Source organism: Pleurodeles waltl, chromosome 5 (assembly GCF_031143425.1).
Source record: "Pleurodeles waltl isolate 20211129_DDA chromosome 5, aPleWal1.hap1.20221129, whole genome shotgun sequence".
Lineage (NCBI taxonomy): Eukaryota > Metazoa > Chordata > Amphibia > Caudata > Salamandridae > Pleurodeles > Pleurodeles waltl.
The window spans coordinates 844,323,718-844,467,896 of record NC_090444.1 but is presented as its reverse complement, the minus strand read 5'-3'; the positions used below and the strand labels follow the sequence as shown (position 1 = coordinate 844,467,896).

The 144,179-nt window shown below is 47.1% G+C and overlaps 1 protein-coding gene across 1 annotated transcript; it reads right to left on the bottom strand.

The window, feature by feature from the left end:
• Nucleotides 1-36,286: 36,286 nt before the first annotated feature.
• Nucleotides 36,287-119,716, bottom strand: COA6 (cytochrome c oxidase assembly factor 6). The gene is made up of 2 exons (XM_069234914.1): nucleotides 119,529-119,716; nucleotides 36,287-37,384 (listed from the first exon to the last, which is right to left on the bottom strand). The coding sequence occupies exons 1-2, from the start codon at nucleotides 119,670-119,672 to the stop codon at nucleotides 37,289-37,291; spliced, it is 240 nt and encodes a 79-aa protein (XP_069091015.1). The 5' UTR covers nucleotides 119,673-119,716; the 3' UTR covers nucleotides 36,287-37,288.
• Between the last annotated feature and the right edge of the window lie 24,463 nt (nucleotides 119,717-144,179).

Genomic DNA, 144,179 nt, shown 5'->3' with positions numbered 1-144,179 from the left:
CCATGCAGCAATGCTGGGCATCCCAGGGCATATTTTTGCTTTGACAAGGGCTCAGGCCAAAAAGCAAAAAGGACAGGGAAGCTTGGATCCTGGAACAATGGACCAAGTGCTCCCTAAAGCTAGGGCTAGTAGAAGCAAACCACTTCCTACTATCCCTCCCTCTACAGTGGATTCAACTTCTGAGGAAGAAGAATTACCTCCCTGTGCAGAACCTACACCAGAGGAGCTTGAAGCAGACACTGCTGAGCTTTTGGGTGAAGGGGGGCCTGCCAGGGAGGAGCTGAGTGTGGCACAGCAAACCTGTCCCACATTAGAGGGTCTAAGACAGCAAGCTGTCAAACAGGCTAATGGGGATGTCAGTGACTCTCACAGAGTTTACTGGGAGGACAACCTCTTGTACACTGAGCATAGGGATCCTAAACCTGGAGCTGCCAGGAGATTAGTGATTCCTCAGGAGTACAGAAAGTTCCTCCTAACTCTAGCCCACGACATTCCCCTAGCTGGACATCTGGGGCAAATGGAAACTTGGGACAGGCTTGTTCCCCTGTTTCATTGGCCTAGGATGTCTGAGGATACAAAGGAATTTTGTAAGTCCTGTAAAACCTGTCAAGCCAGTGGCAAGACAGGTGGCACTCCAAAGGCACCCCTTATTCCACTGCCTGTGGTTGGGGTTCCCTTTGAAAGGGTAGGGGTTGACATAGTTGGCCCCCTTGACCCTCCTACTGCTTCAGGCAATAGATTTATCTTGGTGGTAGTGGACCATGCCACAAGATACCCTGAAGCAATTCCTTTAAGGACCACTACAGCACCTGCAGTGGCAAAGGCCCTCCTGGGAATATTTTCCAGAGTGGGCTTCCCAAAGGAAGTAGTATCAGACAGGGGAAGCAATTTCATGTCTGCATACTTAAAGGCCATGTGGAAGGAGTGTGGTGTAACTTACAAGTTCACTACACCCTATCATCCACAAACAAATGGACTGGTGGAGAGATTTAATAAAACTCTCAAAGGCATGATTATGGGTCTCCCTGAAAAACTCCGCAGGAGATGGGATATCCTTCTACCATGCCTCCTTTTTGCCTACAGGGAGGTACCCCAGAAAGGAGTGGGCTTCAGCCCCTTTGAACTTCTTTTTGGACACCCTGTTAGGGGTCCACTCACACTTGTAAAGGAGGGTTGGGAACAACCTTTAAAAACTCCTAAGCAGGATATTGTGGATTATGTACATGGCCTCAGATCAAGGATGGCTGAGTACATGAAAAAGGCCAGCAAGAACCTTCAGGCCAGCCAAGAGCTCCAGAAGCAATGGCATGATCAGAAGGCTGTTTTGGTTCAGTACCAACCAGGGCAGAAAGTGTGGGTCTTGGAGCCTGTGGCCCCAAGAGCACTCCAAGATAAATGGAGTGGACCCCACACAATTGTTGAAAAGAAGGGAGAAGTCACCTATTTAGTTGACTTAGGCACTGCCAGGAGTCCCCTTAGGGTGCTCCATGTCAACCGCCTGAAACCCTACTATGACAGGGCTGATCTCACCCTGCTCATGGCAACTGATGAGGGACAGGAAGAAGACAGTGATCCTCTACCTGATCTCTTCTCTTCCACAGAACAAGATGCTCTTGTGGAAGGTGTAGTTTTGGCTGATTGTCTTACTGCTGAGCAGAAAGACCATTGCATAAATCTCCTAGATCAATTCTCTGAACTCTTCTCTACTGTGCCAGGTACCACTTCTTGGTGTGAGCACACTATAGATACTGGAGACAGTTTACCTGTCAAAAGTAAGATCTATAGGCAGCCTGACCATGTCAGGGACTGCATAAAGCAAGAGGTGCAGAAAATGTTAGAACTAGGAGTGGTTGAGCACTCTGAAAGTCCATGGGCTTCTCCTGTGGTACTTGTACCAAAACCCCATTCCAAAGATGGAAAGAAGGAAATGCGGTTTTGTGTAGACTATAGAGGTCTCAACTTGGTAACCAAAACTGATGCTCACCCTATACCCAGGGCAGATGAGCTCATAGATACACTGGCATCTGCCAAGTATCTAAGCACTTTTGATTTGACTGCAGGGTATTGGCAGATCAAATTGTCAGAAGATGCTAAACCTAAGACTGCATTTTCAACCATTGGAGGCCATTACCAGTTTACTGTAATGCCTTTTGGTTTGAAAAATGCACCTGCCACTTTTCAGAGGTTGGTGAACACAGTCCTGCAAGGGCTGGAAGCTTTCAGTGCAGCATATTTGGACGATATAGCTGTCTTTAGCTCCAGCTGGGATGATCACCTGGTCCACCTATGGAAAGTTTTGGAGGCCCTGCAAAAGGCAGGCCTCACTATCAAGGCTTCAAAGTGACAGATAGGGCAGGGGAAGGTGGTTTATCTGGGACACCTTGTTGGTGGGGAACAGATTGCACCACTACAGGGGAAAATCCAAACAATTATTGATTGGGTTCCCCCTACCACTCAGACTCAGGTGAGAGCCTTCCTAGGCCTCACTGGGTATTACAGGAGGTTCATTAAGAACTATGGCTCCATTGCAGCCCCTCTTAATTACCTCACATCCAAATAAATGCCTAAAAAGGTATTATGGACAGCAAACTGTCAGAAAGCTTTTGAGGAGCTGAAGCAGGCCATGTGCTCTGCACCTGTCCTGAAAAGCCCTTGTTACTCTAAAAAATTCTATGTCCAAACTGATGCATCTGAATTAGGAGTAGGGGCAGTCCTATCACAACTTAATTCTGAGGGCCAGGATCAACCTGTTGCTTTTATTAGTAGGAGGTTGACCCCTAGAGAAAAGCGTTGGTCTGCCATAGAGAGGGAGGCCTTTGCTGTGGTCTGGGCTCTGAAGAAGTTGAGGCCATACCTGTTTGGCACTCACTTCATTGTTCAGACAGACCACAAACCTCTACTTTGGCTAAAACAAATGAAAGGTGAAAATCCTAAATTGTTGAGGTGGTCCATATCCCTACAGGGAATGGACTATACAGTGGAACATAGACCTGGGAGTAGCCACTCCAATGCAGATGGACTCTCCAGATATTTCCACTTAGACAATGAAGACTCATCAGGTCATGGCTAGTCTTATTGTCCTTCGTTTGGGGGGGGTTGTGTAGGAAAGTACCATCTTGCCTGGCATGTTACCCCCATTTTTCACTGTATATATGTTGTTTTAGTTGTATGTGTCACTGGGACCCTGGTAACCCAGGGCCCCAGTGCTCATAAGTGTGCCTGAATGTGTTACCTGTGTAGTGACTAACTGTCTCACTGAGGCTCTGCTAATCAGAACCTCAGTGGTTATGCTCTCTCATTTCTTTCCAAATTGTCACTAACAGGCTAGTGACCATTTTACCAATTTACATTGGCTTACTGGAACACCCTTATAATTCCCTAGTATATGGTACTGAGGTACCCAGGGTATTGGGGTTCCAGGAGATCCCTATGGGCTGCAGCATTTCTTTTGCCACCCATAGGGAGCTCTGACAATTCTTACACAGGCCTGCCACTGCAGCCTGAGTGAAATAACGTCCACGTTATTTCACAGCCATTTTACACTGCACTTAAGTAACTTATAAGTCACCTATATGTCTAACCTTTACCTGGTAAAGGTTAGGTGCAAAGTTACTTAGTGTGAGGGCACCCTGGCACTAGCCAAGGTGCCCCCACATTGTTCAGAGCCAATTCCCTGAACTTTGTGAGTGCGGGGACACCATTACACGCGTGCACTACATATAGGTCACTACCTATATGTAGCTTCACAATGGTAACTCCGAATATGGCCATGTAACATGTCTATGATGATGGAATTGCCCCCTCTAGGCCATCCTGGCATAGTTGGCACAATCCCATGATCCCAGTGGTCTGTAGCACAGACCCTGGTACTGCCAAACTGCCCTTCCTGGGGTTTCACTGCAGCTGCTGCTGCTGCGAACCCCTCAGACAGGCATCTGCCCTCCTGGGGTCCAGCCAGGCCTGGCCCAGGATGGCAGAACAAAGAACTTCCTCTGAGAGAGGGTGTGACACCCTCTCCCTTTGGAAAATGGTGTGAATGCAGGGGAGGAGTAGCCTCCCCCAGCCTCTGGAAATGCTTTCTTGGGCACAGATGTGCCCAATTCTGCATAAGCAAGTCTACACCGCTTCAGGGGACCCCTTAGCCCTGCTCTGGCGCGAAACTGGACAAAGGAAAGGGGAGTGACCACTCCCCTGACCTGCACCTCCCCTGGGAGGTGTCCAGAGCTCCTCCAGTGTGCTCCAGACCTCTGCCATCTTGGAAACAGGTGCTGCTGGCACACTGGACTGCTCTGAGTGGCCAGTGCCACCAGGTGACGTCAGAGACTCCTTGTGATAGGCTCCTTCAGGTGTTGCTAGCCTATCCTCTCTCCTAGGTAGCCAAACCCTCTTTTCTGGCTATTTAGGGTCTCTGTCTCTGGGGAAACTTTAGATAACGAATGCAAGAGCTCAGCCGAGTTCCTCTGCATCTCTCTCTTCACCTTCTGCCAAGGAATCGACTGCTGACCGCGCTGGAAGCCTGCAAAACTGCAACATAGTAGCAAAGACGACTACTGCAACTCTGTAACGCTGATCCTGCCGCCTTCTCGACTGTTTTCCTGGTGGTGCATGCTGTGGGGGTAGTCTGCCTCCTCTCTGCACTAGAAGCTCCGAAGAAATCTCCTGTGGGTCGACGGAATCTTCCCCCTGCAACCGCAGGCACCAAAAAGCTGCATTACCGGTCCCTTGGGTCTCCTCTCAGCATGACGAGCGAGGTCCCTCGAATCCAGCAACTCTGTCCAAGTGGCCCCCACAGTCCAGTGACTCTTCAGTCCAAGTTTGGTGGAGGTAAGTCCTTGCCTCACCTCGCTAGACTGCATTGCTGGGAACCGCGACTTTTGCAGCTACTCCGGCCTCCGTGCACTTCCGGCGGAAATCCTTTGTGCACAGTCCAGCCTGGGTCCACGGCACTCTAACCTGCATTGCACGACCTCCTAAGTTGTTCTCCGGCGACGTGGGACTTCTTTGTGCGACTTCGGGTGAGCACCGTTTCACGCATCCTCGTAGTGCCTGTTTCTGGCACTTCTCCGGGTGCTACCTGCTGCTAAGAGGGCTCCTTATCTTGCTCGACGTCCCCTCTACCTCCTGGTCCAATTTGCGACCTCCTGGTCCCTCCTGGGCCACAGCAGCATCCAAAAACGCTAACCGCACGATTTGCAGCTAGCAAGGCTTGTTGGCGTTCTTTCGGCGGGAAAACACTTCTGCACGACTCTCCACGGCGAGAGGGATCCGTCCACCAAAGGGGAAGTCTCTAGCCCTTTTCGTTCCTGCAGAAACCTCAGCTTCTTCTGTCCAGTAGAAGCTTCTTTGCACCCACAGCTGGCATTTCCTGGGCATCTGCCCAGCTCCGACTTGCTTGTGACTTTTGGACTTGGTCCCCTTGTTCCACAGGTACCCAAGATTGGAAATCCATCGTTGTTGAATTGTTGGTTTGTGTCTTTCCTGCATTATTCCTCTAACACGACTTCTTTGTCCTTAGGGGAACTTTAGTGCACTTTGCACTCACTTTTCAGGGTCTTGGGGAGGGTTATTTTTCTAACTCTCACTATTTTCTAATAGTCCCAGCGACCCTCTACAAGGTCACATAGGTTTGGGGTCCATTCGTGGTTCGCATTCCACTTTTGGAGTATATGGTTTGTGTTGCCCCTATCCCTATGTGTCCCCATTGCATCCTATTGTAACTATACATTGTTTGCACTGTTTTCTAAGACTATACTGCATATTTTTGCTATTGTGTATATATATCTTGTGTATATTTCCTATCCTCTCACTGAGGGTACACTCTAAGATACTTTGGCATATTGTCATAAAAATAAAGTACCTTTATTTTTAGTATAACTGTGTATTGTATTTTCTTATGATATTGTGCATATGACACTAAGTGGTACTGTAGTAGCTTCACACGTCTCCTAGTTCAGCCTAAGCTGCTCTGCTAAGCTACCATTATCTATCAGCCTAAGCTGCTAGACACCCTATACACTAATAAGGGATAACTGGGCCTGGTGCAAGGTGCAAGTACCCCTTGGTACTCACTACAAGCCAGTCCAGCCTCCTACACCCAGGGCATTGGGGTCCCAGGAGATCCTTATGGGCTGTAGCATTTCTTTTGCCACACATAAGGAGCTCAGACAAACCCTTTCACAGGACTGCCACTGCAGCCAGCGTGAAATAGTGTACACATTATTTCACAGCCATTTTCACTGTTCTTAAGTAACTTATAACTCACCTATGTGTCTAACCTTCATTTAATGAAGGCTAGGTGCGAAGTTACTAAGTGTGAGGGCACCCTTACACCAGCAAAGGTGCCCCCACATAGTTCAGGGCCAATTCCTGGGACTTTGTGAGTGCGGGGATGCCATTACACATATGTGCTAGCACGCCTAGTCCTCAGTAAGTAAACTGACAAGGGGACGCATATAGGTCGATGAACCTTTTGATTCGCATGGAGTATCCTAGCTACGGTGTAACCAATGTTCATCAATAATCAATACACCACCCAATAACCATTAAGCAAAACATTAATCAGTAGTTATTAACATCAACATTCATGAATAACCACAACCCAATATGCATTTAGCAATTTTTATTTCCCTATTGGTTGCAATACTAAGTCATGAGGTTAATTCAAACTTTATTCAAATCCACTCAAGATTAATTCATTAGTGACCACCAATAACATAATCTAATCAGAACTTGAGAAAACATGCTTTCTAATGCCTCCAAGTAAGCCAATAATGATGAATATGTTAACATGAGTAGCAGAGTTCAGCAAATCAGTTCGTCAATCATTCGTCACCGTTTATGTCAGCGTCTCAGAATAGGAACCCTACCTAACCTAGATTAGCATTAGCATGTGGGACTTCATGTGAAAAACAGTTTAGAACATGAATTTGGAAAAGCATCTAGCTTAGGAAAAACTATTTAGACAGCGCAGTTGGTACCTAGAAAGAAAAGGCACAAAAAGTCAATCAGTTACATTGTCATAGCTATCTATCCACGGAATGGTTCAGCAACAAAGTCAGTCTTTGTCTTCAGGTCATCAATTGATCAGCATCATATCAGGCTGTCAAGAGCTTGAGCCCAATGACAGAATCTTGAATCTCTTCAAACGTCCACACCTAACCTCAAACATCTGAAGTTTTCTCCCATTTCACGGCATCATATCAAAGTCACCCAAACTATCCCCCAATTCCTAATTGGTCAGTTAATCACCAGTTATTGCTCTTTCCAATGATCTTAGGCCCATATTTATACTTTTTTAGTGCCGCATTTGTGTCGGTTTTTGATGCAAAATCGGCGCAAACTTACGAAATACAATTGTATTTTGTTAGTTTGCGCCGTTTTTGCGTCAAAAAGCAGCGCAAATGCAGCGCTAAAAAAGTATAAATATGGGCCTTAGTTTTTCAAATCTATGAACTCTAGTATTACAAAGTTCTCAAGGTGTCAATTGGTTCACTGTACGATGTCCTCATCATCCGGCTCGTCAGGTATCAAAAGTGTTGCATCTTCTTCTCTAGTCAGTGTCTCCCTTGTCCGAGTCCTGGGAAAGTATGTCTCGTCTGCTTTACACATTCCTTGATACATTTATGATACATTTATGATTCCATCATCTCCTATCCGTCGGTTCACGCATAGGATATTTGCTGAGCAGATTTTATTAAACAATAAGCAGTTCAGGGTCAGTTCAGCACAATAGCTTCTCTACATTGCGCTAGCAATTCAGCTTCTGCATGAGGCCTGGCAAAACTAGGCCACAACTTAGGCTAAGTTAACTCTACAATATAATGCAAAACATACGGTACATATCTCAATATGACATACTTATACATTGTTTTAATACATTCTATATTTCATACATGTTATTCATTTTATTAGTACATTTGTGAATCTTGGTGACCACTCTCCGAGGGCACATTTTCAAACGTGCACATTAATTGTCTACATTATTTATTTCTACATTTTATTATTATAAAAAATGCATAAACACTTACTAATATCTCTAATTAACATATTTGCTTTAACAGTCCCTCCTCTGATGACTAAATATGTCATCACACTACTTTTCCCTTAACAATTTCATAGCTCAATTTCTTCAGAGTTTTGTCTCTTTCTCAAATCCTCCCTATAAATTCTTTCCCTGTTTCGTTCTTCCTTCCTCTACTTCTTTAAGTCATCTATCTGATAAATCTTTGGGAAAACTATCCCCAAATAACACGCCTGTAGGAAAGTACCATCTTGCCTGGTATGTCACCCCCATATTTCATTGTATATATGTTGTTTTAGTCTATGTGTCACTGGGACCCTGCCAGGCAGGGCCCCAGTGCTCATGAGCATGTGCCCTGTATGTGTTCCCTGTGTAATGCCTGACTGTCTCAACGAGGCTCTGCTAACCAGAACCTCAGTGGTTATGCTCTCTCTGTTTTCCAAATTTGTCACTAACAGGCTAGTGACTAAATTTACCAATTCACATTGGCATACTGGTACACCCATATAATTCCCTAGTATATGGTACTGAGGTACCCAGGGTATTGGGGTTCCAGGAGATCCCTATGGGCTGCAGCATTTCTTTTGCCACCCATAGTGTAGGAAAGTACCATCTTGCCGGGCATGTTACCCCCATATTTCACTGTATATATATTGTTTTAGTCTATGTGTCACTGGGACCCTGCCAGGCAGGGCCCCAGTGCTCATAAGTATGTGCCCTGTATGTGTTCCCTGTGTGATGACTAACTGTCTCACTGAGGCTCTGCTAACCAGAACCTCAGTGGTTATGCTCTCTCTGCTTTCCGAATTGTCACTAACAGGCTAGTGACCAATTTCACCAAATCACATTGGCATACTGGAACACCCTTATAATTCCCTAGTATACGGTAGTGAGGTACCCAGGGTATTGGGGTTCCAGGAGATCCCTATGGGCTGCAGCATTTCTTTTGCCACCCATAGGGAGATCTGACAACTCTTACACAGGCCTGCCACTGCAGCCTGAGTGAAATAACGTACATGTTATTTCACAGCCATTTACCACTGCACTTAAGTAACTTATAAGTCACCTATATGTCTAACCTTCACCTGGTGAAGGTTGGGTGCAAAGTTACTTGGTGTGTGGGCACCCAGGCACTAGCCACAGTGCCCCCACATTGTTCAGGGCAAATTCCCCGGACTTTGTGAGTTCGGGGACACCCTTACACACTTGCACTATACATAGGTCACTACCTATGTATAGCATCACAATGATAACTCCGAACATGGCTATGTAACATGTCTAAGATCATGGAATTGTCACCCCAATGCTATTCTGATCCCTGTGTCTCTAGCACATAACCCGGGTACTGCCAAACTGCCTTTCCGGGGTCTCCACTGCAGCTGCTGCTGCTGCCCACCCATCAGACAGGTTTCTGCCCTGGCCCAGGAAGGCAGAACAAAGGATTTCCTCTGAGAGAGGGTGTGACACCCTCTCCCTTTGGAAATAGGTGTGATGGCTGGGGAGGAGTAGCCTCCCCCAGCCTCTGGAAATGCTTTGATGGGCACAGATGCTGCCCATCTCTGCATAAGCCAGTCTACACCGGTTTAGGGATCCCCCAGCCCTGCTCTGGCACGAAACTGGACAAAGGAAAGGGGAGTGACCACTCCCCTGACCTGCACCTCCAGGGGAGGTGCCCAGAGCTCCTCCAGTGTGCCCCAGACCTCTGCCATCTTGGAAACAGAGGTGTTGCTGGCACGCTGGACTGCTCTGAGTGGCCAGTGCCAGCAGGTGACGTCAGAGACTCCTTCTGATAGGCTCTTACCTTTCTTACTAGCCTATCCTCCTTCCTAGGCAGCCAAACCTCCTTTTCTGGCTATTTAGGGTCTCTGCTTTGGGGAATTCTTCAGATACGGAATGCAAGAGCTCACCAGAGTTCCTCTGCATCTCCCTCTTCACCTTCTGCCAAAGGATCGACCGCTGACTGCTCAGGACGCCTGCAAAACCGCAAGAAAGTAGCAAAGACGGCTATTGCAACTTTGTATCGCTTCATCCTGCCGGCTTTCTCGCTTGTTTCCTGGTGGTGCATGCTCTGGGGGTAGCCTGCCTCCTTCTTGCACCAGGAGCTCTGAAGAAATCTCCCGTGGGTTGACGGAATCTTCCCCCTGCAACCGCAGGCAACAAAAGACTGCATCACCGGTCCTCTGGGTCCCCTCTCAGCACGACGAGCATGGTCCCTGGAACTCAGCAACTCTGTCCAAGTGACTCCCACAGTCCAGTGACTCTTCAGTCCAAGTTTGGTGGAGGTAAGTCCTTGCCTCCCCACGCTAGACTGCATTGCTGGGTACCGTGTGATTTGCAGCTGCTCCGTCTCCTGTGCACTCTTCCAGGATTTCCTTTGTGCACAGCCAAGCCTGGGTCCCCGACACTCTAACCTGCAGTGCACAACCTTCTGAGTTGTCCTCCGGCGTCATGGGACTCCCTTTTCTGACTTCAGGTGGACTCCGGTTCACTCCTCCTTTAAGTGCCTGATCCAGTACTTTTGCGGGGGCTGCCTGCTTCTGTGAGGGCTCCCTGACTTGCTGGGCGCCCTCTATGTCTCCTCATCCAAGTGGCGACATCCTGGTCCCTCCTGGGCCACAGCAGCATCCAAAAACCCTAACCACCACCCTTGCAGCTAGCAAGTCTTGTTTGTAGTCTTTCTGCGTGGGAACACCTCTGCAAGCTTCTTCACGACGTGGGACATCCATCCTCCAAAGGGAAAGTTCCTAGTCCTCTTCGTTCTTGCAAAAAACCAAGCTTCTTCCATCCGGTAGCAGCTTCCTTGCACCCTCAGCTGGTATTTCCTGGGCTCCTGCCCACTCTCGACACTGTCGCGACTCTTGGACTAGGTCCCCTTGTCTTACAGGTACTCAGGTCCGGAAATCCACTGTTGTTGCATTGCTGGTGTTGGTTTTCCTTGCAGAATCCCCCTATCACGACTTCTGTGCTCTCTGGGGGTTGTAGGTGCAATTTATACCTACCTTACAGGGTCTTGGGGTGGGCTATTTTTCTAACCCTCACTGTTTTCCTATAGTCCCAGTGACCTTCTACAAGCTCACATAGGTTTGGGGTCCATTCGTGGTTCGCATTCCACTTTTGGAGTATATGGTTTGTGTTGCCCTAATACCTATGTGCTCCTATTGCAATCTATTGTAACTTTACACTGCTTGCATTACTTCCTTTTGCTATTAGTGCATATTTTTGGTATTGTGTACATATATCTTCTGTATATTTGGCATCCTCATACTGAGGGTACTCACTGAGATACTTTTGGCATATTGTCATAAAAATAAAGTACCTTTATTTTTAGTATATCTGTGTATTGTGTTTTCTTATGATATTGTGCATATGACACCAGTAGTATAGTAGGAGCTCTGCATGTCTCCTAGTTCAGCCTAAGCTGCTCTGCTATAGCTACCTTCAATCAGCCTAAGCTGCTAGAAACACCGCTTCTACACTAATAAGAGATAACTGGACCTGGCACAAGGTGTAAGTACCTCTGGTACCCACTACAAGCCAGGCCAGCCTCCTACAGCAGGGTAGTGGCCTGCACCTGCTGAGAGGAAGAGCGAACCACATCAGCCAGACCCTTCCAGTAGTCCAACACCATATCATCTGTAATGCTGACAAGTGCATTTGCTGGACCTGATGGTAATCTCATTGCTCTGCCCATGAGGATCTCGTGGGGTGACAGCCCTGTCTTCCTGTCAGGTGTATTTCTCATCAACACCAAAGGCAATGCATATGGCCATTTCAGATTCGTGGCTGCACACATCTTAGCAAGTCTCGATTTCAAGGTACCATTCACCTGTTCCACTAGTCCTGATGCTTCAGGGCGATAGCTGCAATGCAACGTCTGCTCAATGTTTAGTGAAGCACACAAGAGTTTAATCACCTCGTTATTGAAGTGAGTTCCCCTATCTGATTCTAAAGAGATCAGAAACCCGAAACGTGGTATCAACTCCCTGAGCAATAACTTTGCTAATGTGAGACTGTCATTCCTTCTTGTGGGGTATGATTCAATCCAGTGACTAAAAATGCACACAATCACCAACACATACTTCAAACCTCCACACGTAGGCATCTCAATGAAATCCAATTGCATTCTGCAGAATGGACCTCCTGCCCGGCTCAAATTCACCACTGTCCCTTTTCTCACATTTAGCTGCTGACCGATTATACAGCGATGACCTACTGCTTCTATTGCCTGCCTAAACTTAGGATTGAACCAGTCAATCTTGAACAACCGAACCATTGCATCCCTCCCAATGTGTGCCTGTCCATGATAATACCTGGCCATTTGCGACAATAACCGATTTGGCAGGACCCTCTGACATTCCTCAGAAACCCAGATCTCATCAGGCCTTTGAACACAGTTCAGTTTGGACCAAAGTCATTTTTCTTCTTTATCAACATTATTTTGCAGAGTTTTCAACTCTTCCAAAATATCAATCATTTTCAATGCAAAACTTGTACATGTATTATCTTCTTCTGACATCAGTTTCCACTTGTCTTTGAACGATATACAGTTCAATAACCAAAACCTTGCGACTTGATCCGCATATCCGTTTCCTAGTGAGATGTAGTCTTGTGACTTTAAATGTGCACTGCATTTCACCATGGCAATTTCTTCAGGTAACTGTATTGCATACAACAAATCCTTTATTCTGTCACCATTTCTTACTGGTGTACCAGTAGAGGTTAGGAAACCTCTTTGCGACCACAACTGACCAAAATCATGGACGATTACAAATCCATATTGGCTATCTGTATAGATTATAACTCTCAATCTTGCAGATATGTGGCATGTTCTAGTACGTGCTACCAGTTCTGCTACTTGTGCAGAATATACACCTCAAAGCCAAGAAGCTTCTAAAGTACCTGTAATTGTGCACACAGCATATCCTGCTCTCAAATGTTCCTGTACCATCTCTGAGACATGAGCCATCAACAAAGACAATTTGATCATGTTCTTCAATCGTGTCTCTCTGATATCAGGTCCGGGTTTCGTGCACAACTCAGTTACCTCAAGACAATCATGATCAGTGTCTTCTTCCTTTTCAATTTCAACAGTACCACTTGGAAGTAATGTTGCCGGGTTCAGCACTGTACATCTTTTCAATGTTACATTTGGAGCCCCTAGAATGCTTGTCTCATACCTCGTCAGTCTGGTACCAGTCAAATACTGTGTTTTCGTTCTTGTCAGTAAGATCTCAACAGAATGAGGTACCATTACCGTTAGAGGGTATCCCATCACTACTCCCTCACACTGTGAAAGGCTTTGACCAACTGCAGCAACTTCATGCAAACAACCTGGTAAGGCTGCTGCAACTGGGTCCAAGCTATCTGAAAAATAGGCTACTGGGCAATAAGCACCCCCATGGACCAGTGTCAAGACAGACAAAGAACAAGCATCATGTTCATGACAAAACAATATGAATGGCTTCGTGTTATCAGGCATTCCCAACGCTGGAGCCCTGTACAAACTCTCTCTCAACTCAGTGAATGCCTTCATCTGATCCTGATCTAAGGTAATGGGATCTGTAGCATCTTTATGTGTCAGCAGCTGCAATAGTTTGGCAATCTCAGCAACATTTGGAATCCATTGACGACAATAACCTACCATTCCCAGAAACATTCTGACATCTCTCTGTGAAGTCTGGTACTTCTCTGCAATATTGTAATCCTTTCTCTGGAAATTCTCCTCAACCCCTTCTCAAGTTGGTGTCCCAAATACTTCACTGACTTCTGAAAGTGCTGCAATTTCAATGGTGACATTTTATGTCTGAATATTCCTAAATGATTCAACAGGGCAATCGAGTCATACTTACACTCACCCCTTGTTTTGGATGCAATCAGTAAGTCATCAATGTACTGCACCAGAGTCGATTGGTATGGCAATTCCAGTGACTCCAGATTCTTTTTCAAAATCAGTTTGAACAAGGATGGTGACTCTGTGTACCCTTGAGGAAGCCTGCACCAGCTGTAGACTCTATCTAGGAATTTGAAACTAAAAAGAAACCGACTATCCTCATCAAGAGGCACAGAAAAGAAAGATTACGACAAATCAAACACTGTGAACTATTCTGCATTGCAGGGAATTTGAAACAATATTACTGCTGGGTTTTGCACCACAGGACAACACTTGAACACCATGTCATTCACTTTTTGCAAATCTTGCACAATTCATACTTTCCTTCCAGGCCTCTTCAAGCCCATTATTGATGAATTACATGGACTGTTCAACACTTCCTTTATAACCCCTTGTTTCAGAAAATCTACAGTTATCTGTGTCACTTTCATCAGAACATCTTGTGCCATGTTATACTGTGGAAGCTGCGGAAACACTGCATTCGGCTTCAAAGTAATCAATCGTCTCTACTCCCTAAATCAAACCCACTTCTTTACCTGTCAGGTTCCACACATGTTCCTGCACTGTTCCCTGCAAGTCTGTAATTCTTTCACAGTAAATATCTGGAAAAACTCAATCAACGGGTACTCTTCATTAGTGGTTTTATTCTCAGTTTCAGGAGTTTGTTCTTCCTCGTCATCACTATTTGTTTGAACCACTATTCCAGCAGTTGAACAATTAATCGAACATCTGGTCTTGCACAACAAGGCCCTTCCCAGTTGGGATAAAGGACTTAAATCACAGACTAAAAACGTATTCAATCCCTGAAAATTGCCAATCTCAATCTGTACTGGATTTATCAACTGTCTATTCGCTACCCCTACAACCTGAACTGTCCTGCCTGAAAGAGGTAAGTTTGCAACTTCTGCACTTCTTACTGTAGAGTGCGTAGCTCCTGTGTCCACCAGAAATGAGACACTATGACCTATCATCTTTCCTCTCACAAAGGGTCCTCTCTGATCTACCTCTAGGGACACTGCAAGCATGCATGGCTCCTCATCCGAACTATCACACATCTATTTGTCGTTTATTTCATTCTCACTATGTAATGGGAATTGGTTCAATGTATCACTACTTCTGTCTTGTCTCTGATCTGTGACCTGCTGAGTAAGCATCATCTGTTGCTGCTCTATAGGTGCTTGAGGTATCTGCATTTGCTGTCTAGGTACCATAAGAACCTGCTGTTGCATTGGTTGCAAATGTGTCATTTGCGCATGTGGCATTTGAATCTGCTGCATGGGTTGAAAATTCTGCACTTGGTTCATATTATTATGGAAATTTAGATTAGGTCCTCTCATTCTAGGGACTTTTACAGTTTGAAACATATTGACATCACCATTTTGCTGAACAACACCATCCTGCACCATCATTAGACACTCCCGCTTCCAGTGTCCCATGTTTCCACAAAGATGACACAGCAACATCTTTTTCATCCCTTCCACATCACTTTGAACCACTATCGTATTCAAATCTGGACCACGATTCATATTAGCTCCACGGCCTCCACCTCTGACCTGCAGTTGGAACATAACAGTTCCCTGCTGCTACAGCATCTGCTGCACTAAAGCTTCCTGCACGCCTGTTTGAGCTGCCTTAATTTGCATCACCATCGCTTTCTCCTTCAGCTTTTTTTGCTTCAGCTCAATCTTGTCACTACAGTATTTTGCATACTGCAACACCTCATCAATCGGTTTTGCTTGCCAACAAATCAAATGACTCTTAATCATCTGACCTATTTCAGGTCTCAATCCTTCCACGAACCTGAACACAAAGTGTAGCATTTCTTTCGGCTCAATCGCTTCCTTGCCACTGTACTCCTTGAACGCTTTCAACAACCACTCATAGTACGCATGTATCGACTCTTTTACCTCCTGCACTGTCCTGTCATTTCTCTGCCAGTCAATATTTTTAGGCGAGATTCTTGTCTTCAGGAACTCAATCACCTTATGATAATGTTTCATCACTTCGGGTGATGGTGCACCTGTAAATCTATCTCTTTCCAGTTCACTCATCGGCCAATCCACTGCTCTCTTGCATTCAACCCACAAATCAGCTGGCACTACTATGTCCAACAGAGTATTCAGGTCTTCCCACAGACATTTCGAAAGTTTCACAAATCTATCTGTCTGCTAGTACCATTCAACCGGTTTCTCCCTCAATTTGGATAATCATTTGTGAATGACAGAATATCACTGCTCTGCCAAGGAACATGAACATATTGCCCTCCTGGAATTTTCCTCATTGGTAAAATTTTTACTGGATCCTTTTCTTTCTGAGCACTTTCAGACCCTTCCTGTGACTCTCATTTCCATTTATCCTTCTTCTTTGCCCATCTGCCTTCCCACTTCTCTAAAGCTTCCCAGATCTGGGTACTCTGCAATAGTTCTTTAAGATGCGCTTTCATCCCAGCTGACCTCATGTGTTCGAAGTCTTTTGCCTCAAAATCTAACCTATAACTTCGTTTCAAATGCTTTGTTTTCTCAATTTCTATGTCATGCTTCTCTGCTAAGTCTGCCAATTTCTGATGCGTCTTGCCCCACTTCTTTCGTAATTCTCGGACACAAGTATCTCAGCTCCTCTTCAATATAGGATTATAACCTATTCAATCCCATTGATCCCTCAACCAGTTCAGTCAGTTCTGTAGCCAGCCTTACGCGATCAATTTGCTCTTCACCCTTTGATGTGTTTCGTTGGGTATTCAGACTATCTACCCACTCATTTAACTGCTGTGCTGTCAATCCTTGCAGTGAAATATCACTTATGATCAGCAGTGGCACCTGTTGCACCACTGCTCCTGGAGTTTGCGGTGTCAAAAGCTTCAAGCTCTGACTTACACTCTGGCCATTTACAGCATCTGGAAGCACAACAAGTGGACTAAGGTCCATTAATGACCTAGATCTGTCAAAGGTTTATACCATAGATGAAACAACCTGCATATGCTCTCACCACCCTCCTCAAGAGGCTTTGTGACATTTCACGCGGTTCTCCTGCAATCGGCTTTTTTGGAGCAAATCATGGTACCACTGGACCAACAGTAATTGGCAGCGATATTGCACCTGGTGCCGCTCTGACACCTGCATTTTGTGGAAGGGCTACTTCCATGTTCTGATTCATTACTGGTGTCACATTTGACTGTGTCCCGGTCATTGGTTTGAACTTCGGCAACCCTGTGGCTGTGCCTGGGGTACCAACATTAGAGTTTGCTCGGTCTGAACTAACATTGGCCTCAGAACCACTTGCTCCGTAGGTACCAATAAGTTCGAGGTTGTCTCAAGTATTGGTATCTCTGGATAAATTCTCTGTATCGGTGGTGGGTGCATCTGCGCTTGGACTACCGAAGTAGTCACTGCATTAGAAGTACTCTGCACTACCTCTTGTACCTGTCCATTATTTGTTTGGACTGGTCCCGATGTCCCCGACACTTGAGCTGGGGCAGTTGGAGCAGAACTAGTACTTGGTCTCCCTTCATGCACCACATATGGTGTTGGTCAGTCTCTCAACACCTGAGTAATAAGATCCTCAACATCTGAATCTTCCTCTTCTACATAGGTCGTTTTCTTCTTCTTACTCCCTGACGAACTCTTATCACTCTTGCTAGTTTCCTCTTTCCCTTCTGGCCCATCTTCCTCTGTGATAGCAGGAAACAACTTAACACCCTGCAACGTCTCTGTTCTCCACCTTTTCTGTTCCCAATCCCATCTTGCCTCTGCTAAAGACTTCCTACCTTCCCTATTCTCCTCTGGAATTTGATTTCTTGTTGCTGTCTCGTTATGAGCTCACAAACTGCTAATGCCTCAAACTGTGCTGTTCTCAGAAGAGGCTTTGTCTCATACAGTGTCATTCGCAATTGATGGGAAATTCTCAAATTGAACGTTCCATGCTCTGGAAACGCCAAAGCTCCCTGTTTCTCTGCCAATTTGCACCACTACTTTAACCAAAGACATGGCGTGACACCTCGCTCCTCCATCACAATATAAGCCGGACAATTTTCCAGTGGGGTGGGCTCCCCAACTGTTGCCTTAATGTATGTATCACCCTTCATGGCAATCCTAAACGTTTTGGAAAACTTCATCTTTCTTTGTTGTTTTTATTCGATTCAATAAGGAAATTACTTTTACTCCCAGGATTCCCGTCACCCGCTTTCTCAGCCAATTGTCTCTCACAGACAGCTGCCAATCCGCTTGCGACTCTTCTTACTAACCAACCTATCCTAGCGCGGCTCACTCTGATATCACATTCACACACTGCGGCTGACAAAATCTTGCGCCCCGTCCTCCTATTCTCCGATTCACACAAAATAAATGCAAATTATTGCGAGCACTAACCAAAAAACAATAACCAAAACAAATCAGCTGGTTTACTACAGGAAGGTACACAATCGCTTCAAAGACCTTACGGATTTTCACTGATGACCCTTTTAGCTCATGCAGCTATAACTCTTTCCCAGTGTCCCACATTCGCAAGCAAAATTCGTCACGCAAATTTTACTCTCAACTGATTAATGGGTTTGTCCTGGTGAACATAGGACTCACCAAATCTCAGTCGCAAATTTCTCTTACCCACTTGACTCACACACCAACTTGTTGACCACGCCCAATCAACCTACTAAACCAGACAGATTAAAACATAAAACCTAGGGGGTGATTCTGATTCTGGCGGGCGGCGGAGGCCGCCCGCCAGAATTCCGCCCCCATTATACCGCTCCGCGGTCAGAAGACCGCGGAGGGTATTATGAGTTTTTCCCTGGGCTGGCGGGCGGTCTGCAAAAGACCGTCCGCCAGCCCAGGGAAAAACTCCCTTCCCACGAGGATGCCGGCTCGTAATCGAGCCGGCGGAGTGGGAAGGTGCGACGGGTGCAGTGGCACCCGTCGCGTATTTCAGTGTCTGCAAGGCAGACACTGAAATACTTTGCGGGGCCCCCAGGGGCCCCGCGACCCCCCCTACCGCCATCCTGTTCATGGCGGCTTTCCCGCCATGAACAGGATGGCGGTAGGGGGGGTCAGAATCTTCATGGCGGCGGAGCGCACTCCGCCGCCATGAAGGATTCCCCCGAGCAGCGGTAAGTCGGCGGGAGCCCGCCGACTTGCCGCTTCTGACCGCGGCTGAACCGCCGCGGTCAGAATGCTCGTGGGAGCACCGCCAGCCTGTTGGCGGTGCTCCCGTGGTCGGTGGCCCTGGCGGCCACCGGCCGCCAGGGTCAGAATGACCCCCCAAGTGTCTCCTACACTTGTCAATGTGCTCCGGAGTTTTAGACCACACAGGGTCCGTACATCACCAACAATCATGTGGATTTTTTTTTAGCACAAAGCGCCACAAACATATGAAGTTTGACAACTTCCCTACTCTCATACTGCGGAGTACGCACACTCCTACTAAACCTCAAGTGGAGTAGGCAGACCCCCTACTTCCCTCACATAAATCACAATTCCCCTGAGATTTGCATAAGCCCTTACAAACGCAACTTACCACTTTCCCAGTATCACTAAAACGCTGAGAACATACCCAACTCTATTTGCAGGATCTAGGATCTGGGAAAGTCATTTCTGGGCTTAAGGGGACATCATTCTTGCTACAATTTCCATTACGAAAAACAAAAATCAAATCTCATAAAAATCAAATAACAAACCCTGATTTAAACTACCACCATAACCATTGGTCACCACATGTAGGAAAGTACCACCTTCTCTGGCATGTTACCATTTTTAGGGTCGAGCCTGCGTTGCATGCGCTTGCGCATGCGTTTCGCAGGGAGACTCTTTTGTATTTAGAAAAGGGCTCGGAGCCCTGTCAACTTCACGGCAGTGTTTTTTATTGGTTGGTGGGCTTCCCTAATAAAATCTGCTTGCTTTCATTAGTCGAAGGCACGCATATGTCATGCCTTTTCCGGTGGCTAGCCCTCCTCCAGCGCAGCGACCAAGTACAGAAAACATGCGAGGCTCGCTGTTTTCCATCGGGCTCGTGGACTTTTTTTTCTCTAATTTACGAGCCTGATCTCGCTTGGCAGAAGTCGAGCGCTTTACATACTTGATTTCACTTTTTCGGGTTATGTACATAAATGCACTTTTTCCCGATAGGTGAAAAGTCGGGTTAGGAGTTTACAACGCGATCAGCTCTAACATGTGCAAACGCGAGACCCGATGCATTGTAAATGCTTGTTACTGTATGTATGTTTTTTTTTTGCCTATGTGTCACTGGGATCTTGCTAGTCAGGACCCCAATGCTCATAAAGTATGCCCTGTATGCGTTCCCTATGTGGTGCCTAACTGTATCACTGAGGCTCTGCTAACCAGAACCTCAGTGTTTATGCTCTCTCTGCTTTTAAAATTGTCACTGGAGGCTAGTGACCATTTTTACCAATTCTAATTGGCATACTGGAACACCCTTAAAATTCCCTAATATATGATACCTAGGTACCCAGGGTACTGGGGTTCCAGGAGATCCCTATGGGCTGCAGCACTTCTTTTGCAACCCATAGGGAGCTCAGACAATTCTTACACAGGACTGCCACTTCAGCCTGAGAGTGAAATAACATCCATGTTATTTCACAGCCATTTTACACTGCACTTAAGTAACTTATAAGTCACCTATACGTCTAACCCTCACTTAGTGAAGGTTAGGTGCAAAGTTACTAAGTGTGAGGACACCCTGGCACGAGCCAAGGTGCCCCCACCTAGTTCAGGGCAATTTCTCCGGACTTTGTGAGTGCAGGGACACCATTACACGCGTGCACTACATATAGGTCATTACCTATATGTAGCGTCACAATGGTAAGTCCGAACATGGCCACGTGTGCACTACATATAGGTCAATACCTATATGTAGCTTCACAATGGTAACTCCGAATATGGCTATGTAACATGTCTAAGATCATGGAATTGTCCCGCCATGCCAATTCTGGTATTGGGGTGCCAATCCCATGCATCCCTGGGGCTCCAGCATAGACACCGGGTACTGCCAAACTAGCTCTCTGGGGTTTTCACTGCAGCTACTGCTGCTGCCAACCCACAGACAGGCTTCTGCCCTCCTGGGGTCTGGGCAGCCCAGTCCCAGGAAGGAAGAACAAAGGATTTCCTCTGAGAGAGGGTGTTACACCCTCTCCCTTTGAAAATAGGTGTTAAGGGCCTGAGAGGAGTAGCCTCTCCTGGTCTCTGGGAATGCTTTGAAGGGAACAGATCGTGCCCTACTTGCATAAACCAGTCTACACCGGTTCAGATATCCCCCAGCCCCTGCTGTGGTGCAAAACTGGACAAAGGAAAGGGGAGTGACCACTCCCCTGTCCATCACCACCCCAGAGGTGGTGCCCAGAGCTCCTCCAGTGTGTCCCAGACCTCTGCCATATTGAATGCAGAGGTGTGAGGGCACAATGGATGCCTCTGAGTGGCCAGTGCCAGCAGGTGACGTCAGAGACCCCTCCTGATAGGTGCTTACCTGGTTAGGTGGCCAATCCTCCTCTGAGGCCTATTTAGGGTCTCTCCTGTGGGTTTCTCATCAGATAACGAATGCAAGAGCTCACCAGAGTTCCTCTGCATCTCCCTCTTCGACTTCTGCCAAGGCTCGACCGCTGACTGCTCCAGGACACGCACAAAACCGCAACAAAGTAGCAAGACGACTACCAGCAACATTGTAGCGCTTAATCCTGCAGGCTTTCTCAACTGTTTCCTGGTGGTGCATGCTCCGAGGGCTGTCTGCCTTCACCGTGCACTAGAAGCCAGGAAGAAATCGCCCGTGGGTCGACAGAATCTTCCCCCTGCTAACGCAGGCACCAAACTTCTGCATCACCGGTCCTTTGGGTCTCCTCTCATCTTGACGAGCATGGTCCCTGGAACACAGGAGCTGGATCCAAGTGACCCCGACAGTCCAGTGGTCCATATGTCCACATTTGGTGGAGGTAAGTCCTTGCCTCCCCACGGCAGACAGTAATCCTGTGTACTGCGTGATCTGCAGTTGCTAGGGCTTCTGTGCACTTTTGCAAGGAATCCTTCATGCACAGCACAGCCCAGGTCCCCAGCACTCCATCCTGCATTGCTCAACACGCATTAGGCCACAAACTATGAACACTGGGGATCTGGCTAGCAGGATCCCAGTGACACAGTAAAAACACACTGACCCACACTCAGAAGCAGGCCAAAAGTGGAGGTAACCATGCTAGAAAGAGTCTTACCTTCTCTCAATTCGTGATTCGCATTCCACTTTCTTAGTATATGGTTTGTGTTGCCCCTAGATCTAATTTCTCCCATTGCATTCTATAGCAGTTCCTATTGTTTGTACTATCCTATGTCTAATTACTTACCTTATTTTGGTGTCCAGTGTATATATTGTGTATAATACCTACCTCCAGAAGGAGTATTGCCTCTAAGATATTTTTGGCCTTGTGTCACCCAAATAAACTACCTTTATTTTTGGTAACACTGAGTATTGTCTTTACTTGTGTATAAGTACTGTGTAACTATAAGTGGTATTGCCATAGCTTTCCATGTCTCCTAGTTCAGCCTAAGCTGCTCTGCTATAGCTACCTCTATCACCCTAAGCTGCTAGAACACTACTACATTTCACTAATAAGGGATAACTGGACCTGGTGTAAGGTGTAAGTACCCAAGGTACCAACTACAACCCAGGCCAGCCTCCTACATTGGGGGGAATCCCTGGATGTGGAGAAAGAGAGGCAGGGTTTGGGGTTAGTTCCCCATGGTGGCAGCAGCAGTTTTAGAAATACAAATGTTAGGGGACCTTCATTTGATTCTAGAAATCTGCACAAAGTTGTCCCTCCTTACAAGGATGGTGATGACATCAACAAGTGGTTTGCTGCACTTCATTCATTTGAGCTTTATTTCGGCAGCAGCTACCATAAAAGCAGTACAAATACACACTTAAAACAATATTTCTCAATACAAAATATAAAAATACAATACTAAAATCCTTAAGATAAAAAAGAAACTATGTACATTGCCAAAACCCAGGGCATGCAAATCAGACACCAAATTACTCTATAAAGAGATGCATGTGGCTTAGTTTTTCTTAATATTCGTGAGCCTATGGCATAAAATATTTAACCAAGCTTATATTCTAGATCAAACAAATAACACAAACTTAAGCAAATAAATTACATTCCTAAAAACCTTAAATGTTTTTCCCATACTAGGAAAAAGTCTGGTATAATACAATTATATAGTCAAAATCTAAAAATAACAATATTAAATCAGTTCAAAACACAGTCTCTATTTTTAAATAAATATTGTGTCAAAAAGCTTGCTCTAATTCGCTATGTGGCTTCTGAAAACTTTGCCACAGCACACACCACAGCCCCGTGGGTACTAGTACAACAAATCCTATGAGCCGAATGGCGATCCCTAATTCCCATGGAGTTACAAAGAGGCGTTATCCAGCGGGCCCTTTGGTTTTTATTTGCGGGCAGTAAAATAAAAGATGGCTAATTGTTTCCCTAATATTGCACCCCATCGGGCAAAGGTCTGACAGACTAGCAGTTTGCTTCCATCTGGAAGTAAGATCGCGCACTGGTAGGGATCCTAATCTGAACTTTAGATAAAGTGCACGTGTTGCAGGATGTAAGACAGTATAAAAAAAAATGCTCACTCATAATAACACTTAAATGATAAAAAGCTGTCTGTCCTACTACCCAATGGAACAGCTGCTAGGGTTGATGTTTGTACACTCACCGAATATGCATCTTTCAAAATCTGTGGGGCATTTTTTGGAAGATGGAAAGGATCCGTCCAATTGGAGCCCAGCCCAAGTTTGAGAAACCCTCTTTTCAAATACTGACACCATGGGATTTTTCCAACCTGAGATTCTCTTAAAAGCGCTCCTAGCCATATCCTATAAGGATCTAGCACTGCAGTGGACCAATTCCGAATCCAATATTGCAGCAGTCTCAAGGTGGCAATATCAGCGATAGAATACAAATTTAAATCCATTCAGATAGGCAAGGTAGGAGAACTCGAGGGATCTGTTAGCAGGGCTTTGATAAAGAGGCTCTCTTCTCTTTCCATATTATCGAGCTTACTATGGCCCCACATCTCAGCACCATACAAAGCACCCGCTCTGGCCTGCACTTTATAAATATCCACTGCAGGTGTGATAGGTAAGGCGGGCGTTCTAGCAGTAAATCTCAAAATGCCCCCTGCCTTTTGTTTAAGGGACATAACACACTTTGTCAGGTGTGATGTCCATTTGTGAGAATTTTCTAGTCTAATTCCCAAATAGTCAAAATCACTAACACGTTCCAAGAACCTCACCGTCCAGCACTATATTCTTCTTTGCTCTAAATTTTGGGTCACCAAATGCCATGCATTTTGTTTTGGTGCAATTTATTTCTAAGCCATAATCCTTTCAAAACCCCAAAAATCTCTCTAGAAGCCTAGATAATCCAGAGGCGGTTTGGGATAAAAGCAAGGTATCATCAGCGAACAGCAAACACAGTGTCTTGATACCACCCAATTTCGGGGCGTCATCATCAAGTAAGTACGGGATACAGGCATTTATAAAAATTAAGAAAAGAGTTGGAGCCAAAACACATCCCTGCCTAACACCTTTCTGTATGGGAAACTTGTCAGATATCTCTCCGTCCTTCCCCACCTTACTCCAGTAAAACTCCCTGAATACAGCTCCCTAATCAAATTTAACACGGGCCTGGGACTCCAATTTTTGCCAGAATCTCCCATAACTTGGGACGGGGTAACAGATCAAAAGCAGGTCTGAGATCAACAAAGGCGACAAACAGCCTACCACCATCCAGGTCCATCACCTTCCATTTGATTGTAAGAAAGCGCAAGACCTGTTCCACCGTGACCCTCCCTCGCCTAAAGTCTGCCTGCAAATGGCTTTCGCCCCCATTTTCTTTCATCCAGGCTCTGAGCCTACCCAAAACCTGAAAGGAAAACATTTTCTGGAGATTGTCTAAAAGGCTAATCGGTCTACAATTTCCCAGAGCCGATTTGTCCCTTTTTTGTAGATAGGGACAATTATTGCACCCTTCCACAAGTGGGGAAAGATGTTGCTCTCCAGAATAGCATTTGAGACTCTATTAATATAAGGGCCCCATAGTATTAAATCAGACTTATACAGGTCAGATGGGATCCCATCTAGCCCAGGAGCCTTCCCTGGGTTTTGGGCCATAATAGCTGCCTCCGTTTCTTTCCTAGTGAACGGTGCAATAGTACCTGCCCCATTGAACATATCCATATATGCAACCTCTATATCCACTAAGGAAGCAGAATCCTGGCTGTAGAGTTTAGTAAAATAAGAGATCCAAGTCTTTGCAGGGATGTGGCAATCCGGCCCAGGGCTCAGATTTTGTCCTTCTTGGGAAACCAGGAACCAAAATCGCTTTGTATCTGAATCCCTGGCTGCTACAAGCAAATCTTGCCATATATCCTCCACCCACTGGGCCTTACTAGACTTAATTACAGCAGCATAGTCACGCCTTGCCATCATTATAGCAGATCTATCCTGTTATCTAACTGCTTCCAAAAGGCCATGCTTGGCCCTCCTGCAGGCATTGTTAAACCATGGATTTAGTTTAAGAGCTTTACGCCTCCCGCTTCCCCGGTTTTCCCTAATAAAAGGGGCCTTCAGGGAAGCAAAGAGCTCAACATGTTTGGCCATGATTCGGTCAGCGGAATAGGGGTTGGATACAAAGCCAACTGAATGCCTAGAAACCAAATCAGACATATGAGCTACTAGGGCTCCTTTATTCGTGAAAGCCTCCCATCTTAATATATGCTGATTGCTAGCCATCTCCGAAGAGGGCATGACACTCTGATCTTGGTTATTTGTCCCAGAACCAGGAAACCATCTGACCCACTCTAACAAAAGGGGGAAGTGATCACTATAACACTGGTCTCCCACTTTAAGGTCCTTAATTTCATGCCAGATCCTAACATCAATGAGCAGATAGTCAATCAGACTGCTATAGGACCCTCTAAAAAAGGAGGAACGTGCTGGAATATCTGAAGGAACACTCCGATTCCCTGGCCGTAGGCCATATAGCAGCATTAGCTCAATAATCTGCAACACCCTTGGGCTAGATTTAGGCTGGTTTCTCACCATGGAAAAGGATGGAATTCCCCATATTGCATCCTCTTCCAGGGTTAACACTGCAACTAGGGAATTGGGCTCTAGGGAAGCGTTAGTCGGCGGTTATGATAACAAAATTCGAGGGAAGTAGATCAGCCACAAGTGTGTTTAGCAGGTGTAGGAGGCTGGCCTGGCTTGTAGTGGGTACCAGAGGTACTTACACCTTGTGCCAGGTCCAGCTATCCCTTATTAGTGTAGAAGAGGTGTTTCTAGCAACTTAGGCTGATAGAAGGTAGCTATGGCAAAGCAGCTTAGGCTGAACTAGGAGACATGTAAAGCTCCTACTATACCACTGGTGTCATATGCACAATATCATAAGAAAACACAATACACAGGAGGACTAAAAATAAAGGTACTTTATTTTTATGACAATATGCCAAAAGTATCTCAGTGAGTACCCTCAGTATGAGGATAAGTTATATACACAAGATATATGTACACAAACCAAACTTAGGTAAGTAATAGCAAGAAAAGTAATGCAAACAGTGTAGAATTACAATAGATTGCAATAGGAGCACACAGATATAGGGGCAACACAAACCATATACTCCAAAAGTGGAATGCGAACCACGAATGGACCCCAAACCTATGTGAGCTTGTAGAGGGTAGCTGGGACTGTAAGAAAACAGTGAGGGTTAGAAAAATAGCCCACCCCAACACCCTTAAAGGTAGGTGTAAAGTGCACCTACTACCCTCAGAGAACACAGAAGTCGTGATAGGGGGATTCTGCAGTAAGAACAAACACCAGCAATGCAACAACAGTGGATTTCCGGACCTGAGTACCTGTAAGACAAGGGGACCAAGTCCAATAGTCGCGACAGTGTCGAGAGTGGGCAGGAGCCCAGGAAATGCCAGCTGAGGGTGCAAGGAAGCTGCCACCGGATGGAAGAAGCCTGGAGTTCTGCAAGAAAGAAGAGAGCTAGGGACTTCTCCTTTGGAAGACTTTTGTCCCACGTCACAATGAAGCTTGCAGAGGTGTTCCCACGCAGAAAGACCGCAAACAAGCCTTGCTAGCTGCAAGGGTCGTGGTAAAGGTTTTTGGGTGCTGCTGTGGCCCAGGAGGGACCAGGATATCGCCACTTGGATGAGGAGACAGAGGGGGCGCCCAGCAAGTCAGGGAGCCCCCACAGAAGCAGGCAGAACCCACAGAAGTACCGGATCAGGCACTTAGAAGAGGAGTGAACCGGAGTCCACCGGAAGTCAGCTAAGGGAGTCCCACGACGCCGGAGGACAACTCAGAAGGTTGTGCACTGCAGGTTAGAGTGTCGGGGTTCCAGGCTTGGCTGTGCACGAAGGAAATCCTGGAAGAGTGCACAGGAGCCGGAGCAGCTGCAAATCACACGGTACCCAGCAATGCAGTCTAGTGTGGGGAGGCAAAGACTTACGTCCACCAAACTTGGACTGAAGAGTTACTGGACTGTGGGAGTCACTTGGACAGAGTTGCTGAGTTCCAGGGACCACGCTTGTCATGCTGAGAGGGGACCCAGAGGACCACTGATGCAGTCTTTTGGTGCCTGCGGATGCAGGGGGAAAGATTCTGTCGACCCGCAAAAGATTTCTTCAGAGCTCCTGGTGCAGAAAGGAGGCAGGCTACCCCCAGAGCATGCACCACCTGGAAACAATTGAGAAAGCCGGCAGGATGAAGTGATACAAGGTTGCTAGTAGTCGTCTTGCTACTTTGTTGCGGTTTTGCAGGCGTCCTGAGCAGTCAGCGTTCGATCCTTTGGCAGAAGATGAAGAGGGAGATGCAGAGGAACTCTTGTGAGCTCTTGCATTCATTATCTGAAGAATTCCCCAAAGCAGAGACCCTAAATAGCCAGAAAAGGAGGTTTGGCTACCAAGGAAGGAGGATTGGCTACCAAGAGAGGTAAGAGCCTATCAGAAGGAGCAGTCCAGTGTGCCACAAACACCTCTGTTTCCAAGATGGCAGATGTCTGGGACACACTGGAGGAGCTCTGGGCACCTCCCCTGGGAGGTGCAGGTCAGGGGAGTGGTCACTCCCTTTTCCTTTGTCCAGTTTTGTGCCAGAGCAGGGCTGGGGGATCCCTAAACCGGTGTAGACTGGCTTATGCAGAGATGGGCACCATCTGTGCCCATCAAAGCATTTCCAGAGACTGGGGGAGGCTACTCCTCCCCAGCCCTGACACCTATTTCCAAAGGGAGAGGGTGTTACACCCTCTCTCAGAGGAAATCCTTTGTTCTGCCTTCCTGGGCCAGGGCTGTCTGGACCCCAGGAGGGCAGAAGCATGTCTGAGGGGTTGGCAGCAGCAGCAGGTGCAGTGAAGACCCCGGAAAGGCAGTTTGGCAGTACCCAGGTACTATGCTACAGACCCCGGGGATCATGGAATTGTCCCCCCAAAGCCAAAATGGCTGCCTCCAGGTGGAAGAAGCTGAAGATTCTGAAACAAAGGAAGATGGCAGGAACTTCTCCTTTGCGCAGATGTCCCACGGCGTGCTGGAGGATGCAGAGTTGTTTCCACGCAGAAAGCCCGCAAACAAGCCTTGCCAGCTGCAAAGGTCGCGGTTGAAGAAAATGGGTGATGCCCGGCCCAGGAAGGACCAGGAGGTCAGAGCATGCACCACCAGGAAACAGTCGAGAAAGCTGGCAGGATTAGGCGCTACAATGTTGCTGGAAGTCTTCTTGCTACTTTGTTGAGGTTTTGCAGGCGTCCTGGAGCAGTCAGCGGTCATTCCTTGGCAGAAGTCGAAGAGGGAGATGCAGAGGAACTCTGGTGAGCTCTTGCATTCGTTATCTGATGAGAAACCCACAGGAGAGACCCTAAATAGCCCTCAGAGGAGGATTGGCCACCTAGTCAGGTAAGCACCTATCTGGAGGGGTCTCTGACGTCACCTGCTGGCACTGGCCACTCAGATGCCTCCATTATGCCCTCACACCACCGCATTCAAGATGGCAGAGGTCTTGGACACACTGGAGGAGCTCTGGGCACGACCCCTGGGTGGTGATGGACAGGGGAGTGGTCACTCCCCTTTCCTTTGTCCGGTTTCGCGCCAGAGCAGGGGCTGGGGGATCCCTGAACCGGTGTAGACTAGTTTATGCAAGGAGGGAACCATCTGTGCCCTTCAAAGTATTTCCAGAGGCTGGGGGTGGCTACCCCTCCCCAGCTTGTAACACCTATTTCCAAAGAGAGAAGGTGTAACACCCTGCTCTCAGAGAAAATGATTTGTTCTGCCTTCCTGGGACTGGGCCCCCCAGACCCCAGGAGGGCAGAACCCTCTCTGTGAGGTGGCAGCAACTGTAGCTGCAGTGCAAGCCTCAGAGAGCTGTCTTCGCAGTACTGGGCGTCCATGGTTGAGCCCCCAGGATGCATGGAATTGGCTCCCCAATACCAGATTTGGAGTGGGGGGACAATTCCATGATCTTAGACATGTTACAGGGCCATATTCAGAGTTACCATTGTGAAGCTATATGTATGTATTGACATATATGAAGTGCACATGTGTAATGGTATCACAGGACTCACGAACTCTGGGGAATTGGCCCTGGACAATATGGGGGCACCTTTGCTAGTGCAAGGGTGCCCTCAAACTTAGTAACTTTGCACCTAAGCCTTCAGTAAATGAAGGTTAGACATATAGGTGACTTATAAGTTACTTAAGTGCAGTGAAAATGGTTGTGAAATACTGTGTGCACTATTTCACTTGGGCTGCTGTGGCAGTCCTGAAGAAAGGTTTGTCTGAGTGCCTTATGGATGGCAAAAGAAATGCTGCAGCCCATAAGGATCTCCTGGAACCCCAATGCCCTGGGTACCTAGGTACCATATACTAGGGACCTATAAGGGGGGGTCGAGTGTGCCAATTGGAATTGGAATATGAAGTCACTAAACTATAGTGAATAATTTGTTAAGTAGAGAGAGCATAAGCACTGGAGTACTGGTTAGCAGAACTTCAGTGATAGTTAAGCATACTGACAACTCACACATAAGGCCACAAACTATGAGGAATGGGGTCCTGGCTAGCAGGATCCCAGTGAGAGAGGCAAAACATACTGACAAACAGGCAGACATTGGGGGTAACATGCCAAGAAAGATGGTACGTTCCTACACAGGGTGTATAACTATGCCAACTAGAGATCCAATTTAAGAATTTTTGTATTTTCCTGCCACATAATCCAAGTGGCCCTGCGTATAACTAAAGCACTTCTATTTTATTTCTTCCTCTATCTGCAACAAAAAAATGAAAATGTTGCCATTCAGCACTCTAATTTAAATCTGCCATGCTTATTCCAATACAATACTACTTTCACCACTCCACCATCAGAGTTGCTGGCAGCTGAGGACCAGCAGTCAGTCTTGAAGGGCTTTCACTGTCTATTGAGACGTGGTTACTGTAGGAAAGTACCATCTTGCCTGGCACGTTACCCCCATGTTTCACTGTATATATGTTGTTTTAGTTGTATGTGTCACTGGGACCCTGCCTGCCAGCCAGGGCCCCAGTGCTCATAAGTGTGCCCTGTATGTGTTACCTGTGTTATGACTAACTGTCTCACTGAGGCTCTGCTATTCAGAACCTCAGTGGTTATGCTCTCTCATTTCTTTCCAAATTGTCACTAACAGGCTAGTGACCAATTTCACCAATTTACATTGGCATACTGGAACACCCTTATAATTCTCTAGTATATGGTACTGAGGTACCTAGGGTATTGGGGTTCCAGAAGATCCCTATGGGCAGCAGCATTTCTTGTGCCACCCATAGGGAGATCTGACAATTCTTACACAGGCCTGCCAGTGCAGCCTGAGTGAAATAACGTCCACGTTATTTCACAGCCATTTACCACTGCACTTAAGTAACTTATAAGTCACCTATATGTCTAACCTTTACCTGGTAAAGGTTGGGTGCTAAGTTACTTAGTGTGTGGGCACCCTGGCACTAGCCAAGGTGCTCCCACATTGTTCAGGGCAAATTCCCCGGACTTTGTGAGTGCGGGGACACCATTACACGTGTGCAATATACATATGTCACGGGGTTTCACTGCAGCTGCTGCTGCTGCTGCCAACCCCTCAGACAGGTTTCTGCCCTCCTGGGGTCCAGCCAGGCTTGGCCCAGGAAGGCAGAACAAAGGACTTCCTCAGAGAGAGGGTGTTACACCCTCTCCCTTTGGAAAAAGGTGTCAGGGCTGGGGAGGAGTAGCCTCCACCAGCCTCTGGAAATGCTTTGATGGGCACAGATGGTGCCCATCTCTGCATAAGCCAGTCTACACCGGTTCAGGGATCCCTCAGCCCTGCTCTGGCGCGAAACTGGACAAAGGAAAGGGGAGTGACCACTCCCCTGACCTGCACCTCCCCTGGGAGGTGCCCAGAGCTCCTCCAGTGTGCTCCAGACCTCTGCCATCTTGGAAACAGAGGTGCTGCTGGCACACTGGACTGCTCTGAGTGGCCAGTTCCAGCAGGTGACGTCAGAGACTCCTTCTGATAGGCTCTTACCTGTGTTGCTAGCCTATCCTCCTTCCTAGGTAGCCAAACCTCCTTTTCTGGCTTTGGGGAATTCCAACGAATGCAAGAGCTCATCAGAGTTCCTCTGCATCTCTCTCTTCACCTTCTGCCAAGGAATCGACTGCTGACCGCGCTGGAAGCCTGCAAAACTGCAACAAAGTAGCAAAGACGACTACTGCGACCTTGTAACGCTGATCCTGCCGCCTTCTCGACTGTTTTCCTGGTGGTGCATGCTGTGGGGGTAGTCTGCCTCCTCTCTGCACTAGAAGCTCTGAAGAAATCTCCCGTGGGTCGACGGAATCTTCCCCCTGCAACCGCAGGCAACAAAAGACTGCATCACCGGTCCTCTGGGTCCCCTCTCAGCACGACCAGCGTGGTCCCTGGAACTCAGCAACTCTGTCCAAGTGACTCCCACAGTCCAGTGACTCTTCAGTCCAAGTTTGGTGGAGGTAAGTCCTTGCCTTCCCACGCTAGACTGCATTGCTGGGTACCGCGTGATTTGCAGCTGCTCCGGCTCCTGTGCACTCTTCCAGGATTTCCTTTGTGCACAGCCAAGCCTGGGTCCCGACACTCTAACCTGCAGTGCACGACCTCCTGAGTTGTCCTCCGGCGTAGTGGGACCTTCTTTTGTGACTTCGGTGAGCTCCGGTTCACTCTTCTTCGTAGTGCATGTGCTGCTTGCTTCTGAGTGAGCTCTTTGTCTTGCTGGACGCCCCCTCTGTCTCCTCACGCAATTGGCGACATCCTGGTCCCTCCTGGGCCACAGCAGCATCCAAACACCCTAGCCGCGACCCTTGCAGCTAGCAAGGCTTGTTTGCGGTCTTTCTGCATGGAAACACCTCTGCAAGCTTCTTCAGGACGTGGGACATCCATCCTCCAAAGGGGAAGTTCCTAGTCCTCTTCGTTCTTGCAGAATCCACAGCTTCTACCATCCGGTGGCAGCTTCTTTGCACCCACAGCTGGCATTTCCTTGGCATCTGCCCACTCCCGACTTGAGTGTGACTCTTGGACTTGGTCCCCTTCTTCCACAGGTACTCTCGTCTGGAAATCCATCTTTGTTGCATTGCTGGTGTTGGTCTTCCTTGCAGAATTCCCCTATCACGACTTCTGTGCTCTCTGGGGAACTTTAGTGCACTTTGCACCCACTTTTCAGGGTCTTGGGGTGGGCTATTGTTCTAACCCTCACTGTTTTCTTACAGTCTCAGCGACCCTCTACAAGTTCACATAGGTTTGGGGTCCATTCGTGGTTCGCATTCCACTTCTAGAGTATATGGTTTGTGTTGCCCCTATATCTATGTGCTCCCATTGCAATCTATTGTGACTGTACATTGCTTGCACTGTTTTCTATTGCTATTACTGCATAATTTTGGTATTGTGTACATATATCTTGTGTATATTTGCTATCCTCATACTGAGGGTACTCACTGAGATACTTTTGGCATGTTGTCATAAAAATAAAGTACCTTTATTTTTAGTATATCCGTGTATTGTGTTTTCTTATGATATTGTGCATATGACACCAGTGGTATAGTAGGAGCTTTACACGTCTCCTAGTTCAGCCTAAGCTGCTCTGCTAAGCTACCCTTTTCTATCAGCCTAAGCTGCTAGACACCTCTTCTACACTAATAAGGGATAACTGGACCTGGTGCAGAGTGTAAGTACCACTTGGTACCACTACAAACCAGGCCAGCCTCCTACAGTTACTCTGTGCCTGTTTTATATGGGTGATGGGGATGGGTTTTATCGACTGCTAGGCAGAGTGCATATTTGTCATGACCCACACCTTCAGCCAGTCCTGACTGTAAAGACAACAGGTCTAGGCATTCTGGGACTTGTAGTTCAATTTTCAAATTACCATGCTGGGGGCAAAAAGTTCCAATTTGGAAAGTGCAGCTAGATATAGGGTCAAGACTGGGACTGAGTGTCACGCTTAACATAGGCTTGTTTTCCAGAGTTGGCAGGGAAGTGGCAGGTGCTCACCGGCAAGTAGAAGAGATGGGGGCGGGGGGCTAAACAATGCCGGGATAGTAAGCTGGAGGTAAGGTAAAAGAAGATGGAATAAAGTAAACAGTGCGAGAGGGAGGGAGATGGTGAGTGTGTGTTGGTGACAGATGGAGACAAGAGAGATAGCGAGAGAGAAAAGGATGAGGAGCGCAACAACGTGATGGGCTTGAACATAAAAAGTGAGAGGGGCGAAGGCGAGTTAGAGGAATGAGGAAAAAGAGGACGAAAGAGCGTGTTTGAGAGATGGTGAGAACAAGTGAGAGGGGGAAAGAGAAGAGGCTGGAAAAAGCAGAAAAAAGGGGTTGAGGCAGGGATCGAGATGGTGGGAAGATGAGGGTTGAGAGAATGAGTATGAGAGTAATAGAGAGAGAAGAAGGGGAGAGAAAGAGAGAAGAAGGGGAGAGAAAGAGAGAAGAAGGGGAGAGAAAGAGAGAAGAAGGGGAGAGAAAGAGAGAAGGAAGCAGGAGGGTGGAGAGACAGATGTGGAGTGTGGGACTTAATAGAAAGAAGTGTATAATGAGAGTTTAAAATAGCATTCACAATAAATGAAGAGGTTGCAAGGCAGGATGTAGATGCTACAGGCAGTTTGGGGAACCAGAGAGATGCTGAGAAACAGGAAACATTAGAGAAAAGATTAAGGAGAGAGCAAAAAGAGACAAAATGGGAGAGAAGAGGTGTGTTCTGAGAAAATGTCAAAATAAAGGAGGGAACTGAGGTTAAGCCTCAGGCAGCAGATGGGTATTGCAAACATATTTTTATAACAGACAAGCACCTCATAAAACTCATGTTTTCACTCAGCTAATCTACAGAGAGATAGCTGTACAATGACAGCACTTTAAGTAGGCAGGTACTGACTACGCGCTCTTTTCTGCTATGCATAGGGGGATACCTGCACATTGCGGCATGCGTTCATAACGTTTAATGGGAGAGCACTGGCACTTTTCATAGATAACAGGTACTTTGGTGCAGTAAGTACCTACACCTCGATGATTTCTAATTCAACCATTCAGTACCGGTGTATGGTTGTAGTATAAAGTACAGACAAGCATACACACAAACACACACACACTTTTAACAACAGGTAGTGCAGGTTACATTGTTTCTGTTCTAAAACCTGAAGCAGAGAACACTGCCCCTGTACGATCGTGGCCATTCAGGAATACAGAGAGCTGGAAATTCCCTTCCAGGGCGGACTAGCAGCAGCTGCACACCAACCAGAAACGACATATCTCTGGCACGTTCCCTGCCGAGATAAGCAGCTTGCGGGATGCAGAATGGGAATGGGAAAAGATGAGACTAAGTCAACACAACAACCTCTAGAAGGCACAGAGAACAAAACAACGAGTACACTAACCAGAAAAACAGCAGACTAAAGGTAGTTTGAGGCTAGAGGCGGCACATATTTCAGCTGGATACAGCTAAAGCTTATAGCAAGAATTATTTCCCTCGCGACAATCGCTTGTTTTGAGAAACACTCTAAAAACAAGCAGCCCTGCAAGACCATGAATGACAAAAGGGAACTTTTAATAAGAAACAGTGAAAGAAATTGTCCAGGATAGGGTGACATCTACACTGCTGCTATACACAAATAAACGAGACAGGCAAAAATATTGCAGTAATGTGTTCCTATTTTAAGAGTTGAAAACAATATTTTCGGATATCCCAGGACACACCGCAAAGGGACAATGGCGTATGGCTACAGATACAACAATGAGCCTCTACGAATCAAACACAGAGCATGAAACTCTTCGTAATCACATATAAATATAGAGAGGATGTGGCATAATGGCTAGAGCTACCGACTCTGGAAGTGAGGAACTGGGTTCCTGCCTAAAAAAAAATTTAAAAAATAAAAAAAAAAAAAAAAATTAAATACATTGCTAATGTTAAACAACACAAAATGATAAATGTAGAATGCCTGCAAACGACTCCCGTGGGGAGAACGCCTAGAGGAAGTAAAGCGAGCGGTGCGGCCTCCATGCATAGGATACACGCAGCATGCCACACTGCAACAGTTACAAATAAACAAAAGAAATAATGTGAAGTAACTGGTAGTTATGCAAAGCGCTCCAATATTGCTGACTGAGTTCAGCTGTGTAAGACTTGAAAGTGCCATGGGGAGAGACCAAATAAAAAAGTAGTTCGCTCACAGTAGAGCATATCAGCAGTCGTGTAATTATCCATGTAACAGGGTGGGTACCCAAGTCGGTAACAAAGCAGCCTCAAGGCGGGACAAATGTAAAGCATTTACCAATAACATCAAGGGATTTTTGAAAGGCAAGCCCACTAAGGAGTAAGAATGATGGGTGTGAGGTGGGCGTGGTTAAAAGCCCATAATATTTACAACAAGTCGCAAGCGCTGGCGCTCGACCTAAAGACTATACTGGCTCCCACTCCAGCAATTCAAAGAGAACTAAAGACCTGGAAGTACTAATGAGCATGCCTCCACCCAGCAGCATAAAGCTCCAGCGTCTTGAGACCCTCATGAGTGATTTTCTGTGCCCTATAAATGGTTGACTGATTTAGTATGGTGGTTGTCAACCTTTTGACTTCTGTAAACCCCCACTTTATCATTACTGAAACCCGGGGACCCCCACTGAATCACTATTAGAATCTGGGGGCCCCCCTACTGAGTCATTACTAGAAGGTGGGGACCTCAGCCTTAACATTGTCGATGATGAACCGCAAAACAATACACAAAAACTACAGAAACAAGCATCACATCAAATACAACAATGATTACACATTAAATATGTTAACTATAAATAAAAAAAATACAAATTTTAATAATCCGTTTGTAAATTTTCTAAATTTAATTGAAGTCACACATCATCTATACTATATTCTGTTTGATGCACCTCCACTACTCTCACAGATCTATCTGAGGATACAAATTTAATGTTTAGCTTCAAATTACAAATTCCTTAACATTTACAGTAAGTTTGAAAATGTTCAATTGTACATTTAGCCACTTTATTTATATACACTTTATTAATTTGTTACTATTATTTAATTTTCTAAGCATTCACAGACCCCTGGAGTCTTCGTGGACCTGCAGGGGTCCCTGGACCACAGGTTGGGAACCCCTGCTTTACTATGTAAAACATTTAAATGAAGGTATATAATAACTGGAAGAGGGATCACGATGAAACAAATGACAGTTCCATTGTCAGTTGGGATGAAACCACTACTCATTATTTCTCCACAAATCTTCACTAAAAGGTTTTATCGAATGATGTACATATTTGATTAGAAATCCTTTTTTTTACATAGAAACATTACTTAAATACGCCTACTACTTTGCACAGGCACATCTCCAACCGATCTGCAGAGTTGCAAAATCCATGCAGTACAGTGAATTTACCACAGCATTTTTAACCTATAAATAATGTAAAAACGTAGCAATGAGTGGCAAATAAACATAATTAATAAAAATAAACAAACACACTTAGTGATCTTACATAAGTGTCAGGAAATTAAAGTTGTTCACAAAGTTTAAAGGCATCCTAAGACATAAGTGACAAAAGGGTTGAATTCATATCTGCCTTCAAGGTAATGACTGAAAACACGGTCTCCTAAGAGCAACACGGACACTTAGAATTTCCCCTTATATGCTCAACATTAACGCTGTACTGGAAAGGATGCTTCTCGGTCGACGTAGTTACGTTTGGCTTTCATTCTTCAGCAGCTAACTGTGATTATCAAGGTTGGTACACGAAATGTGAAATAAGGTCCAGTTCAAAGAAACAGTTATGACTGTTCTTTATTGTTGCTTCATGTCTTGATGTCAATTCAGGACTTCTCAGTTGTGTCGGAAGGTTGAAACTCTCCTGTTTCAAGTTGTTCTTTATATTTCAAGTAGTCTCTTCTTTTTTCAAAATACTTAACCTGCAAAAACGAGTTATTTGCTCTGTTACTATCTCCACATTTAAAACTAACATCAAGCTAGATGCTAAATTGCAGACTTGTGAATTTGAACACTGGGTTCCAATTCAAGCTTTGGCACTTAACTAAACATTTGTTTTAAGAGAACAGATTCATTATCATCTTCCGCCATAATAGCACATACAAACGTAACATCATTTCCATAACATAAATAGTACTCATTGGAGTACAATCAGGCATACGTAAATACAATAAATACCATTGAATATGACTAACAGCAAAAGAAACCATTCTCCGAGGGAAAACCAAGGCCTCTTTAGCCTGTATCCATAAATCACACCATCCCCATCACGGCCAGACTTAAGTTCTAAAAGGGCACCTTTGACCGCCAAGTGTTCTCAGCTTATGGTGATTCAGGTGGTTATCAATAATTGCAAGCTCCAGTCCAGAAAGGAATATTAGCTCCCGCTACCACAATAAAGGATCCGGAGCCTCCTTTTGGAGCCAGGAGCGAGCAATCGTGAGTCTTGCAGAAGTCATCGCAATGAAAAAGACCCCCGCCACCTCCGCCTGAACATTGGGGGTGTGCACAAACAACACTTTTTGGGGGTCAGGAGTGATATTAATTTTGCATCATTGATTTATTAGTGCAAACGCTTTGTGTCAAGACTGCGAGACAGGATTGCAGGCTGCGAAAATATGCACTGTATCGGCGCCTCTAAACTCCCACACCTGAAAAATGCCAATGCTTCCCGCATGCCCAATTGTGTAGCTTAAGGAGAGTTTAATACGTGTCGTTCAGGATTTTGAAGGAATGTGCTTTAAGTCTCGAGATGTTAAGAGCATCTTGGGGCAATTTAATAATGTGTCGTATCTCAGACACAGATACATTACACTGCAGCCGTCGAGATCATTTAGCAGCGAGCAGCACGAACCAATTACTCTTGCAACCCTTTATGCTCGAGGAGAAAGTATAAATGTAACCGTGTTTTTTTAAAAGTTTAATGAAGCGTCTAAGAACTCATTGTGGTTCATACTGATTTTACAGCCCGTAGCTGCTGCACAAAGGTAGCAGAAGGGCCGCAATTTTGAGACGTCTACAGTCAAAACTCAGAGCTGGAAAAGATCCAAAGATCCCATTCTTTTTTTGATAAACAATTTCATTGCGATAAACACCAAAGAATCATTGTCACATGTACATACCAGGCACCAGACAAACCAGTCCCCATTACAAAGATTTAAAACACAGTTCCCTTTCCACACCTCACGAAGACCAACAATAATATTCACACTTTTTACCCCATATTTTCTCCTGTTTCTTTGGGCAGCCTCTGACCTCAAAGATTCTATTCTTAAAGATGTGGCCCAAACGCGGAATGGTAGGATGTTCTCAGCAGCTAAAAAAAATATGTCTTGGAGTGAAGATGGAAGGCTGGGATTATTCCCTAGTAAGGTGTACCGATAGAATCGAGCTACATTACAAGTAGAGAAGATAGTCTACTATCAGATTTGGCAGGCTAAGTGTTTTGAATAGTGTGTGCCAAAAATAAGCAGTTTCAACAATTCCTTGCAACCTCCCAATTCCTGTTGAAAGTATCTGGTACACAGAGAATAGACCTGCCAGGTGCCAAAGGGTAAGTCCAATGACTGCGGAAAGTCAAAGCATAAAGGCTGCAAAGCAATAATGCCACTGTAAAGGGAGCTCCAAACCACCACCACCCCCCTCCCTGGGCAGCTGAAGGTGGTGGATAGTTCAGCAAAGTTTTTTATGTGCCCAGATATATTTTTGCCAGCTCCTTTCACCCTTTTAACCCCTTGGGTGCGGGGACGAGGTGGTTACATCCTCTGCCGTGGCGCTCAGGCGCCAGTGGTTACGTCCTCTGCAGTGGAGCTGAGGCGCCAGGGACGTAACCACCTCATCCTCGTATAGGCCCCTCGGGGGAAGCGCTAGCGCTCCCCCTGAGGGCCTTCAACCCTCCTCCCATGGGCAGGGATGGAAGGGGAATCGCTTCCCCTTCCACCCTCGCCCCGTCCCCCCCAACATCCCCAGAAACATCTGATGACGTCAGCGCGCGACTGCACGCTGACCTCATCGGAGGCCGCCCCCACCGCACTGGAAGCTCAGCTCCCAGCGCGATTGGAGAGAAATGCAAAGCATTTCTCTTTTGATCCTTGGGCTGGGGGCGGCACAGAGACATGAAAGTTAAGGAAAGGCCTTTCCTTTCCTTTCATGTTTCTCGGAGCATTTCTGCAGCCAGATCTTGAAGCGACTGGGCTGCAGAAATGCCAACTAGGCACCAGGGATTTCTGTTTTTGTTTGTTTATTTTACTATTTATGTATGAGGGGAGCGGCCCCCTTGGCAAGGGTCAATCCCCAGGGGGGGGGGGGGGGGGCAATATATTACGAGGCCTTTTCAAGCCACTAGACTCCAGGGAGTTTTTTTTTTAATGTTAAGAATGAAGGGGAGCGACCCCTTGAGCAAGGCTCGCTCCCCTGGGGGGCAATTTTTATTAGGCCATCCCCCTCCCCCCCAAAAAGGACAGCAGCAACCACTAGATACAGAGATGGGGAGCAACCCCTTAGGCAAGGGTCTCTACCCTGGGGGGGGGGGGGGATTTATTTTAGGCCATTTCCGGCCTATTTCTGTTAGGCCGATTTGCCCCCAGGGGGGCAGAAACCACTTAGGCACCAGGGACTAGTGTGTGTGTTTTGTTTGAGGGGGAAGCCCCATAGGCAAAGGTTTCTCCCCATGGGGAAACATTACTGTTGGCCATTTCTGCACCCCCCCCCACCCCCTTGGGGGCAGATCAGCCTATTTTTGTAAGGCCTATCTGTCCCCAAACAGGGCAGAAGCCCACCAGAGATCAGGGAAGATTTGTTTTTTCAAAAAAAGAGGGTGGGGGTATGGCAATACCCCCATCCTAAATAAATGGGGACAAAGCTGTTCTGCCCACCGGTGGGCAGCTGGGGCAATTACCCCCGATCCACTCCCATGGGGGCAGAAAGCCTACTAGATGCCAGGGAATTAAAAACAAAATAGTGGGTCCACCCCCCAATTTCGACCTATTTTTTGGCTCTTCCCTGTCACAGGCACTTGGCCCACCTACACAAGTGAGGTATCATTTTTATCAAAAGACTGAGGAGAACGCCGGGTGGTAGGAAATTTGTGCCAGTGCAATGATCTCACACAGAAATGTGGGGAAAATGTGATTTTCTTAAGCTAAATTTGAGGTTTGCGGAGGATTCTGGGTAAGAAAACACTGGGGGATCCAGGCAAGTCACCCCTCCCTGGGCTCCCTCGGGTGTCTAGTTTTCAGAAATGTCTGCGTTTGGTAGGTTTTCTTAGAAGGCAGTTGGGCCCAGGAGCAAAAATGTAAGAGCCCCCCTCATCCCCCCACCTCAAAAACAAGTAGTTTTGTATTTGATCATTTTGATGTGTCCTCGTAGTGTTTTGGGGCATTTCCTGTCGCGGGCACTGGGCCTACCCACACCACACCATTTTTATCAGGAGTCTTGGGGAGTGTTGGGGGGAAGGAAATGTGTGGCTCGTCTCAGATTCCAGAACTTTCTATCGCTGAAATGTAAGGAAAAAGTGTTTTTTTTGCCAAATGTTGAGGTTTGCAAAGGATTCCGGGTAACAGAATATGGTGAGAGCCCCATAAGTCACGTTTAAAAAAATACACAGGTTTGGTAGGTTTCCCTAGGTGCCGGCTGAGCTAGATGTAAAAATATGATGTGTTTATGTTGCGTTTTCTGCCGCGGGCACTAGCCCTACCCACACAAGTCTGGCACCATTTTTATTGGGAGACTCAGGGGAACACAGAATAGAAGAACAAGTGTTGTTGCGACTTGTCTTTCTCTACATTTTTTCTTTCCAAATGTAAGACAGTGTGTAAAAAAAACACAACTATTTGAGAAATGCCGTGTAATTCATATGCTGGTATGGGGACCCCAGAATTCAGAGATGTGCAAATAACCACTGCTTCTCAACACCTTACCTTGTGCCCATTTTGGAAGTACAAAGGTTTCCTTGACACCTATTTTTCACTCTTTATATTTCACAAAATGAATTGTTGTATACCCGGTTTACAATGAAAACCCATTGCAAGGTGAAGCTCCTTTATTGGCTCTGGGAACCTACAAGCCCTATATATCCCCGCAACCAGAAGAGTCCAGCAGACGTAACGGTAGGTTGCTTTTGAAAATCTGACATCGCAGGAAAAAGTTACAGAGTAAAAGAGAAATGGCTGTTTTTTCACCTCAATTTCAATTTCTTTTTATTTCAGCTGTTATTTTCTGTAGAAAAACCTCGTAGGATCTACACAAATGACCCCTTGCTTAATTCAGAATCTTGTCTACTTTTCTGAAATGTTGAGCTGTCAGGGATCCAGCACTGGTTTCAAGCCCATTTCTGTCACTAACTGGAAGGAGGCTTTAAGTACAAATTGGGTATGTTCCAGTAAAATGCCAAAATTGTGCAGGAAAATGTGGTTTTCTGATTAAAGCCTGCCTGTTTCTGAAAGCTGGGAAGATGGTGATTTTAGCTCAAACAACCCTTTGCTGATGCCAATTTTAGGGGAAAAACCACAAGCCTCTGATGATGCCATTTTCAGGGGAAAAACAACAAGCCTTCTTCTGCAGCCCATTTTCCCATCTATACAAAAAAAAATATATATTTTCACTGTATTTTGGCTAATTTCTTGGTCTTCTCCAGAGGAACCCACAAACTCTGGGTACCTCTAGAATCCCTAGGATGCTGGAAAAAAGGAAGCAAATTTGGCGTGGGTAGCTTACGTGGACAAAAAGTTATGAGGGCCTAAGCGCGAACTGCCCAAAATAGCCAAAAAAATGCCTGCTGCATGAGGGGGAAAAGACCTGGCAGCGAAAAGATTAAAAAGCTGTTTTGTTTTTTTTAAATAAAAAAAATACAGAAGTATAGACCTAAGTAAATCCAGGTCGCGAAAGCAAGATAACCATTTTAAAAACACGTCACCTCCCAATTTGGCCCAGATAAATCACTTCATCTTCAAAGGGCAGTCTAATAAAAAACATATTGTAGTGGTCGAGTCATCACTAATAGCCTCTATCATTCATGTACACATTTGGCAGCCGATACTATAATGCCACACCTTATTATCAATCTTTTAGGCAATAGCATTTCTCATTGGTATTAATTATAACAATATATTACATAATTTGAGGCTACATCGCCTTATGAATAAATCATCCTTTTCAAATAGGACAGAAACCACCTCAAAGTCACAAGATATTTTTTATTAACTGGAGTTAGGTACACATAAAACCACAGTAAAACTCAGTTCAATGTGTCCATAGTGCAAAAGCCACAACGAACGAGTTACTTACCTTCGGTAACGCCTTTTCTGGTGGATACACTAGCTACCTGTGGATTCCTCACTCATTGAATTTTCCCCCCTGCGCCAGCTTCGACGGAAATTTTCTTCCTAGCTTCTGCACGTCGACGGGGACGTCACAATTGCCCACGCGACGCCGTCTGACGTCATACAGGGCAATAAGAGGTCCTCGCCGACGTGCCGACGTCAGTACCAACATTTTTTACGTGCCTCTGAGACGAACAGGCAAATACCAGCAAAATATATATACAATTGAAACAAATACTTATAAAACAATATTTAATTAAATCAAATAGATAAAACATCAGCACAAATATGTAAATACGCAAAAATATATACATATAGACTATATATAGCATCTTCACAAATTCTTTTTTTTTTTTTAAATATATATATATATATATACACATAAATATATACACATATACATATGAAAATAATATAATACCAACAGGAGCTCACTCAAGGATAACTTGGTAAGACCAGACAGGCAACGGGGAGGCGGGTGGGACCATGAGGAATCCACAGGTAGCTAGTGTATCCACCAGAAAAGGTGTTACCGAAGGTAAGTAACTCGTTCTTCTGATGGATACAACTACCTGTGGATTCCTCACTCACTTAATAGAGTCCCAAAGCAGTACCGCACTCGGTGGAGGGTGCCTGAATGGTCAAACCAAGAAATCCTGCAGCACCGACCGTGCAAAATGGCCATCCCTCCTAACCTCCGAATCCAAGCAGTAATGCTTTGCAAAAGTGTGGAGGGACGGCCAAGTTGCAGCCTTGCAGATGTCAACAACAGGAACACCCCTAGCAAAGGCCGAAGAGGCCGACTTAGCTCTGGTGGAATGAGCTCTTATTCCATCAGGGGGTTCTTTCTTTGCCAGAGAATAAAACAGCTTAATGCAAAGAATGACCCACCTGGAGAGTGTTCTCTTGTGGACTGCCCATCCTCTCCTCTTTCCCACGTACCCGATGAAGAGTTGATCCTCCAATCTAAACTCCTTCGTTCTGTCTATGAAGAAGCTCAGCGCTCTTCTCGGGTCAACACGATGCAGTCTTTCTTCCTCTTTCGAAGGATGAGGTAGAGGATAAAAAGAGGAGAGAGAAATAGACTGACCTCTATGGAAGGGTGAAACAACTGTCGGCAAGAAAGCATCCTTGGTGCTCAACACCACCTTATCCCCATAGAAGGATGTATACGGGGGCTTAACAGAAAGAGCCTGCAGCTCACTCACTCTTCTAGCTGAAGTAATCGCAACAAGGAAAACAGTCTATAAAACCAATAACCTTATGGGGCAAGAATGCATCGGCTCAAACGGTGAGCCCATAAGAAACGTTAAGACTAGGTTCAAATCCCACTGAGGCATAATGAAAGGAGTGGGAGGATATCTATTAGTGAGGCCTTGTAAAAACCTCAATACTAAAGGAGATTTAAATAAAGAAGGTTGGTCAGGCAGACACAGAAAGGCTGACAGAGCCGACAAATAGCCCTTAACTGTAGCAACTGCACTACCCCTCTGTTCCAGGGACAACGCAAAAGACAAGATAATCGATAAGTGGGCATGTAAGGGATCAATTTGCTTCTCTCCACACCAATTCACAAATTTAGGCCACCTGCTAGTGTAGATAGATTTAGTGGAGTGTCGCCTGGCCGATAAAATAACATCCACTACCTCAGGTGGGAGAGAAAAGAAACTCAGGTTGCCCCGTTCAATCTCCAGGCATGAAGGTGCAGGCTCTGGAGGTGGGGGTGTAAAACCTGCCCCTGCGATTGAGAGAGGAGGTCTGCCCTGTGAGGGAAACGGAGCGGGGGGCACAGAGAGAGTTGGAGAAGATCCGAATACCATACCCTCCTTGGTCAATCGGGAGCTATTAAGATAACTTGGGCCCGGTCTTGGCAAATTTTTCTCAGAACCCGAGGAATTAAAGGTATGGGGGGAAACGCGTAAAGCAACTGGTCGCACTAGGACATCTGAAACGCGTCCCCCAACGTTCCGAAGAAAGAAACAGTAACTGTAACTACGCAGAGTAGAAACAGTAGCGGGTTGCGCTGCTGGTTTGTCCTGACTCTCCTCACCTGGGGGCTGACATCGGAGCACCGGAGCTAAAGGGCAGGCGCCCTTTAAATTCTTCATTTGCGCTCCCGCTCGCGGGGACGCGGGTTGCGCTGCTGGTTTGTCCTGACTCTCCTCACCTGGGGGCTGACATCGGAGCACCGGAGCTAAAGGGCAGGCGCCCTTTAAATTCTTCATTTGCGCTCCCGCTCGCGGGGACGCGGGTTGCGCTGCTGGTTTGTCCTGACTCTCCTCACCTGGGGGCTGACATCGGAGCACCGGAGCTAAAGGGCAGGCGCCCTTTAAATTCTTCATTTGCGCTCCCGCTCGCGGGGACGCGGGTTGCGCTGCTGGTTTGTCCTGACTCTCCTCACCTGGGGGCTGACATCGGAGCACCGGAGCTAAAGGGCAGGCGCCCTTTAAATTCTTCATTTGCGCTCCCGCTCGCGGGGACGCGGGTTGCGCTGCTGGTTTGTCCTGACTCTCCTCACCTGGGGGCTGACATCGGAGCACCGGAGCTAAAGGGCAGGCGCCCTTTAAATTCTTCATTTGCGCTCCCGCTCGCGGGGACGCGGGTTGCGCTGCTGGTTTGTCCTGACTCTCCTCACCTGGGGGCTGACATCGGAGCACCGGAGCTAAAGGGCAGGCGCCCTTTAAATTCTTCATTTGCGCTCCCGCTCGCGGGGACGCGGGTTGCGCTGCTGGTTTGTCCTGACTCTCCTCACCTGGGGGCTGACATCGGAGCACCGGAGCTAAAGGGCAGGCGCCCTTTAAATTCTTCATTTGCGCTCCCGCTCGCGGGGACGCGGGTTGCGCTGCTGGTTTGTCCTGACTCTCCTCACCTGGGGGCTGACATCGGAGCACCGGAGCTAAAGGGCAGGCGCCCTTTAAATTCTTCATTTGCGCTCCCGCTCGCGGGGACGCGGGTTGCGCTGCTGGTTTGTCCTGACTCTCCTCACCTGGGGGCTGACATCGGAGCACCGGAGCTAAAGGGCAGGCGCCCTTTAAATTCTTCATTTGCGCTCCCGCTCGCGGGGACGCGGGTTGCGCTGCTGGTTTGTCCTGACTCTCCTCACCTGGGGGCTGACATCGGAGCACCGGAGCTAAAGGGCAGGCGCCCTTTAAATTCTTCATTTGCGCTCCCGCTCGCGGGGACGCGGGTTGCGCTGCTGGTTTGTCCTGACTCTCCTCACCTGGGGGCTGACATCGGAGCACCGGAGCTAAAGGGCAGGCGCCCTTTAAATTCTTCATTTGCGCTCCCGCTCGCGGGGACGCGGGTTGCGCTGCTGGTTTGTCCTGACTCTCCTCACCTGGGGGCTGACATCGGAGCACCGGAGCTAAAGGGCAGGCGCCCTTTAAATTCTTCATTTGCGCTCCCGCTCGCGGGGACGCGGGTTGCGCTGCTGGTTTGTCCTGACTCTCCTCACCTGGGGGCTGACATCGGAGCACCGGAGCTAAAGGGCAGGCGCCCTTTAAATTCTTCATTTGCGCTCCCGCTCGCGGGGACGCGGGTTGCGCTGCTGGTTTGTCCTGACTCTCCTCACCTGGGGGCTGACATCGGAGCACCGGAGCTAAAGGGCAGGCGCCCTTTAAATTCTTCATTTGCGCTCCCGCTCGCGGGGACGCGGGTTGCGCTGCTGGTTTGTCCTGACTCTCCTCACCTGGGGGCTGACATCGGAGCACCGGAGCTAAAGGGCAGGCGCCCTTTAAATTCTTCATTTGCGCTCCCGCTCGCGGGGACGCGGGTTGCGCTGCTGGTTTGTCCTGACTCTCCTCACCTGGGGGCTGACATCGGAGCACCGGAGCTAAAGGGCAGGCGCCCTTTAAATTCTTCATTTGCGCTCCCGCTCGCGGGGACGCGGGTTGCGCTGCTGGTTTGTCCTGACTCTCCTCACCTGGGGGCTGACATCGGAGCACCGGAGCTAAAGGGCAGGCGCCCTTTAAATTCTTCATTTGCGCTCCCGCTCGCGGGGACGCGGGTTGCGCTGCTGGTTTGTCCTGACTCTCCTCACCTGGGGGCTGACATCGGAGCACCGGAGCTAAAGGGCAGGCGCCCTTTAAATTCTTCATTTGCGCTCCCGCTCGCGGGGACGCGGGTTGCGCTGCTGGTTTGTCCTGACTCTCCTCACCTGGGGGCTGACATCGGAGCACCGGAGCTAAAGGGCAGGCGCCCTTTAAATTCTTCATTTGCGCTCCCGCTCGCGGGGACGCGGGTTGCGCTGCTGGTTTGTCCTGACTCTCCTCACCTGGGGGCTGACATCGGAGCACCGGAGCTAAAGGGCAGGCGCCCTTTAAATTCTTCATTTGCGCTCCCGCTCGCGGGGACGCGGGTTGCGCTGCTGGTTTGTCCTGACTCTCCTCACCTGGGGGCTGACATCGGAGCACCGGAGCTAAAGGGCAGGCGCCCTTTAAATTCTTCATTTGCGCTCCCGCTCGCGGGGACGCGGGTTGCGCTGCTGGTTTGTCCTGACTCTCCTCACCTGGGGGCTGACATCGGAGCACCGGAGCTAAAGGGCAGGCGCCCTTTAAATTCTTCATTTGCGCTCCCGCTCGCGGGGACGCGGGTTGCGCTGCTGGTTTGTCCTGACTCTCCTCACCTGGGGGCTGACATCGGAGCACCGGAGCTAAAGGGCAGGCGCCCTTTAAATTCTTCATTTGCGCTCCCGCTCGCGGGGACGCGGGTTGCGCTGCTGGTTTGTCCTGACTCTCCTCACCTGGGGGCTGACATCGGAGCACCGGAGCTAAAGGGCAGGCGCCCTTTAAATTCTTCATTTGCGCTCCCGCTCGCGGGGACGCGGGTTGCGCTGCTGGTTTGTCCTGACTCTCCTCACCTGGGGGCTGACATCGGAGCACCGGAGCTAAAGGGCAGGCGCCCTTTAAATTCTTCATTTGCGCTCCCGCTCGCGGGGACGCGGGTTGCGCTGCTGGTTTGTCCTGACTCTCCTCACCTGGGGGCTGACATCGGAGCACCGGAGCTAAAGGGCAGGCGCCCTTTAAATTCTTCATTTGCGCTCCCGCTCGCGGGGACGCGGGTTGCGCTGCTGGTTTGTCCTGACTCTCCTCACCTGGGGGCTGACATCGGAGCACCGGAGCTAAAGGGCAGGCGCCCTTTAAATTCTTCATTTGCGCTCCCGCTCGCGGGGACGCGGGTTGCGCTGCTGGTTTGTCCTGACTCTCCTCACCTGGGGGCTGACATCGGAGCACCGGAGCTAAAGGGCAGGCGCCCTTTAAATTCTTCATTTGCGCTCCCGCTCGCGGGGACGCGGGTTGCGCTGCTGGTTTGTCCTGACTCTCCTCACCTGGGGGCTGACATCGGAGCACCGGAGCTAAAGGGCAGGCGCCCTTTAAATTCTTCATTTGCGCTCCCGCTCGCAGGGACGCGGGTTGCGCTGCTGGTTTGTCCTGACTCTCCTCACCTGGGGGCTGACATCGGAGCACCGGAGCTAAAGGGCAGGCGCCCTTTAAATTCTTCATTTGCGCTCCCGCTCGCGGGACGCGCGCGGGGCGCGCCCGGGCAAAGCCCGGGCCAAGGGCGGGCCCGTCCGTGCCCGTCAGAGGCCGAAGGAGGCCGGGCTGGGCCACCCCTCTTGGTCCTAAGGCACGGCAATTGCCCCTTCTGCATAGGGAAGTACCCCAATCTCTCCTCTATATTGTGACATAGTACCATTCGCCAATGGGGAAGCGTAAGGCCAAAGACAGCCCGACTTTAGGCTCTGGCAAATCCAAAATACTCAAAATCAATAAGACTATGTTACCCCACACTAGCCATGTCGCCAAGGAAATAGACGATTTAATAGAAGAGGTAGAACAGATTCTAAACAACAAGGAGAAGCCTAGTCGAAAGGGCTCAAAATCTGGCACGCTTATTCCATTTCTAACATCTAGTTCACATACTGTTGTTAACTCTCATTCTGTCGCCTCATCTCACCAACCACTCCAACAGTCGTTGCCTTGTCAAGATCCTATTGTCCTCCCTACACCCTATTCTGATGTAGATGCTCTTAGAGCTTGTACACCTCACCCTTCAATTTTATGCTCTAATCGTTTTTCTCCGCTGGCATCCATTGATTCGGACAATCAGCAACCAGCCGTCTCAGCTCTGCCATGTACAGTGAGTCCTCCTCTACAAAATGATTTGTTCACATTGGTGTGTAGCCTTAAGTCTGAAGTTAGCGAGTTGAGAGCATTATTACTTGAAATCACCAACTTTCTTAAAAGCAAATATCCTTCCCCTATTAGCGAGCCTAACTCAAACCTTTTGCCTACCAAGCAACCACCTGCAAAAGGCGTTTTTCCAAACGGGCCTCTTCTGCCACTAGCTTGTGCTGCAGGTCCCATAGACGATCAGTGTCCTGCAAAACAGCTTACGTCCTCTTTTGGAAGAACTACCCCTCTCCTTCCTAATGTTCCCTTCAAATGGGATACTACCAAAGCTTTATACCATAATCATAAATTAATTAGCAACAACTACATATACATGTGCAATGTTCCACCTTTGCCTCCAAACGTGAGAGAAGACAAAGCCTCACTAACAAACAAGGTCTTGCACTGGGTGAGACATACCAGGGGTTGTGGCTCAATCATCTATGATGACATTGTATCTGTCGAGCGATCTAATGGTTCCCCTGGTCTCTCTGGTCCTAGTGACTTTATAACACTTAGCCTTAAAAGCCCACATTTGGTAGCAGGCCTCATGGAAATGGAAGCACGGTCTATACGCAGGAAGTCCTCAGCAATTACTCTTTCAGCTAGCTGTCCTACTGCTAGCTATATGCGTGTGAATCCTTCCACTAGATCAGCCAATTTGGCCCCGAACCATTTTACAACTACTCAAGACATAAGACTAACAGGCCATCAGGTCCAGAGAGATCCACTCCCTGATTTGGCCCCTAAGTTCTGTTTTCGCCCTGCTTCAAGGGCCCAACTAACCCATGATCATGGGGCTACCTCGGATATTGACTGACTATGCTTCACCAACCTTTGCACAGCCACAGCAGCCATGAACTTTCCATCTAATTCACCTTGCCCAGCCTCTCTTCTTTTATCGGACTCACAACCTGGAACTATTAATAATTCCACAAGTCTATTTAAGGCGAACCCCGTTGCCAGTTACGTCCAAGTTGATACTACCATGAACTCAAACATTTCTTGTGTCCAGCACACAGCAAAACTTTTATCCTGGAATGTGGCTGGCATTAACAGCAAACTTGTTGACACTGAGTGGGGGGCACTCGTTGGAAATTTTAACGTCTGCATGTTCCAGGAAACATGGGCAACGCATTGTACATACAAACAAGGGTATAGTTCCTTTTTTAAGCCTGCTAAGCCATCTTTAGCTGGCAGGGCGGCAGGGGGTTTAATCACATGGGTAAAACTTATAGAGGGGAGTGGTACAAAGGAGATATATGTGGATTCCCATGATATTTTGGCCGTTGCTATCTACCCAGCCTCAGGCACTCCTGTCCTTTGTCTAAATATTTATAGCAGACCGGGACCCTCAAATCACCGATCTCCCATTGTCGAGCTACTGAATATTTTAATCTCAGACCTTCGCCTCAAATATCATATCATAATAGCTGGTGACTTTAACGTTCTACTTGAACTTAATGCAGATCACATAGAGGTCATGCAGTCTGAAGATAGTGTATGGAATATCCCTCCTCCTGTGACTTTTCATTCTACCCAGCAAAATTCATATAAACCAAGCGTTAGGGCCTCACAGATAGTGGACCTCATGATATCCCATGGCCTTCGTTTGGGTAATGGCCGCTTTCCAGCGGACATTCCGGCCAGACCAACCTTCTTCAGGGGCTCATATAGTAACAAACTGGATTATATCCTCTTTGACTTAAGACTATGGCACCATATTCTAGACTTAGAGGTGGGTCTTCCCCATACTAGTGATCATGCTCCCCTCCAGATCACATACAAGAGTTCTCTCCTAGTAGGGGTCGCACTTCCTCCTGTCTCCTCTACTGCCATGGAGCTGTCTAGTAATAGGCGTACAGTCAGGTGGGACTCCTTTGTGCAATCAAACAAGCTTCAAGGAAAATTGCGTGCCCTAACCTCCTCTCACCAGTTATTTGATACCAACCTTATTCTGGCTCCATTAGAAATATTGCCTCTTCATTTGGACCTTTTTTCTACTTTGAAAGAGCTGTTTACTAAACGTTCAAGGCCACTGACTATTTCCTGTATTCGACCACATACTAAATGGTTCAACAAGAGGTGTAGGGAGGCCAAAAATACTTTGGCCATTGCGCTAAAGACCAAGGACAGATCAGGCATCATCATTGCTAGACGTCATTATGCTTCTACTTGCAATAAAAGTAAATTCGAGTACGAAGAGGGGCTATGGAGCAATTTACTTGAGGCAGCTACCGTCCATGATTCAAAACGGTTCTGGCTCCTAGTTTCCTGTGGTGACCAGAACCGCGCATCTCACCTGGAGTCTTATATCTCTCCTGACATCTGGCTCTCCTACTTTAAGGAATTGTATGGTCCATTGTTGGCAAGTCATATTTCTGACATAATTTTGGAGGAGCCAACAACTTTTGACGAGTCTATGTCTCTCTTGCCCCCTTTTACACTGAACGAAACTGTGTCGGCCATTGCAGCCCAGAAAGCAGCAAAAGCCCCTGGGATGGACGGGATCCCCTCTGACATGTTTAAGGTGGACCAGATCACCTGGGGCCCATATATTAACAGACTTTCTAATGCCATCTTGACTAGCAGAATTTATCCTGATTCATGGAAAGAGGCGATTATAGTGCCCATCCATAAGAAAGGAGAGAGGAACAACCCGGGTAATTATAGACCCATCAGCCTCCTCGACAACCTTCAAAAAATTTTCTGTTATCAGTTGTTGAGCAGGCTGAATAAGTGGCTAGTTGAAAATCAAATCCTAAATCATCTACAAGCGGGCTTCAGAGAAAAAATTAGCACATTAGATCAGATATTTCGTTTTACTTCTATTAAATGGAAAGTTGTCGATGTTGACTTAGGCCACCTATATGTAGCATTTGTAGATCTAAAATCGGCCTTTGATCTAGTACCCCGCCCCAAACTGTGGGAAGTTCTGTCTAAAATAGGAGTCCCGTGCTCTATTTTAAATATTATCAGGGATCTTTACACTGGCAACTATGGTAGAATTAGATGGGGCCCACAAGGTGAATTAACAGAAAAATTTCTTACTGCCCGAGGCGTAAGACAAGGTTGTGTTCTTGCCCCTACCTTATTCCTTCTCTTCATAAACGCATGCATCCCTTATCTTATGGAGTGCTCTAACGACTCGCCCAAAATAGGAGGGCAGAAGATCCCCTGCCTCCTTTTTGCCGATGACACCCTGCTGGTTTCTCAAACAGCCACAGGCCTTTCAACCCTGCTTTCAAGATTCATTGACTATTGCAATGATTATGGGCTCGAAATCAACCGATTAAAAACCAAGTGCATGGTGTTTGGCGATAGGAAAGGCAGAATGAGACGACCTATCTATTTAGAGGGTGTCGCGCTGGAAAGAGTCAGCGATTTTGATTATTTAGGCCTGAAACTAGAAGACTCGCACAAGTGGCAGTGCCACATCCAGAAGGCAACTTTACGATTGCAACAGCGAGCGAGTGGCATTGCAAGATTTGCAGCCAGATCTCCTAGCTTTGCCATGACGCCCGCAGTAGAAATTTATAAACTACAAGCAAGAGGGGGAGCAATCTATGGAGCTGAACTGTGGGGCCACTGTTGCCTGGATGATTTGATAAAAGTGAAGAACTCTTTTTTAAGGTCATTGCTAAGAGTTCCTTCCAGTACCCCACTGCTCCCAATACGCATGGACCTAAATCTCCCTTCTATCAGCCAGATCGTTGCACTCAAGCCCCTGTTGTACTGGATTCGCTTATGGTCATCAGATTCTCTTGTCCATTATAGATGTGCGCTAGCTAACTTGATGGCCAACAACACTAGCTCCAAAATCAAGTGGTGTGCATATGTAGAAAGGACCCTCTCGCTTCTTGGTTTGGGGTCCTATTGGAAGGAACCATTATCTATCCCTAAGAACGCTACCCAGACACTAAAGGATGCTTTCTGGCTTCACGTTCAACTTTCCCAATTGTCCGCTGTCTCGTCATCATCCATGACGGGAAACTTCCTATATTTTAAATGCCATTATGAATTTGCACAATATATGGATATAGTATCTTCTCCGTTTGCTCGTTCATTATACATTAGATTCAGGGTGGGCTCTCTTCCTTTGCGTTCCCTCACTTATAAATGGTCTAATTTTAGTCGTTCTTCTAAGATGTGTCCGATGGGCTGTGCCAGAGAAGAATCAGTAACTCATATTCTCTTCCAATGCCCCGCATACTCCAAACAAAGAGCCCATTGGATTATTCCTCTGTGCAGAAGTAAGGGTTTTAAAAACTGCTTGCTAGCTTTGAGAATTTTTAAATCTGATTCATCGGTTTTAGTGGTTTGTTGTTTGTCAAAATATTTAGATTCAATCTGGCGTATCAGACTGAACACGCTTAAAAAAGCAGAGGGAAATTTAACAATGAACGTGGTAAACAACAATTGATGGATTTATCATTGTATGCACATATCTCTTCTATTGGTTCAGACGCATTCCCTACCTGCTGTTTTTATTTTATTTTGTTCTTAGATATTTTTTTTAAATAGAAATGTCCTTTTTATCTGATATGGTTTGCCAGGCTTGTATTTTATTCTTTTACCTATAATGTGTTTTTACATAACTATAAGGTGCGATTTTCTAGTAGGGAACTGCTTATGTGTAAATATTTCTTTTTTCTTTCTTCTCTCCTTTTTAATCTTTTATGACTTAAATTGTTTATCATGTAGCTTGCTGTTCCTTTTTTGTGTGATGTGCTTTTATGGTATTTATATTTACCGAAATAAAGCTAATGAATGAATGAGAAACAGTAGCTCCCTCGAAGAATAACCGTCGTTTGAAGGCATGCAAAAAAGGGACTTGACGTCGGCAAGGACCTCTTATTGCCTGTATGATGTCAGACGGCGTCGCGTGGGCAATTGTGACGTCCTCGTCGACGTGCAGAAGCTAGGAAGAAAATTTCCGTCGAAGCTGGCGCAGGGGGGAAAATTCAATGAGTGAGGAATCCACAAGTAGTTGTATCCATCAGGAATACACATTTACAAGAGCCATACAAATGAGCATGGGCTAATGTAATAGTAACACACCACAAAACAAGGATGTCAAATGAATCTACATCAGTCTACAGTATCACTGTTTGTTTGTTACTAGAGCATTTCGACGGGGTTTCAACCCATGCACAAGATACAAGGGTCTCATCAGGACAAAAAGTAAAAGGGACACATGGAAAAAAATAATCAATTGTAGGAGGCTGGCCTGGCTTATAGTGGGTACCTTGTGGTACTTACACCCTGTGCCAGGTCCAGTTATCCCTTATTAGTAGAATAGAGGTGTTTCTAGCAGCTTGGGCTGATAGAAGGTAGCTATGGCAAAGCTTAGGCCGAACTAGGAGACATGCAAAGCTCCTACTATACAACTTATATCATATAGCACAATATCATAAGAAAACACAATACTCAGAGTTACTAAAAATAAAGGTGCTTTATTTTTATGACAATATGCCACAAGTATCTCAGTGAGTACCCTCTGTAAGAAGGTAAGTAATAAACACAAGTTATATGTACACAAACCCAAAACAGGTAAGTAATAGTAAGAAAAGTAATGCAAACAGTGTAGAATTACAATAGGATGCAATAGGCAAACATAGGTCTAGGGGCAACACAAACCATATACTCCAAAAGTGGAATGCGAATCACGAATGGACCCCAGACCTATGGGAGCTTGTAGAGGGTCGCTGGGACTGTAAGAAAACAGTCAGGGTGTCCAAGAAACCCCACCCCAAGACCCTGAAAAGCAGAAGTAAAGTACCCCTACTATACCAATAGGACACAATAGTTGTGATAAGGGGGATTCTGCAAGAACCACAAACACCAGCAAAGCACTGAAGACGGATTCCTGGACCTGAGGACCTGCAAGGCAAGGGGACCAGTCCAAGAGTCGCAATAGTTTCCAGGGGGGGCAGGAGCCCTGGAAACCCCGGATGAAGGTGCAAGAAGGCTGCCTCCGGGTGGAAGAAGCCGAAGATTCTGCAACAACAAAAAGGGCTAGGAACTTCTCCTTTGGATGGAAGATGTCCCACGGCGTGCTGGAGGTTGCAGAAGTGTTTCCATGCAAAAGTACTGCAAACAAGCCTTGCTAGCTGCAAGGGTTGTGGTAGAGGCTTTTGGGTGCTGCTGGGGACCAGGAAGTACCAGGTTGTCGCCCCTTGGAGAAGGAGACAGAGGGGGCGCTCAGCAACTCAGAGAGCCCCCACAGAAGCAGGCAGCACCCGCAGAAGTGCCTGAGCAGGCACTTAGAAGATTTGTGAACCAGAGCTGGCTCAGAGTCACAAAGGAGGGTCCCACGAAGTCGGAGTCCAACTCAGAGGGTTGAGCACTGCAGGATGGAGTGCTGGGGACCCAGGCTAGGCTGTGCACGAAGGAATCCTTGGAGGAGTGCACAGAAGCCGGAGCAGCTGCCAATCACGCAGTACACAGGTTTGCAGTCTAGCATGGGGAGGCAAGGACTTACCTCCACAAACTTGGACTAAAGGCTGACTGGACTGTGAGGGTCACTTGGATAGAGTTCCTGTGTTCCAGGGACCACGCTCGTCAGGATGAGAGGGGACCCAGAGGACCGGTGATGCAGTCTTTTGGTGCCTGCGTTAGCAGGGGGAAGATTCCGATGACCCACAGGACATTTCCTCCTAGCTTCCAGTGCAGGGTGAAGGCAGACAGCCCCCAGAGCATGCACCACCAGGAAACAGTCGAGAAAGCCGGCAGGATGAGGCGCTACAATGTTGCTGGTAGTCCTCTTGCTACTTTGTTGCGGTTTTGCAGACATCCTGGAGCAGTCAGCGGTCGATCCTTGGCAGAAGTCGAAGAGGGAAGTGCAGACGAACTCTGGTGAGCTCTTGCATTCGGTATCTGAAGAATACCCCAGAGGAGAGACCCTAAATAGCCAGAAAAGGAGGTTTGGCTACCAAGAAAGGAGGATTGGCTACCAAGAGAGGTAAGAGCCTATCAGAGGGGGTCTCTGACGTCACCTGCTGCCACTGGCCACTCAGAGCAGTCCAGTGTGCCCCCAACACCTCTGAATCCAAGATGGCAGAGGTCTGGGGCACACTGGAGGAGCTCTGGGCACCTCCCCTGGGAGGTGCAGGTCAGGGGAGTGGTCACTCCCCTTTCCTTTGTCCAGTTTCACGCCAGAGCAGGGCTGGGGGATCCCTGAACCAGTGTAGACTGGCTTATGCAGAGATGGGCACCATCTGTGCCCATCAAAGCATTTCCAGAGGCTGGGGGAGCTTTTGCTTTTCTCCTCTTACACTTTCTACTGAGTGCTGAAAAGTACTCTAAAACTTCTAAAAGTTTCCAAAAAGTTGGAAAAAGTTTTATTTCTCTGTTCTTTAAAAAGTTCTGAAACTTTTTTTCTTCTCACTGTCTCTAAAACTTTATCATGTCTGATGTAGAGTCTGCTCTTAAAATGGTCAATACTACCTATGACAATTTGAATTACAAGAGCCTAAGGAGTCTCTGCTTAGATAGAGGTTTAGTGATAGGAAAGAACCCCACAAAAGAATTTCTATATAACATGCTTATTGTGAATGATGAGTCCCAAGCAGGCACTTCAATTGAGAAGTTAATAGATGGCTCCCATTCTGACTCAGGGGATCACCTTTAGGGAGGTGGGGAGGGTTCTGTTCCAAAGCTGCCCCCTAGCAGACCAACTAGGAATGCTGGTAGTAATAGAGACTCCCATCATAGCAGGGGTGTATTTATTCCTGGAGGCCAGGTTGCTAGTCCAGTCAGTTAGGGACAGATCTCCCTCTGTTGTTTCCAATGTATCTTCTGTGTCCAAGCATTCCCAACCCACCCACCCTGAAGACAACATGTTAGAAAGGGAACTCAAAAAGTTGAGAGTGGAAGAGACCAGACTGAAGCTTAAATCAGGAAAAAATGAGAAGTCTTTTGGATCTTAACTTTAGACAGTTGTGAAAAAGGATTGAATGAATACATTCCTTGGGAAAATGCTACTATTTAATTAGTGTCATTTATCCCTCTATTACTCACAGTGAGTTATGATGTTTTCACATTCATTTATTTGTGTATAGTCATCTTATGAGATATCCCTATTTCCCCCTTGTCGTTATTTCTATTCCCCTGCTAGTCCCCCATGTGGACATACGAACTATCTTTTGGAGGACATCTATAGCAGTGTTTATTCTAACCAGCCGGAATATTTTTTGACGTTCAATTCTCAACTTGGCAATATTGATAAAATTGTTATTTAGCCCTTATTCAATGCCATTAGTCCGATTAGTCCCTTCTGTCATTTAATAAAAACTTTTCCATCCAGTTAACATCCTAGCACTTAGTCCGTTCCAATATGGCGACCTTTTGATTCCCACCAGTTCCATCCATATTCGTAGCTTTAAGCTATTATGTTTATCTAAAAATGGACCATTTAACCCGGCCTATATGCCTATAAGTTATTATTTCTAGCTCACATGTTTGCTGCTAATATATAGTTTATTTTCCATAATCCTTTTCCTTAAGTTTATTTCCATTAGCTTGCTTCGTCCAGTGCAGGTCCATTTATTTTTATGATTTCAATGTGGCGACCGTCGTGGATCGCCACATTACATTCTTTGCGTGCGGTCTAGTACCACCAGGAATCCACTAATTAGACTCCTGATTAAACCGAACTCGACCGGCGGCTGCCGATTCTAACCAGCATACGCGAAGCCAACCAGTATATCGGTAAGCGTCTCTAGAAGAGCTTCTACTCTATTTTTCCCATTTATTGACCAGCACATATTAGAATGGGATTCTTCTAGTATACTAGCAGACTATTTGAATAACTCCTTTTTATTTTGCTTAGTTTTTTCATCATACTTATATACTTCAGATCTGCCATTGGACCCTACTTGAATTCGAGGATCCGTAAAAACTATAGAACGGAACCTACTAATACGTTCTACCTCATCCAATTCCAGGTGACTATCAGTTCTCACAGACATAAAAATCATGCATTTATTGATTAATTGGACTATTAGTCACTACAGTGCATAACTATTTAGACACTTTGCCATCTAGTTCTTTCATTTTGTGATTGGAGTATTTTTCATTTACCCACTAGTCAGTTCATCTTCATTTACAACAACAGGCACTCCTATGCCTCATTATGAGAATGAAACAGCTACTTGTCAGCCGTATCGCTCAGACTGATATAAAAGATACCACAAGTAAGAACATAAATACTAGTCTACCATAACTAGTTTCACAATACACTTGGATGCATGGCCCTACAGAATTGGGATAAGGAGTAGAAGCAGCACTTCATAAGGCACCTCTTAATTAGAACATACTAACCACCCGATTCTCTCGTGCCACTCTGAACTAATTATTTTAATCACCTTGTTAGTTCTTATTTTACATCTTTTTAATTCTAACTTTCCTATTAATTCTACAGTTGAATATCTATCTTGACCCTTAAGGTATTTATCTTAACACAACAATATGTTATTTTACCACCTCTCTCCTCAGTTTCATAAAAAAACAAAATTGGTGACTCTCTGGATGCTAGTATTATATCTCTATATAATTATATTTTTCTTTATTAGATCTCAGTACTACATTATCCATGTATATCCAGAACCTATTACAAAACTGACCAGGAAGTTAGGCTGCTAAGATTAGATTATCACTGAATTGTACCATTGAGAACGGCCCTGATGAAGGTGACCTTTATTACCTAGGAACACCGAAACGCACATAGGCCTTTGGTCCACACGGTACCTTTCTCACAGAGCAACGTCACTACTGCTTTCTTTCCAGTATAGACTATTTTTGTTTCAGAATATCAAGTATTTGTGTATCCCTTTTTGACTACGCTTTTTTACTGTATTGATTTGTTATTATTGCGTTTTCTAGTCTATTTGTGTCATTATGTAAATTTTAGCACCTTCAGTGCAGATCTTCACCTGTGTATTCCTTTCATTGTTTAATTTCACTTAGCATGAGTGTGGTTTGTCTGAGTTAGGTATTCTGTTTTCTATTGACTCACCTTACCATTTGTTCTCCATGTATTTTAATTTTTGTAAAACTATTTAATAAAAGTGTACGAATTTGTAATAGAACACTCTCATCTGTTATTATCTATCTATGTTCAACAGCTCTGTATTATGTGTCAGTGTTAGGTTCTAGTATACCATGTTGTAATTATTCGTATCCACAGTGATCCATTCCTCAAGATTATTATATCTTCAGGCCTATTATTGTAGCTCGTTTAGTAGTTTTTTCCTACATTAATTATTTCCCTGTTCGAGCTACGCTCATTCTATTAGGGAACCCCTTTATAGTTATTCTCATATGAAACTTAAACAGCAACAGCTGGCTCTAGATAGGGAATCCCTAGACCTAGAGAAGGAGAGACAGAGATTGGGGTTAGGACCCCATGGTGGCAGCAATAGCAGTATTCCTGATAGTAATCCTGTTAGAGAGCATGATTCCAGGAATCTGCACAAGATAGTCCCCCCTTACAAGGAGGGGGATGACATCAAAAAGTGGTTTGCTGCACTTGAGAAGGCCTGTATGGTACAGGGGGTCCCTCAAAGGCAGTGGGCTGCTATATTGTGGCTATCTTTCCATGGAAAGTGTAGGGATAGGCTCCTTACTGTTAGAGAGAGTGATGCTAACAATTCTGCAGTTTTGAATGATGCACTCTTTGATGGATTTGGCTTAACCACTGAACAATACAGGATTAAGTTCAGAGACACCAGAAAAGAGTCCTCACAAGACTGGATATACTTTGTTGACTGTTCAGTGAAGGCCTTGGAAGGGTGGTTACATGGCAGTAATGTTTCTGACTATGAAAGCCTGTATAATCTTATTCTGAGAGAGCATATTCTGAATAACTGTGTGTCTGACTTGTTACATCAATATCTAGTGGACTCAGATCTGACCTCTCCCCAAGAATTGGGAAAGAAGGCAGACAAATGGGTCAGAACAAGAGTGAACAGAAAAGTTCATACAGGGGGTGAAAAGGATGGCAAGAAAAAGGATTGTAAGTCTTCTGACAAGGGTGGGGACACAACTAAAACGGAGTCTTCATCAGGCCCACAAAAATCCTCTGGTGGGGGTGGTGGGTCCAAATCCTATTCAAATCAAGTTAAAAAGCCTTGGTGTTATTTCTGTAAAGTCAAAGGCCATTGGACAACTGATGCCAGTTGTCCAAAGAAAAACACCAAACCTCCCACTACCACAACCCCTACTGCAAATTCTAGTGCCCCTAGTAATAGCAGTGGTGGTGGGAGCAAACCTACTAATAGACAATCCAAGGGAGTAGCTGGGCTCACTTTTGGTAATTTAGTTGGGGTTGGTCTTGTTAGGGAGACCACAGAGGCTGTGTTAGTCTCTGAAGGTGTCATTGATTTGGCCACCTTGGTTTCTTGTCCCCTTAATATGGATAAGTACAAGCAACTTCCCATAATAAATGGTGTTGAGGTTCAGGCCTGCAGGGACACAGGTGCCAGTGTTACCATGGTGATAGAGAAACTGGTACACCCTGAACAACACCTACTTGGTCACCAGTACCAAGTGACAGACGCTCATAACAACAATCTTAGCCACCCCATGGCTGTTGTAAATCTCAACTGGGGCGGGTTACTGGTCAAAAGAAAGTTGGGGTTGCCTCAGATTTACCTGTAGACTGTCTACTAGGGAACGATTTAGAGACATCAGCTTGGGCAGAAGTGGAGTTGGAGGCTCATGCAGCAATGCTGGGCATTTCTGGGCATATTTTTGCTTTGACAAGGGCTCAGGCCAAAAAGCAAAAAAGACAGGGTAACTTGGATCCTGGAACAATGGACCAAGTGCTCCCTAAAGCTAGGGGTAGCAAGGGTAAATCCCTACCCACTATCCCTCCCCTCTACAGATGATTCTCCTTCTGAGGTAGAATAATTTCCTCCCTGTGCAGAACCTTCACCAGATGAGGTGCCAGCAGACACTGCTGAGCTTTTGGGTGGAGGGGGGCCTGCCAGGGAAGAGCTGAGTGTTGCACAGCAATCCTGTCCCACATTAGAGGGTCTCAGACAGCAAGCTGTCAAGCAGGAAAATGGGGATGTCAGTGACTCACATAGTTTACTGGGAAGACAACCTCTTGTACACAGAGGCAAGGGACCCAGTCCCCTGCAGTACAGAGAGTTAGAGAGTTCCTCCTAACTCTGGCACATGACATTCCTTTAGCTGGGCATTTGGGCCAGATCAAAACATGGGAAAGGCTTGTCCCCCTGTTTCACTGGACTAGGATGTCCGAGGACACAAAAGATTTTTGTAAGTCTTGTGTGACGTGCAAAGCCAGTGGCAAGACTGGTGGCACACCAAAGGCTCCCCTTATTCCAATACCTGTGGTTGGGGTCCCCTTTGAAAGGGTAGGGGTTGACATAGTTGGCCCCCTTGACCCTCCTACTACTACACATCTTATCATCCACAAACTAATCGACTGGTAGAGAGGTTTAATAAATCTCTCAAAGGTATGATAATGGGTGTAGGAAAGTACCATCTTGCATGGCATGTTACCCCCATATTTCACTGTATATATGTTGTTTTAGTCTATGTGTCACTGGGACCCTGCCAGGCAGGGTCCCAGTGCTCATAAGTATGTGCCCTGTATGTGTTCCCTGTGTGATGCCTAACTGGCTCACTGAGGCTCTGCTAACCAGAACCTCAGTGGTTATGGTCTCTCTGCTTTCCAAATTTGTCACTACAGGCTAGTGACTAACTTTACCAATTCACATTGGCATACTGGTACACCCATATAATTCCCTAGTATATAGTACTGAGGTACCCAGGGTATTGGGGTTCCAGGAGATTCCTTTGGGCTGCAGCATTTCCTTTGCCACCCAGAGGGAGCTCTGACAATTCTTACACAGGCCTGCCAGTGCAGCCTGTGTGAAATAACGTCCACGTTATTTCACAGCCATTTACCACTGCACTTAAGTAACTTATAAGTCACCTATATGTCTAACCTTTACCTGGTAAAGGTTGGGTGCAAAGTTACTTAGTGTGTGGGCACCCTGGCACTAGCCAAGGTGCCCCCACATTGTTCAGGGCAAATTCCACAGACTTTGTGAGTGCGGGGACACCATTACACGTGTGCACTGTACATAGGTCACTACCTATGTACAGTGTCACAATGGTAACTCCGAACATGGCCATGTATAATGACTAAGATCATGGAATTGTCAATTCCATGATCCCCCGGGTCTCTAGCACAGAACCCGGGTACTGCCAAACTGCCTTTCCGAGGTCTGCACTGCAGCTGCTGCCAACCCCTCGGACAGGTTTCTGCCCTCCTGGGGTCCAGGCAGCCCTGGCCCAGGAAGGCAGAACAAAGGACTTCATCTGAGAGAGGGTGTAACACCCTCTCCCTTTGGAAATAGGTGTGAAGGCTGGGGAGGAGTAGCCCCCTCCAGCCTCTGGAAATGCTTTGATGGGCACAGATGGTGCCCATCTCTGCATAAGCCCGTCTACACCAGTTCAGGGATCCCCCAGCCCTGCTCTGGCGCGAAACTGGACAAAGGAAAGGGGAGTGACCACTCCCCTGACCTGCATCTCCCAGGGGAGGTGCCCAGAGCTCCTCCAGTGTGTCCCAGACCTCTGCCATATTGGAAACAGAGGTGTCTGTGGCACACTGGACTGCTCTGAGTGACCAGTGTCAGCAGGTGACGTCAGAGGCTCTTTCTGATAGGCTCTTACCTCTCTTGGTAGCCAATCCTCCATCCTCTGTAGCCAAACCTCCTTTTCTGGCTAGTTAGGGTCTCTGCTTTGGGGATCTCACCAGAAAACGAATGCAAGAGCTCATCAGAGTTCCTCTGCATCTCCCTCTTCACCTTCTGCCAAAGGATCGACCGCTGACTGCTCAGGACGCCTGCAAAACCGCAACAAAGTAGCAAAGACGACTACTGCAACCTTGTATCGCTTCATCCTGCCAGCTTTCTCGACTGTTTCCTGGTGGTGCATGCTCTGGGGGTAGCCTGCCTCTTCTTGCACCAGGAGCTCTGAAGAAATCTCCCGTGGGTCGACGGACTCTTCCCCCTGCAACTGCAGGCAACAAAAGACTGCATCACCGGTCCTCTGGGTCCCCTCTCAGCGCGACGAGCGTGGTCCCTGGAACTCAGCAACTCTGTCCAAGTGACTCCCACAGTCCAGTGACTCTTCAGTCCAAGTTTGGTGGAGGTAAGTCCTTGCCTCCCCACGCTAGACTGCATTCCTGGGTACCGTGTGATTTGCAGCTGCTCCGGCTCCTGTGCACTCTTCCAGGATTTCCTTCGTGCACAGCCAAGCCTGGGTCCCGACACTCTAACCTGCAGTGCACAACCTTCTAAGTTGTCCTCCGGCGTCGTGGGGCTCCCTTTTGTGACTTCGGGTGGACTCCGGTTCACTCCTCTTCTAAGTGCCTGCTCCGGTACTTCTGCGGGTGCTGCCTGCTTCTGTGAGGGCTTCCTGACTTGCTGAGCGCCCCCTCTGTCTCCTCATCCAAGTGGCGATGTCCTGGTCCCTCCTGGGCCACAGCAGCATCCAAAAACACTAACCGCAACCCTTGCAGCTAGCAAGGGTTGTTTGCGGTCTTTCTCCATCCTCCAAGGGGAAGTTCCTAGTCCTCTTCTTTCTTGCAGAACTCCAAGCTTCTTCCAACAGGTGGCAGCTTCCTTGCACCCTCAGCTGGCATTTTTTGGGCTCCTGCCCACTCTCGACACTGTCGCGACTATTGGACTTGGTCCCCTTGTCTTACAGGTACTCAGGTCCGGAAATCCACTGTTGTTGCATTGCTGGTGTTTGTTCTTCCTGCAGAATCCCCCTATGACGACTTCTGTGCTCTCTGGGGGTAGTAGGTGCACTTTACACCTACCTTTCAGGGTCTTGGGGTGGGCTATTTTTCTAACCCTCACTGTTTTCTTACAGTCCCAGCGACCCTCTACAAGCTCACATAGGTTTGGGGTCCATTCGTGGTTCGCATTCCACTTTTGGAGTATATGGTTTGTGTTGTCCCTATACCTATGTGCATCTATTGCAATTTACTGTAACTTTACATTGCTTGCATTACTTCCTTTTGCTATTATCTGCATAATTTTGGTTTCTGTACATATATCTTGTGTATATTTGGCATCTTCCTACTGAGGGTACTCACAAAGATACTTTTGGCATATTGTCATAAAAATAAAGTACCTTTATTTTTAGTATATCTGTGTATTGTGTTTTCTTATGATATTGTGCATATGACACCAGTGGTATAGTAGGAGCTTTGCATGTCTCCTAGTTCAGCCTAAGCTGCTCTGCTATAGCGACCTTCTATCAGCCTAAGCTGCTAGAAACACCTCTCCTACACTAATAAGGGATAACTGGACCTGGCACAAGGTGTGAGTACCTCTGGTACCCACTACAAGCCAGGCCAGCCTCCTACACCCAACACGCAGCAAGCTCCCCACAGAAAAGGGACAAACCCCTGCAGTGCTAATCAATTGAAGCCGTGCAAAACACAATTGCTAGCAACAACACCGCAACATTGACGATCAATGGGCAAACCGAAGATCCCACGTGTATCTCCCAGGAAACATGGACTCTGGAACATGACCCCCACCTGAGGAACCCTCGGTCACACACCAAGCACAAAAGATGGAAATAATACTTCAAATGCACACAACACAATTTGAAAAGATATTACAAGCTATATTAGATACTAAAACCACCTTGGAAGCGAAAATAGGTTCAGTAATCGAAGATGTTAATCTACTGCGCACAGACCAACAAGCGCTGGCTGAAAAGGTTGCAGGACTGGAAAAAGACACATAACACCTTGCACAAGCAGTAATCCAGCTCCAGTCACAAATGGGGGCTGTAACGGCAGAGTTGGAAGCATTAAAGCGCAGAGCTGAGGACGCTGAATGCAGGTCTCGACGTAACAACATCCGTTTCGTGGGATTCCACGAACGTGTTGAGGGCCCTAGCGCAGAACTGTTGATTGACCAATGGTTAACAAAAACGGTACTTAAAGACAATATCCCAAAGTTCTTCTCTGTAGAACGTGCCCATAGGGTTCCTGGAAGGCCCTTGCCACCTGGCGCTCAACCTCGCCCCCTCATAGCAAGACTCCTTAATTACCGCGATAGAGACCTCATATTGCAATTGTTTCGTAAGGCAGGCCCAATATGCTTCGAAGGTGCAGAAATATCGGACTACCCAGATTTCACCGTGGAGGTACAGAAAAAGCGCAATTCATTTTTCCGGGTCAAAGAGCGATTAAAAGATCACAACATCAAATACGCTCTGCTGTTCCCTGCCAAACTCTGTATACAGGATGGTACCCGCACTGTTTTTTTTCGCTTCGCCAGAGGATGCATAAACCTGGCTACACGCAAAAGGACTCGCTGATCCGATAAACACAAGAAGTTTCATGGACAAAAGACATCCCCCTAAGGACAAACTCAGTCCCTGCAGGAAACAAGACACTAAACCTACCCCTGAGCAGTCTTGTGAGGAGCGTTCTCTACTATTACAGACTACATCCCGTTTTGCTAACACATCTCCAGCGTCTATGTCAAAACAGACAAAAATGGATCCTGATTTAGAGGTAAACACTGACTCCGCGGACTCCGTCTGCGGCCCCATTCTTACTCCACGGACGGCAGACGACATCTGCTAGCGCCTATTAGACCAATAGGCCATGGCTCATTGCTTCTAACCCTGCAGATGGAGCCACTAATCACTCAGTGATGCCTTTTGCAGGCAGCCGGTTCTGCCTTTGATTAACTGTCACTTCTGGCCACATCAACTGGTTCTAGGATGCCCCTAGATAGTAGCAATATCAAAAAGGGTACAACGGGCCGGGATCATCATCGATTTGAACTTACTAACTTGAAAGACCCCCCGCACCATATGGACCGTTACACCTGGTTGGCAAGTACTATACCAACACTGCCCTTGCTACAACCACAGTTATTGTTACATATAGTTAATGTTATCGTTTTAATTAAAAGAGACACACCCCCGATGCATATCTTAGCTTATGGTGTTAGAAGTAAAAGTCATTATTACGTTAGCAACAGGTACATATTAGGTTAGTTGCAACACAAAATGGCTAGACGTAATAGGCATGAAGTATATGATTTATACAAGCAGGGACGGATCCGCAAATTCGCAACGTGCTCACACAAAATCACAAATACTCTATGGCTTCCCAAAGGCAACAGTATAACCCACAATATAAAATGCTTACATGAAACATAAGAGGCATGGCAACCTCGCGTAAACGGCAACAGATCTATGCATACCTCAGGAGACACCAAATACATTTCGCCATGTTGCAAGAGACACACTTGGCTAAGCCCTCTCTAGAGAGCACAAAAGCAAAATGGAAGTGACAATTATATGGCACTACCTTCTCAACAATAGCCCGGGGAGTATCGATCTGGATAGCCCCTGGGGTCCCATATGTTATGTCTTGCGTACAATGTCACCCAAATGGACGTTATGTGATCCTGGAGGGCGCCCTAGATGGTAACTCCATAGCATTGGCAACAATATATGCCCCCAATTCAAATCAATGGGAATTTTTACGGTCATACAACAGTAGTAAACTCAGCGACCCGGAGATAGATACCATATGGGGTGGTGACTTCAATTGCATATTAGACACTCAGAAAGACTGTTCAATCCCTCCACTAGACAATACCCCAGCTAAACGAGCCTCACTCAAACTCGCAGAATGGGCCTCCAATAACAGGAAAGAGAAATTTGGAAAATCGGCCACCCCACACTCCGCGAATACTCATTCCACTCTCCGGTGCACAAACTACATACTAGAATAGATATGTTATTCGCATCAATCAACATAATCCCCAAAATAACCACATTAGGCTATTTGGTCCGTACCATATCAGACCACAACCCGCTCCAAGCCACCTTGATGTGGGGCAGCACGCACACTTGTATTCCAACATGGCGCCTACAACCAGATGCCCTCATAGACCCTCCTTTTTATGCTGAACTAGCTAAATGATTATCAGACTATTTTGCCTTAAACATAAACACAACATCAGTGCGCGCCACGGAATGGGACGCTCACAAAGTTATAGTAAGAGGTCACTGCCTAGCAGCCTCGGTAGGGGTCAAAAGAACGCTTAATAAGGAACTACTAGTGTTAGAATATGAAATGCGCAAGGCAGAGATCAAGGTTGCTTCAAACGTAACCTCAATTAAAACATTAAACTTGCTGAAGTCTAAATATAGAGAGGCTGACATCAGACTCAGCAGACACGACTATAGACATTTTAGAACGCGACAGCACGCGGAAGGAGATAGGTCGGGCAAATTGCTAGCATGGCTAGTGCGTCAGCCATCGCAATCCTCGCCCATAGGCGCGATTAGAACACACTCAGGAGATGTGGTTAACACGCAAGCTGAAATTAAGAAATCCTTTCACACGTATTACTGCTCCTTTTATCAGCCCACTACTTCCCCAACTGAGCAACAGCTGACTGAACTCCTATCGTTGATTCCCCAAAACCTAAACATCACAGACAGCGCAGATACACTAGATGATCCCATCACTATTGAAGAGTGTAGGAGGCTGACCTGGCTTGTAGTGGGTACCAGAGGTACTTAAACCTTGTGCCAGGTCCAGTTATCCCTTATTAGTGTAGAAGAGGTGTTTCTAGCAGCTTAGGCTGATAGAAGGTAGTTATGGCAAAGCAGCTTAGGCTGAACTAGGAGACATGTAAAGCTCCTACTATATCACTGGTGTCATATGCACAATATCATAAGAAAACACAATACACAGATATACTAAAAATAAAGGTACTTTATTTTTATGACAATATGCCAAAAGTATCTCAGTGAGTACCCTCAGTATGAGGATGAGAAATATACACAAGATATATGTACACAAACCAAAATTATGCAGATAATAGCAAAAGGAAGTAATGCAAGCAATGTAAAGTTACAGTAGATTGCAATAGGAGCACATAGGTATAGGGGCAACACAAACCATATACTCCAAAAGTGGAATGCGAACCACAAATGGACCACAAACCTATGTGAGCTTGTAGAGAGTCGCTGGGACTGTAAGAAAACAGTGAGGGTTAGAAAAATAGCCCACCCCAAAACCCTGAAAGGTAGGTGTAAAGTGCACCTACTATCCCCAGAGAGCAGAGAAGTTGTGATATGGGGATTCTGCAGGAAGAACAAACACCAGCAATGCAACGACACTGGATTTCCGGACCTGAGTACCTGTAAGACAAGGGGACCAAGTCCAAGAGTCGCAACAGTGTCGAGAGTGGGCAGGAGCCCAGGAACTGCCAGCTGAGGGTGCAAGGAAGTTGGAAGAAGCTTGGTGTTCTGCAAGAACGAAGAGGACTCAGAACTTCCCCTTTGGAGGATGGATGTCCCACGTCGTGAAGAAGCTTGCCGAGGTGTTCCCAAACAGAAAGACCGCAAACAAGCCTGGCTAGCTGCAAGAGTCGAGCTTAGGGTTTTTGGATGCTGCTGTGGCCCAGCAGGGACCAGGATGTCGCCACTTGGATGAGGAGACAGAGGGGGCGCCCAGCAAGTCAGGGAGCCCTCACAGAAGCAGCCAGCACCCGCAGAAGTACCTGAACAGGCACTTAGAAGAAAAGTGAACCGGAATCCACCCGAAGTAACAAAAGGGAGTCCCACAACACCGGAGGACAACTCAGAAGGTTGTGCACTGCAGGTTAGAGTGTCGGGGACCCAGGCTTGGCTGTGCACGAAGGAAATCCTGGAAGAGTGCACAGGAGCCTACCTGCTCTTTTTTCTTTTACACAGCTACATTGTATTTTTTGTCCATAATGGAACAACTGGGTCCCCTGTGCCTGACAACTTATATTCTAATGTTAATTCGGAGCTACAGTTCTCACAAGTGCACTGGGTGTAGAAAATTGAGGAAGATAGTAATTTTACAAAAATGTCAAATTTATCTCTTTACAACAGGAAAAATGGCTTTCCATCTACAGCAGAAATAAAAAATCTTTCCAGGCGTTAACATACAATAGCACACAAAACTGTCATAATAAACAAACTGTTGCTGGGCACCACAGAGTAACAATTCCACACATTTACAACTTGAATTGCCCAAGAAGTGAATACTACTGTGATGAGGCTTCAATCTGGAGACCATTATTTGGTCTGGCTTAACACCACATCTGTATACGGATATTGACTGTTTCCACTATAGAAAGTCGGCTTTGGGTCAACCCTTTCGGTCATTGGCTTGATTGAGTCAACCCACTTTAGTCACTAGTGGAGACTTGGTCAAAAACGTGCTGGATGAGGCCAGAGCGGTATTAATCTGTCACCTCATTCTGTCACACAGTTTGGTGTGTCATGACGCCTCCTATGATGTGTTCCCATTGAAATGGAACAGTTAAATTATTTCTCCCCCACGTGGCAGAACTATTTGGTGAACAAGGATGGAAAGACGTCATTGGCCTCTCAAAGCAACATGTTCTGCTTAACATGCAAGTGCTTTCCTGAAGTACATCATGTGACACGTTCAGTTAATGCTGGCTTTTTAGCCAGCTAAACGTAAGTGTTAGGATTTTCAGCCCATATCTAGAATGTTAAAAGCAAAAGTTCAAACCCTGTGTCTAAAAAGTAAGGACTAAGTGTGAAACCTGATATGGGAATACTTGGCAGCTATAAATTTTCGTGCAAGGGCAGCAGCACCATACTCATGTAGTCGTGGAAGGAGTACAGAAAAGCAGTGGATGGTCTGCAGCCTCATGGTGATTTGTTTGTTGATCCCAGCACTTAGAGTGTTTCCACAGACCAGCTCACTAGTGACAATGGCATAGATGATGGTTTCCTGGGTTTTAGTTGAAAGCCACGTGAACATTTTCCGGGCATGGAAGCATTAGGCAGTAACAGCGTTGAATTGGGCGGTCATGTCAAGTTTGCTGCTGATTAAGATCAGAGATTCTTGGCATCATTGGCGGGGGTGTAGTTGTCAACTGTAGCTCTGGAACTCTGGAAGAAGATTACAACTTCAGTCTTGCCACTGTTTAGCTTCGGACAACTGGACTTCATGGACTGTGATTTTGGTCATGTATGCAGTGAAAATGTTCCAGGTGCCTGCCGTCTTGTTTGAGCGTTGTGGGTCATCGGTGTATGGGAGGACTTTGATGTAAATGCCAATTATTTGATATTGTATAAATGTTTAAGAAAATATTTTTTGTATAAAAATGCCACATAAAATAGGTATTTTAAGACTTTCTCTGTCTGTGTGTGTGAATTATATACATACATTTTTCCCACAGTCCTGGTTGTCACTGGTTAGTTATAGTTAGGACCTACCACCATTGCAAGAGCATTTCTGGTTTACTATTAACTTTTGGCGCCATTTGATGAATCTTCACAAAATGTTTCACAAAAAAAGGTCACCCCCCTCAGTTCCTTCTTAGAAAGTTTTGAAGTAGTCCATCAAATGAAAAAGAAAAAAGGAGAGTGGAGGGTCCCAAAACGCAATTTCCGTATGTAACTTTCCACAGGAACATTGAACACCATTACCTTGAACAAACAAACAACACCAAATTTGGCAGAAAGTTAGATCTTGGTCAAGAAAGCATACTTTTTGTGATCTGGTGTAAATCTGTTCAGTAGTTTCTGAAAATGTTATGGTTCAAAACCTTTGTAAATCTGGATGGCTGGGTTCCTGGGAGGATCACAGGAGTCCTGCGATCACGCAACTTTTAATAAAAGAGCAATATGCAGTCACAGAATAACAAAGCAATATGATTGGCTGGGAGAGCTTTCCCCCATCACCCGCCTTGCTCTTGCGGGTGCAAAAGGCTTGTGCATTCCTCACACGCCAATTTGCTGGCCACAACATGAAGAGAAATGTTGAGGCTCCTTTTTCCGAAAATGGGAACTCAGTCTCTGTGTCCTGAAAAATAGAAAACAATGAGGTATAAAGGGTAGGGTAGGAGTACCCTGGACCTTGCTTGGGGTCCCAGGGGGACCTCCCAGGGACCAAATGTTTAAAAAATAAATCTATATTTTTTGGGTTTCCAGGATCCCGTGTGTGTCCCGTGGGAGCTAGTGAAGGCCCGCTGGACAGGATCGGTAGTCCCATGGGATGCCAAAATTCTCATGGGATCAAAATATTCTTTTTTTAAAGGGAGTGGGGCATTAGAGTCTGCGGTGTGTTGCTGTGAACTGGCAAAAGCAATATGTATGACCTCACATATTATAACACTCATGATATTTTCTGTGACATCAGTGATAACATTACCGATGACAAGTGAACTGACACCATTGATGACAACACAGTGCATGGCAAGTTGACTTGTACTTGTAATATCTAGAAGTGTTGAATTTTTTTTTTTTTTTAATGTTACGTTTAAACTGAAATTTTTCTGGGTAGTTATGATTAGGTCAGTTGCTCCGGGATAGGTATTTTTGTGTTGCTAATAACTTTGGCCCCGTTTAACAAATCTCCACAAAACATCCTATCAAGGTGCTAACTTTTGACTAGTTTGAGCATGGAAAGATTCAGGGTGATACATTAAGTGGGGGCTGAGAAAAAAATGGGGTACCAAAACGCAAAAGCTTCAGGTATTTTCCATAGACTTCTTTAAACAGGACTACAGCAAAAACCACTCAACCCGTTTACACCACATTTGCCAGGAAGCTAGATCTCAGTACACAGATCGTGCTTTTTGTGGTTTGGTGTAAATCCGTTCAGTAGTTTTTGAGAAATTAATATTTAAAAATAAAATAGATATCTGCACAGGTGGTGTCCAGATATGCTCTTATAGGCCAATTTAAAGGGGGACTAGTCAATCCTGATGATTGGTTTTGACCTGAAGCAATATAATTTGGCAGTCATTCCAAGACTCAGGGACTTGGTCCCTGTGTCCTGTAAATTAATTAACAAATATATGTAAGGGGTAGAGTGATCACACCCAGATCCCAAAGGGCATGTGTGGAGGGCAGGGGACATTGGGAACCTCCCCCTTTATTGGATGGCCACAACATGGACAGCATACTGTGGCAGCCGTTATCATGCTCTGGGACACGGGCCCCACTAAAATGCATTACAGTAGATGTCAGGGTTTGAGGGTCACGTATAAAGGGTGATAACAGGTTTTAGTTATAATATAAAGAATTGTGGTGTGTTTCAAGGTGACTTTACCATGTGAAAAATGCTGACCTATTGGGATTTAATTAATCATGTCTGAGAGAAAACTGTTTTCGCATGATTTTCTCATACAGGTTCTGGAATATGCTCTAGAAGCTAAAATTAGAGCATATTTTCTGTAAATTAACACTATCTTTCTCGGCCATGAGAGAATAAAGTTTGATATTCTGAGTAAAACACTTTCTTCAAACAGCAGCAGTCTGTCAGCTGATTCCCCTGTGTTTGCCTGTAGCCGCCTAAAGTATTCTAAAGAACAGCTGAACAACAAAACAGTCTTACTTATGACAAAAGCGTGGCACACCTGAAGCCATCTTGATTGACGCAAACTGGTAAAACTTAAAACATTTCATTTAGAAAAGGAGCAAAATGAGGAAGTACATTTATCATAGAAATTATGGTAGGGCTGTACAAAACAAAATTAAGACACATTTTAAATTAGTTCTCAAATATCTTCCTCTTCTATTTCATTACAAACATCTGACAACCAGACTGAAATATTCAGTTTCAACACCAGTAACAGACTGCCAGTTAACTCCCTGGTGATCTGCAGTTTTACCACAGTGTTCTAATGAACAACTAGAGTGCTAACATTCCAAATTTATGCCACAAAGGTGCCACATCTAAACACCATCTTGATATAATTGAAGTGGCAAAATGAAAGCATTTTCTACTGAGGACACTGCAGTATTATTGGCACCAACAGCAGCTCCTGCAACGCGTTTCGGCCAACAGGCCGTGATCAGGCACAAGCAGTGACTTGTAGCAGGGACCACTGCTTATATGTCATAATATGCCCTTGTGTCTGTCAATACCTACGAAGCACTATATTCCCAGTTAAAAAAGAGGATACTTGAGCACTTAAGTGCTATAAATAATTGTGACCAAAGTTACCATGTAGTTAGACATTAGTCTGAAAAACATGCACAAAACCCTGAACTTTGTCATTTTTTTGGAATTGACAGGGTTGACAAATCTATTCTTGGAGGTGACCGTGAAAGGAGGCTTTGCCTTTGAGTCAGAATACATAATTTCACTCAAAAGCAAGGCACCTTAAGGCTTGAATTTGGACTAAGAACTCCACGTTCATATGGGCTAAGCTAGAGTTATGGTGATCATATGTGCTGGGGCAAGTTAAACAAAGATGAGGTACAGCCTGTTTTACTAATATTTTTCAGTGAATCCATGTTTGGCTTCCCTTTTTTTTGGAGCATTAGGTCAGAGACTTTCTGTTGGGTAGTGGAATTTTCATCCACATTCTTTCAATCTATAAAATGAATTACACGTTAAAATTTTGTTGTTCATTTCTTTGTGTGACAAATTGTTTAGCCCCCATCTGAAGATTCAAGATACACATGCTTTCTATATATTTTTCCCATAATCTTCACAGTTATCTCTGAGACAGAAATATAATGTCTTTGTGCTACACGGAGTAATTAAAATTTACTACTCAGTTTTATTATATATTTTTTTTACCTTAGGTGCTCCTAATTGAACCTTTGTTTATTTTCCAATAATTTATGCTTTGATCAGTCATGGAGTATGATTCTTGAATTTAAATAGAGATTACAGATGGTGCGAGTAAGGCCACTTTGCCAAATAGTATATTTATTTTGCTGGAAAAGGCACTTCTATTAAGCAACATGTCTGAAAGAAATTGTTAAGGCATTTCCCTTGCAAATTGAAATAATATCTCTTGCCGCTAGGCCTTGATGTGTAATTGATTTGTGAGCTTAGGGCTTAGTAGTATATGTTTCTGGCCTCTCAACATCAGCGAACTCACCATTAACAAGGATGGTGTTGCTAAATTGCTAACTCGCTTTGAAAAGAGACATGGTTATCAGACACTTGCTTCCATTTTCCCAGCTCGAGACTCTGTTTCAATGTTCTGACTATAGCAGCACGGAGACTGTGAGGTGTATGCATACATGATAAACCAAATATGTTTATTGTCACTGATTTGTAGATCATACTACACTTTTTGTTTCAAACTTCTAATTTGATTGATGAACATGTTTTGGAGTTGTATCAAGTCTTTACATGTTATGTATCTTTGAATTTAAAGCCAAATGCAATCTGTTTTCTAAACGAAAAACATCATGAGCACTGATGATGATTTTGTTTATATCTTTAAAAACAAGATGGTGGTGGAGCACATTATTTCTTGTGCAAGGAAAGTTTCATGGTAATCTGTTAAAAAGGGGGGGGGTCCACAAAAAGTATGTTTCTCATGTTAATTCCCATAGAGATTTTAGACATGACTGCAGCCCGAGCCACTGAATGAAATTACATCACATTTTGCAGGAACGTAGCTCTTGGTCCAGAAAGCACGCTTTTTGTTATTTGGTGTAAATCCGTTCAGTAGTTTGCGATATTAAAGGAAATCCAAATTTGTATATCTGGGCGGAGCCTAAGCACAGATCTCATGGTGAGATCTGATTGGCAGTCAACACTTCAACCAGAAAGTTATAGCAGCCATCTTGGGACCAATATACATGATAGCATCCCACAGAAATGCATTTTAGTAAATGGCAGGTTTTGAGGGTCACAAAAAGGAGAATGCATACAGGGAGGTAACAGGTTTTAGTTACAATATAAATCATTTGCTGGCATGGTGATTTTACCCAGTGAAAAAGCCATTTGCTATGAATTCATGAATCATGTTCGGGAGAAAACAGTTTTCTCATGATTTTCACACAGAAGTTATGGAAGGTGCTCCAGAAGCTAAAATGAGAGCACATGTTCTGTAAATTCACACTATCTTTCTAAGCCATATGAGAATGAAGTTGACATTCTCAGTAAAACATGTACTTCCAAAAGGAGGAGATTTTAAAGTTGATTCCATTGTATTGTACTGCAGCCTCCTACAGTATTCTAAAAAACAACTAGAGCGCCAGCAGTCTTACTTATGACACACCTGAAGCCATCTTGATTGAATCAAATGGGTAAAACTTAAAATATTTAATAATATCGAAGGGAACAAAATGAGGGGATTTTTATGTCATAGAAATTATGATTAGTGCTGTAGAAAGAAAAATTAGGACGTTTCAAGTGAATTCTCAACTATCCTCCTGTTGTACTTCAACAGGAGTAGCCTTTCAATTGATTCCCTTGTGTCCTACTGTGGCCTCCCAGAGTTTTGTAAAGAACAATTAGAGCGCTAACAGTCTTTTATGACAAAAGTAAGTATGGCACACCTGAAGGCATCTTGATTGAATCACACTGGTAAAATCTAAAACATTTAATTTAGAAAGGAACAAAACAAGGGGTTTAATTTGGACATAGAAATTATGGTTAGTGCCGTAGAACTTGAGACAGGTTTTAAGTAAGTTCTCAACTATCTTACTTTTCTAGTTCATTCAAACATTCTGGCATGTAGACTGAAACATAAACTTTCAACCGCATCAGCAGACTGCCAGTTAACTCCCTGGAGATCAGCAGTTGACTTTAGTGTTCTAATGAGTAACTAGAGTGCTAACATTTTGAATATAAGCCAAACGTGTGGCATATCTGACCTCCATCTTGATGGAATTTAAGTGGAAAACTGAAACCATTTTCTACTGAGGATACTGCTGTAAATGAGGGGGGAACAGGGAGCTTCATATCAAATAAGTCTCCAAAGATGGCCACAAGAGAAAAAAGATCCCAAATGTAGCACAAATATCACCCAAATGTAGTCCAAGTATAGCCCAAGGACAGAAGTGTGCAAAACACTTAATTTCTTGTTTTCGTTTGCAGTCTCATATAGCACAGACGTGACACAAAGGTATTGGAGTGCTTTATGTGAGCATCAGTTACATTACTCAAGGACACATTCCATTTGGGCTTTAGGCATGGGGAGATTAAGTGATTTGCCCAGAATCACAGGATGTCGATCTGGCGTCAAAATGCAAACCTGGTTGTAGGAAAGTACCATCTTGCCTGGCATGTTACCCCCATTTCTACTGTATGTATGTTTGTTTTTGCCTATGTGTCACTAGAATCCTACTAGCCAGCACCTCAGTACTCATAAAGTATGCCCTGTATGTGTTCCCTGTGTGGTGCCTAACTGAATCACTGGGGCTCTGCTAACCAGAACCTCAGTGTTTATGCTCTCTCTGCTTTTAAAATTGTCACCGCAGGCTAGTGACAAATTTTACCAATTCTGATTGGCACACTGGAACACCCTTATAATTCCCTAGTATACGGTACCTAGGTACCCAGGGTATTGGGGTTCCAGGAGATCCCTATGAGCTGCAGCATTTCTTTTGCCACCCATAGGGAGCTCAGACAATTCTTACACAGGACTGCCACTGCAGCCTGAGTGAAATAACGTCCACGTTATTTCACAGCCATTTTACACTGCATTTAAGTAACTTATAAGTCACCTATATGTCTAACCCTCACTTAGTGAAGGTTAGGTGCAAAGTTACATAGTGTGAGGGCACCCTGGCACTAGCCAAGGTGCCCCCACATTGTTCAGGGCAAACTGCCCAGACTTTGTGAGTGCGGGGACACCATTACACGCGTGCACTACATATAGTTCAATACCTATATGTAGCGTCACAATGGTAACTCCGAACATGGCCATGTAACATGTCTAGGATCATGGAATTGTCACCCCAATACCATTTAGGTATTGGGGGACAATTCCATGCCTCCCCGGGTCTCCAGCAAAGAGCCCGGGTACTGCCAAACTAACTTTCCGGGGTCTCCTCTGCAGCTACCGCTGCTGCCAACCCCTCAGACAGGTTTCTGCCCCCCTAGGGCCTGGGCAGCCTGGTTCCAGGAAGGCAGAACAAAGGATTTCCTCTGAGAGAGGGTGTTACACCCTCGCCCTTTAGAAATAGGTGTGAAGGGCCTGGGAGGAGTAGCCTCTCCTGGCCTCTGGAAATGCCTTGAAGGGCACAGATGGTGCCCTCCTTGCATAAGCCAATCTACACAGGTTCAGGGATCCCACCAGCCCTGCTCTGGCTTGAAACTGGACAAAGGAAAGGGGAGTGACCACTCCCCTACCAGTCCACCCAGGGGAGGTGCCCAGAGCTCCTCCAGTGTGTCCCAGACTTCTGCCATCTTGGATGCAGAGCTGTGAGGGCAAAATGGACAGACCTGAGTGGCCAGTGCCAGCAGGTGACGTCAGAGACCCCTCTTGATAGGTGCTTACCTTTCTCTGTAGCCAATCCTTCTCTGTGGGCTATTTAGGGTCTCTCCTGTGCGTATCTCACCAGATAACGAATGCAGGAGCTCACCAGAGTTCCTCTGCACTTTCCTCTTCGACTTCTGCCAAGGATCGACTGCTGACTGCTCCAGGACGGCCTGCATAACCGCAACAAAGTAGCAAGAAGACTACCAGCAACATTGTAGTGCCTCATCCTGCCGGCTTTCTCGGCTGTTTCCTAGTGGTGCATGCTCGGAGGGCTGTTTGCCTTCACTCTGCACTGGAAGCCAAGAAGAAATCTCCCGTGGGTCGACGGAATCTTCCCCCTGCTAACGCAGGCACGAAACTTCTGCCTCACTGGTCCTCTGGGTCCCCTCTCATCCTGACGAGCGTGGTCCCTGGAACACAGGAGCTGGGTCCAAGTGTCTCCCACAGTCCAGTGGCCCTTCTGCCAAATTTGGTGGAGGTAAGTCCTTGCCTCCTGACCCCAGACAGTAATCCTGTATACTGCGTGAACTGCAGCTGCTAGGGCTTCTGTGCACTTTTGCAAGACTTCCTTTGTGCACAGCCTAGCCCAGGTCCCCAGCACTCAGTCCTGCATTGCCCAACTCGCTGAGTTAGATTCCAACGTCGTGGGACCCTCTTTTATTTCTCTGAGTTGACTGTCGTCCTCAGATCTCCTAAGTGCCAGTTCAGGTGCTTCTGCGGGTGCTGCCTGCTTCTGCGTGGGCTCTCTGTGTTGCTGAGAGCCCCCTCTGTCTCCTCCTCCAAGGCAACCTCCTGGTCCTTCCTGGGCTCTGGCAGCACCCAAGATCCTCAACTGTGACGCTTGCAGCTACCAAGGCTTGTTTGCGGTCTTTCTGCATGGAAACAACTCTGGATCCTCCAGCACGCCGTGGGACATCTTCTGACCCAAGGAGAAGTTCCTGCCACCTTCAGTTGTTGCAGAATCTTTGGCTTCTTCCACCCGGAGGCAGCCCTTTTGCACCTTCATCTGGGGTTTAGTGGGCTCCTGCCCCCCCTGGACACTTGCGTGACTCTTGGACTCGGTCCCCTTCCTTTACAGGTCCTCAGGTCCAGGAATCCGTCTTCAGTGTTTTGAAGTCAGTTGTTGTCCTTGCAGTTTCCCCTATCTCAACTGTCTTTCTGGAGTAGTAGGGTAACTTTACTCCTAATTTTCAGGGTCTTGGGGTGGGATATCGTGGACACCCTTCGTGTTTTCTCACACTCCCAGCGACCCTCTACACACTACACTAGGTCTGGTTCGAATTCCACTTTTGGAGTATATGGTTTGTGTTGCCCCTAGGCCTATTTCTCCCTATTGCATTCTATTGTGTTCTACATTGTCTGCACTACTTTTTACTTACCCGATTTGGTTTGTGTGTGTATATTTTGTGTATTTTACTTACCTCCTAAGGGAGTATATCCTCTGAGATACTTTTGGCATATTGTCACTAAAATAAAGTACCTTTATTTTTAGTAACTCTGAGTATTGTGTTTCTTATGATATAGTGCTAAGTGGTATAGTAGGAGCTTTGCATGTCTCCTAGTTCAGCCTAAGCTCCTCTGCTATAGCTACCTCTATCAGCCTAAGCTGCTAGAACACCTCTAATCTACTAATAAGGGACAACTGGGCCTGGCACAAGGTGTAAGTACCACAAGGTACCCACTATAAGTCAGGCCAGCCTCCTACATTGGTGGTGCAGTGGTGGGATAAGTACTAGTAACTGCTTTCCCACTTTGTCACTGGTGCTGTTCATGAGAAAAACATATACCAAATACTTCAAGATATACACATTGAACTAAACAGTTTAATTTTCCTTCTCTAAAACTTTCTACAAAGTTTCTGAAAAGTTCTGACAACTTTTAAAAGTTTTCAAAAAGTTTGAAAAAGTTTTTTTCTCTGTGCTTTCAAAAGTTCTAAAACTTGTTCTTTCTCTGTCCTAAACCTTTTGTATCATGTCTGAAGTAGAGCTCACTCCAAAAAGTGTTCAGGCAACCTATGAGAGTTTAAACTTTAAATGTTTGAGGGGTATCTGCATAGAAAAAGGTTTAAGCATTGGCAAGAACCCTACCAAAGACTTTCTCTTTAACCTTCTCCTAGAAAGTGACCAGAACCAGCCTGGCCCATCCCAGGAACAGGAGGTAGGAGGGGAGAGTACCCAGTCAGACTCAGATGAGTTCCCTGAAGAGACTGGGGAGAGTTCTTCCAAAGACCTGCCAACTAGCAGGCCACCTAGCGACACTGGTAATGGGAGGCGCTCACACATTAGTAGGGCACCTTTATCTCCTAAAGGCCAGGTTACTAGGGTCCAGCCAGTTAGGGACAGGTTTCTCTCTGCCAATTCCCATATTCCCTCTGTATCTCACAATTCCCAAGCCTCCCACCCTGAGGATAACTTAATCAGGGCTCTTATCAGAGCTCTTCTAATCATGAATTATTTCAGTCTGAATTTGACGCTCCCACTTCACAACTGTAGGAGGCTGGCCTGGCTTGTAGTGGGTACCAAGGGGTACTTACACTCTGTACCAGGACCAGTTATCCCTTATTAGTGTAGAAGAGGTGTTTCTAGCAGCTTAGGCTGATAGAAGGTAGCTATGGGGAGCAGCTTAGGCTGAACTAGGAGACATGCAAAGCTCCTACTATACCACTGGTGTCATATGCACAATATCATAAGAAAACACAATACACTGATATACTAAAAATAAAGGTACTTTATTTTTATGAAAATATGCCAAAAGTATCTCAGTGAGTACCCTCAGTATGAGGATGAGAAATATACACAAGATATATGTACACAATACCAAAAATATGCAGTAATAGCAAAAGGAAGTAATGCAAGCAATGTATAGTCACAATAGATTGCAATGAGAGCACATAGGTATAGGGGCAACACAAACCATATACTCCAAAAGTGGAATGCGAACCACAAATGGACTCCAAACCTATGTGAGCTTGTAGAGGGTCGCTGGGACTGTAAGAACACCGTGAGGGTTAGAAAAATAGCCCACACCAAGACCCTGAAAAGTAGGTGTAAAGTGCACCTATATTCCCCAGAGAGCACAGAAGTCGTGATAGGGGAATTCTTCAAGGAAGACCAACACCAGCAATGCAACAAAGGTGGATTTCCGGACGAGAGTACCTGTGGAACAAGGGGACCAAGTCCAAGAGTCGCGACAAAGTCGAGATTGGGCAGATGCCCAGGAAATGCCAGCTGAGGGTGCAAAGAAGCTGCCACCGGATGGTAGAAGCTGTGGATTCTGCAAGAACGAAGAGGACTAGGAACTTCCCCTTTGGAGGATGGATGTCCCACGTCGTGAAGAAGCTTGCAGAGGTGTTCCCACGCAGAAAGACCGCAAACAAGCCTTGCTAGCTGCAAGGGTAGCGGTTAGGGTTTTTGGATGCTGCTGTGGCCCAGGAGGGACCAGGATGTCGCCAATTGCGTGAGGAGACAGAGGGGGCGCCCAGCAAGATAGGGAGCCCTCACAGAAGCAGGCAGCACCCGCAGAAGTGCCGGAACAGGCACTACGAAGAAGAGTGAACCGGAGCTCACCCGAAGTCACAAAAGAAGATCCCACGATGCCGGAGGACAACTCAGGAGGTTGTGCACTGCAGGTTAGAGTGTCGGGGACCCAAGCTTGGCTGTGCACAAAGGAAATCCTGGAAGAGTGCACAGGAGCCGGAGCAGCTGCAAATCACGCGGTACCCTGCAATGCAGCCTAGCGTGGGGAGGCAAGGACTTACCTCCACCAAACTTGGACTGAAGAGTCACTGGACTGTGGGAGTCACTTGGACAGAGTTGCTGAGTTCCACGGACCACGCTCGTCGTGCTGAGAGGGGACCCAGAGGACCGGTGATGCAGTTCTTTTGGTGCCTGCGGTTGCAGGGGGAGGATTCAGTCATCCCACAGGAGATTTCTTCGGAGCTTCTAGTGCAGAGAGGAGGCAGACTACCCCCACAGCATGCACCACCAGGAAAACAGTCGAGAAGGCGGCAGGATCAGCGATACAAGGTTTCAGTAGTCGTCTTTGCTACTTTGTTGCAGTTTTGCAGGCATCCTGAGCAGTCAGCGGTCGATTCCTTGGCAGAAGGTGAAGAGAGAGATGCAGAGGAACTCTGATGAGCTCTTGCATTCGTTATCTAAAGAATCCCCCAAAGCAGAGACCCTAAATAGCCAGAAAAGGAGGTTTGGCTACCTAGGAAGGAGGATAGGCTAGCAACACAGGTAAGAGCCTATCAGAAGGAGTCTCTGACGTCACCTGCTGGCCCTGGCCACTCAGAGCAGTCCAGTGTGCTAGCAGCACCTCTGTTTCCAAGATGGCAGAGGTCTGGAGCACACTGGAGGAGCGCTGGGCACCTACCCTGGGAGGTGCAGGTCAGGGGAGTGGTCACTCCCCTTTCCTTCGTCCAGTTTCGCGCCAGAGCAGGGCTGGGGGATCCCTGAACCGGTGTAGACTGGCTTATGTAGAGATGGGCACCATCTGTGCCCATCAAAGCATTTCCAGAGGCTGGGGGAGGCTACTCCTCTCCAGCCCTGACACCTTTTTCCAAAGGGAGAGGGTGTAACACCCTTTTTCTGAGGAAGTCCTTTGTTCTGCCTTCCTTGGCCAATCCTGGCTGGACCCCAGGAGGGCAGAAACCTGTCTGAGGGGTTGGCAGCAGCAGCAGCTGCAGTGAAACCCCGGGAAAGGTAGTTTGGCAGTACCCGGGTCTGTGCTAGAGACTCGGGGGATCATGGAATTGTCTCCCCAATGCCAGAATGGCATTGGGGTGACAATTCCATGATCTTAGACATGTTACATGGCCATGTTCGGAGTTACCATTGTGACGCTGTACATAGGTAGTGACCTATGTCCAGTGCACGCGTGTAATGGTGTCCCCGCACTCACAAAGTCCGGGGAATTTGCCCTGAACGATGTGGGGGCACCTTGGCTAGTGCCAGGGTGCCCACACACTAAGTAACTTAGCACCCAACCTTTACCAGGTGAAGGTTAAACATATAGGTGACTTATAAGTTACTTAAGTGCAGTGGTAAATGGCTGTGAAATAACGTGGACGTTATTTCACTCAGGCTGCAGTAGCAGGCCTGTGTAAGAATTGTCAGAGCTCCCTATGGGTGGCAAAAGAAATGCTGCAGCCCATAGGGATCTCCTGGAACCCCAATACCCTGGGTACCTCAGTACCATATACTAGGGAATTATAAGGGAGTTCCAGTATGCCAATGTGAATTGGTGAAATTGGTCACTAGCCTGTTAGTGACAATTTGTAAAGAGAGAGCATAACCACTGAGGTTCTGGTTAGCAGAGCCTCAGTGAGACAGTTAGGCATCACACAGGGAACACATACATATAGGCCACAAACTTATGAGCACTGGGGTCCTGGCTAGCAGGGTCCCAGTGACACATAACAAACATACTGAAAACATAGGGTTTTCACTATGAGCACTGGGCCCTGGCTAGGAGGATCCCAGTGAGACAGTGAAAACACCCTGACATATACTCACAAACAGGCCAAAAGTGGGGGTAACAAGGCTAGAAAGAGGCTACTTTCTCACAACTTCCTATCCTGTGTGAAGAAGATTTTGCGGATCGTTGTGTTGCGGCCTCCCCACCACCAAAAAAAAGGAAAGAAGGCGCAAAACACTTTAAATCTTTAAAGCGGACTGCAAGGCGAATGGGAAACTCTTGCTTAGTTCCGGACCCGCCAGCTGATTTATTATCAGCCGCTGGCCCACGAACTGAGAATTTAGATCCAGACATAAGGGAAAAGAGAGTCATCTGTGATGATTATGCTTATAAAATAGATTCCATGCTTAAACCTCTTTTTGCAGGTCTGAAGGAGAATTTAGTAACTCTAACTACAAAACTTGAACATTTGCAAAGGAACTTGATTGAGCAGATTACTCAAATATCTCCTGCAGAAGTGGTAAATCCTCATAAGCAGCTGGTCTTGTCCGAATGTCAAGAAGCAACGCATATTGACTGATTGACTTCCTATGATTCACTTAAGGTTCCCCTTACAGGTGCCCATGGAAGTCTACTTACAGAGACTGTTCCCAGTCTGGTAGGCAGAATGGGATCACCCGTAGATTGGTTCATCGGTCCCTCGAATTAACTCTATTAATGCCCAAACCGAAATCTTGCAACTCCCACCAGATTGCATGCCTTATGTGTTGGTCTTAGCTAATGTTCCTCCCCTTGAATCTTCATGTAGGGAGGATACTATGGCACAAATGAGGAAATGTACCTATTGGCTGAGGCAAAGGTTTAGCTATCAAGTTGATTTAAATAATAAGATTCTCATGGCACGCAGAGTGAAATGGGTGGGTCTTTCCAAGAAGGTATATGACGGTGACTGTATTGTGATTAATTTGGCCAACCCGTATCTGGTTAATCGTTTACTGATGGATTTTTCATACCATGCTAAGAGGAAAGAAGGGATTCAAATTCATCCTTTGAGGTTTTTTTTTTTTTAATGATTTAACCGCTTCACCTATCCTCTCTACTATGGCTTATTGTGATTTAAATGTGGAGATGCCTATGACATTTGCACAGGAAAATACTTCTAGACGTAGTCAGACTTTGACTTTTTTAGATGCGAATGACTGACAGATGGTAAGGAATAGCTCCACAATAGGTGTTTTAAACGAAGAAGTGGCTGGTGATGGATATGTAACCTCGATACCATTGAATGGGCCTGATGAGTTAGATACTTCCCCTCAAGACATAGCAGATGTTTCTATAATCAAGGAGCCAGTGGCTGGGCTCTTTGACAAGAATCAACTTTTAACTCTGATTAGCTGGAATACTGCGGGGCTTCGGTCTAAGGCTAAAAACCCAGAGTGGCTGGAATTTATATCTAATTATGATGTTATCTGTCTTCAGGAAACTTGGTCTACTGACCCTTTTTACTTGGATGGGTATTTCTCTGCATTTTGCCCAGCAATTCCTTCCTCATTGTGCAGGGCAAGTGGGGGGCTTTTGGTTCTTGTCTCTTTGCAGTTCCTAAAATGGAGGCGTCCTTGGTTTGGTCTTCTGCATTTTTTATGGTGGTTCAATTATCAATGGAGGGGAATAAGGGTTTTTTGTTCATTCATTTTAATAATAACATCCCCCGTGATTCCCTGAATGTAAGTCTTGAGGAGTTAACGGATTTCCTTGACTTTTATGGGAAGTATCAGGACAGTGAGCTAGTCACGATCTGGGTTGGAGATTTTAATGCGTCGTTATGTAATCAGGAATTACCACATGCTTGTGGGACGTTTATAGAGGGGAGAGAGACGTCCACACACTTTATCAATTCCAACCTGGGTCTCATTTATAAACTTGATCTTGTTTTTGCTAGGGAGAAGGCTGCTACACATACTCAAAAGATACCCACTTATACGGGAAAATTTAAAAGGTAGCATAATTGATTTTACTTTAATCAACTCCCAAGATTTTCATTTAATTTCGGATTTTAAGATTATACCACATTGTGCTAGTGATCACAACCCTGTGTATTAATTTAGCTTTTTGTAATAATTCAACTTCATTTAGCGTAAGACGTAGGAGCAGTCCAGTTTCCAATAAACATCTCAGACTTCGTATGAAATGGGAAAATATAGATCCAAAAATGTTTCATAACCATATCACTGAGCAAAATCTTGGTTCTATTAATATGTGTTTAATGCCACAGCCATCATATCCTCATTTGGTATTAGAATTTGAAGCTTTAAGCAATGCCATATCTGAGGCTTTAGTGAATAATAGGCCTTCTCATTGTCTCAGGCCTCGGCGTTAGTTTAATCCTACCTGCACAGCCGCCCATAAAGAATTAAAATTAGCAGTGAAAACAATCCCGTTTAGTCGGGAATCAGTTAGATGGGCAAGGGGCCGATATGAGAAAGCCCTGGAGGAAAGGAGAAATTAAATTAGAGATAGAGCATGGGAAGAAGTCATAGAGGCTATGGAATTGAAGGACTCTGCACAATTCTGGAAAGTAGTTAATCACCCTTACTTTCTGGAATATGATAACAAACAGGGCGAGTGTCTGATACCTGAAGGAGTCTGGGTGAAACATTTTACGAAGATATTCCAGTCTGCAAATGATTACCATTATGAACAAGGGGTTTGTGGTAATTCGAATGTGGTGGCAGTAAATTTGAATACGAATAATTTATCCTTTGAGCTACATGAGGTAATTGCACCTATTACACGATCGAAATCGGGGAAAGCCCCTGGTCCAGATGGGGTCCCGGTCGATCTTTTTAAATCTATGCCAGACCTCTGGGAACCATTAATCACTAATGTATTGATTAGTGGAGTTAAAAGTAACATTCTTTCTTCATGGAAATTAGCAATAATTTTTCCCATTTTTAAAAAGGGCGATAGACAAGACCCAATCTGTGACAGACCTATTTCCCTAATAGATTCTACCGCCAAGATTTTTGGAAGTGTTATATTGACCCGGCTTGAGGTCTGGGCAGGTAAGACTAAAATTCTCTCTCCAATCCAATATGGTTTTAGGCCTAGCATAGGTACAGTGGAGCAGGTTTTAAATTTACATCTTATCCTTAGTAAATATGTCACGATCAGGAAAGGATCTCTTCAATTAGCTTTTATTGATTTATCGAGTGCGTTTGATTTGGTGAACAGAGAGAAACTGTAGTAACTTATGGATACAATAGGGGTAGACCCACATGTGCTTGAATTAATTAAACATTTATACACTGACCTTACAATCTCAGTTCAATATGGCCAGCGTGGAGAGAGATCTCTTCCTTTCACATCCTTACGAGGAGTTAGGCAGGGTTGCATTTTAGCACCATTTTTATTTTTATTATACATAAATGGACTTTATAGTTTTTTAGTACAAAATGGTAAGGATTTTCCTAGGATGGGATCTAGACAACTCCCGGTCCTATTGTATGCTGATGATGCTGTTTTGATTGCGTGCACAGCAAATGGTCTCCTGAATTTATTAGACCTCTTTTTTACCTTTATGCAGGATCTCGACTTGAAAGTCAATTTTGTAAAGTCACATATTCTGACATATGGCCCACGAAACACATGTACTAGATGTTTTACTATGGATGGAAATATTTGAACTAAAGTGAAAGATTTCTGCTATCTAGGACTGCATTTAAACTCCTCCTTGTCATGGTATCCCCATCTTAATTTTAAGATTCAACAAATGGAGAGAAACATAGAGGTGATTTTCCGTTTTGCTCGCAAACTGGGTCACAGGCCAGTTCACCAGATTATTACGCTGTATAAATCTAAATGCATCTCTGCAGCCATGTATGGGGCGGGCCTTTGGGGTTACATCAAATCAGCCCGTCTACAACAAATTGAGAATACATTTTTGCACAGGCTGCATCTTGTACCTAAGAATGTAGCAAATATTATTTGCCATGAGGAGATGGGAGTTCGGTATATGGAGGATTTGGTTGGTATTGCCCCTCTTTTGCTATGGCTAAAAGTTTGGTCAAACCCTGTGGCCAGCTTGCTACAAGAATGCATTACAGATTGTATTCAATCAGCTAAAATTCTGTGGCTTACTTATGTTCAAAATTCCTTTTGGAATTTAGGGTTAGACAACATGTTTTCTAATCCAGGATCTCTACCTACTAACTCGAAGGTATTGCTTAAATCACAATATATAGAGTATGCTGCAAATTGCAGATATCAAGAGGCAGCAAAATTGAAAACATTTGAACCTTACGTTCAAATTTCTACCTCCTCGGTGCTAGAACCATATTTAACTTGGTTTTCAAGCTCCTCATCATATTCTCTCCTTGTTTTATTTAGATTACATTTTATATATTTTAGATTGGCTTTTCCAAAGAAACGTACTTGGTATAAGATGCTCCCAAACTGCCCTTGTGACAATCTCTCAAAGCAAAGCATGTGCCACTTTTTCTTATTCTGTCCGCTTTACTCTGCACCTAGACCAATTTTTATCTTTCCAATTTTACATAAATTGCAAACTACATACTATCAGGAGGCACTGATTAATATTCAAAAACTCTCCTCAATACAATTATGCCATCCTGCTTTAAGCTTTATTAAATCAGCTATGGCCATTAGGAAATGATATGAATTGATTGAAGTAGACACATATTAGTATAATCCAGCATCGTATGATTTTACTTTGCTACTGGGCTCTTACCTTTGTATTGCACACGTTTGTATTTTATAGGGTTGTCGGGTTGACGGACAATGGCAATGTATAGAATTTTGTGATACTGTTGATTGAAGATGTTTGTGTGTATCTCTGCTTTTAATATTTGCAGTGTATTTTTATTATTTAAATCTTTAGTTTGAAATGCATTGTACTTTTATGGCAATTGCCGAATAAAGATTCTTTGACTGACTGACTGATAATTTAATGGAAAGGGAACTCAGAAAGCTGAGGTTGGAAGAGGCCAGGCTAAATCTTAAACAGCAGCAGCTGGCCTTAGACAGGGAATCTCTGGATGTAGAGAGGGAAAGGCAGAGATTGGGGTTAGGTCCCCATGGTGGCAGCAGAGTTTTTGATAGCAATCCTGTTAGAGAGCAAGATTAAAGAAACCTGCATAAGATAGTCCCCCCCCCCTCACAAGGAGGGGGATGACATTAACAAGTTGGTTGCTGCACTTGAGAGGGCCTGTATGATACAGTTGGTCCCTCAAAGGCACTGGGCTGCTATCTTGTGGCTAGCTTTCACTGAAAAGGGTAGGGATAGGCTCCTTACTGTCAGAGAAAGTGATGCCAATAACTACAAGGTTTTGAAGGATGCACTCTTGGATGGATTTGGCTTAACCACTGAACAATACAGGATTAAGTTCAGAGACACCAGAAAAGAGTCCTCTCAAGACTGGACAGACTTTGTAGACTGTTCAGTGAAGGCCTTGGAGGGGTGGTTACATGGCAGTAAGGTGACTGACTATGAAAGCCTGTATGATCTGATCCTGAGAGAGCATATTTTAATCAATTGTGTGTCTCATTTGTTGCACCAGTACTTGGTAGAGTCAGATCTGACCTCTCCCCAAGAATTGGGAAAGAAGGCAGACAAATGGGTCAGAACAAGAGTGATCAGAAAAGTTCATACAGGGGGTGACAAGGATGGCAAAAAGAAGAATGGTAAGTCTTCTGACAAGGGTGGGGACAAACATAAAAAAACATTCGGAGGCTTCATCGGGCCCACAAAAATCCTCTGGGGGTGGTGGGTCCAAATCCTCTTCTAACAATCAGAAAAAGCCTTTGTGTTATTAATGTAAAGTAAAAAAGCCATTGGGCAAGTGATTTCACTGGTCCAAAGAAAAACACCAAACCTCCCATCGCCACAACCTCAATTGCAACCTCTAGTGCCCCTAGTAATTGCAGTGGTGATGGGAAGTCGACTACAAATAGCCAATCCAAGGGTGTAGCTGGGCTCACTATTGGCAGTGTAGTTGGGGTTGGTCTTGTTAGGGAGACCACAGAGGCTGTTTCAGTCTCTAATGGTGGCATTGACTTTGCAACCTTGTTTGCTTGTCCCCTTAATATTGGTAAGTACAAGCACCTACCAAGTGACTGATGCTCACAATAATACACTTAGCCACCCCATGGCTGTTGTGAATCTCAACTGGGGGGGGGGGGATTACTAGTCACAGAAAGTTGTGGTAGCCACTGAATTACCTGTAGATTGCTTACTAGTGTAGGAGGCTGGACTGGCTTGTAGTGAGTACCAAGGGGTACTTGCACCTTGCACCAGGCCCAGTTATCCCTTATTAGTGTATAGGGTGTCTAGCAGCATAGGCTGATAGATAATGGTAGCTTAGCAGAGCAGCTTAGGCTGAACTAGGAGACGAGTGAAGCTCCTACAGTACCACTTAGTGTCATAGGCACAATATCATAAGAAAACACAATACACAGTTATACTAAAAATAAAGGTACTTTATTTTTATGACAATATGCCAAAGTATCTCAGAGTGTATCCTCAGTGAGAGGATAGGAAATATACACAAGATATATATACACAATACCAAAAATATGCAGTATAGTCTTAGAAAACAGTGCAAACAATGTATAGTTACAATAGGATGCAATGGGGACACATAGGGATAGGGGCAACACAAACCATATACTCCAAAAGTGGAATGCGAACCACGAATGGACCCCAAACCTATGTGACCTTGTAGAGGGTCGCTGGGACTATTAGAAAATAGTAAGGGTTAGAAAAATAGCCCACCCCAAGATCCTGAAAAGTGAGTGCAAAGTGCACTAAAGTTCCCCAAAGGACATAGAAGTTGTGATAGGGGAATTCTGCAGGAAAGACACAAACCAGCAATGCAACAACGATGGATTTCCAGTTGAGGGTACCTGTGGAACAAGGGGACCAAGTCCAAAAGTTACAAGCAAGTCGGAGATGGGCAGATGCCCAGGAAATGCCAGCTGCGGGTACAAAGAAGCTGCTACTGGACTGTAGTAGCTTAGGTTTCTGCAGGAACGACAAGGGCTAGAGACTTCCCCTTTGGAGGACGGATCCCTCACTCTGTGGAGAGTCGTGCAGAAGTGTTTTCCCGCCGAAAGACCGCCAACAAGCCTTGCTAGCTGCAAATCGTGCGGTAAGCGTTTTTGGATGCTGCTGTGGCCCAGGAGGGACCAGGATGTCGCAAATTGCGTCAGGAGAGAGAGGGGATGTCGAGCAAGACAAGGAGCCCTCTCAGCAGCAGGTAGCACCCGGAGAAGTGCCAGAAACAGGCACTACGAGGATGCGTGAAACGGTGCTCACCCGAAGTCGCACAAAGAAGTCCCACGTCGCCGGAGAACAACTTAGGAGGTCGTGCAATGCAGGTTAGAGTGCCGTGGACCCAGGCTGGACTGTGCACAAAGGATTTCCGCCGGAAGTGCACGGAGGCCGGAGTAGCTGCAAAAGTCGCGGTTCCCAGCAATGCAGTCTGGCGTGGGGAGGCAAGGACTTACCTCCACCAAACTTGGACTGAAGAGTCACTGGACTGTGGGAGTCACTTGGACAGAGTTGCTGGATTCGAGGGACCTCGCTCGTCGTGCTGAGAGGAGACCCAAGGGACCGGTAATGCAGCTTTTTGGTGCCTGCGGTTGCAGGGGGAAGATTCCGTCGACCCACAGGAGATTTCTTCGGAGCTTCTAGTGCAGAGAGGAGGCAGACTACCCCCACAGCATGCACCACCAGGAAAACAGTAGAGAAGACGGCAGGATCAGCGTTACAGAGTTGCAGTAGTCGTCTTTGCTACTATGTTGCAGTTTTGCAGGCATCCAGCGCGGTCAGCAGTCGATTCTTTGGCAGAAGGTGAAGAGAGAGATGCAGAGGAACTCGGATGAGCTCTTGCATTCGTTATCTAAAGTTTCCCCAGAGACAGAGACCCTAAATAGCCAGAAAAGAGGGTTTGGCTACCTAGGAGAGAGGATAGGCTAGCAACACCTGAAGGAGCCTATCAGAAGGAGTCTCTGACGTCACCTGGTGGCACTGGCCACTCAGAGCAGTCCAGTGTGCCAGCAGCACCTCTGTTTCCAAGATGGCAGAGGTCTGGAGCACATTGGAGGAGCTCTGGACACCTCCCAGGGGAGGTACAGGTCAGGGGAGTCGTCACTCCCCTTTCCTTTGTCCAGTTTCGCGCCAGAGCAGGGCTAAGGGGTCCCTGAACCGGTGTAGACTGGCTTATGCAGAAATGGGCACCATGTGTGCCCATGAAAGCATTTCCAGAGGCTAGGGGAGGCTACTCCTCCCCTGCCTTCACACCATTTTCCAAAGGGAGAGGGTGTAACACCCTCTCTCAGAGGAAGTCCTTTGTTCTGCCATCCTGGGCCAGGCCTGGCTGGACCCCAGGAGGGCAGAAGCCTGTCTGAGGGGTTGGCAGCAGCAGCAGCTGCAGTGAAACCCCGGGAAAGGCAGTTTGGCAGTACCAGGGTCTGTGATACAGACCACTGGGATCATGGGATTGTGCCAACTATGCCAGGATGGCATAGAGGGGGCAATTCCATGATCATAGACATGTTACATGGCCATATTCGGAGTTACCATTGTGAAGCTACATATAGGTAGTGACCTATATGTAGTGCACGCGTGTAATGGTGTCCCTGCACTCACAAAGTTCGGGGAATTGGCCCTGAACAATGTGGAGGCACCTTGGCTAGTGCCAGGGTGCCTCACACTAAGTAACTTTGCACCTAACCTTTACCAGGTAAAGGTTAGACATATAGGTGACTTATAAGTTACTTAAGTGCAGTGTAAAATGGCTGTGAAATAACGTGGACGTTATTTCACTCAGGCTGCAGTGGCAGGCCTGTGTAAGAATTGTCAGAGCTCCCTATGGGTGGCAAAAGAAATGCTGCAGCCCATAGGGATCTCCTGGAACCCCAATACCCTGGGTACCTAAGTACCATATACTAGGGAATTATAAGGGTGTTCCAGTAAGCCAATGTAAATTGGTAAAATTGGTCACTAGCCTGTTAGTGACAATTTGAAAGAAATGAGAGAGCATAACCACTGAGGTTCTGATTAGCAGAGCCTCAGTGAGACAGTTAGGCATCACACAGGGAACACATACATATAGGCAACAACCTTATGAGCACTGGGGTCCTGACTAGCAGGGTCCCAGTGACACATAACAAACATACTGAAAACATAGGGTTTTCACTATGAGCACTGGGCCCTGGCTAGCAGGATCCCAGTGAGACAGTGAAAACACCCTGACATACACTCACAAACAGGCCAAAAGTGGGGGTAACAAGGCTAGAAAGAGGCTACTTTCTCACAACTAGGAAATGATTTAGAGACATCAGCTTGAGCTGAAGTGGAGTTGGAGGCTCATGCAGCAATGCTGGGCGTTCCTGTGCATATTTTTGCTTTAACCAGGGCTCAGGCCAAAAAGCAAAAAGGACAGGGAAACTTGGATCCTGGAACAATGGACCAAGTGCTCCCAAAAGCTAGGGGTAGAATGGGTAAATCCTTGCTGTAGGAGGCTAGACTGGCTTGTAGTGAGTACCAAGGGGTACTTGCACCTTGCACCAGGCCAAGTTATCCCTTATTAGTGTATAGGGTGTCTAGCAGCTTAGGCTGATAGATAATGGTAGCTTAGCAGAGCAGCTTAGGCTGAACTAGGAGACGTGTGAAGCTACTACAGTACCACCTAGTGTCATATGCACAATATCATAAGAAAACACAATACACAGTTATACTAAAAATAAAGGTACTTTATTTTTATGGCAATATGCCAAAGTATCTTAGAGTGTACCCTCAGTGAGAGGATAGGAAATATACACAAGATATATATACACAATAGCAAAAATATGCAGTATAGTCTTAGAAAACAGTGCAAACAATGTATAGTTACAATAGGATGCAATGGGGAAACATAGGGATAGGGGCAACACAAACCATATACTCCAAAAGTGGAATGCGAACAACAAATGGACCCCAAACCTATGTGACCTTGTAGAGGATCGCTGGGACTGTAAGAAAACAGTGAGGGTTAGAAAAATAGCCCACCCCAAGACCCTGAAAAGTGGGTGCAAAGTGCACCTAAGTTCCCCAAAGAGCACAGAAGTCGTGATAGGGGAATTCTGCAGGAAAGACCAACACCAGCAATGCAACAACAATGGATTTCCAGACGAGAGTACCTGTGGAACAAGGGGACCAAGTCCAAAAGTCACGATCAAGTCGGGAGTGGGCAAATGCCCAGGAAATGCCAGCTGTGGGTGCAAAGAAGCTGCCACCGGATGGTAGAAGCTACGGATTCTGCAAGAACGACAAGGGCTAGAAACTTCCCCTTTGGAGGATGGATGTCCCACGTCGTGAAGAGTAGTGCAGAAGTGTTTTCGTGCAGAAAGACCGCAAACAAGCCTTGCTACCTGCAAGGGTCGCGGTTAGGGTTTTTGGATGCTGCTGTGGCCCAGGAGGGACCAGGATGTCGCCAATTGCGTGAGGAGACAGAGGGGGCGTTCAGCAAGACAAAGAGCCCACTCAGAAGCAAGCAGCACCCGCAGAAGTGCCGGAACAGGCACTACGAATTGGAGTGAATCGGTGCTCACCCGAAGTTGCACAAGAGAGTCCCACGATGCTGGAGGAGAACTCAGGAGGTTGTGCAATGCAGGTTAGAGTGCCGGGGACCCAGGCTTGGCTGTGCACAAAGGAAATCCTGGAAGAGTGCACAGGAACCGGAGTAGCTGCAAAACACGCGGTTCCCGGCAATGCAGTCTAGCGTGGGGAGGCAAGGACTTACCTCCACCAAACTTGGACTGAAGAGTCACTGGACTGTGGGAGTAACTTGGACAGAGTTGCTGAGTTCAGGGGACATCGCTCGTCGTGCTGAGAGGAGACCCAGAGGACCGGTGATGCAGTTCTTTGGTGTCTGGGGTTGCAGGGGCAAGATTCCGTCGACCCACGGGAGATTTCTTTGGAGCTTCTAGTGCAGAGAGGAGGCAGACTACCCCCACAGCATGCACCACCAGGAAAACAGTCGAGAAGGTGGCAGGATCAGCGTTACAAGGTCGCAGTAGTCGTCTTTGCTACTTTGTTGCAGTTTTGCAGGCTTCCAGCGCGGTCAGCAGTCGATTCCTTGGCAGAAGGTGAAGAGAGAGATGCAGAGGAACTCTGATGAGATCTTGCATTTGTTATCTAAGGAATTCCCCAAAGCAGAGACCCTAAATAGCCAGAAACTGAGGTTTGGCTACTTAGGAGAGAGGATAGGCTAGCAACACCTGAAGGAACCTATCAGAAGGAGTCTCTGACGTCACCTGGTGGCACTGGCCACTCAGAGCAGTCCAGTGTGCCAGCAGCACCTCTGTTTCCAAGATGGCAGAGGTCTGGAGCACACTGGAGGTGCTCTGGGCACCTCCCCTGGGAGGTGCAGGTCAGGGGAGTGTTCACTCCCCTTTCCTTTGTCCAGTTTCGCGCCAGAGCAGGGCTGAGGGATCCCTGAACCGGTGCAGACTGGCTTATGCAGAGATGGGCACCATCTGTGCCCATCAAAGCATTTCCAGAGGCTGGGGGAGGCTACTCCTCCCCAGCCCTGACACCTTTTTCCAAAGGGAGAGGGTGTAACACCCTCTCTCTGAGGAAGTCCTTTGTTCTGCATTCCTGGGCCAGGCCTGGCTGGACCCCAGGAGGGCAGAAACCTGTCTGAGGGGTTGGCAGCAGCTGCAGTGAAACCCCGGGAAAGGCAGTTTGGCAGTACCCGGGTCTGAGCTAGAGACTCGGGGGATCATGGAATTGTCTCCCCAATGCCAGAATGGCATTAGGGTGACAATTCCATGATCCTAGACATATTACATGGCCATGTTCGGAGTTACCATTGTGACGCTATACATATGTCGTGACATATGTATAGTGCACGCGTATAATGGTGTCCCCGCACTCACAAAGTCCGGGTAATTTGCCTTGAACAATGTGGGAGCACCTTGGCTAGTGCCAGGGTGCCCACACACTAAGTAACTTAGCACCCAACCTTTACCAGGTAAAGGTTAGACATATAGGTGACTTATAAGTTACTTAAGTGCAGTGGTAAATGGCTGTGAAATAACGTGGACGTTATTTCACTCAGGCTGCACTGGCAGGCCTGTGTAAGAATTGTCAGATCTCCCTATGGGTGGCACAAGAAATGCTGCAGCCCATAGGGATCTCCTGGAACCCCAATACCCTGGGTACCTCAGTACCCTATACTAGGGAATTATAAGGGGGTTCCAGTATGCCAATGTAAATTGGTGAAATTGGTCACTAGCCTGTTAGTGGCAATTTGGAAAGAAATGAGAGAGCATAACCACTGAGGTTCTGAATAGCAGAGCCTCAGTGAGACAGTTAGTCATAAGACAGGTAACACATACAGGACACACTTATGAGCACTGGGGCCCTGGCTCGCAGGGTCCCAGTGACACAAACAACTAAAACAACATATATACAGTGAAATATGGGGGTAACATGCCAGGCAAGATGGTACAACCCCCCCCCCCCCAAACGAAGGACAATAAGACTAGCCATGACCTGATGAGTCTTCATTGTCTAAGTGGAAATATCTGGAGAGTCCATCTGCATTGGAGTGGGTACTCCCAGGTCTATGTTCCACTGTATAGTCCATTCCCTGTAGGGATATGGACCACCTCAACAATTTAGGGTTTTCACCTTTCATTTGTTTTAGCCAAAGTAGAGGTTTGTGTTCTGTCTGAACAATGAAGTGAGTGCCAAACAGGTATGGCCTCAACTTCTTCAGTGCCCAGACCACAGCAAAGGCCTCCCTCTCTATGGCAGACCAACGCTTTTCTCTAGGGGTCAACCTCCTGCTGATAAAAGCAACAGGTTGATCCTGGCCCTCAGAATTAAGTTGTGATAAGACTGCCCCTACCCCTAATTCAGATGCATCAGTTTGGACAATTCATTTTTTGGAGTAACAGGGGCTTTTCAGGACAGGTGCAGAGCACATGGCCTGCTTCAGCTGCTCAAAAGCTTTCTGACAGTTTGCTGTCCATAATACCTTCTTAGGCATTTTCTTAGATGTGAGGTCATTAAGAGGGGCTGCAATGGAGCCATAGTTCTTTATGAACCTCCTGTAGTACCCAGCGAGGCCTAAAAAGGCTCTCACCCGAGTCTGAGTAGTAGGGGGAACCCAATCTATAATAGTTTGGATTTTCCCCTGAAGTGGTGCAATCTGTTCTCCACCTACCAAGTGTCCCAGATAAACCACTTTCCCCTGCCCTATCTGGCACTTTGAAGCCTTGATAGTGAGGCCTGCCTTTTGCAGGGCCTCTAAAACTTTCCATAGGTGGACCAGGTGATCATCCCAGCTGGAGCTAAAGACAGCTATATCATCTAGATATGCTGCACTAAAAGCTTCCAGCCCTTGCAGGACCGTGTTCACCAACCTTTGAAAAGTGGCAGGTGCATTTTTCAATCCAAAAGGCATTACTGTGAAATGGTAATGGCCTCCAATGGTTGAAAATGCAGTTTTTGCTTTTGCATCCTCTGATAACTTGATCTGCCAATACCCTGCAGTCAAATCAAAGGTGCTTAGATACTTGGCAGATGCCAGTGTATCTATTAGCTCATCTGCCCTGGGTATAGGGTGAGCATCAGTTTTGGTTACCTGGTTGAGACCTCTGTAGTCAACACAAAATCTCATTTCCCTTTTACCATCTTTGGAATGAGGTTTTGGTACAAGTACCACAGGAGAGGCCCATGGACTTTCAGAGTGATCAACCACTCCCAGTTCAAGCATTTTCTGCACCTCTTATTTTATACAGTCTCTGACATGGTCAGGCTGCCTATAGATCTTACTTTTGACAGGCAAGCTGTCTCCAGTATCTATAGTGTGCTCACACCAAGCAGTGGTGCCTGGCACAGTAGAAAAGAGTTCAGAAAACTGACCCAGGAAATTTATGCAGTGGTCTTTCTGCTCAGCAGTAAGACAATCTGCCAGTACTACACCTTCCACTAGAGCATCTTGTTCTGTGGAAGAGAAGAGATCAGGGAGAGGGTCACTCTCTTCTTACTGTCCCTCATCTGTTGCCATGAGCAGCCCTGTCATAGTAGGGTTTCAGGCGATTGACATGGAGCACCCTAAGGGGACTCCTGGCAGTGCCTAAGTCAACTAAGTAGGTGACTTCACCCTTTTTTCAACAATAATGTGGGGTCCACTCCATTTGTCTTGGAGTGCTCTTGGGGCCACAGGCTCCAAGACCCACACTTTCTGCCCTGGTTGCTACTGAACCAAAACAGCCTTCTGGTCATGCCATTGCTTTTGGAGCTCCTGGCTGGCTTGAAGGTTTTTACTGGCCTTTTTCATGTACTCAGCCATCCTAGATCTTAGGCCAAGTACATAGTCCACTATGTCTTGTTTAGGAGCTTTTAAAGGTTGTTCCCAACCCTCCTTCACAAGTGTTAGGGGACCTCTTACAGGGTGTCCAAATAGGAGTTCAAAGGGGCTGAAGCCCACTCCTTTTTGGGGTACCTCCCTGTAAGCAAAAAGGAGGCAAGGTAACAGGACATCCCATCTCCTGCGAAGTTTGTCAGGGAGTCCCATTATCATTCCTTTGAGAGTTTTATTAAACCTCTCAACCAGTCCATTTGTTTGTGGAGGATAGGGTGTAGTGACCTTGTATGTTACACCACATTCCTTCCACATGGCCTTTAAGTAAGCAGACATGAAATTGCTTCCCCTGTCTGATACTACCGCTTTTGGGAAGCCCACCCTGGAAAAGATTCCCAGGAGGTCTTTTGCCACAGCAGGAGCTGTAGTGGTCCTTAGAGGAATTGCTTCAGGATATCTGGTGGCATGGTCCACTACCACCAAGATAAACCTATTGCCTGAAGCAGTAGGAGGCTCAAAGGGGCCAACTATGTCAACCCCTACCCTTTCAAAGGGAACCCCAACCACAGGCAGTGGAATAAGGGGTGCCTTTGAGGTGCCACCTGTCTTGCCACTGGCTTGACAGGTTTCACAGGACTTACAAAATTCCTTTGTGTCCTCTGACATTCTAGGCCAATGAAACAAGGGGACAAGCCTGTCCCAAGTTTTCATTTGCCCCAAATGTCCAGCTAAGGGAATGTTGTGGGCTAGAGTTAGGAGGAACTTTCTGTACTCCTGAGGAATCACCAATCTCCTGGCAGCTCCAGGTTTTGGATCCCTTGCTTCAGTATACAAAAGGTTATCCTCCCAGTAAACTCTGTGAGAGTCACTGACATCCCCATTTGCTTGTTTGACAGCTTGCTGCCTTAGACCCTCTAGTTTGGGACAGTTCTGTGCCACACTCAGCTCCTCCCTGGCAGGCCCCCCTTCACCCAAAAGCTCAGCAGTGTCTGCTTCCAGCTCCTCTGGTGTAGGTTCTGCACAGGGTGGAAATTCTTCTTCCTCAGAAGTTGAATCCACTGTAGAGGGGGGGATAGTAGGTAGTGTTTTACCTTTACTAACCCTAGCTTTAGGGAGCACTTGGTCCATTCTTCCAGGATCCAAGTCACCCTGTCCTTTTTGCTTTTTGGCCTGAGCCCTGGTTAAAGCAAAAATATGCCCTGGAATGCCCAGCATTGCTGCATGAGCCTCCAACTCCACTTCTGCCCAAGCTGATGTCTCTAAATCGTTCCCTAGTAGATAGTCTACAGATAAATCTGAGGCAACCACAACTTTCTTTGGACTAGTAACCCCTCCCCAGTTGAGATTCACAACAGCCATGGGGTGGCTAAGAGTGTTGTTATGAGCATCAGTCACTTGGTACTGGTGACCAAGTAGGTGTTGTTCAGGGTAGACCAGTTTCTCTATTACCATGGTAACACTGGCACCTGTGTCCCTGTAGGCCTGAACCTCAACACCATTTATTAGGGGTAGTTGCTTGTACTTATCCATATTAAGGGGACAAGCAACCAAGGTGGCCAAATCAATGGCCCCCTCAGAGACTAACACAGCCTCTGTGGTCTCCCTAACCATACCAACCCCAAATAAATTACCAAAAGTGAGCCCAGCTACTCCCTTGGATTGGCTATTAGTAGGTTTGCTCCCACCACCACTGCTATTACTAGGGGCACTAGGTGTAGCAGCAGGGGTTGTAGTGGTAGGAGGCTTGGTCCTTTTCTTTGGGCAACTGGGATCAGTTGTCCAATGGCCTTTTATTTTACATAAATAGCACCATGGTTTCTTTTCTTTATTTTGATTTGAAGAGGATTTGGGCCCACCACCCCACCAGAGTGTTTTTGTGGGCCTGATGGAGACTCATTTTTAGATTTGTCCCCACCCTTGTCAGAAGACTTACCATCCTTCTTCTTGCCATCCTTGTCACCCCCTGCATGAACTTTTCCGTTCACCCTTGTTCTGACCCACTTGTCTGCCTTCTTTCCCAATTCTTGGGGAGAAGTCTGATCCGAGTCCACTAGGTATTGGTGTAACAAGTCAGACACACAGTTATTCAGAATATGCCCTCTTAGAATAAGATTATACAGGCTTTCATAGTCAGATACCTTACTGCCATGTAACCACCCTTCCAAGGCCTTCACTGAACAGTCCACAAAATCTGTCCAGTCTTGAGAGGACTCTTTCCTGGTGTCTCTGAACTTAATCCTGTACTGTTCAGTGGTTAAGCCATAACCATCAAGGAGTGCATTCTTAAGAACTGTAAAATTATTGGCATAACTTTCCTTCACAGTAAGGAGCCTATCCCTACCCTTTCCAGTGAAAGATAGCCACAAGATAGCAGCCCACTGCCTTTGAGGGACCTCCTGTACAACACAGGCCCTCTCAAGTGCAGCAAACCACTTGTTGATGTCATCGCCCTCCTTGTAAGGGGGGACTATCTTGTGCAGATTCCTGGAATCATGCTAACAGGATTGCTATCAGGAACACTGCTGCTGTCACCATGGGGTCCTAACCCCAAACTCTGTCTTTCCTTCTCAATGTCTATGGATTCCCTATCTAAGGGCAGCTGTTGCTGTTTAAGCTTCAGTCTGGTCTCTTCAACCCTCAACTTTTTGAGTTCCCTTTCTAACAAGTTGTCCCCAGGGTGGGTGGGTTGGGAATGCTTTCACACAGATGACAAATGGGAAACTTCAGATGGGGACCTGTCCCTAACTGTCTGGACCCTGGTAACTTGGCCTCTAGGAACAAAAGGATGCCCTACTGTGATGGGAACCTCCATTACTACCAACATTACTGGGTGTCGGGGGCGTGGCCTGGCCGCCGGGCAAGATGGCCGACACCAAGTGAGGCTCCGCCGGGCCTTGGGACAAAACTCAGTTTTTTTGTTTATCCTGTGGACGTCGGCGGCTGGGGCGGGCCTGGCAGTGCCTCCCCGGGGGCTCCGGAGACAAGTGGAGAATCGCGGGGGCGGCCGAGAGTGGTGCTGTGGTCGGGCTCCGCGGGGGCCGGGCCTGGAGCTGCCCTCTGCTCCTTTCGCGCTTTTACGGCAAGGGGAGGTGAGGGACTGCGGCCGCTCCCGGCCACTGTGCACGGCCGGGAGCGAGAGTGTGTGCGAGAGCCGGACGGGCGGCCGGTCGGGCCGCGGCTCTCGCAGATTTAGTGCCTGGGCCGTCGGGTGCCCTTTGGGGCTTCCGTGGCCCCGCGCTGGAGGAGGCGCTCTTTTTTTTGGGCCTTGGGGCCCTTTGGCAACACTGGCTGCCTGCTTGGGAGGACAGTGCCTGGCTTGAGATAGGCCCGGGGGGCGCCAGGACCGGACCTGCGTGTATGCCGGTGGGTCCTAGGAGATGTGACGGACCCGAGAATAGCGGCGCCTGGGAGCCCTCGGCGCAGGAGAGCAGACAGCTGGGGAAGGCGGTGGCCTGGATTGAGGACGTTCCCCTAGGGCGCAGTGGAGGGCTACCTGAGGAGCCTCAGGGGGCCTGTATGGAATTCCCTTGGTCTCCCTACTGGACACACTTGGGGGGACCTGGTGGAGGCGAGTGGCCCCAGTGTGCTGAGATTTGCTGAAAGCCTGAGGCTGTGCGAGGCCCTTAAACCGTGGAGTCTGGACTCGATGGAAGAACCGAATACTTACTGTGTTGTGGAGTCTCCTGGCGGAGGCTAAGGACTGGTGAGTCGCTTGTGAATGCCAACGCGATCTGATCTGTGGTGAAACTCGCTGTGGACCTGGTGAGTCAAATTACGGCTGGGCTCGGTGGGGCGAGTGGGGCAGCTAGGTGCACGGTTATTTCAGTAAATGCCCACTGTCCTGGTCAATCCTAGACGCTTTGGTGCGGCCTGGTGACCGTACAAGCCGTGTTGCACTATGGGCAAGTCTGACCATCGACAGGCGAAACTCACCTTTGAAGGTGCAAAAAAGAGAAGTGCTGCCTCTGCTTCCCAGTCCAGCAAAGCTGAAGTAGGAGAAGAGAGCCCGGCGATTTCGGTGCGATCCATGTTTCTAGAACTCAAGACTAGTCTGGCTGGCATTGACGCCAAGCTAGATCATGTGACGGAGCGGCTAGACCGCATAAGAGCCCGGGTTGATGATCACGATTCCCGGTTTGAGGCATTGGAATCACGCACGTCAGAGATAGAGGATGCACACCGGGGAGACAGAGACCAAGTCGCAAAAATGGAGCGTATCCTGGAGGTAATACGGAACAAGAATGAGGGCTTGGAGGCGCGTTCTCGGCAGAATAATATCCGCATTGTAGGACTTCCGGAGGCGACGGATATGGGTCGCATGGAAGACTTTGTTGAGAGTATGTTATCGGAGTTGTTTACTGGTGAACTCTCCCGGATGCTGGTGGTGGAGAGGGCGCACCGATCTTTGGGACCCCGTCCTCCGCCGGGAGCGCCTCCAATCATAGCGCGTCTGCTGAACTATAGAGACGAGACACCATCCTTCGCCTGGCGAGGGAGAGAAGGCCATCAGTTTATAAGAATTCCGAACTTAACTTTTATCGGGATTACACCCCTGATGTGCAGGCTCAGAGGCGAGCATTCCTGCCGGCCAAACGGCTGCTGAATTAGGCTGGAGTTGGGTTTACTCTACTATATCCAGCTAGATTGCGGGTGCGACATGAGGGAAAGGCGCTGTACTTTACAAACCCAAAGCAGGCGACTAAGTTTGCTAGGCGCTTGCCTGGTGGGCGCGGGGCTGCGGGGTCCGGAGGGCCGGGGGCCGGGGAGGCTGATTTAAATGATAATGACTAGCCGGCTGTGACTGACTTAAGGGCATAGATTGGGGCTGCCGGGGGGGGCGCGGGACGCGTCCTGTGTGGCTGAGTCTGCAGAGTGGTTTGCTACCAGGCCCATGGGCCCCTCTTCCCCTAGTGTACTCTGGGTAGAGAGCTGATGGCAGACCACTGCCCCTGGGATGAGTCATTACTTTCTGCTTTCGAAGTTGGGGGTGGGTCTTGGGGTTGAATGGGTGGGCTACTGTAAGGGTCCGATTGGGGGGGCAGTGTGGGTGGTGGAGGGCACAGATTGATGCTGATTGTTATGTTGGGTTTTATAGATGCCATGGTTGTTCTTTATTACCGTTTCTGGCAGGTGGAGGTTTGCTTGCTTGTGAGGTTATGGGCGTCTGTGATATGGGATGAGAGGTGATGAAGTGACGCTGATTCGTTGTTTGACGTGGAATGTACGTGGGCTTAATGATTGGAGGAAGGCTCGATTGGTAACTGCATATGTTAAGCGACACAACATTGACATCTGTATGCTGCAGGAGACACACCTGGTGGCGACTACGATGGGTAGACTGAAAGCCGGCTGGGTTGGCGAAGTACACTGCTCCACGTACTCTGGGTACGCTCGTGGAGTCGCTATCCTAATCCGAAAGGGGTTACAGTGGCGCACGTGCGAAGTTATTGTAGATCCAAATGGTAGATACGTCTTATTGAGCGGTACGTTGCTCGACAGAGCCTGCCGACTTGTGGCAGTATATGGACCGAATGTAGACGACCCAGAGTTCTTCTTGGAGCTGTGGCGACTTGTGGAGTCCTTAGGGGCCGGTGCAGTGATTTGGGGTGGAGATTTTAATGTGGTTTTGGATGCTCGGATGGATCGCGAGTGGGTGGCCAGAATGCAGCATGTCTCGGCAGCAAGGTCCCTGACGGCGGTAATGCAGAGTGGCGAGTTGGTGGATCTGTGGAGACGGAGGCACGCAGGTGTGAGAGAGGGGACGTGTCTGAACTATGTACATAGCAGCTGGTCTCGTATAGATCGTTGGCTGAGCACTAGAGACGTGGAGGTTTGGACTAGTGCAGTAGATCACCTCCCCCGCACCTTATCGGACCACTCACCAGTGAAGCTGGAGCTACTGATACCCAGTGAGCTGCGTCAGATGACTTTGTGGCGGTTGCCTAGTGGTGCGCTACGAGATGAGGTCTTTCGGGAGGAAGTCAGGGTGGCGATACAGCTGTTTTTTTCTGAAAACCGCGGATCTGTGAACTCAGTGGGCACCGTATGGGAGACATTCAAAGTTGTTAAACGCGGAGTGTGTCTTTCAAAACAGCACGGGATCGTGAAGGCCATGCGGCGGGAGATGGCAGATATTGAGAGTAGGCTTGTAGAGCTGGAGAGGCAGTTGGCATCCAGCTGGTCGAGCGAGGTGCTTGCTGAAATCCGAAGCGAGGTTTCCTTGTATGAGGAGGCCTCTATGAAAGAGCTATGTTTTGCTGGGAAATATGCCCAAGCTCGTCGATATGGAGAAGGTGAGAGAGCGGGGCGTACACTTGCGGGCATGCTTTGTAGGCCCTGGGCCAGCAATTATGTCACAGAGGTTATTGACGACGGTGGTGGAAGCTTGACTGGCTCCAATGATATAATGCAGGTGTTCACTGAATACTTTGCACGGCTCTACGCAGCCCCGGCAGGCCCAAGTGGGGAGGCGATACGGGCCTACTTTGAGGATATTGCTCTGGTCTGGTTTGAGGAGGCGCACAGGGCGTATCTAGATGAACCGTTCACCGTAGAGGAGGTGTCGGCGGCTATCCTTGGGTTGCCAGGGGATAAATCTCCAGGAGTGGACGGCCTTTCCCCAGCATTTTATAAAGAATATGTAGAAATCCTTGCCCCGTGCTTGTTGGAGGTGTATATGGAATCCCTGGAGGCGGGGTAACTTCCGGCCTCCCTTAGAGAAGCTTTGTTGGTAACAATTCTGAAACCTGGGAAGGACCCGACCCGTTGCGACTCTTACCGCCCTCTTTCTATGATAAACATTGATAATAAAATTCTGGCAAAGATGATTGCGACGCGTCTGCAGCCCCTTCTCTCTCGGCTGGTGTTGCCGGACCAGTCTGGTTTTGTCCCTGGAAGATCTACGAGCCACAATTTGCGCACTTTCTTTGCGGTGACAGGTTTTTTGGGGGATGGAGATAATGTGGCTGCGGTATTTCTTGATGCCGCCAAGGCCTTTGACTCTTTGGCCTGGGATTATATGTTCACGCTGTTAGGCCGGGTGGGACTCAGTGCTCGTTTTGTGCAGTGGATCCGCCTACAATATACTCTTCCCACTGCCAGGTTGCGCCTCAATGGAGGTGTGTCGGCCGTGTTTCCAGTTGCGCGCGGTACGCGTCAGGGGTGCCCGCTGTCGCCCCTCCTGTTCCCAATAGCTATGGAGACTTTAGCGGCGGGGTTGCGACAGAGACACAATGATAGAGGCTTGCAGTTTCGGCAACGACCAGTTTTGATCTCGCTATACGCTGATGATATTGCGTTATATGTGCGGAACCCCGGTCGGAACTTGGATATCTTATTAGATGAAGTTGTGAGTTTTGGCGGCCTCTCTGGAATCACTATTAATTGGTCGAAATCGACAATATTGCCTATAACCCCCAGTGTGATGCAATTTACCTCCCGATACCCTCTGGAATGGACAGAGGGACCGGTGCGATATTTGGGTATCCGGTTGTGCAGAGATGTTGATAAACTGCGACGGGCTAACTATGATGTTGCATTGGCATGGTTGGGGGAAAAGGTTGAGATCTGGCGCGCTCTACCTCTCTCGCTAATTGGACGTATTGCCATAGCAAAGATGGTGGTGCTTCCTAAGTTCTTGTACTGTGTTTGTGAATCTCCCGCTCCCCCTTGCCGGCGGCTACCTTCGGAAGTTGCGATCCGCTTTAATTAGTTTGGCGTGGGCGGGGCGGCAGCCGCGTATTTCCTGTTGAGAGGCTGACACTGCCGTTTGAATTGGGTGGGCTTGCTGCTCCGGATTTAGAACTTTATTACTATTGTGCACAGGCCCACTTTGCGTATTATTGGATGAACCAGATACGTTATATGCCGCACTTGGCGCCAGAGAGTGACTCCGTGTGGCCAGATAGTTTGGTGCGTATGTTTGGAAATCAGGTACTGTCCCGGGCCACGGGAACAGATACGGTGGCGTGCACCATGAGAGCGTGGGAGGCACTGAGACGACGATCTGGAGTTACTTTTCCATTTGCCCCCTCGCTCCCTGTCATGGCGGCTGCAGACGATAGGATGTTTCGAGATGGTGGGGTGCGTAATTTTCTTTGTGCTGCTGGCTTGACTGTGCTAGGAGATTGGCTGGAGGACGGACGTCTCCTTGACGTCTCGGATGCTCTGGCTGGCTGCGAGGGCACGGTGCTGCCGCGTCTGTGCGCTCTTCGAGTTAGAGCTATGTTGCGAGACCGATTTCTTAATCCACCTGGAGCCCCGTCAGAATTTCGTGCTTTGGAAGTGCTCTGCAGTGCACGGTCTCCTGACAAGTGGGTGACCAAGCTGTATAATTGTATGCAAGAGCAGAGAGATAGTCCTGGAGAGCGCTCCAGAATTGCGTGGGAGGAAGAATTGGGCGAACCCATTACTGTGGCTGTATGGCGTGGGTGCTGCGTGCATATGAGAGTGCTGTCCCCGAACTACAGGCTGCGACTGCTGCATTTTAAGTTCCTGCATCGCCTTTATTATACACCCAAGGGGCTTCACTCTATGGGCCTACGTTCTAACTCGCGCTGCGCCCACTGTGGAGCTCCGGATGCGGCCTTTTTACATCTGGCATGGGAATGTGCGGAAGTACATGATTTTTGGGTAGAGGTGTGGCAAGCTATCTCTGTCATGGTTGATCTGGAGATTTCTCTCTCCCCCAGGGTTGGGTTACTTGGATGTATGGACGAGATCCCGGGGCCACACAGGCGTTTGGCGGGTCTGCTTCTGCTGCTGGCTAAAAGAAGGGTTGCTATGTGTTGGGGTAGGAGGAGGGCTCCGCGCAGATCTGAATGGTTGCGAGATGCTGCCTACTGTCATGACCAGCTGGTGATCTTTTGGGACCTCATGCCTGGGGGGTCTCGCCCCAGAGATATTTGGGCCCCTTTTAATAGTTATCTAGCTGCTTGCAGTGTGTAAGTGATATGACTGGAGCTGCCCACGGGAGAGACTCATCTCTCCTTCCCATGGATTAGGTATGCTCTTGTGTTGTTGAGACAGATCGGAGTGATCTGGTTTGTGCTCCACCTGCCTATTAGAGTAGTGTGTTCCTTGTTGTTTTCTCCCCTCTGCTATATTACGCTAAGATTCTCTGTTGCTTATGAACCTCTTTAAGGCTGACGTTGATGACCTTGTTATCTGGTGACTGATGGGTAGACTAGTAGGTGTGCCCCCTTATATTGACGCTCACTGTGGGATATGTTACTGCAATTTATTTCTTGCTACTTGGGGCAGCGACGAGATGAGAAGGATCATTATGTTATCCTGCTATTGTTAAGACGAGGGGACCTGTCTATGTTTATGTTATTGTATGTTACTATGTGCAAAATTCAATAAAAATAAAAAAAAGAAAAAAAAAAAAACATTACTGGGTGTCCTGCAAGGGGGCACACCCAGTTCAGAACACTCCCCACCCTTCAAAGGGAACTCTCCTGAATCAGACTGGGAAGTTTCTACATATTCTAACCTCTCATTTGATGGACCAGCTTGGTTCTCATCATCTAAAATAAGCATGTAGAACAGAAACTCTTTTGTAGGGTTCTTTCCTTTAACGAAACCTCTATCTAGGCAGAGACTCCTTAGGCTCTTGTAATTCAAAATGTCATAAGTAGCATTGACAGTTTTGGGAGCAGAATCTAACATAGACATGATAGCAAACAGTTCTGAGATAGTGAGAAGAGAGAAAAACGTTTTCTAACTTTTAGAAGTTTTAAGAAACTTTTCAGAACTTTGTAAAAAGTTTTAGAGAAGAAGAGCAAACTTTTTTGGTTAAGTGTACATACACTGAACTGTTTGGTATATGTTTCTCTTACGAAAAGTACAAAATGACAAAGTGGTAAGTAATTACAAGTACTTATCCCACTGCTGCACAGCCAATGTAGGAGGCTGGCCTGGCTTGTAGTGGGTACCAAAGGTACTTACATCTTGTGCCAGGTCCAGTTATCCCTTATTAGTGTAGAAGAGGTGTTTCTAGCAGCTTAGACTGATAGAAGGTAGCTATGGCAAAGCAGCTTAGGCTGAACTAGGACACATGTAAAGCTCCTGCTATACCACTTGTATCATATGCACAATATTATAAGAAAACACAATACACAGAGTTACTAAAAATAAAGGTACTTTATTTTTATGACAATATGCCACAAGTATCTCAGTGAGTACGCTCAGTAAGAAGGTAAGTAATATACACAAGTTATATGTACACAAACCCAAATCAGGTAAGAGCAAGAAAAGTAGTGTAGAATTACAATAGGTTGCAATAGGAGAACATAGGTATAGGGGCAACACAAACCATATACTCCACAAGTGGAATGCGAACCACGAATGAACCCCAGACTTATGTGAGCTTGTAGAGGGTCGGTGGGACTGTAAGAAAACAGTGAGGGTTAGAAAAATATCCCACCCCAAGACCCTGAAAAGTAGGAGTAAAGTGCACCTACTACCCCCAGAGAGCACAATAGTCATGATAGGGGGATTCTGCAGGAAGAACAAACACCAGCAGTGCACTGACAACGGATTTCCGGACCTGAGAACCTGCAAGGCAAGGTGACCAAGTCCAATAGTCGCGACAGTGTCCAGGGGGGGCAGGAGCCCAGGAAACCCCAGCTGAAGGTGCAAGGAAGCTGCCTCCGTTGGAAGAAGCTTGGAGTTCTGCAAGAAAGAAGAGGACTAAGGACTTCTCCTTTGGAAGACTGATGTCCCACGTCGCGATGAAGCTTGCAGAGGTGTTCCCACGCAGAAAGACCACAAACAAGCCTTGCTAGCTGCAAAGGTCACAGTAGAGGTTTTTGGGTGCTGCTGAGGAGCAGGAAGGACCAGGATGTCACCTTTTGGAGGAGGAGACAAACGGGGCGCTCAGCAACTCAGAGAGCCGTCACAGAAGCAGGCCGCACCCGCAGAAGTACCCCAACAGGCACTTAGAAGAAGAGTGAACTGGAGTCCACGCAATGTTACAAAAGGGAGTCCCACGACGTCGGAGAACAACTCAGAAGGATGTGCACTGCAGGACGGAGCGCTGGGACCCGGGCTAGGCTGTGCACGAAGGAAATCCTGGAAGACTGCACAGGAGCCGGAGCAGCTGCAAATCACGCGGTACACAGCTTTGCAGTCTAGCGTGGGGAGGCAAGGACTTACCTCCACTAAACTTGGACTGAAGAGTCACTGGACTGTGGGAGTCACTTGGACAGAGTTGCTATGTTCCAGGGTCCACGCTCGTCGGAATGAGAGGGGACCCAGAGGACCAGTGATGCAGTCTTTTGGTGCCTGCGTTAGCAGGGGGAAGATTCTGTCGACCCACAGGAGATTTCTTCTGAGCTTCTGGTGCAGGGTAAAGGCAGGCTACCCCCAGAGCATGCACCACCAGGAAACAGTCGAGAAAGTCTGCAGGATTAGGCGCTACATTGTTGCTGGTAGTTGTTTTGCTACTTTGTTGCGGTTTTGCAGGTGTCCTGGAGCAGTCAGCGGTCGATCCTTGGTAGAAGGTGAAAAGGGAGATGCAGAGGAACTCTGGTGAGCTCTTGCATTCGTTATCTGAAGAATTCCCCAAAGCAGAGACCCTAAATAGCCAGAAAAGGAGGTTTGGCTACCAAGAAAGGAGGATTGGCTACCAAGACAGGTAAGAAGGAGCCTCTGACATCACCTGCTGGCACTGGCCACTCAGAGCAGTCCATTGTGCCCCCAACACCTCTGAATCCAAGATGGCAGAGGTCTGAGATACACTGGAGGAGCTCTGGGCACATCCCCTGGGAGGTACTGGTCAGGGGAGTGGTCAATCCCCTTTCCTTTGTCCAGTTTCGTGCCAGACAGGGCTGGGGGATCCCTGAACCGGTGTAGACTGGCTTATGCAGAGATGGGCACCATCTGTGCCCATCAAAGCATTTCTAGAGGCTGGGGGAGGTTACTCCTCCGCAGCCCTTTACACCTATTTCCAAAGGGAGAGGGTGTCACACCCTCTCTCAGAGGAAATCCTTTGTTCTGCCTTCCTGGGCCAGGGCTGCCTGGACCCCAGGAGGGCAGAAACCTGTCTGATGGGTTGGCAGCAGCTGCAGTGGAGACCCCGGAAAGGCAGTTTGGCAGTACCCGGGTTCTGTGCTAGAGACCCGGGGGATCATGGAATTGTCTCCCCAATACCAGGATGGTATTGGGGTGACAATTCTACAATCTTAGACATGTTACATGACCATGTGCGGCATTACCATTGTGACGCTATACGTAGGTAGTGACCTATGTGTAGTGCACAGGTGTAATGGCGTCCCTGCACTCACAAAGTTCGGAGAATTTGCCCTGAACAATGTGGGGGCATCTTGGCTAGTGCCAGGGTGCCCACACACTAAGTAACTTGGCACCTAACCTTCACCAACTGAGGGTTAGACATATAGGTGACTTATGTGCAGTGAAAAATGGCTGTGAAATAACGTGGATGTTATTTCACTCAGGCTGCAGTGGCAGGCCTGTGTAAGAATTGTCTAAGCTCCATATGGGTGGCAAAAGAAATGCTGCAGCCCATAGGGATCTCCTGGAACCCCAATACCCTGGGTACCTAGGTACCATTTACAAGGGAATTATAAGGGTGTTCCAGTGTGCCAATGAGAATTGGTCAAATTAGTCACTAGCCTGCAGTGACAATTTTAGAAAGCAGAGAGAGCATAAACATTGAGGTTCTGGTTACCAGAACCTCAGTATTAGTTAGGCACCACACAGGGAACACATATAGGCCACAAACTTATGAGCACTGGGGTCCTGGCTAGCAGGATCCCAGTGACACATATTAAACATACTGACAACATAGGGTTTTCACTATGACCACTGGGCCCTGGCTAGCAGGATCCCAGTGAGACAGTAAAACGCCCTGACATATACTCACAAACAGGCCAAAAGTGGGGGTAACAAGGCTAGAAAGAGGCTACCTTCCTACACTCAGCACTTGCACAGAGAGTTGAGGCCACTGACAGTTTGAATTCGATTTACACTTTATTGAAGGTATTTTGTCCCTATTAACCCTTAGTGAGCCTTATAAGAGCAATCTAACATACATGGTGATTTAATTTGTCTTTTCAATTTGTTTTGTCTGCTTGGAGAGTCCAATAAAATTATGTTAATGAAATTGTTTATAAAGGCTCTTCTTACAAATGGAAGAAGGGCTTCTTTTTCTCACTACTCTGAGCACCAAGTATGATTATTTCTCCATTAATATGTTCTGTATGATATCGGATTTAATTCACGTTATTCTTTGAGGATCAAAATTGGAAGGATTTTTCTGTCTGATTAGGAATGAATTTGAAATAAGGCTAAATAAATACCATTTATGAGCAGGATTGGGTTACACATCTACATCACTTAAAGAATACTGTTTTATGGTCACTGGCACACTGTTTATCGAAATAATCATTTTCTGCCCAGTCTCAAAGAATCACATTGGGCAAAGCAAATCTAGTCTTTGAAGCTTCCACTTGGAAGAATGACACCACACTTGGCAGGAAGGAGGCATATAGAGGTTGCACCAACAAGGTCTGCAGCTCATTGGCACTGGGCTCAGAGGTAATTGCAGAGAGGAAAACAGTGCTACTGGTCAGCAATCATTGTGATTAACCATAGGCTGAAATTACATGCACATACATTATGCGAGGGCCATGTTAAGATCCCACTGAAGGATAATAAAGGGTGCAGGAAGAAACACATGTGAGTCCCTTAAAAAACCACATCAGAACCAGTGACTTGAATAACGAAGGCAAGACAGAAAGGGCTGAGCACTAACGTTTACCGGTGCACACTCCAAAACCTTGCAGGGCCAGAGACAAACAAGCAGCCAGTTTTGCCTGAAAAGGGTCAACCTGCAAGTCTACATCCCAAACCATGAACTTCTTTCAACAACCAGATTAAATAGACTCCACAGATGGGCACCTCTTGGTAAGAAGAATATACACTACCTCCATGAGCAGATCAAACATGCTCAACTGGTGCTGCTCAGTCACATGGAGCTGTAGGTTGTGTATGTTTGGGTGGAACACCCTATCCCTATTGCTGACAGGTGGGTCCTCTTAAAGAGTCAAGAGGATTGGAGGGTAGGTGCTCAGGAGATCAGATTACCACACTCTCTGGGCTCAATCCAGGGCTAACAGAATGTTCTGGGTGTGGTCTATTCATATTCTGACCTTTCTAAGAACTCAGGGCAGGACAGGAAGGGGTGGTAAGCCATATAAGAGACCACCGTCCTATTTGAGGTGGAATGCACATGACTACTCACCCCACACAACCTGCTTGTTGCAGTGTCACATGATGGTCATGTTGTCTGCAAGGACCTGAACCAGCTTCTAGATGATTGATGGAAGAAAGACCTTCAGAGCCAACCAACTGGTGAGAAGCGTCAGCAGGCTGATGTGGTGCCTATGCTCTATCAGGGACAAATGGCCCCTGATCTCCACTTCCTCCAGACAACCTACTTCAGAAACAATGGATCTGTCACTACTGAGAGTTCTGGGTGGGGTAAGAGAAAACTGCCCGGGCGCAGGACAGATTGGTGTCTTGACAGCCACAAATGGGGGACAAAGGCTGCCTTCTTCGAAATACAGGTGTGTCTGACAAGCAGGAATAGGTTCCACCATAAGGCCCGCCTATTCCACCTGGTCTGAGTGACCAGCAGAATATAGCCTCAGAACTGTCCACGCTAGAACCTCAAGTAACACATCAAAATCATAACCTCTATGTTCCAGGCTCATTTCCAGGGTGGGGGGAGTGGGTGTGCATGGGGGATTTAAGGAAAGCTTTGCAAACCACCATATCCAATATAACACCTAAGAAAGAAACCCTCTGCACAGGCATCAGGTGGGACTTTGGCCCTCTTACAGTAAGCTTCAGGGATAGTAGATGGGTAATCACTGTCTGCTGGTGGTCCGCAACTGCCATCGAGTTACAGAAATATACGTATCCCTGACCTGCAAATATGGGCAGCGACCTCTAACACTACATTTATGAACACCTGGGGGTGGGGGTGAGGCTGAAAGGGAGCCATACAAAATGAAAGTATTCCTGACTCGCCTTGAATTGCAGGAAATGTCTGTGGGACTGCCCAACAGGTGCATGAAAATGAGTCCTGCAAGTCCAAGAACACTATCCAGTCTCTTGAGTACACATCAGATATGGATCATTTTTCATTTATCTTTGCACAAAAAGGTATTCAGGGATCAAAACCGCAGGATAGGCATAAGGCCTCTGCCCTTTTTCGGGATGAGCAAACACCGGGAATATCAACTCCAAATTTTTCTCACATCTGGTAAGTGTTCTATGGCACCCTTGAAGAGCAAAAGGTATACCTCCTGTAGCAGGATAGACAAACGCTACTCTGAAAATTGTTTTGGTGCAGAAACAATGTTAGGTGGAGAACAGAGGAAAAACATCTGTCGGACCTGATGAATCACAACATGGGACGAAGTTGCCAGCAGGTGCCCGTGTTACCCAACTCCTCTTCCCCTGGTGTGAAAGAGTTACTAGCAGTCTTTAAAGACTGACAAGGTGGGGGCACAGCTCCAAAAATAAGTTTGCAGAAAGGAACTTCCATCTGTGCACATGGGTGGCACTTATCAGCTGCTTTGCTCAGTCACTTACAGGGTGGTATGGAGTCAGCTCAGGGGTGTGAAATTTAATGAAATATCTACCTGTCCATGGGACAGGTTGCTTCAGAAATCTAATTGTCCTATAAAAAAATATATTTGTCCATTTGGTGCCATGTAGTGCGGTGACAAATTATGGCAGCAATCTCATTATGTAAGGGCTCTGATAATAGCCTCTCCAATTATGCTAGGGATAATTCTATAGTAGGGCTTGAATACTAGCAATTTCAAGCCCTACTATAGCAATTTTCTTATTTTGCCTCCTGTAAGCAGATCTACATACTGGGGCTGGAGGAAGCAGGAGGAAGCAGTACACAATAGTTCACAAGGCTGCAGACCTACAAAAATGCCTGTTTTAAGGATTTTCACCAGCTCTTCTCTAATATTTTCTCATACTGAGAAAGGCTGGAAATCTACTCCTGACAAGGGCAGAAGTAGAAGTTCTTCCAGGGTTGGGGTCAAAAGTGGTTGGAGGGAAAGTGAGCTTCTAAACGATCAATAGATTTTCGCATGAGCAAATCTACATATGTATATTTGCTTGTGGTAAAATGCAGTTCACAAATGTTTTCTGGGAGCACGATTTTCTGGTCTACTTCTGTAACTTCCTGTGAATTCATGAAAGCCGCTAATGCAAAGACATACAATGGGTGCAGTTTTGAGACTTTCTTTAAGAATCGGGCCTCCAATTAGGTCTGGCGTTAACCAAGAAATTTTTTTTAATTAAAATTGTATTTCCCTCTCTATCCTATGCTTTAGGTTTTTAAAATATACTGCATACTAGCATGGATGACATGTGACTCCTACACCTTCTAATCCTCTTTGTCTTATGTAACATTTCCTATTACATCACACGCATACAGAGACAACGATTTTGCCACCCTGGTAGAGAACTGTGTAGGAGGCTGGCCTGGCTTTTAGTGGGTACCAAGGGGTACTTACACTCTGTAACAGGTCCAGTTATCCCTTATTAGTGTAGAAGAGGTGTTTCTAGCAGCTTAGGCTGATAGAAGGTAGCTATAGCAGAGCAGCTTAGGCTGAACTAGGAGACATGCAAAGCTCCTACTATACCACTGGTGTCACATGCACAATATCATATGAAAAAACAATACACAGATATACTAAAAATAAAGGTACTTTATTTTTATGACAATATGCCAAAAGTATCTCAGTGAGTACCCTCAGTATGAGGATGCCAAATATACACAAGATATATGTACACAATACCAAACATATGCAGTAATAGCAAAAGGAAGTAATGCAAGCAGTGTAAAGTTACAATAGATTGCAATAGGAGCACATAGGTATAGGGGCAACACAAACCATATACTCCAAAAGTGGAATGTGAACCACAAATGGACCCCAAACCTATGTGAGCTTGTAGAGGGTCGCTGGGACTGTAAGAAAACAGTGAGGGTTAGAAAAATAGCCCACCCCAAGACCCTGAAAAGTAGGTGTAAAGTGCACCTATATTCCCCAGAGAGCACAAAAGTCGTGATAGGGGAATTCTGCAAAGAAGACCAACACCAGCAATGCAACCAAAGTGGATTTCCGGACCTGAGTACCTGTGGAACAAGGGTACCAAGTCCAAGAGTCGCGACAATGTCGAGAGAGGGCAGATGCCCAGGAAATGCCAGCTGAGGGTGCAAAGAAGCTGCCACCGGATGGTAGAAGCCGTGGATTCTGCAAGAACGAAGAGGGCTAGAAACTTCCCCTTTGGAGGATGGATGTCCCACGTCGTGAAGAAGCTTGCAGAGGTGTTCCCACGCAGAAAGACCGTAAACAAGCCTTGCTAGCTGCAAGGGCCGCGGTTAGGGTTTTTGGATGCTGCTGTGGCCCAGGAGGGACCAGGATGTCGCCACTTGGATGAGGAGACAGAGGGGGCGTCCAGCAAGTCAGAGAGTCCTCACAGAAGCAGGCAGCACTCGCAGAAGTACCAGAACAGGCACTTGGAAGAGGAGTGAACCGGAGTCCACCCTAAGACACAAAAGGGAGTCCCACGATGCCGGAGGACAACTCAGAAGGTTGTGCACTGCAGGTTAGAGTGTCGGGACCCAGGCTTGGCTGTGCACAAAGGAAATCCTGGAAGAGTGCACAGGAGCCGGAGCAGCTGCAAATCACACGGTACCCAGCAACGCAGTCTAGCGTGGGGAGGCAAGGACTTACCTCCACCAAACTTGGACTGAAGAGTCACTGGCCTGTGGGAGTCACTTGGACAGAGTTACTGAGTTCCAGGTACCACGCTCGTCGTGCTGAGAGGGGACCCAGAGGAATGGTGATGCAGTCTTTTGTAGCCTGCGGTTGCAGGGGGAGGATTCCGTCATCCCACTGGAGATTTCTTCTGAGCTCCTGGTGCAAGAAGGAGGCAGGCTACCCCCAGAGCATGCAGCACCAGGAAACAGTCGAGAAGGCGGCAGGAGAAGCGATACAAGGTTGCAGTAGTCGTCTTTGCTACTTTGTTGCGGTTTTGCAGACGTCCTGAGCAGTCAGCGGTCGATCCTTTGGCAGAAGGTGAAGAGAGAGATGCAGAGGAACTCTGATGAGCACTTGCATTCGGTATCTGAAGAATTCCCCAAAGCAGAGACCCTAAATAGCCAGAAAAGGAGGTTTGACTACCTAGGAAGGAGGATAGGCTAGCAACACAGGTAAGAGCCTATCAGAAAGAGTCTCTGACATCACCTGCTGGCACTGGCCAATCAGAGCAGTCCAGTGTGCCAGCACACCTCTGAATCCAAGATGGCAGAGGTCTGGGGCACGCTGGAGGAGCTCTGGGCACCTCCCCTTTGTCCAGTTTCGCGCCAGAGCAGGGCTGGGGGATCCCTGAACCGGTGTAGACTGGCTTATGCAGAGATGGGCACCATCTGTGCCCATCAAAGCATTTCCAGAGGCTGGGGGAGGCTACTCATCCCCCGCCCTGACACCTTTTTCCAAAGGGAGAGGGTGTAACACCCTCTCTCTGAGGAAGTCCTTTGTTCTGCCTTCCTGGGCCAAGCCTGGCTGGACCCCAGGAGGGCAGAAACCTGTCTGAGGGGTTGGCAGCAGCAGCAGCTGCAGTGAAACCCCGGGAAAGGTAGTTTGGCAGTACCCGGGTCTGTGCTAGAGACTCGGGGGATCATGGAATTGTCTCCCCAATGCCAGAATGGCATTGGGGTGACAATTCCATGATCTTAGACATGTTACATGGCCATGTTCGGAGTTACCATTGTGACGCTGTACATAGGTAGTGACCTATGTACAGTGCACGCGTGTAATGGTGTCCAGGCTCTCACAAAGTCTGGGGAATTTGCACTGAACGATGTGGGGGCACCTTGGCTAGTGCAAGGGTGCCCACACACTAAGTAACTTCGCACCCAACCTTCACCAGGTGAAGGTTAGACATATAGGTGACTTATAAGTTACTTAAGTGCAGTGGTAAATGGCTGTGAAATAACGTGGACGTTATTTCACTCAGGCTGCACTGGCAGGCCTGTGTAAGAATTGTCAGATCTCCCTATGGGTGGCAAAAGAAATGCTGCAGCCCATAGGGATCTCCTGGAACCCCAGTACCCTGGGTACCTCAGTACCATATACTAGGGGATTATAAGGGTGTTCCAGTATGCCAATGTGAATTGGTGAAATTGGTCACTAGCCTGTTAGTGACAATTTAGACAGCAGAGAGAGCATAATCACTGAGGTTCTGGTTAGCAGAGCCTCAGTGAGACAGTTAGTCATCACACAGGGAACACATACAGGGCACACTTATGAGCACTGGGGCCCTGGCTGGTAGGGTCCCAGTGACACATACACTAAAACAACATATATACAGTGAAATATGGGGGTAACATGCCAGGCAAGATGGTACTTTCCTACAAACTGTCCGCCCTATACAGGGACTATGCTGTAAAGAGTGCTGCTGCAGCACCACTGAAGATTAGCCAAGAGCGCACCATGACTAAATTACTGCTTATGAAACCTTTTTTCTTTAGAGAAAACAAACTCAGAAAGCTTAAGTTTGCTTTCTCTATAAATTAAAAAAGAAAATGGCTCTGAGATGCAGGAGTTTTTCTCTGCAAGAGGGGGGCTAGTCTCAATTCTTCCAGACTGTGTCCAACATGCCTTACATGGCAGACACAGGCAATGAAAATGAGTGCAGGGCTCGAAAAATCCACTCGACCACCTGCATTGGTGAGTCTTATTTGATCAGGTTGAGCTATTTTTAATACTTACTCAACCCTTCTGGCGAGTTGACACTGAACAGGTGTTCTGTTCAGCTGAAAAGTGGAGGGGCAATAAAAGATGTCTTTAAATCTTGTTCTTATGTCACATTTGCTCTGTGTTCACAGACAGAGGCTTAAAGTCAGTTATTCTTACAATTAATTTTCCTTCTGACTGCAGAGTTCCAGGACTTAGTAAGGTGAACTGTGTAACCTGCTGCTTAGAATGTAAAATAAAAGGATATAGGGTGTCAGATTTTTCCTAACACACAACATTTAAATGACTAAGTCAACTGTGCAAACATTTCAAAATATATTTCAGTAGTTGTGAAAGCACTTTTTTATATTTTGGTGATGAAAAAATATTTTAATAGGATGAAAACAAATCAGAATACTTTACATGTTGATGTGCAAAGGATAGGCTTTCTGAAACCCAATTTTAACAGATTTTTAATACACTATATAGCTTTATCAGTAAAGCTGCAAGTTAGTGGAGAGATTTTTGGACATTTCTTGGAAAGTTACTAAGTGTAGATGGGAATATGACACCACATCATGGTTTAGTAATATATTTATTAAAATTGAGTGTTCAAACAAACTGATAAACACTCCTGCCCTGATGGCAATGTTGTTGGTAAACTAAAAGAAGTCCTAGGTTATGTGGGCTAGACCTCATGGGTATGTGGGCTAGATTCTTATGGTGCATGCAGCAAACTGTAGTCTACTTAATCAAATAAAATAGGTTTTTTTGTACTACAGAAATGCTGAGCTCACATTTTTGTAGGAGCAATCATATGTGAAAATTAAGAAAAAGGCGATTCTGTAAACTATTTGCCAGGATCACACAATTTGAGACCCATTTACGGGTCAAGTACATTACAGTTAGGTCGAGTAGATTATTTAAGTTACTCGACCTGCAGGTCTAGTAACATTTTTATGGTTTTTCGAGCCCTGATCAGTTTTCGGTGGAAAAATGTTCTGTATCCATGTTGTGTTTTGGGCCATTTCTTGTCTCAGGCACTAAGTCTACCCACACAAGTGAGGTACCAAATATGTTTTTTTAAGTCAAAAAGTGAGGTTTGCAAGGGATTCTAGGTTAAAAAAGGGTGGTGAGAGCCAGGCAAGTGAGCCCACCCTGGCTATCCCTAGCTGTCTAGTTTTAAATAATGTACAGGTTGGCGGGGTTTCCCTCTGTGCCAGCTGAACTAGGGTCCAAAAACAACAACTACCTACAATAGAAAAAAAAGTCTGTTTTTGGTGGAAAAATGTGATGCAACAATGTTACGTTTTGGACAGTTTCCTGTCGCAGACACTAGGACTGCCCACAAAGGGAGATACCATTTATATTGGGAGACTTGTGGGGGCACAGAATAGTAGAACACTTGATATTACCAATTGGATTTTGCTGCATTTATGGCTTTCAAATGTAAGCCAGTTTACAGGAAAGATGACATTTAGAAAAATACCATCCAAATCATACACTAGTATGTGTACCCAAAAATTCAGGGATTTAGAAATACCCTCTACTCTCTATCTAGTGCCCATTTCAGAAATATGTTTACTTGACACCCATTTTTCACTCTGCCTATTTTGCTTCAAGAATTTGTCAATAGTAGGTACTCTATGAAAAAAAACACTGTACGGTGCAGCTCAGTTGATTGCTCTGAATACTTTCACTTCTTGAAGAGCCTACAAACCCCATATATCCCTGCAACAGGATGGGTCTAGTAGTATATTGCTTTTGACAATCAGCCATTGTGACAGAAAGTTACAGATGAAAACGTTGTCACAAATGACTATTTTTTCCTACTCATTTTCAATATTTCTTTATTTCAACAGTTATTTTCCTTGGGAAACCCTTGAGGGATCTACACACATGACTCCTTGCTGAATTCTGAATTTTGTCTACTTTTCAGAAATCTATAGCTTTTCTGGATCACCCATGGATTTCACACTGATTTCCACCACAACCTGAAAGTAGGTTGAGAGCACAAAAAGTAGGAAAAATAGCCGACATCATAGAAAATGCTAAAACTGTGGTACAAAATTAGTTTTTTGATTCAGCTCCGCATGTTCCTGAAAGCTGGGAAGATGGTGACTTTAGTACAGCAAACCATTGGTGGACGCCACTTTCAGGGGAAAAAAACAGACACTTTTATTAAGAGCTCTTTTACCATATTTTTCTTAAAATGTTGCTATATTTGGCCTATTTTTTCAGGCTCCTCCAGGAGAAATCCATAAACTATGGGCCCTTTTAGAATCCCCTGGAAGTTTCAAAGATAAGGCCATAAAAAGGCTTGTGGAAGGGGAGGGGGGGGGGGGAGTAGCTAGCAGCAAAGGAGTTAAAGATCTTAGCATTAGTATACCTCAAAAACAAATGACAGAGATAAGAAGTTGAGGTAATGTGATATGTAAGATTTTATGTAAAATCTCTGTCTTTATTTCTAACGTGTTTTTTTTCTGCCCGTTTACTTTCACAGCCCCATTATCTTGTTACATGCATGTTCAATAAATTCCATGTGCTGAAAAACAATTAGCTGACAGGAGGTGGGGCAATGTTTCGACAGCATCACACAAAACCAGTGCGAACCCATTTAGTAAAAGCAATGACTCATTCAACATGCTGAAAGGCGATTGTCTACGTTATCAAAATATAAATGTGATTGAACATACCCACTGATGCGGACAAAGAGACTCAAAGGAATTTTGTAATATTTTACACTTTGAGTAATCATTCCCGGTTTCATCTAAGCATTGCCAGTATGTGTCCCTCGCTCCCCAACAAGCTTTCCTCTGCTGCGCTGTAGGGGCCGTCATGCTCGGTACGCTCGGAACCACAAAGAGGTTCGTGATTGGCTTGGAAAAAGAAATGCCCACCCCGGAAGAGACTTTCAAACGCCCCGGAAGCAACCGCGCAGGATACAGAATTATACCTTCCCTTCCGCCCACTTAGGGTCACGTTTTTGGCAAGGTCGTTTGTTTATTGTCCTGAAATGAGTCCTAGGAGCAGCGCAGGGTCCAATTGGCTGACGGACAGCTCTGCCCGATCTACAACACGCTCCTCTAGCTGTGGTCCAGTTTTTTTTTCTAATTCGTGAACACTTTAACTTTTTATTTCTGACTGTTCAATGGAACTGGATGCATCGTGGGCTCCGAGCCTCGTTAAAAGCCCAGCATTGTCAATGATGTGTTTCATTGCTGGCAAACTGCCCCTTGATTCGACCCCCCTTCTCGAAGTTGGTGGGATTTGGCTAAATCAGAGACCTTAGTGGATGTCAACCCCAGGGAGCAGAGCCCGGATTGGGCAGGGGTGAGGAGAGAGGGAGAAAGGAATTCAGGGACGTTACCGGGCAGTGGGTCCATCCCAGAAAAATCTACCTAGAGGAATTTGTCCTTGAGGACAGAGGGTATTTAATCCAGGCAAGGGACCCTCTTTTCTCCTGCAGAGTCTGCAGAAGAGAGGAGGTGCTGTTGCTATATTGTGTTACATGAGGCGGGGAGGGAGTTTGGTTGGGGAGGGCTAGGGGAGATGAAGGGCCTTGGGATGGATAGAATGCTATGCAGGAGTAGATTGGGTTGTCACATTACATGGTGCTTATGTGAGACAGCGCAATGGGGGTGGGGTGGGGACAGTAGGTGGTAGAAGACATTATCTGGAAAGGTCCGCTCTGGAGTATCGATGCATCAGTGTCTCTTTTGATGAAACAACTGACATATCACGTCCCACGCTCCCAAAAAGAGTGATGCATGTGTGTTAAGGGCTGGATGCTGGGTGGCCCCTGATATGGAGAGAATGTGCGAGAGAAGGTGTCATATACAGGAGGCAGTACAGACTTTGTCCTCTGTAAGTTGGTGCACTGCCCTGCTCCTGTGTGCGAGAGAGTGCCTTGGCACAGGAGAGAGCTTACACGGTGGCGTCAGCACAGGTCTGCAAGGCTGGAAGCTGTTCAGGGTGTGTCATGCCAGTATTGAGGCATGGGCCTGCTAGTGACCCCCTGGGGCTCTGTATCACAAGGCCTACTGTACTTTGGGAAGATGGCCCCTCACCTCTTCTCGTTCCCCTAGCCCTCACTCCTGAGCCGGGAGCAAGAGTGTGGTTGCCGCTGAAAGAGCAGGATGTTAACAGCTGCCAATGCAGCTAATTGTGCAAGGTTTATTGTTGGGTCAAGATAAAGGAGTTTAAGGGTCAGAGATGGGACCGTGTTCTTAACCCTCCAGGTGGGGACCCTGGGGAGTACCCCCGTCTGAATTACACAGCGGTAAAGGTACAGAGCGCCCCCCATCAATTTGGCACCTGTTGCACTGGTCGAACTTGGGCCTTGACACCCCTCCTGGTCTGCCTCACCACTTCATATTGCATTGGAGTCAGGCAGACTAGGGGGAAATTGTAGGAGGCTGGCCTGGCTTGTAGTGGGTACCAGAGGTACTTCCACCTTGTGCCAGGTCCAGTTATCCCTTATTAGTGTAGAAGAGGTGTTTCTAGCAGCTTAGGCTGATAGAAGGTAGCTTTGGCAAAGCAGCTTAGGCTGAACTAGGAGACATGTAAAGCTCCTACTTTACCACTGGTGTCATATGCACAATACCATAAGAAAACACAATACACAGAAGTACTGTAGGAGGCTGGACTGGCTTGTAGTGAGTACCAAGGGGTACTTACACCTTGCACCAGGCCCAGGTATCCCTTATTAGTGTAGAGGGGTGTCTAGCAGCTTAGGCTGATAGAAAAGGTAGCTTAGCAGAGCAGCTTAGGCTGAACTAGGAGACGGGAGAAGCTCCTACAGTACCACTAGTGTCACTTGCACAATATCATAAGAAAACACAATACACAGATATACTAAAAATAAAGGTACTTTATTTTTATGCCAATATGCCAATGTATCTCAGTGAGTACCCTCAGTATGAGGATAGCAAATATACACAAGATATATGTACACAATACCAAAAATATGCAGTATAGCAATAGAAAACAGTGCAAACAATGTATAGTTACAATAGGATGCAATGGGGGCACATAGGGATAGGGGCAACACAAACCATATACTCTAGAAGTGGAATGCGATCCACAAATGGACCCCAAACCTATGTGACCTTGTAGAGGGTCGCTGGGACTGTAAGAAAACATTGAGGGTTAGAAAAATAGCCCACCCCAAGACCCTGAAAAGTGAGTGCAAAGTGCACTGAAGTTCCCCAAAGAGCACAGAAGTCGTGATAGGGGAATTCTGCAGGAAAGACCAACACCAGCCATGCAACAACGATGGATTTCCAGACGAGAGTACCTGTGGAACAAGGGGACCAAGTCCAAAAGTCACGATCAAGTCGAGAGTGGGCAGATGCCCAGGAAATGCCAGCTGTGGGTGCAAAGAAGCTGCCACCAGATGGTAGAAGCTGAGGATTCTGCAAGAAGGACAAGGGCTAGAAACTTCCCCTTTGGAGAATGGATGTCCCACGCTGTGAAGAGTCGTGCAGAAGTGTTTTCCCGCAGAAAGACCGCAAACAAGCCTTGCTAGCTGCAAAGCTCGCGGTTAGGGTTTTTGGGTGCTGCTGTGGCCCATGACGGACCAGGATGTCGCCAATTGCGTGAGGGGACAGAGGGGGCGTCCAGCAAGACAAGGAGCCCTCTCAGAAGCAAGCAGCACCCGCAGAAGTGCCGGAACAGGCACTACGAAGTGGAGTGAAACGGTGCTCACCCGAAGTTGCACAAGAGAGTCCCACGCCGCCGGAGGACAACTCAGGAGGTCGTGCAGTGCAGGTTAGAGTGCCGTGTTCCCAGGCTTGGCTGTGCACAAAGGAAATCCTGGAAAAGTGCACAGGAGCCGGAGTAGCTGCAAAACACGCGGTTCCCAGCAATGCAGTCTGGCGTGGGGAGGCAAGGACTTACCTCCACCAAACTTGGACTGAAGAGTCACTGGACTGTGGGAGTCACTTGGACAGAGTTGCTGGGTTCAAGGGACCTCGCTCGTCGTGCTGAGAGGAGACCCAGAGGACCGGTGATGCAGTTCTTTGGTGCCTGCGGTTGCAGGGGGAAGATTCCGTCGACCCACGGGACATTTCTTCGGAGCTTCTAGTGCAGAGAGGAGGCAGACTACCCCCACAGCATGCACCACCAGGAAAACAGTCGAGAAGGCGGCTGGATCAGCATTACAGTGTTGCAGTAGTCGTCTTTGCTACTTTGTTGCAGTTTTGCAGGCTTCCAGCGCGGTCAGCAGTCGATTCCTTGGCAGAAGGTGAAGAGAGAGATGCAGAGGAACTCTGATGAGCTCTTGCATTCGTTATCTAAGGAATTCCCCAGAGCAGAGACCCTAAATAGCCAGAAAAGAGGCTTTGGCTACTTAGGAGAGAGGATAGGCTAGCAACACCTGAAGGAGCCTATCAGAAGGAGTCTCTGACGTCACCTGCTGGCCCTGGCCACTCAGAGCAGTCCATTGTGCCAGCAGCACCTCTGTTTCCAAGATGGCAGAGGTCTGGAGCACACTGGAAGAGCTCTGGGCACCTCCCAGGGGAGTTGCAGGTCAGGGGAGTGGTCACTCCCCTTTCCTTTGTCCAGTTTCGCGCCAGAGCAGGGCTGAGGGGTCTCTGAACCGGTGTAGACTGGCGTATGCAGAAATGGGCACCATCGGTGCCCATGAAAGCATTTCCAGAGGCTGGGGGAGGCTAGTCCTCCCCTGCCTTAACACCTTTTTCCAAAGGGAGAGGGTGTAACACCCTCTCTCTGAGGAAGTCCTTTGTTCTGCCTTCCTGGGCCAAGCCTGGCTGGACCCCAGGAGGGCAGAAACCTGTCTGAGGGGTTGGCAGCAGCCGCAGCTGCAGTGAAACCCCTGAAAAGGCAGTTTGGCAGTACCGGGTCTGTGCTAGAGACCCGTGGGAGCATGGGATTGTGCCAACAATGCCAGGATGGCATTGAGGGGGCAATTCCATGATCATAGACATGTTACATGGCCATATTTGAAGTTACCATTGTGAAGCTATACATAGGTAGTGACCTATGTATAGTGCACGCGTGTAATGGTGTCCCCGCACTCACATAGTCCGGGGAATTTGCCCTGAACCATGTGGGGGCACCTTGGCTAGTGCCAGGGTGCCCACACACTAAGTAACTTAGCACCTAACCTTTACCAGGTAAAGGTTAGACATATAGGTGACTTATAAGTTACTTAAGTGCAGTGGTAAATGGCTGTGAAATAACATGGACGTTATTTCACTCAGGCTGCAGTGGCAGGCCTGTGTAACAATTGTCAGAGCTCCCTATGGGTGGCAAAAGAAATGCTGCAGCCCATAGGGATCTCCTGGAACCCCAATGCCCTGGGTACCTCAGTACCATATACTAGGGAATTATAAGGGTGTTCCAGTATGCCAATGTAAATTGGTGAAATTGGTCACTAGCCTGTTAGTGACAATTTGGAAAGAAATGAGAGAGCATAACCACTGAGGTTCTGAATAGCAGAGCCTCAGTGAGACAGTTAGTCATAACACAGGTAACACATACAGGGCACCCTTATGAGCACTGGGGCCCTGGCTGGCAGGATCCCAGTGACCAATGTAGGAGGCTGGACTGGCTTGTAGTGAGTACCAAGGGGTACTTACACCTTGCACCAGGCCCAGGTATCCCTTATTAGTGTATAGGGTGTCTAGCAGCTTAGGCTGATAGATAATGGTAGCTTAGCAGAGCAGCTTAGGCTGAACTAGGAGACGAGTGAAGCTCCTACAGTACCACTAGTGTCACTTGCACAATATCATAAGAAAACACAATACACAGATATACTAAAAATAAAGGTACTTTATTTTTATGACAATATTCCAAAGTATCTCAGTGAGTACCCTCAGTATGAGGATAGCAAATATACACAAGATATATGTACACAATACCAAAAATATGCAGTATAGTATTAGAAAACAGTGCAAACAATGCATAGTTACAATAGGATGCAATGGGGACGCATAGGGATAGGGGCAACAAAAACCATATACTCCAAAAGTGGAATGCGAACCACGAATGGACCCCAAACCTATGTGACCTTGTAGAGGGTCGCTGGGACTGTGAGAAAACAGTGAGGGTTAGAAAAATAGCCCACCCCAAGACCCTGAAAAGTGAGTGCAAAGTGCACTAAAGTTCCCCAAAGAGCACAGAAGTCGTGATAGGGGAATTCTGCAGTAAAGACCAAAACCAGCAATGCAACAACAATGGATTTCCAGACGAGGGTACCTGTGGAACAAGGGGACCAAGTCCAAAAGTCACGACCAAGTCGAGAGTGGGCAGATCCCCAGGAAATGCCAGCTGTGGGTGCAAAGAAGCTGCTACTAGGCAGTAGAAGCTGAGGATTCTGCAGGAACGACAAGGGCTAGAAACTTCCCATTTGGAGGGTGGATGTCTGTAGGAGGCTGGACTGGCTTGTAGTGAGTACCAAGGGGTACTTGCACCTTGCACCAGGCCCAGTTATCCCTTATTAGTGTATAGGGTGTCTAGCAGCATAGGCTGATAGATAATGGTAGCTTAGCAGAGCAGCTTAGGCTGAACTAGGAGACGAGTGAAGCTCCTACAGTACCACTTAGTGTCATATGCACAATATCATAAGAAAACACAATACACAGTTATACTAAAAATAAAGGTACTTTATTTTTATGACAATATGCCAAAGTATCTCAGAGTGTACCCTTAGTGAGAGGATAGGAAATATACACAAGATATATATACACAATACCAAAAATATGCAGTATAGTCTTAGAAAACAGTGCAAACAATGTATAGTTACAATAGGATGCAATGGGGACACATAGGGATAGGGGCAACACAAACCATATACTCCAAAAGTGGAATGCGAACCACGAATGGACCCCAAACCTATGTGACCTTGTAGAGGGTCGCTGGGACTATTAGAAAATAGTGAGAGTTAGAAAAATAACCCTCCCCAAGACCCTGAAAAGTGAGTGCAAAGTGCACTAAAGTTCCCCCAAGGACATAGAAGTCGTGATAGAGGAATAATGCAGGAAAGACACAAACCAACAATGCAACAACGATGGATTTCCAATCTTGGGTACCTGTGGAACAAGGGGACCAAGTCCAAAAGTCACAAGCAAGTCGGAGATGGGCAGATGCCCAGGAAATGCCAGCTGTTGGTGCAAAGAAGCTTCTACTGGACAGAAGAAGCTGAGGTTTCTGCAGGAACGAAAAGGGCTAGAGACTTCCCCTTTGGTGGACGGATCCCTCTCGCCGTGGAGAGTCGTGCAGAAGAGTTTTCCCGCCGAAAGAACGCCAACAAGCCTTGCTAGCTGCAAATCGTGCGTTTAGCGTTTTTGGATGCTGCTGTGGCCCAGGAGGGACCAGGAGGTCGCAAATTGGACCAGGAGGTAGAGGGGACGTCGAGCAAGACAAGGAGCCCTCTTAGCAGCAGGTAGCACCCGGAGAAGTGCCAGAAACAGGCACTACGAGGATGCGTGAAACGGTGCTCACCCGAAGTTACACAAAGGAGTCCCACGTGGCCGGAGACCAACTTAGAAAGTCGTGCAATGCAGGTTAGAGTGCCGTGGACCCAGGCTTGGCTGTGCACAAAGGATTTCCGCCGGAAGTGCACGGAGGCCGGAGTAGCTGCAAAAGTCGCGGTTCCCAGCAATGCAGTCTAGCGAGGTGAGGCAAGGACTTACCTCCACCAAACTTGGACTGAAGAGTCACTGGACTGTGGGAGTCACTGGGACAGAGTTGCTGGATTCGAGGGACCTCGCTCGTCGTGCTGAGAGGAGACCCAAGGGACCGGTAATGCAGTTTCTTGGTGCCTGCGGTTGCAGGGGGAAGATTCCGTCGACCCACAGGAGATTTCTTCGGAGCTTCTAGTGCAGAGAGGAGGCAGACTACCCCCACAGCATGCACCACCAGGAAAACAGTCGAGAAGGCGGCAGGATCAGCGTTACAGAGTTGCAGTAGTCGTCTTTGCTACTATGTTGCAGGTTTGCAGGCTTCCAGCACGGTCAGCAGTCGATTCCTTGGCAGAAGGTGAAGAGAGAGATGCAGAGGAACTCGGATGAGCTCTTGCATTCGTTATCTAAAGTTTCCCAGAGACAGAGACCCTAAATAGCCAGAAAAGAGGGTTTGGCTACTTAGGAGAGAGGATAGGCTAGCAACACCTGAAGGAGCCTATCACAAGGAGTCTCTGACGTCACCTGGTGGCACTGGCCACTCAGAGCAGTCCAGTGTGCCAGCAGCACCTCTGTTTCTAAGATGGCAGAGGTCTGGAGCACACTGGAGGAGCTCTGGACACCTCCCAGGGGAGGTGCAGGTCAGTGGAGTGGTCACTCCCCTTTCCTTTGTCCAGTTTCGCGCCAGAGCAGGGCTAAGGGGTCCCCTGAACCGGTGTAGACTGGCTTATGCAGAATTGGGCACATCTGTGCCCAAGAAAGCATTTCCAGAGGCTGGGGGAGGCTACTCCTCCCCTGCCTTCACACCATTTTCCAAAGGGAGAGGGTGTCACACCCTCTCTCAGAGGAAGTTCTTTGTTCTGCCATCCTTGGCCAGGCCTGGCTGGACCCCAGGAGGGCAGATGCCTGTCTGAGGGGTTGGCAGCAGCAGCAGCTGCAGTGAAACCCCAGGAAGGGCAGTTTGGCAGTACCAGGGTCTGTGCTACAGACCACTGGGATCATGGGATTGTGCCAACTATGCCAGGATGGCATAGAGGGGGCAATTCCATGATCATAGACATGTTACATGGCCATATTCGGAGTTACCATTGTGAAGCTACATATAGGTAGTGACCTATATGTAGTGCACGCGTGTAATGTTGTCCCCGCACTCACAAAGTCAGGGAAATTGGTCCTGAACAATGTGGGGGCACCTTGGCTAGGGCAATTCCATGATCATAGACATGTTACATGGCCATATTCGGAGTTACCATTGTGAAGCTACATATAGGTAGTGACCTATATGTAGTGCACGCGTGTAATGGTGTCCCCGCACTCACAAAGTCCGGGGAATTGGCCCTGAACAATGTGGGGGCACCTTGGCTAGTGCCAGGGTGCCCTCACACTAAGCAACTTTGCATCTAACCTTTACCAGGTAAAGGTTAGACATATAGGTGACTTATAAGTTACTTAAGTGCAGTGTAAAATGGCTGTGAAATAACGTGGACGTTATTTCACTCAGGCTGCAGTGGCAGGCCTGTGTAAGAATTGTCAGAGCTCCCTATGGGTGGCAAAAGAAATGCTGCAGCCCATAGGGATCTCCTGGAACCCCAATACCCTGGGTACCTCAGTACCATATACTAGGGAATTATAAGGGTGTTCCAGTAAGCCAATGTTAATTGGTAAAATTAGTCACTAGCCTGTTAGTGACAATTTGGAAAGAAATGAGAGAGCATAACCACTGAGGTTCTGATTAGCAGAGCCTCAGTGAGACAGTTAGGCACCACACAGGGAACACATACATATAGGCCACAAACTTATGAGCACTGGGGTCCTGACTAGCAGGGTCCCAGTGACACATAACAAACATACTGAAAACATAAGGTTTTCACTATGAGCACTGGGCCCTGGCTAGCATGATCCCAGTGAGACAGTGAAAACACCCTGACATACACTCACAAACAGGCCAAAAGTGGGGGTAACAAGGCTAGAAAGAGGCTACTTTCTCACACAACCCCCCCCCCCAAACGAAGGACAATAAGGCTAACCTTGGCCAGTTGAGACTTTAATGTCTAAGTGGTGATAATTAGAGAGTACCTCTGCAATAGACTGGTTACTCCCTTTATCATCCACTATATGGTTACTTCCCTGTGGGGATGTAAACCACCCTGTTTGAAGTTTTTTAGCTAAGCAACAATGTGAAGATGTATTTTCAGAGTTTCTATCAGTAAGTTTTAGTTTAGAACAGTGGGAATTGTCCACTGAACCTATTTGTAGTGATGGAAATGCCAGACAGGGATGCTGTCTCAGAAAAGCCATAGCTGGGCAAAAACTTTGTCCATGTGGCTGGAAGAGAGAACAGGGATGCTGTTTCTCTTGGGTTGGAGCAGGGCAGGGGTGCTGTCCTATGAGCTCCACACTAGGGCAGGGATGCTGTCCTAAGTGTTGTGAGGCAGTGCAGAGTTTCTGCACTAAAGTGTCTCTGGGAGGGTTGGAGGGATGCTCCATGTTAACTAAAATGGTGCTCTTTTTGTCACCAATGTTAGTTATCCCACAGAGAGGTACTTCTACCTCAGGGAGTACAGCTTTGCCAGCTGATGATTCCCTTGGAACAGGTGCCACCCCAGGAGAGGTTTCTCCCACCACAGGAATGGTATCCTGAATGGCAGGGTGGTTAGGGGATACTGTGATACCCTTTTTACCTGTTGATGGAGAGGGATCCTGAGTTTTCAGGCCTTCTCTCCTTTGCTTTTTCATTTCAGTAGAAATGAGAGGGAACAATTCCTCTGGGATGCCCAGCATGGCTGCATGGGCATAAAACTCTACAACAGCCCAACCTGAGGCCTCTAGGTCATTCCCTAAGAGACAGTCTACAGGTAAGCCACGGCATCGTGAAGGAACTCTCCAATCCAAAAGCCAACTCCAACGACATCCCGCCCTCCCAGAAACTCTGCGACGACCTCTCCACCTTCTTCCACCAGAAAATCGCTACCATCCACGACAGCTTCAACACCGGTCCACCGCCAGACCCCACCCCCGACGTCTCCTCCCGCGACTGCCGCCTCACCGCCTGGACCCACATGGACGAGGCAGAAACCATAACAACCATGAACACCATCCACTCAGGCTCCCCCACGGACCCCTGCCCCCCTCATGTTTTCAACTCAGCCAACGCCACCATCGCCCCCGAACTCCGCAAGATCATCAACCTCTCCTTCACTTCTGCCACCTTCCCGGACAGCTGGAAACACACAGAAATCCAACCCCTCCTCAAAAAACCCAAGGCCGACCCCAACGATCTCAAAAACTTCCGTCCGATCTCTCTCCTCCCTTTTCCAGCGAAAGTCATCGAGAAGATCGTCAACACTCAGCTCACCCACTTCCTCGAAGACAATTCCATCCTGGACCCCTCACAATCCGGATTCAGACGAAACCACAGCACTGAGACTGCTCTCCTCGCCGCCACAGATGACATCAGACATCAAATGGACAACGGCGAAACCTCAGCCCTCATCCTCCTCGACCTATCAGCCGCCTTTGACACCGTCTGCCACCGCACCCTACTGACCCGCCTCCAGGAAGCCGGCATCCAAGACAAAGCCCTCCACTGGATCTCATCCTTCCTCTCCGACAGAACGCAGAGAGTCCGTCTCTCCCCTTTCCGCTCCAAAGCCACCAACCTCATCTGCGGCGTCCCCCAAGGATCCTCCCTCAGCCCTACGTTGTTCAACGTCTACATGGCCCCCCTCGCTCAACTGGCCCGCCAACATCATCTCAGCATCATCTCCTACGCCGACAACACCCAGCTCGTCCTCTCCCTGACCAAAGACCCGCTCACCGCCAAAACAAACCTCCACGAGGGACTAAAATCCATCGCCGATTGGATGAACAACAGTCGCCTGAAACTCAACTCCGACAAGACGGAAGTCCTCATCCTCGGGCGCACTCCCTCGGCCTGGAACGACTCATGGTGGCCCTCTGTCCTCGGACCCCCGCCCACCCCTGCCAGCCACGCAAGAAACCTCGGCTTCATCCTGGACTCCGCCCTCACCATGTCCAAACAGGTCAGCGCCGTCTCCTCCTCCTGTTTCAACACCCTTCGAATGCTCCGCAGAATCTTCAAGTGGATTCCAACAGAAACCAGAAAGACAGTGACCCAGGCCCTCGTCAGCAGCAGACTTGACTACGGCAACGCACTCTACACAGGCATCCCAACCAAAGACATCAAACGACTCCAACGTATCCAAAATGCCTCCGCCCGACTGATCCTCGACATACCCCGCCGAAGTCACATCTCCCCTCACCTAAAGGAACTCCACTGGCTCCCGGTAGACAAGAGGATCACCTTTAAACTCCTGACCCACGCTCACAAGGCACTTCACAACACCGGACCCTCCTACCTCAACACCAGACTTAACTTCTACACTCCAACACGTCAACTCCGATCCGCCAACCTCGCCCTCGCCATCGTACCCCGAATCCAGCGCAAGACATCCGGCGGCAGATCCTTCTCCTTCCTCGCCGCCAAGACCTGGAACTCTCTCCCCACATCTCTTCACCAGACCCAGGACCTCCTCGCATTCAGAAGGCTCCTCAAGACCTGGCTCTTCGACCGCTAAATCAGCAGCGCTCCCCCCCCCCAGCGCCTCGAAACCCTGACGGGTACATAGCGCGCTTTATAAATACTATGATTGATTGATTGATTAAGCTAGGTGATACCACCACCTGCTTAGGGCCAGTAACTCCACCCCAACTAAACTGAATTATAGCTAAGGGAAGAAACGTAGTGGAGTTATGGACATCAATAATTTTATACTGTTGTCCAATGATGTGTTGTTCAGGAGCCACTAGGTTTTCAGTCACCAAAGTGATACTGGCACCTGTGTCCCTGTAGGCCAAGGCCTCAACACTATTTATTGAAACTGTCTGCCTGTACTTATCCATTGTAAGGGGACAAGCAGCTAGTGTGGCAAGGCCAATGCCACTAGGTGTGACAGAAACTGTCTTGGGACTGACTACCCCAGTTTCTACTATGGACCCATAAGTGAACCCAACTACACCCTTAACTTGACTGTTGCCAGCAGTCCCACCACTAGTACCACTACTGCTAGGGGCACTAGAGCTTGATGTATTAGTGGTGGTAGGCTCAGGGGGTTTACCTGGACAGGACTTATCCCCTGGCCTATGGCCTCTGTTTTTACACACAAAGCACCAAGGCTTTTTAAATTGTGTAGGTTGAGAAGAAAAGGAAGAATTTGTTTTATCCCCACCCCCTGAAGAGTGTTTAAGATTTGAAGTGGGATCTTTGGTTTTACCCTTATCCCCATGCTTATCTTGAGATTTTTCACCATCTTTCTTCTTATTGTTCTCTTTGTCACCCCCTGTATGAACTTTTCTGTTCACCCTTGTTCTGACCCATTTGTCTGCCTTCTTTCCCAATTCTTGGGGAGAGGTCAGATCAGAGTCCACCAAGTACTGGTGCAACAAATCAGACACACAATTATCAAGAATATGCTCTCTCAGGATCAAGTTATACAGGCTGTCATAATCAGTAACTTTACTGCCATGTAACCACCCCTCCAAGGCCTTCACTGAATGGTCAATGAAATCAACCCAGTCTTGTGAAGACTCCTTTTTGGTCTCTCTGAACTTTATCCTGTACTGTTCAGTGGTTAAGTCATAACCATCCAGGAGTGCATTCTTAAGAACTGTAAAATTATTGGCATCACTTTCTTTCACAGTAAGGAGCCTATCCCTATCTTTTCCACTAAATGATAGCCATAGGATAGCAGCCCACTGCCTTTGAGGGACATCCCGTACAACACAGGCCCTCTCAAGTGCAGCAAACCACTTGTTAATGTCATCCCCCTCCTTATAAGGGGGAACTATCTTATGCAGATTCCTGTAATCATGCTCTTTTGCTGGATGACTATGGGGAATACTGCTGCTGCCACCATGGGTTTCTAAACCCAGTTTCTGTCTCTCCTTCTCTACTTCTAAGGTCTGTCTATCCAAATCCAGCTGTTGCTTCTTGAGCTTCAGTCTGGTTTGTTCCACTCTCAATCTATTGAGCTCCCTTTCTAACAATCTGTCATCAGGGTGGGTGGGAGGGACATGTCTTGAAACAGAAGTATGATGAGAATGGACAGAAGGAGACCTGTCCCTTACAGAGGGCACCCTAACAGCTTGGCTAACAGAAACATCATTTCTACTGTGATGAGAATGAATGCTCTTGCTATGATGTGAGACAACACTATCTGTATGGTGTGACTCAACATCAGTACCAACTATGCTAGACTGTCTAGTAATGGGCAGGCTTGGAAGTTTCTTTCCTGAATCTTTTCCTGGGGGAGTCCCTGGATCAGATTGGGAACCATTAGCTACTTTTTCAACAGATGGGGCACTTTTAGCCTTATCCTGTTCTCTAAGCATGTTAAGTAACAATTCCAAGGAAGGATTCTTCCCTACACTCAAACCTCTTTCTACACAGAGACTCCTTGCTCCTTTCCAGCTAAGGTGCTCATATGCAAGTTTGGACAGATCAACATTTTGGCCTGTGCCAGACATTTTTAGAAAGAGTTAAAGTGATAGAAAAAGAGAAAAAAGTTTTCAGAACTTTTTAGAAAGACAGAAAAAAACTTTTAAAACTTTTTAGAACTTTTTAGAAAGTTTAGAAGTACTTTTCAGCACTTAGAAAAGAGTGAAAAGAAGAAATGCAAAACTTTTTAGTTATGTGTATATACACTGAACTTGTTTTGTATATTTTTCTCTTATGAAAAGTACAATGACAAGAGTGGTAAGTAGTCTCAAAGCACTTATCCCACCGCTGCACAACCAATGTAGGAGGCTGGACTGGCTTGTAGTGAGTACCAAGGGGTACTTGCACCTTGCACCAGGCCCAGTTATCCCTTATTAGTGTATAGGGTGTCTAGCAGCATAGGCTGATAGATAATGGTAGCTTAGCAGAGCAGCTTAGGCTGAACTAGGAGACGAGTGAAGCTCCTACAGTACCACTTAGTGTCATATGCACAATATCATAAGAAAACACAATACACAGTTATACTAAAAATAAAGGTACTTTATTTTTATGACAATATGCCAAAGTATCTCAGAGTGTACCTGTAGACAGTCCCCACAGTATAGACACTCAGGAGAGGTAAATTTGGGTTTTTGAGGTAAGTATTTATTAGTAATTTGAAATAAGAACTGATGAAAAGTCAGTACGACGTTTAGCGCCAGTTTCTTCTCTGGAGTGGTGAATATCTTCCTTCTAATCTGTGTCCCTTTTCTTCCTTTTCTCTAGGTGGCGTACCGGATCGTCCTCGTCAGGTCCCGGATGTGACATATAAGAAAAAGGGAACACATACCGCTGGTGAGTGGAACGGACGCCTTATACCACGTCTTCTACTTATATGTTTTGCTGGGAAAAGGTTTAAGGAGGGGGGGGGGTTTTATGTGTGATATAGGTGCCAGTGAGGACTTCAGGGCTTGTGTATATTCCGTACTTTACCCTTTTGTGCTCTCCCGGTGCTCTCTAAAGTGCCCTTCTCTCCTCCCTCCCCTCACCCTGCCTTCCTCCCTTCCCCAGCGTTTCTCCCCTTTTATTGTGCCCCTCGGTTTGTCCAGAAGGACCGTACCTTGTAGAGCCACGACCCTCCAGGGTCGTGGCTGGCTCTGTGGAGGTCCTCTCGTCGGTCTGGGCTGGTCTCCCCTGCTTCCGGTCGGGCGCTGTTCCTCTGGGTTCGGGTTCCGCCGCTTCCAGGCCACTGGGGTCCTCCTCCGATGTCCTTGTCGCCGTCTCTCTCTTCCTCCTTCGGTTCGCCGCCGCCGCCGTCGTTCTCCTTCCTCTCTCCCTTCCCGGCTCTCTCCCTCTCGACCGGAGCTTCCGTCTTTTGGCCGCCTGGTGGCCAATCCGGAGCCTCCTCGTCACCGGAGGTTGCCGAGGCAACCTCAGGACGCTGGCCTCGTTGCGGACGCGTTTCCAGGGGAACCTGGGAACGCGGCCGTAGCGGTTCCGTTTCTGCCGGTTCCCCGCTGTTGCCCGGGGCGGCCCGGTCACACACCCTTCCCCAAGAACTGTCCTGTTCCAGGACAGGCGAAGACAGAGGAAATCGGGACAGATAATCAGCGGGGACCTGGTGAGATCCAGGGACGTGCCGAACCTGAAAGGAGAATGGTTGCAGTTCAAGGAACCATCGCAGTATCCTGGAGTTAGAATCTTTATGCGCAGCCAGCCATGTAAGAGGAGCGTGATCCGTGAATAGTATAAACGGCCGCCCTAGGAGATAGTACTGCAAACAGTCAATGGCCCACTTGATAGCCAAGCACTCTCTCTCTATAATTGGATAGTTACGTTCCCGGGAAAACAGTTTTCTACTGATGTAGACCACCGGATGGTCAAGCCCCTCGCTATCTGGCTGAGTCAGAACCCCTCCAAGCCCAACATCCGATGCGTCAGTGTAGAGGTGAAACGGCTTCGTAAAATCTGGGCAGTGCAGGATGGGATCGGAGGTTAAGGAAACTCTCAACTGTTCAAAACTCGCGTTTTGCGTCTCCGAAAAAGGCAAAAGTCGATTGGGATATCGTTTAGTGAGTAGGTCCGTAAGAGGTGCTGCTAAGGTGGAGTAATGTGGAATGAAGCGCCGATAATAGCCCACTAATCCTAAAAAGGAGCGTAATTCCTTTTTCGTGTGTGGAAGAGGGGCATGTAAAATGGCATCCACCTTCCCATTTTGAGGTTGTAGTGTACCCTGATTAATCCGATATCCCAAATAGGAGATGTCGGTTTTACCTATCACACATTTCTTGGGATTGGCCGTCAAACCAGCAGTTTGAAGGGCTTGGAATATTCTCTGTAGGTGTATTAAGTGGTCCTCCCATGTTTCACTAAATACGACTACATCATCTAGATACGCAGCGGAGAATGCAGGATAGGGTTTTAGAATCCTATCCATCAACCTCTGAAAAGTTGCAGGGGCTCCATGAAGCCCAAAAGGCAGTACTGTAAATTGATATAACCCGGACTGGGTAGAAAAAGCTGTTTTTTCTCTATCTGGAGGAGCTAAGGGAATCTGCCAATACCCTTTAGTTAGGTCGATAGTAGACATGTATTTTGCTTTCCCTAGTTTTTCGAGAACATCGTCCACCCTAGGGATGGGATAGGTGTCGAATAGGGAGTTTGAGTTCAGTTTGCGGAAATCTATGCAAAACCTGACGCTACCATCAGGCTTCGGTACTAGGACAACCGGTGAACACCAGGGACTAGTGGACGGTTCGATGACCCCTAGGGATAACATTGTTTTGATTTCTTCTTCGATTATGTGTTTTCTAGCTTCTGGAATACGATACGGGCGTTCTCTGGTGATCTGCCCTGAGCTTGTGCGTATATTATGGTGAATTAAAAACGTCTTTCCTGGTTTCTCTGAAAAGAGTGGTTGCCATTGCTTTAAAACCTTAAGGGCTTGTTGCTTTTGCCCTTCAGGTAAAATATCGTCTACTATGGGTAGGGTACTTTCAGTATCGGGGTTGGTAGGGTAGAACTCGATATCTAGGGTCTTGTCGGGACACACAAACTGACCCATTTCTACGGAACGTTCAGGTTGTGCGGGGGTCTCCCATTTTTTTAGCAGGTTTACATGATATATTTGTGTTTTTATTGGACGGGAGGATATTTCGATAAGGTAGGTGACAGGGGAAACTGCTTTGATTACTCGATATGGGCCCTGCCATTTGGCCAGGAGTTTATGGTCGGAGGTGGGTCTCATTATTAGGACCTGGTCCTCGGGTTGGAAAACCCGTAGTTTACTTCCTTTGTCATAATAGGACTTTTGTGTTTGTTGGGCCTGTTCCAGGTTTGCGTGTACGTCGGTCCATAAGCTGTGTAGGTGGTTCCTCAATTTTTCCGCATATTCTAACAAAGGAGTCCCTGCTTCCTCAGCCTCGGCCTCCCAGGATTCTACCGCCATGTCTAAAAGGGACCGAGGTTGGCGTCCGAAGACCAACTCAAAGGGGCTATGCCCCGTGGATGCTTGCTCATGTGTCCGTATGGCGTACAACACTAGGGGTAACTTTTGATCCCAATCCTTCCCTGTCTCATTGATAGTCTTTCTCAGCAGGGTTTTAATGGTTCGATTATATCTTTCGACTAATCCGTCCGTTTGAGGATGGTAAACGGAGGTTCTGATCTGAGCTATCCCCAATGTTTTACACACTTGTTTCATTAAGGTGGACATAAAAGGGGTCCCCTGGTCCGTGAGGATTTCATGTGGAAACCCAAGACGAGAAAATACGTTAATCATAGCTTGGGCCACTGTCTTGGTTGTCATACTAGTCAGGGGAATGGCCTCTGGGTATCGTGTAGCATAATCTACAATGACTAAGATGTAGGTGTGTCCTTTTGACGAAGGAATCAAAGGTCCCACTAGATCCATCCCTATTCTTTTGAACGGGATATCGATGATGGGAAGGGGTAGGAGAGGCGCCTTCCTAGGCCGACTAGGTTCGGTTAACTGACAACGGGGACATTGGGCGCAATACCTGCGTATGTGGGCGTACACTCCAGGCCAATAAAACCTTCTGAGCAAATATTCCTCGGTGTTTTCTCTCCCAAAGTGTCCTCCCCCTGGGTGATTATGAGCTAGTGTAAGAACATGTTCCCGATAGTGGGTAGGTACCAGAAGTTGGCGTTTACGTTCTCCCCGTCGGGTGGTAGTAACCCGATATAATAAGTTTTTTTGCACTATAAAGTAGGGACCCACCTCTTCTGTCTCCTCTGTTACTGCCGACCTCCAGGCATTGTTAAGGGAGGGGTCCTCTCTCTGTTGTTGGGAAAAAGTACTAGGAACTTCATGAATTTCTGCCACTATCTCTCCATAGGTGTTGTCACCTTTCGTCTTCCGATAGTCCCCTTTTCCCTGTCGTTTCTCTCTTCGTGACAACTTTCTACGATATAGCGGACACTCAATATCACTCTCTGAAAAAGGTGCCTCTCCCCACCAATCCTTAGTTTGTTTGCTATCTCTGACGTAGTCTAATAGTTCTTGGAAGTGGATGTAGTCTGTCCCAATGATGCATTCCTCGATTAACCGGGGCATTATCCCCACTGGGAGGAAGTCCTGATAGGGTCCCCACCTGATCTGGAGTACCTGTATAGGATACTGGGCCTTGTCCCCGTGTATGCAACATATAGATACCCATTGTTTCTCTTCTATATCATTATTTATCAAGTCTTTCCTAATTACTGATTGGCTGCAGCCGGAGTCAACCAGGGCATATACACTTTTCCCGTCCACTTGTATCATCATTTTAAATTTTAGGGCGCCCTTCCCAGTACATAACACCCTTCGCCTTGTCATCCCTATCTCCATGGGTTCTCCCATTTCTTGTTTCTGGGGACACATACGTGCGATGTGTCCCCATTCACCACAACTATAACATTGGGGTCCCATGGTAGGCGGGCCTTCAGGAATCCTACGTGGTACTAGATAGTCGGGTGGACTTTTTACAAATGTCTTTGGGGACGGTAGAACTGGTTTAATGATACTTCGCGTGGGACAGTTTCTGACATCGGTGGATCGATGAAAAGCACAGGCCAGATCGATGGCCGTCTCAGTATCCACTTTTGGGTGTTGTCTTATCCAGTGTTTTGTGGATGGATGTAGACCATCGAGATATTGTTCCAGTATAATGGTTTTGATGACTTCCTCCCGACTATCTCCAATATGGCCTAACCATTTTAATGCTAGATCCTTCACACGAAAATAAAAGGTTCTAGGGTCTTCGTTGGTGCCCCATTTGGCTTTACGAAATCTCATCCTGTAATATTCTGTGTCGTGACCCACCCTTTCTAGTATACTTGTTTTTATGTCTTGATAGGGGTTGACACCACCTGGGTTAGCGGCTTGATATGCTGATTGTAAGAGACCGGTGAGCAGGGGGGCCACATATTGTCCCCATTTATCTTCTGGCCATAGGGCGGAGGAGGCTACCCGTTCAAAGTTGGTGAAAAAGGATTCCGGATCCTCTCCCTCCTGATACTTCTGTAATACGGAACTAGGTACATTCGGATGTACCTTACTAGCGGCGATAGTCTCCGTTAGTTTTTTCATCGCACTTTCATGGACTAACTGGTTGTTCGCCAGTATGGTCGCCTGGCTCTTCAGCGCAGATTGTAAGGTTTCTCGGTCTTCTTTGGCCTCTCTCTGTTGGGCCTCCCATACTAGTTGTAAGTGTCTTTGCCCTTCCGCTAGTTGCTTAATCACGGTCTCTAACGATGGACTCTCACTCATTGTGTATACTGTCTGGACTGTTTTATGGAGAGGGATTAGAAACAAGATCCCACTTCTGACACCACTGTAGACAGTCCCCACAGTATAGACACTCAGGAGAGGTAAATTTGGGTTTTTGAGGTAAGTATTTATTAGTAATTTGAAATAAGAACTGATGAAAAGTCAGTACGACGTTTAGCGCCAGTTTCTTCTCTGGAGTGGTGAATATCTTCCTTCTAATCTGTGTCCCTTTTCTTCCTTTTCTCTAGGTGGCGTACCGGATCGTCCTCGTCAGGTCCCGGATGTGACATATAAGAAAAAGGGAACACATACCGCTGGTGAGTGGAACGGACGCCTTATACCACGTCTTCTACTTATATGTTTTGCTGGGAAAAGGTTTAAGGAGGGGGGGGGGTTTTATGTGTGATATAGGTGCCAGTGAGGACTTCAGGGCTTGTGTATATTCCGTACTTTACCCTTTTGTGCTCTCCCGGTGCTCTCTAAAGTGCCCTTCTCTCCTCCCTCCCCTCACCCTGCCTTCCTCCCTTCCCCAGCGTTTCTCCCCTTTTATTGTGCCCCTCGGTTTGTCCAGAAGGACCGTACCTTGTAGAGCCACGACCCTCCAGGGTCGTGGCTGGCTCTGTGGAGGTCCTCTCGTCGGTCTGGGCTGGTCTCCCCTGCTTCCGGTCGGGCGCTGTTCCTCTGGGTTCGGGTTCCGCCGCTTCCAGGCCACTGGGGTCCTCCTCCGATGTCCTTGTCGCCGTCTCTCTCTTCCTCCTTCGGTTCGCCGCCGCCGCCGTCGTTCTCCTTCCTCTCTCCCTTCCCGGCTCTCTCCCTCTCGACCGGAGCTTCCGTCTTTTGGCCGCCTGGTGGCCAATCCGGAGCCTCCTCGTCACCGGAGGTTGCCGAGGCAACCTCAGGACGCTGGCCTCGTTGCGGACGCGTTTCCAGGGGAACCTGGGAACGCGGCCGTAGCGGTTCCGTTTCTGCCGGTTCCCCGCTGTTGCCCGGGGCGGCCCGGTCACAGTACCCTCAGTGAGAGGATAGGAAATATACACAAGATATATATACACAATACCAAAAATATGCAGTATAGTCTTAGAAAACAGTGCAAACAATGTATAGTTACAATAGGATGCAATGGGGACACATAGGGATAGGGGCAACACAAACCATATACTCCAAAAGTGGAATGCGAACCACGAATGGACCCCAAACCTATGTGACCTTGTAGAGGGTCGCTGGGACTATTAGAAAATAGTGAGAGTTAGAAAAATAACCCTCCCCAAGACCCTGAAAAGTGAGTGCAAAGTGCACTAAAGTTCCCCCAAGGACATAGAAGTCGTGATAGAGGAATAATGCAGGAAAGACACAAACCAACAATGCAACAACGATGGATTTCCAATCTTGGGTACCTGTGGAACAAGGGGACCAAGTCCAAAAGTCACAAGCAAGTCGGAGATGGGCAGATGCCCAGGAAATGCCAGCTGTGGGTGAAAAGAAGCTTCTACTGGACAGAAGAAGCTGAGGTTTCTGCAGGAACAAAAAGGGCTAGAGACTTCCCCTTTGGTGGACGGATCCCACTCGCCGTGGAGAGTCGTGCAGACGTATTTTCCCGCCGAAAGAACACCAACAAGCCTTGCTAGCTGCAAATTGTGCGGTTAGCGTTTTTGGATGCTGCTGTGGCTCAGGAGGGACCAGGAGGTCGCAAATTGGACCAGGAGGTAGAGGGGACGTCGAGCAAGACAAGGAGCCCTCTTAGCAGCAGGTAGCACCCAGAGAAGTGCCAGAAACAGGCATTACGAGGATGCGTGAAATGGTGCTCACCCGAAGTTACACAAAGGAGTCCCACGTCGCCGGAGACCAACTTAGAAAGTCGTGCAATGCAGGTTAGAGTGCCGTGGACCCAGGCTTGGCTGTGCACAAAGGATTTCCGCCGGAAGTGTACAGGGGCCGGAGTAGCTGCAAAAGTCGCGGTTCCCAGCAATGCAGTCTAGTGAGGTGAGGCAAGGACTTACCTCCACCAAACTTGGACTGAAGAGTCACTGGACTGTGGGAGTCACTTGGACAGAGTTGCTGGATTCGAGGGACCTCGCTCGTCGTGCTGAGAGGAGACCCAAGGGACCGGTAATGCAGCTTTTTGGTGCCTGCGGTTGCAGGGGGAAGATTCCGTCGACCCAAGGGAGATTTCTTCGGAGCTTCTAGTGCAGAGAGGAGGCAGACTACCCCCACAGCATGCACCACCAGGAAAACAGTCGAGAAGGCGGCAGGATCAGCGTTACAGAGTTGCAGTAGTGGTCTTTGCTACTATGTTGCAGGTTTGCAGGTTCGCAGGCTTCCAGCGCGGTCAGCAGTCGATTCCTTGGCAGAAGGTGAAGAGAGAGATGCAGAGGAACTCGGATGAGCTCTTGCATTCGTTATCTAAAGTTTCCCCAGAGACAGAGACCCTAAATAGCCAGAAAAGAGGGTTTGGCTACCTAGGAGAGAGGATAGGCTACTAACACCTGAAGGAGCCTATCAGAAGGAGTCTCTGACGTCACCTGGTGGCACTGGCCACTCAGAGCAGTCCAGTGTGCCAGCAGCACCTCTGTTTCCAAGATGGCAGAGGTCTGGAGCACACTGGAGGAGCTCTGGACACCTCCCAGGGGAGGTGCAGGTCAGGGGAGTGGTCACTCCCCTTTCCTTTGTCCAGTTTCGTGCCAGAGCAGGGCTAAGGGGTCCCCTGAACCGGTGTAGACTGGCTTATGCAGAATTGGGCACATCTGTGCCCAACAAAGCATTTCCAGAGGCTGGGGGAGGCTACTCCTCCCCTGCCTTCACACCATTTTCCAAAGGGAGAGGGTGTAACACCCTCTCTCAGAGGAAGTCCTTTGTTCTGCTTTCCTGGGCCAGGCCTGGCTGGACCCCAGGAGGGCAGATGCCTGTCTGAGGGGTTGGCAGCAGCAGCAGCTGCAGTGAAACCCCAGGAAGGGCAGTTTGGCAGTACCAGGGTCTGTGCTACAGACCACTGGGATCATGGGATTGTGCCAACTATGCCAGGATGGCATAGAGGGGGCAATTCCATGATCATAGACATGTTACATGGCCATATTCGGAGTTACCATTGTGAAGCTACATATAGGTAGTGACCTATATGTAGTGCACGCGTGTAATGGTGTCCCCGCACTCACAAAGTCCGGGGAATTGGCCCTGAACAATGTGGGGGCACCGTGGCTAGTGCCAGGGTGCCCTCACACTAAGCAACTTTGCATCTAACCTTTACCAGGTAAAGGTTAGACATATAGGTGACTTATAAGTTACTTAAGTGCAGTGTAAAATGGCTGTGAAATAACGTGGACGTTATTTCACTCAGGCTGCAGTGGCAGGCCTGTGTAAGAATTGTCAGAGCTCCCTATGGGTGGCAAAAGAAATGCTGCAGCCCATAGGGATCTCCTGGAACCCCAATACCCTGGGTACCTCAGTACCATATACTAGGGAATTATAAGGGTGTTCCAGTAAGCCAATCTAAATCGGTAAAATTGGTCACTAGCCTGTTAGTGACAATTTGAAAGAAATGAGAGAGCATAACCACTGAGGTTCTGGTTAGCAGAGCCTCAGTGAGACAGTTAGGCACCACACAGGGAACACATACATATAGGCCACAAACTGATGAGCACTGGGGTCCTGACTAGCAGGGTCCCAGTGACACATAACAAACATACTGAAAACATAGGGTTTTCACTATGAGCACTGGGCCCTGACTAGCAGGATCCCAGTGAGACAGTGAAAACACCCCGACATACACTCACAAACAGGCCAAAAGTGGGTGTAACAAGGCTAGAAAGAGGCTACTTTCTCACAATGTCCCACGTCGTGAAGAGTCGTGCAGAAGTGTTTTCCCGCCGAAAGACTGCAAACAAGCCTTGCTAGCTGCAAATCGTGCAGTTAGGGTTTTTGGATGCTGCTGTGGCCCAGGAGTGACCAGGATGTCACCAATTGCGTGAGGGGACAGAGGGGGCGTCCAGCAAGACAAGGAGCCCTCTCAGAAGTAAGCAGCACCCGGAGAAGTGCCGGAACAGGCACTACGAAGTGGAGTGAAACTGTGCTCACCCGAAGTTGCACAAGAGAGTCCCACGCCGCCGGAGGACAAGTCAGGAGGTTGTGCAATGCAGGTTAGAGTGCCGTGGACCCAGGCTTGGCTGTGCACAAAGGAAATCCTGGAAAAGTGCACAGGAGCCGGAGTAGCTGCAAAAGACGCGGTTCCCAGCAATGCAGTCTGGCATGGGGAGGCAAGGACTTACCTCCACCAAACTTGGACTGAAGAGTCACTGGACTGTGGGAGTCACTTGGACAGAGTTGCTGCATTCAAGGGACCTCGCTCGTCGTGCTGAGAGGAGACCCAGGGGACCGGTGATGCAGTTCTTTGGTGCCTGCAGTTGCAGGGGGACGATTCCGTCGACCCACGGGAGATTTCTTCGGAGCTTCTAGTGCAGAGAGGAGGCAGACTACCCCCACAGCATGCACCGCCAGGAAAACAGTCGAGAAGGCGGCAGGATCAGCGTTACAGAGTTGCAGTAGTCGTCTTCGCTACTTTGTTGCAGTTTTGCAGGCTTCCAGCGCGGTTAGCAGTCGATTCCTTGGCAGAAGGTGAAGAGAGAGATGCAGAGGAACTCTGATGAGCTCTTGCATTCGTTATCTAAGGAATTCCCCAAAGCAGAGACCCTAAATAGCCAGAAAAGAGGGTTTGGCTACTTAGGCGAGAGGATAGGCTAGCAACACCTGAAGGAGCCTATCAGAAGGAGTCTCTGACGTCACCTGCTGGCCCTGGCCACTCAGAGCAGTCCAGTGTGCCAGCAGCACCTCTGTTTCCAAGATGGCAGAGGTCTGGAGCACACTGGAGGAGCTCTGGGCACCTCCCAGGGGAGGTGCAGGTCAGGGGAGTGGTCACTCCCCTTTCCTTTGTCCAGTTTCGTGCCAGAGCAGGGCTGAGGGGTCCCTGAGCCGGTGTAGACTGGCTTCTGCAGAAATGGGCACCATCTGTTCCCATGAAAGCATTTCCAGAGGCTGGGGGAGGCTACTACTCCCCTGCCTTAACACCTTTTTCCAAAGGGAGAGGGTGTAACACCCTCTCTCTGAGGAAGTCCTTTGTTCTGCCTTCCTGGGCCAAGCCTGGCTGGACACCAGGAGGGCTGAAACCTGTCTGAGGGGTTGGCTGCAGCAGCAGCTGCAGTGAAACCCCTGAAAAGGCAGTTTGGCAGTACCCGGGTCTGTGCTAGAGACCCGTGGGATCATGGGATTGTGCCAACAATGCCAGGATGGCATAGAGGGGGCAATTCCATGATCTTAGACATGTTACATGGCCATATTCGGAGTTACCATTGTGAAGCTACACATAGGTAGTGACCTATGTGTAGTGCACGCGTGTAATGGTGTCCCCGCACTCACAAAGTCCGGGGAATTTGCCCTGAACTATGTG

Coding starts and splice junctions, on each gene's coding strand:
- COA6 (XM_069234914.1), bottom strand. CDS start 119,672: ATGACGGCCCCTACAGCGCAGCAGAGGAAAGCTTGTTGGGGAGCGAGG. Junction 37,385..119,528: donor CTCTTTGTCCGCATCAGTGG/GTATGTTCAATC, acceptor TCGTTTTTGCAG/GTTAAGTATTTTGAAAAAAG.